General features: G+C 32.1%; 5 protein-coding genes and 1 pseudogene across 6 annotated transcripts; 4 read left to right on the forward strand and 2 right to left on the reverse strand.

Annotated features, from left to right (window-relative positions):
- The first annotated feature begins 6,411 nt into the window (after positions 1–6,411).
- Positions 6,412–8,094, forward strand: LOC132737327 (uncharacterized). The gene has a single exon (XM_060724593.1). It carries the CDS (start codon positions 6,412–6,414, stop codon positions 8,092–8,094), a length of 1,683 nt encoding a protein of 560 aa, XP_060580576.1.
- A 15,938-nt stretch (positions 8,095–24,032) lies between these two features.
- Positions 24,033–32,477, forward strand: LOC132737322 (uncharacterized). The gene is made up of 3 exons (XM_060724587.1): positions 24,033–25,569; positions 31,754–31,826; positions 32,300–32,477. The coding sequence occupies exons 1-3, from the start codon at positions 24,033–24,035 to the stop codon at positions 32,475–32,477; spliced, it is 1,788 nt and encodes a 595-aa protein (XP_060580570.1).
- A 7,170-nt stretch (positions 32,478–39,647) lies between these two features.
- LOC132737326 (tubulin alpha chain-like) lies at positions 39,648–92,105 on the forward strand (annotated as a pseudogene).
- Positions 58,461–119,136, reverse strand: LOC132737324 (multidrug resistance-associated protein 1-like). Of its 2 annotated transcripts, none has more exons than XM_060724591.1 (22): positions 118,987–119,136; positions 118,362–118,508; positions 117,718–117,802; positions 117,148–117,217; positions 116,383–116,509; positions 115,976–116,152; positions 114,813–114,980; positions 113,994–114,180; positions 112,123–112,240; positions 111,562–111,670; positions 110,072–110,318; positions 109,341–109,485; positions 108,868–109,033; positions 107,717–107,916; positions 106,704–106,824; positions 105,872–105,973; positions 104,979–105,125; positions 104,373–104,531; positions 103,960–104,126; positions 103,571–103,686; positions 102,523–102,601; positions 58,461–58,872 (listed from the first exon to the last, which is right to left on the reverse strand). In XM_060724591.1, the coding sequence occupies exons 1-22, from the start codon at positions 119,113–119,115 to the stop codon at positions 58,761–58,763; spliced, it is 3,078 nt and encodes a 1,025-aa protein (XP_060580574.1). In that variant the 5' UTR covers positions 119,116–119,136; the 3' UTR covers positions 58,461–58,760. The 2 variants fall into 2 exon arrangements, with proteins under 2 accessions (XP_060580574.1, XP_060580573.1); XM_060724590.1 differs by lacking the exon at positions 58,461–58,872 and adding an exon at positions 101,847–101,979.
- LOC132737325 (E3 ubiquitin-protein ligase TRIM71-like) lies at positions 83,495–86,130 on the forward strand. The gene has a single exon (XM_060724592.1). The coding sequence runs from the start codon at positions 83,804–83,806 to the stop codon at positions 85,487–85,489; it is 1,686 nt and encodes a 561-aa protein (XP_060580575.1). The 5' UTR covers positions 83,495–83,803; the 3' UTR covers positions 85,490–86,130.
- A 3,103-nt stretch (positions 119,137–122,239) lies between the features above and the next one.
- LOC132737323 (ATP-binding cassette sub-family C member 2-like) lies at positions 122,240–136,450 on the reverse strand. The gene is made up of 11 exons (XM_060724588.1): positions 136,315–136,450; positions 131,061–131,237; positions 130,305–130,436; positions 129,923–130,051; positions 128,948–129,067; positions 127,779–127,840; positions 127,286–127,423; positions 126,712–126,881; positions 124,167–124,305; positions 122,565–122,760; positions 122,240–122,272 (listed from the first exon to the last, which is right to left on the reverse strand). Exons 1-11 carry the CDS (start codon positions 136,366–136,368, stop codon positions 122,240–122,242), a joined length of 1,350 nt encoding a protein of 449 aa, XP_060580571.1. The 5' UTR covers positions 136,369–136,450.
- Positions 136,451–138,825: the final 2,375 nt, after the last annotated feature.

Consider the following 138,825-nt stretch of genomic DNA (forward strand, 5'->3'; position numbering starts at 1 on the left):
AAACTAAAAAATTTGATGTCACTAAAAAGATCACTGATGACTAAAAAGGGTAAGAGTAATGAAAAATGTCTCCTTTATATATATTAACTAAGAAGTTTCTAGAATAGTCTTCCATTTACTACAGTGAATCATAATCTAGCAACTTCAACAATAAAGATCATTCCAGAAATTTCTATCTAAATATAATGCATGAGTTTTCTACAACAGTTAAGAACGTTCTAATACATACATGTAGTTTATGTTCTAAAAATAGAACAATGATAATATTGGAAATACCAACTTGTCAGATATAAATTATATACATGTAATATGTTGCATACATAACATCATAGTATTTCAGTTCTATCTATTGGTAACGGCGAATGGTGTACCCGTAGAGGTCCCGAAATTGGGAATTTTGAGGTCTGTTTGTTATCATGTGGTATTAAATTCTCTGTTCTAATTGGCCTAGGGTAGACGATGCTTGGGAAGAAATGGCCAAATCTTCTTATATGTCGACGTCCTTGAATGAGAATTACTTCGCGTAAAAGTGTAATATGAAAAGGTACATGTATTGTCATGCACATGAGCAAGGCAAACATGGTTATGGTTTAAGTTAAACTTCCATATCATTAACCACGATATAAATATGAAAACGATGGTTGTGTCGGGTCTATAACTTTCTCATTAATTGATGCCTTGTGAAACAATTTTGCTTAAATACATGACACAGTTAGATAATTGGCCACATGTAAAACACAGCTGGTGATGCAGATCAAAGATGAAAGTCGCGCTTAGACTTTCCCTAAATATTTCCTAAAAGTGCCTAAAAAGTCCGGTCAATAATTCTGTTATTCATTGGTGTATTAAGAAATAAGTTGGCATAAATATGCCGTATTGTAAGACGACATGTAGTTCAGTAGAAGAGTGTTAATGTCAAAAGTCATGATATGAATGTGCATTTGTTGTCGTGTCCAGTCTGTTTGTGTTGTTAACCGAGAGCTAAGAATAAATACGTCGTTTTTTTAAACAAGGTGTCGTGAGTGAGAAAATAGTTGTAGTTTTAATATAAGGATCATATTCAAATATTAAAGGTCATATTTCATGTCATATAAATATTTTGAATATCAATAGAAATAAGATAGAGTAAGGCACAACGTCCCTGGCAAAGTCCCATATAATGTTCCTGCTGATATTAACTAAGACAATGAATGAATTCAAATAAATTAAGACAAAAATCTCTAGATCTCGTATTTCTAGTTCAGTAAATAAATTTAAATACATAGGCTTTGATGGCATATATTTTACATAATTATAGTAATAAAAAACTTAAAAGTAAACAAACTGACATTACAAATCATTCTAGGTTAATAGAAATAGGGTAAACAGAATTGAATCGTCATTATATTATCTATAGTATTTTGGCATTGACTGTTTAGTCTTTCTAGACATCCATCTTCATAGAATATCCGCGGTAAACCTTTAATGTTTAACTCTTTATTATGTATATTTACCGTTATAAAGAACAAGCCTGTAGGCTGTTTATGATCAAACAGCAGATGTTGTTGCAAGTACATGCGGGCCTAAATACATTGTCCTGTCCTGTAAAATTGAAAGGCAATTTTTAAAATATTGGCAAATTGACCTTTCAAATAATAAAATGATTTGGTGTCCTTAAAGGTCAACACACATGCTTTTAAGAAAATTGAAAAAAAACTATAACATCTAAGGTATCGAAGTAAATTAAATTGTTCAGGTTATATGTAATAAGTTTGGGATCTCAGATAACTGACAGAGATTAATTGTTCATAGATATTGACCTGTTTGAGGTCATTGTGAAACTCACAAAGTGTAAAGTATACCTATACATTTTATACAATTCTACATGACATGTTGCTTAAATCATTATTAATTTTTTTTATATTTATTCTTACAGACAGATTCATATGTCTCAATGCACATTACATTGGTTTAAAAAAAGATGTCCATTTGAATTCAAAGACGGCCGATTTACGCACCAATGTGTAAATCTTGTTTAATTATCAGCCAATTATCAGCAAAGTACCTGAAACTTTATTCCATGCGGCTTAATGGACGTACAATACGCTTAGAACCAGGAATAAGAAATTATAAAGTAAATGGTACTGGTCAATGGCGGTCATTTTGATTTGACCTTTGAAGACCAAAAACTTCTGTTCCAGTCGTGGTAGAGCAAAAATGGATTCTGCGTTCCGAGTTATGTAAAACAGTGGACTGCCTGCTTGTACTTTAAAGTGCCGTTAGACTCTTAACGGAGGTCATTTCTGAAAATAAAACCCGTCTAACAAACAGATAAGTTAAATCTAATTACATATATTTTAAGAGAAAACAGGTCACATGAACAGTGTGGTTTGATTAAAATCAAAGTTGTCAAAGAAATTTTAAATTATTACCGTTTGATTTACTGAGAAAAAAAAATAGGCTTAAGCTTTGATTTGATGCATACTTAGAAAAAGTTGTAACCATGGGAATGGGAATCAAAATTTTAGTGAACATTGTAACAATATGACTGTGTATGTGAGTTGGGTATTCAACCACAAATTGCATTGTAAAACCTGAAATATTGAAAATAGCTTACATTTGCAATTGAACAAGTTTATGCAGTGCTGGTCAAGTTAAATCTTATAGTTCTTTAATGTTGTTACTTTCAGGATGTTAACTTCTTCCGAGGAGAAATATTTCTTAATCTATCTCTATTGTTTTGAGCAACGTTATATTCAACATACTCTTATTTGGATTTAGTTTTGTAATCCAAACTTGATACATTATATTTAGACCTGGGGTTATACATGTATGCACTATCAAAAAAATTCGTAGTTTTGTATTATACATTGTGAAGTACATTTCTATTTTTTTCTTTGAAAATCAAGACTTGTGTAGGTAAGAAATAAATTTATTGACAAAAGACGGTAGAGCTATTTTCATTTTAGCTCGATTATTTAAAGAAAAGTTGGGCTATTATACACACATGGAATTCTGCTTCAGCGTAACATCTTTGTTATTGTTTTACGTGCAACTTATGCCTTGCATCGTACGGCTGTTGGTTTATATCCCGCCATGGACTTTAGATTATTTCATGCGAGGAGGATATCAAGCTAGCTTTGCAATAACCAGGCTAAGCATAGATTTTTACAGGAGTATTGCCGATTGTAAACGTCCGGAAAAATACGGTTAAAGGTTTGCCTGCAAACTTAATTTATATCGTACCTTTGGAATCATAATTGGAGGACACTGTCAAAAGCTCATAACTCATGTGAACCTAGAAAATTTGAGGGACTTGATCATAATTATTATGTTCTGTACATTTTTTTATTTAACTGAAATCTTCCTTTAATTAATTTGTTAATTGAAAAATTATTCAGGCTGGTATTACTATCTAGGTCTGAGAATGGTTGAATGTAATGAATAGTTACCCTCCCGATAACTCTTTTTGATAGGGGATAATGTTGCTACCATTAATGGACATAATTGTAGCTATGATAGTCTGCTGAATGACGACACTTTTCTTCAGGAGAATGGCAGCTGAATTTCAAATGAGTAACCAATGCAGTTTTACTTGATGTCTGCATAAATATTTTGGTTGAGTCTGCAGATATCTGTATTTAGTATGTATGCCATTTTGCGCATATATCGTGTAAAAAACAAGCTAATCCATGGAAACAACAGTTGCAATAAACTTAATAACAAGTGAAAGCAAGTACATCGTCTATGATATTTGATATTCTTGAACAACCATCATGTTTTACAACTAGGTAATCTTTTCTAGTCAATATTTAAATTGCCATTGCATACTTTCATAGATATGTTTATACACTTGATAAATCATTGTGTTTTCAAAGGTTTCGTTGTATAACGCTTATCACTTTCCCTCGACATGTTTGATCTTTATATTTAGATTCCATGCCAGATTTCATGCCAATCGCATTTTTTCGGCCCTTTCCGTAAGATTTGGGAGAAGGCCATCGATCGGTCTAACCTACGCTATGAGAATATATATGGTAACAAAAAGTTATTTAATGCTGCGAGTTGTTGTCATGTTTACCTCCAACATATCAAGTAAAATCCATTTAAAATAAATGAATTCATAGATACAAATGCACACAAGAAATTATTTATACATATATAATTGGAGAAACAGAAAGAACAAAATGTCAACCTGTCAGCTTTGTTCAGAATTGTACATCAGTATGCATATTTAAATACCGAAGCAGACTTTATTTTCCTGTGGGTGTCAAATAAAAACATGCGTTTCACAAATTGAAGATTACACTCTCTGTTTACATCTGAAACCACGCGGTAGAACTACTTTCAATCCTAGGTTATTATAGATAATAGCCGAGGATGTCCCGATTGATTTCGTGTCTCACTCTGTTTCTCACGGTTGTAAAAAAGGAACGTACAAAAATGTTCTATAAAAAAATTGATACGCTACTTATGGATCTGATGTATCCGCAACGGTTATTTTATAGTTAGATAAAATCACGATTTGAAGTTTTGATGTGAAGAATTGCGAATCCAATCGATTCTAACACGATATCAAGAAATAAATGCTGCTGTAACTAGTTTAATTGTGCCTGATTTGTTTCCGTTCTTATTTTTGGCACGTCGCAGTTTTAATGGTTAAGTCACTTGTCTTAAAATACATCTTCATTAGGTCAATAACTGTCATATGTTACAGTTTATATCGGAATATCCGTCCCAAAGGTGCCCGCCAAATAGCGGTAATGAGGGTTGTACTTTCTTTCCAACGAAACCATGTATACATGAAGTTTTAAGATACATGAAGTTAAAATATTGTCCATGCCTTTTAAAATTTAGTTTATATATTATCTATTTTTAGCCTTATGTGGTTACAAGTATAAAATGCATTACAAATACAAACGCTGAATAATCTTATAACCCCCTCCACATACTTTGAATATTGTTCTAATACTAATAAGTTATAAGCTAAACTAACAAATGATTGAATATATGTGTAAGAGAATTAATTCTAAATTATATAAATAATTTTCAAAAAATCACCAAAAACACCTGAGATAAACATGACATCCTCAAAATCAAATCTCAGATAAATCCTTAAGAATAATTGAAACTAAACACATAAAAAAATAAACAAGAATTGATGTAAAGGGAATATCTTAACATAACAAGAAACGATCATTTTAACATTTTGAAATAAAGTAAGTGGAGTTATGACTGGTAAAATATAGAGGTTAAGTATTGAATAACTTCTCAACATAAATTGTGTGCTTTGGACTTGTCTGAAAAATATTTAAAGAGATATGTCCATCTTATTTTACATCAACTTTATAAGTAAAAAAAATAGCATGTTCTGCGGAAGAAAATATTTAATTGCTATTATAGCACATTTAGCACAAATCTGCTTTATCGATTTTTATATAGTGCCTATCAAGATATCAACAATTCTTCTTATGAAAATTTACATCCTGCTTATAATGCTTTAAGAAAGCTACTGCTATTGCAAAATATAAATAAGTTTAATATTCAGTAATATTCAGTTACCGCCAAGTCAACAAAGCACATTCATATGTTTTAACAAAAAAAAAATATATAGTTAGTGCTTCGTAATAGCCGGTATTAAAATGAACATTCCACGAGTGCAGATTAATATATATAACATTAATGCTTTTTAAAATAACGGTCAAATTTTGCATATACCGCTTTAAGCAACGTTTAAACTTTGAAGGATTTAAAAAAAATGTACTATAAAATATAAAGAACATAATGCTATTTGTATGCATGCATATTCTATTGAAGTCTATATCAATCTATCGATATATATAACTATATCTTCCTTTGCAAACATTGGCAATATTTGGGGATGTTTAAAAGCATTTGGGTTGATCTCCATTTCCTTGCGTACTAAATAATAACCTATGTCAATTTAACTTCCTTTATGTTATTTTCGGAAAATGTTTACTTAATGATAATAATGATTTGTATAAAAGTTTAAGTAATTGGGACTTGGATTTAATCTGTGAAAACATAAAATATCATATAAACGAATTGAATTTAGCTTAAATTAATTGTAAAAATTTATGATATTGTTAAAAGAGTATTTATTGAATGTAAATTTGACAGCTGCCTGTGACGAGACACAGCTTAATGTGAATGACGTTATAGATCTATAACTGTTTTTGTTCGAGATAGACAAAATAGAATTATTGCAGAAATATATGCACGCGGAAGACACGATAAAGTTATAGAGGAAATACATGTGATATATTTATAATGATAAAAATAGAATAATCAGAAATAGGTGCAATTTTACATACTGTATTGATGTGTTAATAATTTTTACCTATGTAAATACGTGTATTAATAGAAAAGAGATCGGACATTTCACTGCTAAGGAGGACTTTTCACTATAAAATGGAAGTTTCGGGACGTAAGGAAACTTCTGCTATATCATGCCAGCCATGTCAGCGTGACGGTGATACTGCACAAGCAGAGGGCTATTGTGAGAATTGTAACGAGTTTATATGTTCATCATGTATCAAGGCACACCGGAAGTTGGCTGTTTCCACAAATCACGTGATCAAATTCAAAGATGAAATGCCGACATATCAGACACAAAGCGACCCGTGCACTGAACTATGTGATGTTCATGCAAACGAAATAGTAAAGTTTTATTGTCATGTGCACGACACCGTTGGTTGTGGAGATTGTATGGTACTTCAACATACCGCATGCAAGGTTCAACTTGTTTCAGATGTATCTAGTAACTATGACAACAGTGTGTACCTTAGTTTAACTAAACATAGAATTGATAACCTTAGGAAAAACATTGCTTCATGTCAAGAAGAAATAAAATGCAGTCTGAAAGCAGCAGATCAAATAAAGGCCGAGATCGTCCAAGAAATTAAGCTATTTCGTAAAGAAATGGATGATTATCTAGACAAAATGGAAGCAGACCTTTTACAAAAAGTTGACGAAATGAATGATATAGATGTACCGTCACAGAAAAAGCTTCAAGATCAATGCGAGGCATTATCTAATGAAATGAAAGAATTTCAAAGGAAATTGGATCAGTGCAAAGACAAGGTCAACAATTTGTTTGTGACATCTAAACGTGTACAGAGAAAATTGGAAAAATGTCAAAAAATAAATGAAACCATTTCAGCCAAAAGTCAGATAAACACTTTAAATTTTAAAGTATCTGAAGATTTCGATACTTTGAAGAAACATAACACACCCTTCGGCAGTCTTACAACACAAGTAAAAACATTTTCAGGGCAATGCAAGAAATGTATTAATGACATGAAGGCACATTTTGTTAAGAAACTAAATTGCCAGGCAAAAAACGAAGGAAATTGTTCTATTAAAGGAATCACAATTATATCTGTAGCTGAAATTTTGTTAGCAGACTGCGCCAACAAATCTTTAAAAGTTTTAAATTACAAAGATGGTAAAGTCACCTCAACATTGAAATTGTCAGATTTTCCCTTTGACATAACCACTATCAGTTCATCATCCGCTGCAACATGTTTACCAAGTAACGGCAAAATCTTGTTTGTGAATACGCAAAGTGGTTTGACTGAAAGTCACAGTCTGGATGTCAGGAAAGGATGTTATGGAATAGATCATCGCAATGGTGTATTGGCAGTGTCCTTTATTAAACCTCCCGCTGTTCAGGTATTGGACATGGAAGGTCATATCCTTCATGAGGTTAGAGATACAAGCATATTGAAATATCCAAGATTTGTATATCTGAGTACAGATAATGAATATATGTTTGTGTCTGACTTAGACAATCGTGCTGTGTATAAATTTACACTCCATGGAGAACTGATATCTCAAAATAAAACCGAGAATAATGATAAACCAGCAGGCTTAACAGTTACAAACTGTGGATGTGCTGTTGTTTGTTATCCAAAGAAAAGCGATTCGCTCGGAGTTATTGTACCTGGTACGAGAGAGATTCTGCCTTTCAATGCGCAGCATGTATTGAAGCCACTTTATATCAACATTTCTGAAGAGCAAAATAAAATGTTCATTAGTGAAATACGGAACTCCATGGACAGCAATTTAATAAAGATATTTGAACTAAAGTAACATGTAGGGTTGTGTCAGAAAATCAATCTGCTTATTCATTTGTATGACTGTTGTTCGTGAATTTGATTATTGTCTGTGCCAACGTGAGATAAAGTTAACAGTGTAAATTTATCTTTCATACTATCTCCATGTTTATGCTTATTGAGGCACTTAATACACTCTGAGAAAAGGGTGGTAAAGATAAATGAGAAGCGTCACACAGATAAATGTTTCGTAAAAGCACTAATACCGTTAATTTAACGTTATAAATTATATTGTAAATATACTGCATTTTTTTAATTTGATATAATTTGCAAACAGTAGTATCAGAATCATTACGTTACAGTGAAATAAATACAACAATTGTGTGACACAATTATGTTCAGTATTTACAAATATTTTCTGGTTCTTTGAAAATTGTATGCCATAAGTGGGAATCCTACGGTGGCACAAATGTGACATGTGTGTGTTTTTATTTATCTCGTGGCCACGAGATACTATGTCGTGGCATCGGGTTACTAAGTCGTGGCCACGAGATGGCTAAGTCGTGGCCACGAGATACTATGTCGTGGCCACGAGTTACTAAGTCGTGGCCACGAGATAGCTAAGTCGTGGCCACGAGTTACTAAATCGTGGCCACGAGTTACTAAGTCGTGGCCACGAGATAGCTAAGTCGTGGCCTCGAGATACTATCTCGTGGCCACGAGATACTATGTCGTGGCCACGAGTTACTATAACGTGGCCACGAGATAACTAAGTCTTGGCCACGAGTTACTATGTCGTGGCCACGAGTTACTATAACGTGGCCACGAGATAACTAAGTCGTGGCCACGAGATACTATGTCGTGGCCACGAGATAGCTAAGTCGTGGCCACGAGTTACTAAGTCGTGGCCACGAGATAGCTAAGTCGTGGCCACGAGATACTATGTCGTGGCCACGAGTTACTCTGTCGTACTTGAATTGACCCCCTAGATGCCATGTTCGTATTTAACTCGTGTGTCGGCATGTCGACATATATAAACGCGACAAGACGTCTTTTATCATCATGGTTTGTTGTACAAAATCTAGGCTTCTTGACCACATATGTTTCAGTGCATGTCGACAAACACTTTGTCCATATATTATACTGTTAAAGGCATGTCAACAAGTTTTTCTGGCATGTTGATATATCTTATCTCAACTGCACATTAGTTATTATGAGAAGGCTAAAAAGTAAGGGCGTCTTGTCGACATCCTTTCAGGCATGTTGACATATTTATGTCGTTATACTTCTCCGGTCGATATTTGACGTCTTGCATATCCCCTAATGCACTATCTCCACTTTGAAGAGTATTCAAATAGGCTACAATCACTGTCAAGTGTATTGATACTGATGGGCGTGGGGTTTTTTTTTCTTCCTTTTTTTTCTTTTTAACATTTTTATTAATCTCTCAGATCCTTAATGTAAGATCAAAGTGTTTTATTTTAATTATATTATTATTGTAGGTATTTATTTACTTAATAATGCCAAATATAATAGCAAATATGATACCAGATATTTTCAAAGTTTAATAAAATAAAAACTACACGGTAAAAGTATTTTATATTTTGCAAGACCAACCAATGTACATTTAAGAAAATTAAGGCAAACTTTGAAAACAGCCCCTCATTGTGGAAAATTTTAGGGATATTTTAAAAAAGGATTTTTACATTGGGAAATGGTCAAATAAGTGTTAAAAGTGGGTGGGGTAGGATTACATTTTTATACATATTAAAAACATTTCATGTAAAAACAATCATTTTGCTTGTTTAATTTGTTACCTTATTGTCATTATTTGTTTTTTTAACAATGAGCAATAGGAAAACATTTTTCATATTGATAATATTATAGATTATTTAGAGTTTCCTCATTTCTGAAAAAAAGTCCTTCTAATGGCAAAGATTTAGTTCAGAAAAATCTCCATAACTCATAAACCACACGGTAAATTTTGTTTAAATTTTGCATACAGGTGACATTTAAGGCATATAACTGTCCTATGTTGTCAACTTGACAGTTCCTTATAGTGCCCATTAGGGGTGTACTACCTTAACTCAAAATGTCATGATGTCAAGATGCAATGCTGTATAAAGACACGCATATAAAACATTCAAATCTTACTTATTAAATTTTTTTTATTAACTTGATTTATAAATTGACGACAGTGCAATGTATCTTAGTTAGGATGCTGTCAATTTATGAAGAAATCAATTTCTTTCAATAAAAAAGACGCTTGCTGTGTTATATATTTGTTATGAAACTTTTACGGGTTATATGGCCGTATATAAACGATTGCAACAAAACATTAGCTAAGCGGTTCGGCAACAAATGGCCAAACCTGTAAAAAAAAACACAAAAAAACAACAACAACAAAAAACAAAACAAAAAAACCCGGTCATTAAACTTGTCAAAAATCTTTATAACTAATATTAACAAACGTGCAATATTATAAAGACATATAGGCAAAATTAAAGATGTTCGACATGTATTCTTGAAACTTGTCATGATTTTTGAATATGATAAACATTTCAAGCCAAAAATCTTAGAGGTCACCGATATCATTTTCTGAATTCATGAATTTCATTGTTTTATTTATTTAACCCTAAGCGACCATGTACTGAATTGGTGTTCTCAGTATGGTACTATAACACAGTGACATTCAAAAATGAGATTGTGTTTCGTATTTAAGAAGTATTTTCTGTTAATCTTTACGGGAATTTCTTTTATATGTTTGTTGTTTACTTAAGTCAATGGTTGAACGAAAACTATTCTACCAAAGGAATTACAATGGATGGAAAATGGAAGTGCAACTAGAACATCTATTTGCATAAATAATCATATTATTTTAAACTAAAGAAACATGTTTCTCTGATATCAAAGTAAGAGAAGTGTTGTACTCTATTTAAAAAAGAGTTATGTCAAGTAAACCCTCATTATGGACAATAATTGTATCCGGACAAACGCACTGCGTTGCAATCAACTCGCCGCCGCTTGCGTTGTAATCACTTTTTGTCAATTCTTTTATAAAAAGGAAATAACAATTTTCAAAAGTTCAAAAATATGGTTGTTTTGTGCATTTATCATACATGCCATGTAATGTTGGCGTATTTAGGGGTAATTTTGCACACATGTGTACATGTTTTAAGCAAAATTAGGCAAAAATGGCGTCCCCTCGTCAAACTGTACAGAAGTGATTGCACAAATGGCAATTAATTGCACCGTGTGCGTGTAATAAGTTGGAAAAGTACATATGTGGGCTCCAGTCTCACTAAGTGTTTCCAGTTAAACATTAAAGAATAAAGCAAAATTCCGTCATAAGCTTACCGACAGCAGCAAACGGCCATATTTTATCCACCGCTTCTGCGACGAAATCTCCACCGCCGCTTCGATGGACCCACCGTGTCTGCGAAAGCTATTACCAGTGTGATTATTATGTTCTTGGTTTACAATTGTGTAAATCATTCTATTATTTTACCTTATGGTTTTATTGTGATTTGTTTTAAAAAATTTAACAGTCCCGCTTGAAATTGGTTATGCGTTATATTTATTCTTTAAATAATGACAATTTTGTTCTTAGTTGTATGATTCTTTTATTTTCTCGTATGTATGATACATTTTGATGCAGCAAAATTATATAAATATAAGACATATAATGGTTTATTGCGGTAGCAGAAGGAAGTTTGCGACATTACAAGAGCTCATATAAAATCATACAGTCTATTACAATACAGTACAAGACAAGAATTGATGCAAAGCATCAAAGGGCGTCCAAACAAGAAATGCAGCAAGCAAGCGAAGATGAACTAGTAGACATCTGATGACCAGATATTCTTATAAACTTTTCAATGGTTATTGGTTTTAACAAGTATTGTATATCCTTTATGAATGGGCGGTCGAAAGACATTGTTCATCATGAACTTTGGTAGGCATGATAGAGATTTGAATATTAAATGTTTTTTCCACAGGAACTTTAATTCTATCAATGTTAAAGATAATATCCAAAATATACAGGTCTATAATATCCAAACTATACCCCCTATATGGTATAAGTTTATTTATACTATAAAGGGGTATTTCTGGATATTATCATTAATATTGGTCATTTGATAGAATTTCAAGTTCATGTGGTATTTTCTTTGGAAAATGCAACATAATAGTCAAAATGAGCAAAGTCTGTTAATTGATTTATTTGGGAGGTCAATCTACTATTTTAATGACCTAGTCTGACCCATCAGTGTGTTTACATGCCTATCAATAAACCATGTTAACATTGCAGACGAAGAATGATAATACTATGATAAATAATTCGTAAAAATTGCCTACTTAAAGATTGCAATTAATTGTTCTAATATGTTTCCATTTCATTTTCTGCAAAATTATCCAGTTCGTTGCGACACCAATGACCGTTTCGGTAAACTAAAACTACTTCTATAAATAGATTTTCGGACTTTCACAATGTTCAGGTCATCATTCTATTTATAGGTAAAGCAATAACGCACATAATAACCCACTGTGTACTACAAAATGATTAATAAAAATACCGAAGAGCGCGATTAATTGACGGATAAGATAATTTCATTTGAATATGTTTACATTGCGAAATTATCCAGTTCACTATTCATTTTACATATCGCGACATTTCATTTTTGATTATCAAACACTCATACCAATCGGAATGTTTGGCTATTATGGCCGACGAAAAGGCTCGAGAATTTGCAATTGCCTTTTCACAAAATATGATTTCGTTCTATAAGGGTGTCGCGCTTCGGCGCGGACGCTAATGATACGTGTGGGGGTTTTCGTTTATTTATACTCGCCACCGGATGCCCATATGGGCGAGTCCTCCAGAGGAGTATTAGTCATAGTGCAATTACAGATACAGAAAGATGCCCCAATTCCAGAAGCTTCTTCTGGTTCTTTAGCGTGCCAAATGTTTAAGCACCCATACACGGGACCTCGATTTAAAGTCTCATCCGAAAGACTGATTAGTAATTTTAGTTTGCCAGCCCGGGAATCGAACCCACAATGTCGAGATTACAAGTCTCACGCTCTAACCGATTGAGCTATGCGGGCTGGCCAATGATACCGACTTTTACAGAGTATTTATATATAGGCAGTGGATCAGACATGTAAAAATGGTATTGGCCTACTTCGTAAATGAGGAAACGCTTGCGACGTCGTTAATGTCAAATTTCAAAGTTATACCGTCCGCCGGGTCACTTTACATGCAAATTGCATTAACGGCATAACATTTTCATTTGTTAATGCTTCTTGTTGGATATATTCCGATTTATGTTCCCTGTATTTCTATGTAAATGCATCTTACATGATATCCTCACATAGGTTCATATCGTGGTTAAATTATTAGGCATATGAAGACCATTACTATTGTATGTCCTGAAGATTTTAAAATTTATTTCCATTTATTAGACATACATATACATTTATAAGGAGGATAAAACATTTGCTCTATTTACAAGTGACATTCACAGGGACGCTGTTCATTTCCCCTACACTATAGTCTAGTTTAATGATGATGATAACGCCTTACCATCAATTCGTGCTTAATTTATAGGCGGTATTTGTATGCTCTATCCCATGATTCAAGTTATCGAATGAATATTTTTCAGTAGATCTATACGATCGTACAATAAATATTTTTAATTATACAATATAAATTTTCAAATATACCACATACATATAGAAAATTATCGCACACAAATATTTTTTATGATTAACAAATATTTAGCAGGATTGAATAAATAGTGTGGTATAGAATATAAAATAATAATAATAATAATAATAATAATTATTGTTATTATTATTATTACTATTATTATTATTATTATTATTGTATGCCAAACTTCTTAAGCACTTTTTTTATGCACATTGACACGTTCAAAAGTACTGTACAGTATAACTAAATAAATGTTACAATATTTTAAAGAAAAAAAATCAATATTGCTCAAGTCACAAATTCAAATCAAATGTGAGTTATACAATATAAATATTGGATATAGAACAAAAAATTAATTTATTGAATATTGTAAAGCTTAACATGCCATAATATAGATATTCTTTACCTATTATTTTATAATGGCAAGAACTATCCTTTAAATTTTAGCTTCGATATATCATTATTTATTTAAAAATGGTCAATGAGATTCCCAGATTTCTTTGTATATTTAAAATGACCAATGAGAACTTTTTCTTATACTCAGTTCTTCTCTGTAAATTATACAGGAAATGATTGTAGACCGGTCATTGACCGGAAAACATACCAGGCATAGCTGAGAGAACAAAGAAGGACCATGTTTGATTTGAGTTATATAAGACACTTGTTAGTTTATTTCTTTCTGAAACTTCAAATGGAATAGCCTTTCGACCGTATGTCTGTACGTCTCGCCGAATAATATGCTAATGGTTATATCGATAAGCAAAAGTCCTGATTTTTTTGTTTAATGTACAAGAGACTTTAATGTTTAAATGTCTTTTAAATTAAAAGTTTATCATTTTAATATTTTCAAACTAGTAGGAGGTAAAAATAACCCATTGTTTTAATTTTATTTCAATATATGTATTAATGAGGTGTCTGATAAAGCTGAGGGTGACTGATAAAGGAATAGCATTGTTTGAATTAAATTTCCCATTTCTCTGTTTTGTATTGATTTCTTAATTGTTTATATGGGTTGTTTATATGGGTTCTTCTCCATTGTTAATTATTTAAAATGACATTGCAACATGTTTGTTATAACGACGTACCTATGCTTATAAGCTTACAAGAAATAAACTCTGTTCTATTATGTTCTTATAAAGCTTAATTCATCAGGCATGCACGTGTTTTAGCAGAAATCAATGTACGTGTATATAAAAATTGAGTACTTATAACCAAAATAAGTTTTACTTGCAAGGAAAATGTCATTCCTTTCTTTGAGTTCTGTATGACATTTCTTTATTAACATAACTTTCAGAAATTTTAAATTCAATAGTGATATAATTGAAGAATTAATGAGGTAGAACAAAGTTTAATAACAATAAAATTGATCCTTATTTCATACTTTCCAGTGTTTAACTGTTATATCAAATTATTATATTCTGATAAACCACAAGTGAAATTTTTAAAATAAAATTTTCTCTGTAGCAAGACTATATTTGAATGCGGTTGAATTAAAAGAATATCACAACTAATTGGAATAACAGTCAAAATATATGCCGTCATACGTAAATTTTGTTTCTTTAGGAAAAGAAAGTCGATGTGAACATACATCATGTTAAAAATGTACCAAAAAAAGAGAAATTTAACAGAATTATATTTCAAAATTGATGATTTGACGTCATGATGTGATGAATTTATACAAGATGTTAAAGACTGATGAAAATAAAGTCTTATTTGGATATTTATTTTATCATTTTTAAGTTATAAGATATATTGCATACCTTGAACAAAGTTTACCTTAACAAATTCCTTGCAGGTACACAAAATATAATCATCTTTATATACCTGAAAAGAATGACATTTATTTTGAGTTTTTTATATCAACATTCGGAACTACTTTGACTGCGCAACAAGAAATCAGATTTTAGAGTTTTACGATTTTATCTCTCTTCAGAATGTGTGTACTTCAGAATGTGCGTAGTAACTTTAGCTGCAAAAATATAATGATAATTGGTAGGAAGAATGTTATTGATATATTTTGTATGTATTCTTGAATAAAAACAGCGCGCGCATGTATAAACATTAAAGGAGATGAAAACGAAGTTTGACGGACGTACAGAGTCGAGAAGTTGCGATAGCTACCCGTATATAGTTTCATTTTCAAATCATAGCTGTCAAATGACTTAAAACTTACACTATATGCAAACATAGCACCATGGGGATATGGATATTGAAACCCGGAATTACCTATTTAGACGTATACTTTAATGCCAGAATAGCGTTGATGAACTCTTTTGAAGTGCATAAAAATTTACAAAAGCCCTCGAACGTATTCATGTTCTTAATAGTTTTAATTCAAATACCCCATTCTGCAGATGATAATGCAAAAATGTACATTTTTCCTCTATTATTACTATATAATATCCTTAATTAAGATTTGAATTTTAAAAAGAGATTTACAATACCATTACAGTTTCACTCTGATGTATATAAATTGTACCATTATTATTTTTAGAATAAAGTAGGGTTCGAGTTCAAATGTGCAGGAATATAATCACGAAGACCGATAGGCCTGAGGGATAAATTACATAAGGCGTGCATAATTATACTACAATGCAAGAAAAATTAATATATATTTCCATTCTAACATGCTGATAAAAAAAGAATTGATGAAAATATGCATAGAAGTTAGTTGCCTGACATCATTTGGTTTATTGTCCCCCGCCTTTTCGAGTAAAAAATGGGGATATAGAAATAGGTTCCGTCCGTCCGTCTGTCTGTCCGTCATACTTTCAAGTCCTGTCCATAACTTTGTCATTTATCAAAGGAATTTGAAATAACTTAGGACAAATGTTTGTTATAATAAGACGATGTGTCATGCGCGACAACCAGACCCCTACCACCAGGGTCAAGGTCGCACTTGCTCATTCAAGGCCAACCTTGTCTATTTGAGGGTATATGTCGTGTCCGGCCATAACTTTCTGATCTTTGAAGGGATTTTGTAAATACTTGCCACAATTGTTCACAATAATAAGACGATGTGTAATGCGCAAAACTGGTCACCTACCTCCATGGTCAAGGTCCGACTTGGAGGTCAAATATCAACATAGTCTGTTATATGGTATATTTTGTGTCCGGTCCATAACTTTTTCATAGATCAAAGCATTTTGAAAATACTTGCCACAAATAGTCACATTAATAAGACAATGTGACACGCGCAACACCTGCATCCCTACCTCCAAGTTCAAGGTCACACTTAGAGGAAAAAAATAACATAGTATGTTAGAGGGCATACTTTATGTCGGGTCTATATCTTCTAAATAGATCAATGGATTTTGAAAATACTTGGCACAAATAGTCACAATGATAAGATGATGTGTCATACACAATACGAGCACCACTTCCTCCAAGGTCAAGGTCACACATACAGGTCAAAGATATACATAGGGTATATTTTGTGTCCGGTCTATCACTTGTTCATAAATCAACGGATTTTGTTAATACTTTACACAAATGTTTAAAATAATGAGACGTTGTGTCATGTGCACTTTTCACTTTATTTCTACTGCGTTAGCAATGGAGTAAGGGGTATTTTTGTGTATTTTACACCCTTGTGATTGTAAGCTCTGTTTGCAATGTGCAAATTAAAATACTTGTTCGCTTCACAATGTTTACTTTTTAAATACATTTTCAAAATTTTCATGACAAAAAAAGTATCTGGAGCCATGCTTCTTTCAAATCATGGCTGAGTTAATACGTTTAATATATTGATATCTCAATACCTCATTCTACCTGATAGTTTTGGTAGTAAGTCATCTTTTATCATTTACAAGACAAAACCAAATCATATATAATTCACGATTCGTAATCCTATCGGTATTATTATGAAACGGCACCCTCCTTGCACATGCGCGGGCCATTCTTTTGCGGTTGACAGAAACATTAGCAATGTTCATGGAGACATGATATGCAGAATTTTATGAAAAATACCACAGAACACTGGAACGTTTTAGCTTTGTCATTTCCATAGCCCCCCCCCCCCCCCAAAAAAAAAAGCAACAACAAATCAAGAAGCGTTGTGTTAAATTAAAAATAATAAGGTTTCTGTTAAAGCCGTGGTCTTGTAATTTTAAAAGTTAATTATCAACACTATAAAAATAGCATTTGTGCCCGTGGCGATTCTTATCAGCTACCCTGAATTAATACACACTTGCTTATCTTAATTAATATGTAATAAAATGTGAATCTGGTTCCTCTACTAAGACTCGGTTTTTTGTTTAGAACCATACTTATTAAGTAATTGTTATCCTTAAATGAATCTCAGTGACAACTTAAAGAATATTATGAATGAGATTGGTACTGTACGGAAAGGCCGGTGGGGACTTTTCAACTTCGTGAATTCCCAATGTCATCTTCGTGAATTCAAAGTTTTAACATTGTGAATTCATGTTTTCAACATACGAAATTCACGATTTTACGATTTCAACTTCATAATTTCACGATTTAACATTCACTTGAACTTCATGATTTAAGATTCACTAATTCACAATTTCAACTTCATGAATTGAATATTGAACTCTCAATTCAGGGAAACCGTTTTGTCTTTTGTGGCAGCAGATATTAGGAAATTCACGACCATTTGAATGAATTAATTACAAGTTGGTTCTACAAAGATTTATACCAGTTTATCTATATGATAGAAATGGAACAAAACAATACATATAACACGGAAATCGCAAATTTTATTTCAAAAGTATAGTTACTTTCACAATAAAAATAAATAAATAAAGATTGATTAGTAGAAGTATGAATGTTTTAATTCCGCAACTGTTATTGCATTATGTAACTTAAAAACATAAAAATGACTTTTGTTTAAATGCGTTTCAATAAAACATTATTAAACAACATTATTTTACAAATTGTCAAGGTATTCCGTAGTTCTTTAAACAGAACCGTAGCGATTTCAAGTGTGCTTGGCTATTGAAGTTGATCTCTGTCCCGACCATGCAGTTACTTCTGCTAGGAGCTGTACAAACATACCCCTACAGCTTACCCTTTGTGTCATTGAAGAGTACCTTTGAGAAAGGACATCTATATCATTGAGTTCACACAGAAGTGGACATGCACTGTTCACACCATTGAATACTTGTGGCTTATAGTACATCATATCGGGGGAAACGCCTGTTGGGCTTTCAATCTCAACTTGTCTTCGAATTCGGTGGTGATTCCACATTTCATCTACGTTATCAAGATCTTGCTGGATTAAAGAAAGAAAGCAAAACCTGACACATTCAATATGGACGGGGTCACCATCATGCAAGTAGCCAGAATCGCGAAGACCTTAAAAAAAGTTTTTACAAAAGGTTGTAAAATTGTCTTTCAATACACCCCAAAATTTTTCAATACGCTGGTTTGAAGTTGATCGCCCATATAAGAAGCTTTTTCTTCCAGACGAACAATCGTCATTTGAAGATCTCGAACGACCGAATTTTCTGTGCCGTAATCCGCACGAACAACCATCTGCAGTTGATTTATTGTTTTAATGTATTCAATGTAATATCTTGCAATAATCTTTGGATCGTTATTTGTGTATGCTGCTCTCAGCCACAGCACATTTCTTGAGTAACCATCAATAGCCCCATGTATTGATATCCCAAAAGGTTTAAGCTTATCGTATCCGTCAATGTGAATAATAAAGTTAGGACCACGATTGACATATATTCGTCTGCGTAACCGACGCCTTAACCGTAAGTTGACACCAGCTGGGTCCATCGCCTTGACTATTTGTCTCACTGTGTCTTGAGTTGCAGCAACTTTACCTGATGACTGTAATACTCTCCAGATTGTACGGTAGCCCGAATTTGAGAAACCACAGTGGCAAAGTTGCCTTACTTCGTTTATAGCCCTCGGTAAAGGAGAGTACAAACCGTATCTTCTTAGTCCTAAGCGTTGAACGATCCGACGGATCTGTCGAAGAGTTATCATAATGTTGTGTGCACAGCAAATGAATCCACATATCTCTTTCCAGGTATATCCTAGCCGGAAGTAATAGGTCACGAGAGCATATCTTAATTTGTTTACTTTAAATCCAGGAAATACTGCTCCCACATCTTGATTTAAGAATAAAAATAACCAAATGTATACCTGAAATTATATGAATTGTGAAAAAGAGTATAAATATCTAAAAATAAATTTTCCTATGCATAATAAAGGGAAACACAACAATTCAGATTTTTTTTACCCATCAGAATTTTCGACTTCGTTAATTTACTTTTCATAGAATTAAATTGAAAGATGCACTAATCGATTGGTAAACAATTAAAAGAACAAACGTGCAAGCTTTAGATAGTATAAAATATGTTCTTACCAGTAATTGCAAAACAGCCATAGGTCAGTGACAAGAAGAGAATGCGTATTGATCAGTAAGTGATTTTGAAAATTAACACAGTCATGTTCGAATAGACACATAGAAATTCATTCACCTTTGCAGTTATATCAACATAAGGTATGTTAAGTTGCATGGATTGATGTTGAGAAAATATTAACATTTTATCGACAAAAAAAATATGTCGATAAAAATTAGATCGTCTTATGGAAAATGTAGACAAAAAAATGTGATGATGTCTGAACTGATGTCAGCAAGACGTAGAAAGTTTCAATGGCAAGACGCCTTATTTATTACGTTAAGCGACGACACAACACATCGTATCGCGTTAAAATAAGTCGACATGCACACATGCGTATTATCTCGAACACGGCATCTCGGGGGGTCAATTCAAGCTTCCATACAGTGACGCTAAATGTAAAATTATTGGCCAGTCAATAAGTTGTATAAATGGCACTTTAACAGGCTGGTGAAGTAGGGACATCCTTGTACTATAGCACATGCCTAGTTAATAAGGGAAATTCATATAAATGGTGCTTTCTGATTGGTTATTTATCTCGTGGCCACGATTTAGCTATCTTATGGCCACGACTAAGTAACTAATGGTCACGACATAGTATCTCGTGGCCACGACATAGTATCTCGTGGCCACGACTTAGCTATCTCGTGGCCACGACTTAGTAACTCGTGGCCACGAAATAGTAACTCGTGGCCACGAGATAGTATCTCCTGGCCACGACTTAGCTATCTCGTGGCCACGACTTAGTTACTCGTGGCCACGACATAGTAACTCGTGGCCACGACATAGTATCTCGTGGCCACGACTTAGTAACTCGTGGCCACGACATAGTATCTCGTGGCCACGACTTAGCTATCTCGTGGCCACGACTAAGTTACACATGTCACATTTTTGCCACCGTATTTTTCTGTGATTTATTTTAAAAGATTATTTACTTGCATGTTTTAAATTTAATAATCATATCATGAAGATATTTTTAACGCATAGATTTTATTATTACAATTTTGTCTTTTATTTTATAGTTTACAAAGCTGAGCTTTAAAAATAAACAAATAATTATTAGCGTTTATTTTCGAATTCTTTGTAACATTGAAGAATTATGTTGTATTTCAATTTGAGTATGTTACCACCATTATTCTTATTTTATTTCTTGCTTTAATTTTTATAACAAGTTTAAATGTTTTCATTTGTATTCATTATATTATATCGGAATAAATTAAACAAAGATATGATGTTTCTTTCGTTTGATTAAGAACACCGTACCTGAAATACCCTGTTTTGCATTTTGTGTCGATCCATATGTCACGGGATAAAATATAAATTACAAACTTAATCGCCTGTATCACCAACGTATACATATTTGCCGCTAAACATATACATACATGTATTGGAAATGGTATGATCTAAATTTGTTCACGACAAAGAAAACATGACTTAAAGATTTTCCAATAATTATGCGACAGTATGAGATTATTTTTGTTATATTTAATTTCACTGACAAATCCCAGTGTCGAAATGCAAGATTCAGTCGGTCAGTAATTTTGATGTAAGGAAAATAATATGTGGTTATTGTTTAGTTAGCATTTTTTGTCGCATTATGAGGTTTATTCTACAGTATTTATCGACATGGGGTTATACTGATACCAAATATACGATAATTACAAAATAAATTGAAGTAAAAATGTAACGATCGTAAATTATTATAGATAACGCACATAGGAGGTTTTGTAAGAACGTTTTTACGTACATGTATATACTTGTATGTAACATTTCTTCCTATTCAATTCGTTTCTTCAGAAACATTTCAAATACATGTATATCGATTGTAAATCAACTAACGTAAAATGTTTACGACATTTACATGTGCAGATGTATGGCGAAACCACGTCAGTTATCTCTGTCAATATCGTTTATCGTGACGTCTTATTTAAAGCATCACCATATTTCATATATCGTTAAAATTGTTTTGTTAAATATTGAACTGACTAAGACGTATGTCAGAGAAAATGTTATCACGTGTTACAGATTGAAGTCAATCTTCATTTTCAAACTCAAGTTTTTATAATGTATGATTGTTAAAAAGAAAATTTGAAAATAAACAAACAACAACAAAAAAAACCCAACAAAATTATGTATACATTTGTAAGAAACTATTTAAAAATGTGAATTTATAATACTCTTTTTTATTTGTTGATATAAGCATAATAATTTAAAGGCTCCTTTTTACTGTCTGTAGAATTGATTTATTATTCACTGTCATTTCATACTTAAATTCTTAATTTTCTCTGAAATGAGAACATACAAAAGGCTTTAAAATATTGGAGGTAATCAATAAAAGAAAATTTACGCCTCAGACATTTTCTATACCTTGCAAATTAGCTAAAACTATTATCTTTGTGTCAGCCTATAGTGGTGTTTTACAATAAATAAGAAATACAAACGTTGAATAAAACGTATACATCCCATCACATTTATTGAGAAATGTGTTAATTCTGTAAGCAAAATTAATAAATGATAAGAGAACTAATACTCAGAAATTCCAATAGAAAGTTAATAAATCTCTAACAAAAATTATTTATCACATTAAATTTTGCATTTTAAATGAACATAACATCCAAAAAATCAAAAGTCACATACTTCATTACACTTATAAATCTGAAAAAAGATAGAAAGAGGTGAGAAAAAAATATAGACAAATATCTCAACCTAACAGGAAACGGAAAATTTAAATGAAAAAGCTTTATAAATGAATATATTACATGGACATCTAGAATTACAGGTTGTGAAGCTATTAATGGAAAAACATAATACAATAAGAATTTCAAACTTTCACATTTATCGTTTTTCATTAATTGTATGCTCTTATGAGAAAATATTTAAAGAAAGACGATCATCTCATTTTTAAGCATCATCTATGAGCAAACAGAATAAAATATTTTGAAATGCTGTTATAATATATTTAGCGCTAGCTTCATGTAAACCTCGACTGCTTCATCGGAAATTAACAGTTTTTTCCTTCAATTTTGGTACGTTCCTTTTCAAGATATAAACAAAACATCTAACGTCAGCCCAATATAGATTTTACACTTCACGAAATGTCTTTATATTTAATTTGTCAATATATAGTTTCATTACACCAGTTGCTACCGAGTCAGCTACGCTCATTAAATAGTTTGAACAAAATTGATTTAAAGTTTTCCGTAATAAACGGTGTAACGGACGTCCCCCAGGTGCAGACATTATTCTTACTTAATAAATTCTGTGTTGAATACGAGGTAAAGGTTTAAAATGCAGGTCTTATTTACTTGAAAGTTAATAGTACACTTATTAAGATTATTCAGAAGCTATGTTTATACTTATAATGGTTTATAAAATTTACCCTATGCAAAACGGTATGCTATTTTCATACATGCACATTCTATTGAAGCGTAATCAATACATGTTACTATAAATATCATGTGTTAACAAAAGACTCGTGGTTTCAAACGTTTAGATTTATCTCCCTTGTATTCCTAAAATTTACTTCCTTGGTGATATTTTAGGAAAATATTTCTTTGTAGCTTTCAAAATGTTAGACAAAATTCGTCATGCTAAAGGATTTTAATTAGTTTTATTCAAAAAGAAACATTTACGATATTGTAACAATACAAAACTTGATATTTGGATTTATTTAATATCAATTTGGCATGTTCAGTAACGAAGTAAATAAATAGTGTTTTATTCTTGTGCACAATAAACACTACAAGTTAAAAGAGAATTACATGTTATATAACATGAAAGCTTTATATAAAAATAAATAGAACTGTGTCTTTCTTATTTGTGAATACGACATAATATGTGTTTAAAGAGGCAACATTGTACTTTTCATTGATTAAATTTAAAATGGAAGTCTCTGGACGTAAGGAATCTTCTGTTAGATTATGCCAGCCGTGCCAGCGTGACGGTGATACTGTACAAGCAGAGGGCTATTGCGATAATTGTAACGAATTTATATGTTCATCATGCATAAAGGCACACCGGAAGTTGGCAACAACCAAATATCATGTTATCAAATCCGAAGATGAAATGCCGAGATATCAGACTCAAACTGACCCGTGCACTGAACTATGTGATGTTCATGTAAACGAAATAGTAAAGTTTTATTGTCAAGAGCACGACAGCGTTGGTTGTGGAGATTGTATGGTACTTCAACATACCTCTTGCAAGGTTCAGCTCGTTTCCGATGTATCAAGTAATTATGGCTTCAATGTCGACCTCGATTTGATTAAACATAGAATTGATAACCTCAGGAAAAACCTTGTTCTTTGTAAAGAAGAAATAAAATGCAGTTTGGAAGCAGCGGATCAAATAAAGACCGAGGTCGTTAAAGAAATTAAGTTATTTAGTAAAGAAATGGATAATTATCTAGACAAAATGGAAGCAGACCTTTTACAAAAAGTTGAAGAAATGAATGATAGAGATGTATCGTCACAAAAAAAGCTTCAAGGTCAGTGCGAGGCATTATCTGATGAAATGAAAGAATTTCAAAGAAAACTGGATCAGTGCAAATACAAGGTCAACAATTTGTTTGTGACATCTAAGCGTGTACAGAGAAGTTTGGAAAAATGTCAAAAAATAAATGAAACCATTTCAGCCAAGAGTCAGATAAACACTTTAAATTTTAAAGTATCTGAAGGTTTTGATACTTTGAAGAAACATAAAACACCCTTTGGCAGTCTTGAAACAAAAGTAAAAACATTTTCAGGACAATGCAAGAAATGTGTTTATGACGTGAAGGCACATTTTGTTAACAAAGTAAATTGCCAGGCAAAAAATGAAGGAAATTGTTTTATAACAGGAATTACTTTTATATCTGAAGCTGAAATTCTGTTAGCAGACCGCAACAACGAATCGTTAAAAATTTTAAATTATAGAGATAATAAAGTCACCTCAACATTGAAATTGTCAGATTTTTCCACAGACATAACCAAAATTAGTTCATCATCTGCTGCAACATGTATACCACATGAAGGCAAAATCGTGTTTTTGAATACGCAAAACGGTTTGACTGAAAGTCACAGTCTGAATGTCAGGAAAGGATGTGTTGGAATAAATCATCGCAATGGTATATTGGCAGTGGCCTTTCTTAATCCTCCCGCTGTTCAGGTATTGGACATGGAAGGTCAAATCCTCCATGAGGTTAGAGATACAAGCATATTGAAATATCCGATGTATGTATATCTGAGTACAGATAATAAATATATGTTTGTGTCGGACAGTGGCAGCGGTGTCGTGTATAAATTTACACTCCAAGGAGAACTGGTATCTCAGTGGGAAACCGAGAATAATGGTACACCAGCAGGCTTAACAGTCACAAACTGCGGATGTGCTGTTGTTTGTTATGCAATGAAAAGCGATCTGCTTGGAGTTATTGTACCTGGTACGAGAGAAATTCTGCCTTTCCATTCGCAGCATGTATTGCAACCACTTAATATCAACATTTCTAAAGAGCAAAATAAAATGTTCATTAGTGAATTTAAGTCCTCCGTTGACTGCAATTTCATCAAAATGTTTGACATAAAATAACATTAAGGACTGTTTCAAAAAATAAATATGCTTGTATAATTCACTTGTATGGCCGTGAGATAAAAGTAATAGTGTAAATGTCTCTACAATACTATCACCGAGTTTATCTTTATTCAGATACTTTACTCCTTACTAAACGGGAGGAAAAGTGAAGAATAGTCAAGATAAATTCTTTTGTAAAAACACTAATATTTGTAATTCAGAGTTATAAATTATGTTTTTAATACATTGCACGTTTGTTTCTTATTATTACTTCATTTTCTTTGTAAACAGTTATATCATTATATTATAGAGGAAAACTCAAAGCGTATAATGTGACACAATTATGTTTAGTATTTATTTTCAATTCAAATGTCATTATTTGTTTTTTTCTTTGAGTATTGCATGCCGTCAGCACAAATCCGCTTAAGTTTTTTTCTGAGATTTATTTTAAATAATGATTCGCTTGCATTTTTTTTCATTTAGTATTATTTATTTTGGTTAAAATGAAAATATTTTAAACACATAGATATTGAAATAACAGTTTCATCCTTGATATTTTATATTTTTCAAAGGTGAGATATCAAACAAAACAAACTATCATAAGCGTTTACTTTCGATTTTTTTTGTAACATTGAAGGGTTATGTTGCATTTAAATTTAGTATTTGTTTCTTTTCCTATTTCTTGCTTTGTTTTTGAATACAAAGTACTTGCGATTTCATTTGTATTCATTGTATTATATCGAAAAAAAACACAAAAAAAACCACATAATTTCTGTTTCGTTTAATTCAAGAAGACCATACCTGAAACATCACGTTTCGCACTGTGTCGATCCGCATGTAACGTGATAAAATAAAAATTACAAATATAAACACCTGTATCACAAACGAAATATGCCGATAATTATACATAGTAATATTTCTATATTCCTTTCAGATTTTTAAGTGATGGATATTTTTGCGTTTAATTAATGTGGGTCCGGAGAAATTAACATTTTGCCAATTCATCAACAATAACTTTGATAATGGACTACTATATTTTACTTATGAAATGAACTACCGGTATAATATTACATTAGATGTGCAGAATAATGTATGCTTTTGTTTTCCGCTATCTCAGAGTGTCGCCTGCTAGTATAAATTAAATGTCTGCTATTGTTATTATTATTTAAACGAAAATTCCCCCTACCTCTTTCAGAATGCATATTATATGCCGTTTTATGTTTCAATCTCTCATAAATTTGGGTTGTGCGTTCGTAACATCAAGTTAAGGGGGCAGGGGACATATTCGAATGATGGCCCCGGGTCAATTTTTTTAATAACTCAGACATGGTGTTTTGAAGGTACTGATAACTTCTGATATTTCTCTGTCATTGTAATTCTTTCTTGTTTGTGTGTAGGAAATGAGAAGTATTTTGGGGTTTTTACCCGAAACTAAGCATTTTGGTAGCTTTGTATGTATTTCTGACTCTCCGAATGGAGGTGAAAAAGTTAAAAATCAAGCTTTGACAGTCGGCGCCAAACAAGTAAGAAATTTCAGATAAATTTTGTGAAAAATCTAAACGTATGATAGACACTTTATTGGTCATTTCTGAAAATGCCATGGCCTGCACTGCGTGTTACTGATATTTTTAAAGGAATCGGGCGGATTCTGGAGTATGCTGCACCTTCATGAAGATTGCCCATATTGATATATTTTAGGTGTGATTTTGGCTAAGTGGGGGTAAATATAAATTGCTGTCAGTCATTTTTTGAAGGAGCAATGCAGGCAAACTATTATTTTCTTCAATGTATGTCATATATCATTGAATAATGCTGTGCAACTGGTTATCTGCCCGTGAAACAGATTTTGGAAATATTTGGAATTGTGTTTCTGGTCACACTGAAATACAAAATTTTTCATTTTTAGGTCCCCTGCCCCTTTAACTATACTGATAGGGGAAGTAACTGCCACGAAATGTTTGTAGTTTATCAGCAAAGTCTCAGCAACGGTTACTTCCCATGATCAGAGTGGCAGACGCTAAGCCTCGTTATACTTGTAAACTTGTGTTTCAGACGTTTAATTAAAATGAAACGAACCGTTTAAATTGACCCTATTTTGATGAAAATTGAACGACTGATCAGTTTTCAAAGGTTTAACAAAAGAAAGAAATAAATAATAATTTAAAGACCTATTTAGATAACTGTTTGGAGCTTTAAATATATTACGCATATTAGATACCTGCATATAACCTGTTCTGGTACATCCATTGAATCAACTTCATCTATCAAGTATCTTGGGATTACTATAGACCAAAATCTGTCATTTTGCGCCATGGCCGAGTCTGTTCTTAAGAAGGCAAACTCTCGGTTAAAATTTCTTTACCGCAAGAAAGAGTTTCTTACTCAGCATACCAAGAAACTTCTGGTTATGTCTCTTATTCAGTGTCACTATGATTACGCATGCTCTGTTTGGTATATTAGCTTGACACAGTCTTTAAAAAATAAGTTACAAACTTGTCAAAACAAAATAATGAGATTTGTACTTGACTTGGACTCCAGAGCCCACATTGACCCATCCCACTTTAAGTCCCTTAACTGGTTACCGGTCCACAAAAGAGTTGAACAGATAATGTTGTGTCATGTTTTTAAGATAAAAAATGGCCTATCTCCGGATTACATGTCTGAACACTTTATTTCACAAGATTCCATTCATAATTATAGTACAAGACTTAGTCAAAAGGGTGGATATTGTCTACCTAAGGTCAAAGGCCAGGGTTCTAAATCCTTTGCTTTCTCTGGTATTAAATTATGGAATGATTTACCTGTAAAGTTAACGGAGATCAACAGGTTACAAAGTTTTAAGGTTGCCATCAAAAGTCATCTTATGAACAGTATTTAAAATTTTTTTAAACATGTTTTTACATATTTCGGCTCAGGATTTTAAATTGTCTGCTATTTATCTTATTAAAATTTTAGTAATGTGTTTTAAATCCTAGCTAGAAACAGGAGTATCATTAACTCAAGATTTGACTGTGATATACATTTTTATGATTTATTAGTTTTTTTAAACATGATTATATTTAGGTTTGCCTCTCTATGTCATGCCGCCAATACAAAGGACCACAATGGAAATAAGAGCTTTTTTGCCCTTTTTTGTGTTATCCTTGGTTTTGGTGAGCATGTCATAGTTTTACTCGTATGTGATATAGTATTTAATAATGCTCATTATTTTATCCTATGTTATATTGTCAACTATATTCATACTTTATTTTTGTCTCATTCGTATACATACATTTTTATACATATTTACACATATTCACATAAATTCTGCATACGACCATTCTATTTAAGAATTTTAAGAGACATTATATCAATAATAAACATATTCAAGACCTATACAGTTAGTCTAAGACTAAAATCAAATAGTAAAATTACAATGTATTTAAACAAAATATTAAAAGTAAGGTAACCATCGCTAATCGAAAAATAAAAACTGCTAAGAAATTGAGAATTGTAAATCGGAGCCCTATCGCGCCTATAAAAAACGTTTTTAAAAGATCGATTTATCATCCAAGATAAGATCTTGCATGACCTGATTAGCAAGGATTACCTTAAACCTAGGTAAAATACATTATCATGTTTAAAGCAAATATAATGGCATTATTTACAAGAGAATAAAAAACGACGTTGTAGAATGTTAAAACAGGTTTTGGCACAATAACGTATCATTTCAGTTTTAGTGAACAGAAATATTTATTGTTCATTTTTAGACATTTGTACAAATGCACTATCTACTGTTTTAGCCTTATCAAATAATGATTGTCGCAAGTCATCGTACACAAAGCAATCAAGAATGACATGGCTTTCGTCTTCAATTACTGTCACAGAACTGGCATTTTCGTTCCAATACATCTAAGCCTTCGTAACGCCCAGTTTCTATGCGTAAAGGCGCAACACCACAACGAAACTTGCTAAATGCAGTGCGATGACAAGGAGGGCATAATGAGTTTACAATATAATTCTGTCTCATATTCTGTTTTAAACAGTCGATAATGTACGCACTTATTGCCACCACGGACCAGAAGGACCTGTGACACTATTCAAAGAATTCGAGCCAGTTTAAAACAAATTTTACTTGCAATTTAGTAGTAACAATATTCACTATAGTATGTTTTGGAATGGAAATTCTTATATCACTATATTGGTGCGCATTACAATTTTTTAACATATCATTAACATAGAAAAACCAGTTCTTACATGATCTATTTGCTGCAGATGCAGTACAAAGTGCAACTCGTTTGTTTACTCTACAATCAATTTCACTTTACTCCTATGAAGTTGAGAGGAGCTTTTTCTTCTATTAAACGAGAATGTTATATACATGTTTATCAAATATTTTTGTTTTTGTATATATTTATGTATACGTGAGACAATTGTTTCATTTAGAGCATCTGTAAGTGAATTTTCCGAAGATCTTTTTACCTTTATAAATTAATAAATGTAATCTTAAAAGCTACATGCCTCCAGATGAGTAAAAATATTCCAATAAAATTAAACTTGAGAAAAATGTTCTAAGATGTAAGGAAAAGTAAATAGTTTCAAGATTCAAGTAATATTTTACATGCTATGTGCGATTAATGACTGATTTTCAGTATTTGCAACCACATTTCTACTGCGTTACTAACGCAGTAAGGGCAATTTATGCATATTTTGACCACTTTTTAATTTACATGGTTTGAAAGTGCCATTGATAATGTGTAAATTGCTGTCTTTTGCTTACTTCACAATACTACACATTCAAATACATTTTCAAAATTTTCATGAAAATTAGCATAAATCTGGAGGCGTGCTGCTTTAAATTTTCTTTATTCTATTATTGTTTGGCATGTGGTTTGGCTTTGTTTGACTGTTAATTACAATGTAAAAACACTTAATTTAATAAAAACAAGAAACATTTAGCTAAATATTTATTACCCTTTTATCAAACCCCAAGTATTTTTTTCCCAATTGATAATCCCATTTTTCAAGGTTAAGGCCTGCCCCAGAAAAATGCATTTATGGGAAACCCAAAAGGGGGCTTTTTCTAGGAAAAGAAAAAGGGGGACCCCATTTTGGGACCTATGGGGGCCCAAATTTTATGGGAAATCCATTTGGAGATATTTGGAAAATATGGGCCATATTACGGGCACTAAAAGGGAAAAACTTTTTTTCGTTTTTATTTTTTTAGAATTGTTTCCCTTAGGGGTATATTTGAACCCCTTTTGGAAATAAATTGCTATTATCTTTTTGAAAATCGTAGCATTAACAAAATTTTGATAGGGACCCATATGGGTATTGGGCAACCCAATAAATTTTTAGAAAAATCCCTGAGCAGGTCCCGAAAAATTAAATTTGTTTAGTTTTTATATTGGTTTTAATTTTTATAATCTAAATATAAAAATGTGTTTTTAGACTATTAATTCAGAAATAATTTTATAAAAATCAGCACTTTGATGAAAAATTTATTTCGAGCATGCGCAGGACGTGATTTCCGCTGCCGCTTAAAATCAAAATTGTGTATTGAAACGTTAATTGTAAAATTGTACACGAAAACAATATTTCATTTCAATTCGGAACATTTAAAAAAGACGATTTCGGTATAACGGCCTTTCATATTATATCCTTACAGAGATTTATTGTGTGTGTAATAAAGTGTAAAACGTCATTTATTTTTTTTGTTTTTGCCTTTGCCATGTAATTTCGCGATAGTTTTTGTCAGTTTAATTTGCCGACATTTTCTAGAATTTACGCCCACTATAAGGCACTTTAGCTGACCTATGGGTGTGTTTAGTTTGTTATTGTTGAATAACTTTAACTGTGACCGGAGTCGACACTAACATTTTAATAATATTGTTTCTATCTAGACTAAATTTTTTAAGAGATCTTTTTTAAAGGGACACCATCATTTGACAATCCAGTGACCCCTCCTAGGCCTTAGAAGTCCCTTCCTTTTTGTACCAATATTTCATTCATAAGCATTTTTAAATTTTAAAATGCAAAATACTTTATTATTACAAATTTCAAGTATTTTTTCCAAGTACCAACCAAGCCCTATGTTGCACAGGCACGAGTATCGGACCTGGGAAGAAAAAAATATGACCCGATAGACAGGTAATTAAACCTGTGTTCATCTTTAAAAAGTCAAAAAACCGAAAAAAAATTGTTAAAATTATACCCCCCTTTAAAAACATACTTTAAGTTAAGAGAAGGGCCAGAAACTCCAGTTCGAGCTTGCAAGCAAGGGATTCACTTCCCCGGGCCGTTGTGAAAACAATTGTCCAGACAATTAAAAAAAATCTTTTATCAACTTTCACGTTTGTATAAGCTCCAAATGGACCGAACCCCAAGTCTTTAGCCCTTCCCGTTCATGAAATATCTTATCGGGGAAACAAACGCATTCGTGCTAAAAAACCTTGGTAGACAAAATTGCGGCACAACAATTCGTATGTAAACATAGACTAGTACATGTTTGCCCAGCCGATTACGGGTCATAATCATATTGTCACTTGGCGCCAAATAACTCACTTAATGTATATGTATTTTATAATTACTTATTAATGTATATTTTCATTTTATGTAAATAGGCCATCAAAAAGGCTGTATGAATCGGATAGTGGCACTGATGAAATGAGACAGACACAGAGAGTAGGGCCACCACAAGTTATGACCAAGCAACAACGCCCAAAGAGTCACAAAGCCTACTTTCATCTCCGCCTTCGGCTTATCTGCACAGGCATTTTGGCGAGCGGAGGCCAGCAGTGATGTGCAAAGTTGCTTCTCCAATAAACAAAGGGCTTCTGATACCACCCTTCCTGGGGCAGATTATTGGGCCAGTAAGTATAAACTTCGGAGCTATAAATATTATTTATTATTACCAGTACATACTTATTAAATGTTATATTCTCAAAAACAAAAGTCAATAAATGTTATAAACAAGCTGGATTGAGTTGACCACAGCCAAAAAAAATGGAAAGTTTCACCTTGTGGGACGCCCCTAGTTCAAAAATGTATTCAAAAGAAATTTTGATGATTACTTGTGTTAGTTCTTATACCATGACTTGCGAATTTGTGCGCATATTCTTGGCCTGACCCCACTACTGTTATCCAAAAAGTTACGGTCCCTGGAAGAGTCAAGAATGTTTATTTTCACCAAATGACATGCCTAGGCTCAAAAATATGTTAAGTTTAATTCATGATTCTTATCATTTTCACATTTTGTGACCTTGCACACTCAACAATCCTTTTGACCGGATTTTAGCGTTAATTACTGTTTAAAGGCCAAGGAAAAATTTAAAATACTGGATTTTTTCATTTGAGCCGGGTCATGACAAAAACCAACATAAGGGTTTGCGACCAGCATGGATCCGACCACAACATATCTCTAAAAGTCATATGGCTTAGAATTATGGAATCCTTTTTTTTCAGCTGCTGTACACAGATTCTCCGCAGTCTTGGAGGAACAATGCGAGAGAAGAATCGTTTGAAATTAAGAGGATGTGCCAGCGAATGCTGTTTAAGGTCCAGCAGCAGATTGACCAACCGCTGCAAACTTCCGAAAAGATATCTCATTCCCTATTCTGAGCAGATGGAAGCATTCAAATTGAGTTCGGGGAGATCAGCAATGCTCTCATCTTTTAAGATAGTTTAGTAATGTATGTTGCCCCAATTAGTAACTAAAAAAAAAAGTTTTCCCCATACCCCTGGCCTAAAAGCGAAGAAACAAAGGGTCTGTGGTGAGCATTTGATGATAATGTTTTAATCATTCTGCTATATTTATGTTAGAAAATATTGCACAGGGGGCCCAAACATTTGCTCATTAATTTCAGATTTAAAAATGGCATGTTTGAATTTTTTGTTTCAATTAAACACATTTAAATTTATTTTAAAATGTTTAAAATGGGTTTTGAGAGAAACAGGGGAAAGTTGCCTCGTTTTCACATTAATTTTTAATTAGGAAAGACAGTCAATTCATTAAATCAAAAAATGCCTGGCAGCTTTCAAAAATACCAGGAAAATGACTAAGTACCCACAAAATCCAGGAATTGAGCTGTTATTATAATTATCAAAAATTATTCTGTTGATATTGTAAAACTCTTTTTGTTAAAAAAAAACAATGATAATGTTCCCCATAACACTTCGGTGGAGGGGACAAACATTAAAAGGCACAAGTCACTAAGGTGTTTGTCCTAGGCTTTAAAATATATGAGGAAAGATCCTTTTTTAATTTGTCAATCCAAAACAGTTTTCTTGGCAGATTATGTTTTTGAGGTACCAGTTGACAAATTATTTTGTCATTTGGTGACTTGCAGCCCAATCGCTCTTAGTAGTGTAAAAATTAACCCATTAAAAAAAAGTTTATGTTCTGCTTTATTTAAGGTGCGGTTCCTCTCAATGTTTTGGTCTTATGGCAGATGTACGGGAGAAACTGTGACCGCTTGATGAAAAAAACCATGTCAAATAACTGGCAGAATGTACCAATATGAAGTGACTGAAGGGAGGAACGAATAAAAGTTTGTGGGCCCTCTAGATACTGAATGGTATTGATATAGTAAGTTGATATTTCTTACCAAATTGCAAAGTGTGTCCTCCCAAAATAGATATATTATCCAAGATCTTGGGTTATTGTGTCTTCGGGTATTGCTTTAATGAAAGGAAAATGCTTGACTAGCTTTTATGGAAATTAATAAGAGAGAATATTTTACTGCTGTTGTTGGGTTTTATCCCATGCATTGTGTTGTGATGCATAATATTAAAAACAGAAATCACCTTGCCTGTAAAGCAAGTTATTTGCTTACCTTAACATTCTTTACTGATACACCGATAAGATGATCTCAGCCTTACAACTGACTGCAGCGATATCACAGAAATATTGTTTTAAAAAGCTATGTTAAAAACCGGGATCAAAAACATCTATATTTGTTTAAAACATACCAGAATTAGTTTATATTCCAATTTATAACTGCTCAAAATGCTACAAGTTTGGGCTAAGACCTTTGAATGTTTCAATACCTTCATTTTACTTCATTTCATTCTTTAAGGATAAGAATGCTTGGGTTTTGTAGAAATGTGTCCAAAAGGAACTTGCCGACAAAAGGCTGCAACGAGGTAAGATGTTGTGAAATAGAGGTTTTCAAAGTGGCTGGGCTGGAGGCGGGACGTAGGACCCGCGATGGGGGAATGGAAAGCAAGCAAGACAAAAGTGTCAGAACCTTACCTGAAGAAAATGAAGGAAGTGACTAGACATGGTTTTTAATTTAAAAAATGCAAATTTATATGAGGATATTTGTTTGTTTGTTGTAAGATGAAATTTTATATTCATCAAGAGATCTTTAAAAACAGTATTCTCATGAGTGGCTATGCGCTTCGTGAAGCACTGCTTTTTTAAAGTTCCTTCAATGATATAAAATTACATCTTACCACAACAAACAGTAAAAAAGTGTCTTTTTATTTTTATGGGCTAATGAAATTTCCTCAATATTTTAATGTTAATATTAAATCTGTTTTTCCCCACTGTAAACCATCAATTTTAGTTGAATTTTTAAGTCCAATTTCTCATAAATACAGGGGAAGTCTTGGGCTGAAAAATAAGTTTGACATTCAACGTTGAATAGCCATGATATTATTTATTTGAATTCATAAAAAAAATTTGAATTGATGATAAAATTCTTTAAAAAATAGTCTTGTCATAGAAAAGTTTGAAAAATTGTTAATTCATTTCACTGTCGAAATTATTCAAATATCATTTTTCACGGATACATCAGTAAGACACTCAAAAAAGCATAAAAATAGATGACTTTTATTTTACATTTTCAAACCCTTTACTTCTATCTGCATAATAAGTTATTCCACTGATTGAAAATGGTCCAATATGTATCAAAGGTATTTTTTAAAAATGTGGACAAGGGTTCCCAGAACTACAGTAAGCGTTCTATTTGTTTTATCTTGTTATACTTTTTGTTGCTAATTTTAACTCGTTTGAGGTCATCAGCATTAGCCCATGTCTTTCTTGAAATGCAAAATTCTTGTCTAGTCAAATTTTGCCTCTAAGTCAGATAATAGTTGCTGCTCCACTTAATGTTTTGTTGTTTGACCTATCTTATCGCTGTTTTTCTGTTGTCTATATGCCTGTTTTTGTTTTTTCCCATTTTAAACATTGTTACTGCCACGAGGAAGGTAGTCTAGTACTTTGGTTGTAACTCTCCAGAAATGATGGGTTAGGAAACTACCCCCCATATATGACATAAAAGGCCCGTTTAAAATGAACACAAAACAAACAAAAGAACATTTTACTATCTTAAATCAAGGACATTAAATGCTTTGGGGAATGTTTTTGATACTGATCAATACAATTAATAACATCTTGTCAAAAACTTGAACACAAAACAGGAACACATGTAAATTGATATCGTGATTAACCTTTAAAAAATAAATGTGAATACATTTTTACAATGATGATTCTTGTAATCTTTTTATGGTTGATTATTGTTTGAACCTTTGAAATATCGGTAGAAATAACTTGAAACAACTATTTTACTGACATCTTTTTTAATGAATTTCTTCACAAACAAATTTGATCTTCTGTTGCTAATATCACATTTTAATTATTATTGATTTTTACAAAACTTGTACAAAACTATTTTTTACTTTTTTCATCAGCTGCATATTTTGTTTACTCATGTCTATAAACAGTATTTCTCAATGTGCCAGATTTTGTGGTATTTATATTTGTTACTTTTCATTTCCGCTGCAAGTTTTGTTGACAATTACAACCAGTCCAACCTTTTGTGTATTATTAGTTGTAACTTTCATTTTTAGCTGCAATTTTTCCACACGTCTATTAAAACAGTAATTACAACCCGTGCCAAATTTGTGGGTTTAATTACATTTGTATATTAATTTTTTTTCATCAAGCTGCATAATATTTTTTACACATCTAATGAACGTATTACCAACCGTGCCAAGGTTTTTGTTAAAATTATATTAATTTTTGTTCGAATCAGCTGCAATAATATTTTGTTTTACACACTATGAACAAGTTTACAACTGTGCCAAGGTTTTTTTTATTATATTTGTTACTTTTCACGAGCTGCAAACATTTTTTCTTCAGCACTTACCATGACCAAAGTGATTAATACCATTGGGTTTAATGAACAAAAACTTTTAAAAATAATTATGGGAATCTATAGTCGTTTGCTTTTTGAAAATGAAAGTAATTTTGGGAGTTTGAAATTTGGGAATGAATTAAGTAAATGGGATTAATACTTTTTTTATGAATTATTGGGAGAAATTAAAAAACTTTGGGGGCATACTGGGTTTTTCACTTTTAAAATTTTTTAAAAAAAATTATAAAACCAAAATTTCTTTGGGGTTCCAAAAACCTTTTGTACAGTTTTACCAAAGGGCTAGCATAAGTTTCATTTTTTTCCCTTTTAGTGATCTGAAGGTTTTTTAATGGGTTTTAAAAATGCATTTTTTTAAATTTTTTTGGGTTTGGGACATTTTTAACAGTTTTCCAATTTCATGTTTTTCCTTTTTTTAGTTTCTTTTTCCCAAAATAATATTTAAATACATAGGCTTTTTGAATAATAATTTATTTCTGTAATTTTTTAATTAAAAAATATGTAGTCAAAAAGGGAAAATTTTGTGGGTTTACCCAAAAAGGGACAGTTTACTCGGATTTTTTTTTTTGTTCACTTTTTAAGTTTTTTTTTACATTTAAGTAAAGGTTTTTTTGTTGACATCAGGCGCCCAGAATGTATTGAAGGGGAAACTGTTTTTTATTTATATATGAAAATACACTTAACCCTAAGTTTTAGATTTTCTAAATTTAAAATTTCATTGTTAAAGCATTTACATTGTGTATTGTTTTCTTTCATTTAACATAAAGGGCTTTGTCCATAAAACTGTTGTTCCGGAAACAAATAGTTAAAAAAATCACTTGAATATTTAAAGCAAAATAAAAATCATGCTCTGGGAGCAAGCGGTTTTCTATCTTAACGTCCAGCCCAAAATTATAATTGAAAGTAATTTTAAAATAGGGTCTTAAAACCCCGGAATTCAAAAATTTCCCAATGGAAAATATTTGGGGGTGCCCCTTTTAAAAACCTTATTTGTTTCAAGGGCCCGCCCATATGGGGCCCCTGTGGGGCCCCTATTGTGTACATGGGCCTTTCCCCGATGGGGCCCCTGTGAATCCCCCTATTGGTATAAAGGGCCTTTCCCCGATGGGGCCCCCTTGGGAACCCCGGGTTTCATTCCTATTTTGGGAAACCCCTATGGGCAGCCCAAATGGGACCCATATAGGGGCCCCTATGGGCCCCAATGGGGTCCCCTTTTAGAATGGGTATCTGGGGGTTTTTTGCCATTTCGTTTTTTTTTCCCCCGTACCCCCGTATGAAATTCGGGGAATTAACAATTTAAAAGGCCCGGGGGCGCCCCATAAAACACTGCCAATAACGTAAGAGGGCGCGAGGCGAAGTTTAATAAATAAAACATTGCCCCGCGGGGGCGCCGGAACTAGATTTAAGAGCGATAAAACTGGGGCGGAGGGCGCGGTTGCCGAAAACACGCTCAGTATTAATATGTCGCCCGCTACCAATTCGTGTTATTGCTTCGGGCCCCCCGCCCATTTTAATGCTTCATTATCGACATTTCGCTTGACGGGTCGCAAAAGGGAAACACGGCTTAATTAGCGGATGCAGCGGGAAGTTTTATTTATTATATTTCAGCCCCCGCCCCCAGCTAATTAGCATATTTTCTTCCGCGACCCCGCCGTTTATTTCTTTAAATGTTGCTCCGCCAAGCCAAGGACGAAATTTTTTTTATTAAACTTTACGCCCCCCGCCCTTGCTAATTAGCTGTTTTCGCTCCGCGGCCCCAGCCATTGTAACGTGTTTTTATAATCGACCCTATTCGCTGGTGGGGTCGCGGGACGAAAACACGCTTATTAGCGGGGCCCGCGCGGGAAAATTTTTTTTTTTATTTTTCCCAAGGCCCCCCCGCCTTCGGGTAATTGCCCTGTTTTTTATTCCGCGACCCCGGGGGGGTTTTTTTTTCTTAACTCGCTCCCCCGCCCCCGCGGGAAAGAAATTTTAAAGTATTTAACCTTTAAAACGGGCCCCTTTGCTAAAAGCGTATTTTTCTCTACGCTCCCCCCCAAATTTTAAAATGTTAATTCTCGACTTTTTGCTTGGCGGGGTTTTGCGGGGCGAAAAAAACAATTTCACAAATCAGCCCCCCTAAAAAAAAAATCCAAAAATTTTTTCAATGCGATATCAAGCATAAAAAGAAAACCCGGGTACCCTGTACTAGCTTTTTAATCATGTGACACTAGATTACTAACATTGGGGGTACATCTCCCCATTTAAAATATTACATTGTAAGGATATGGGAAAACAAAATTGTTTTAAGTTTTGGGCCCCTTTTTTTTTGTTACTTCCTTTATTGGAGTAACAGGGGGAACAACCTTTTTACAACTTGGAATACGAAGTTTTCGATGTCATGATGATTTTCTTTTGTGACACCCTTTTCTTTTGAACCCGAGTTTTTAAAGGTCATTTCCTCTCTTCTTTTGGTTTTTTTGGGCAAAAAATGAATTTATTAAAAACATAAAATTGCCGGAAAAATTTTTTTTAAAAAATATTTCGAAACTTGGGAAAAAATCTTTTTTCCCCTTCATGGGATACCCAAAAACATTTCGAACTAATATGAATCACCAAATCTAAACATATATATATATGAATGATAAAATAACATAAGGGTATACTTCTAATCTTAAACTTTGGGCTTTATGGGGATTCTAATTTGTCTCTATTATTATGTTGACAGATAAACACTAACTGATATTAAGTCACTGGAATAATCTTGAGTTTTGAATAGATATCAATTACTACAGCGCGAGGTGATCAGCAACCATGTCGGTCAAATAGAGAGAAAGCGGATGTGCAGATGGGCAATGCATGCTGGGAGTTATATTGTTTTGAACACGGGATCGAGCCCGATGGGCGCATGCCCAGTGATACGATTGTAGGGAGAGGAGACGACTCGTTCAACACGTTCTTTAGCGAGACTGGTTCAGGGAAACACGTGCCGTGGTCACTTTTTGTTGACCTCGAGCCTACTGTCGTTGGTAAATATCTCTTTCTGCGTATAAATCTCTCAATTGGTCCGCAAATCTCAATGTATATCAGGAAATTACATGTAGCAATATTTGCCACTGGTCAAAAAGTAGCAAATTTAGCCGACATTATCTTTTGTTTGAGAACAAAAAAAGGGAAAAGTTTGATAACAAAACCAATAATAAATACATTGTAAGAAGTACATGTACTTTATTAAAAAGATTGAAACATCTTCACAACTAAACATTAAAAATTCATAGACAGCTGGTTTCCTTTTGATTCGCTTCAATATCATTGAGAAGATTTTGTTTCTGTTCATTGTGTACTAATTTTTTTGAAATAATAATTTGATATTGGACCTAAAAAATTACAAAATTTACATATTTTTTATGGAATGAATTAAGTTGTTCTTTTTTTCCAAGTTTTTTTCAAACAAGGGGATTTATTCTACAAACTTTGGCACCACATAAGTAGCCTTCAACCAACCTTTTTGGGGAAAACAAACTAAAAAAAAAATTGTTTGAATCTATTTTAATTACAATTATCATTTAGTTATTGATATGATATTTCGCAGACGAGGTCCGTTGTTGGTTTAAAATATAGGCAAAGCTATATCATCCGGAGAACTTATAAACCGGAAAGAAGACGCTTCAACAACTACGCTAATGGTCATTTTATCTAGGTAAGGAGCTTATCGACGAATCTTGACCAAATTCGTAAATGACCATAAATCAGGGGGTCTGCAAGGATTTTGTGTTCCACAGCTTTGGGGGGAAAAAGGGTCTGGATTTACTCTTTGCTTTTGAAAAAACTTAGCGTGACTAGGGGGAAGAAAGAGCTAGATTTGCCGTGTACCCGGGCCCAAATTGCAAAGCTGTCGGGGACCCATAATGCCACCTCACCCCCCAACAACTTAAAAACCCAGCGCGCGTTCATGTAATAATGGGGCCCCTTTACATCTGCAAAAGAACTTACGTAGCGCCCCTCGTATTAATCTGAACCTTTGATTGGTAAATTTTTGTAATTTCAATCACTGCCTCGCTAAGTTTTTGAGACCCTTAAACGGTTTTTTTAAACAGATTTTCAGAAACTTTTTCCCTTTTCCAAAACCATTCCCGTTAGAACATACTCCCCGATCATGCAGCTGAAAGGCTTATAATGAACAGCTTTCAGTTTCCCAGATTGTAAACGAATGTTTTCGAACCAGCAAACCAAATGGTGAATTGTGATCATCGGCTAGGAAAGTACTTGATCGTGTTGTATGCGCTGTACAGAAGACGTTGTTCCTAAAAGATGTCAACGCCGCAATCGCCGCAATAAAGACGAAGAGAAGTTTTCAAAATTTGTTGATTGGTGTCCACCTACTGTGGTTTCCCCCGGTGGAACACGTGCCAAAGTACCAACAGCTGTCTGCATGTTGAGTAATACAATTGCCATAGCCGAGGCTATGTCTAGACTGGACCACAAGTTCGACCTTATGTACGCCAAAAGAGCGTTCGTCCACTGGCTAATAAGATATTAATGTTTTCAACATCATCTAATCAGCAATTACGAGATCTTTTTTTCCATTTAATGTAAATTTAAAAAACATACTTCTCTCCTCTTCTCGGAAGTGTGAAACTGTTTGCGTATAATCTTGACTTTCTTATAACCGCGACGAAAGCAAATTTTGTGGAAAGCATTTTCATAGAACAAGAAAGAAATGATGAACCACAATGACGTTATTTTTGCACTGTTTTTAATTTAAAGCTTTTATCATAATTTAAAATTTGAACATACGCCACAATTCTTTTTTTATGTACTCTAATGCAAACCAACCCAATATATTTAAAATCCAAAGACATTTTGTATGTCAAAACTCCCTATTATGCTATGAACTCGGACATTTTGTACATATCTACTTCTGCTAACCATAGTTATTGCATTTCAAACATTCATTTTCTAGGTATGTAGGCAAAAGGGATGAGGAAGGGAATTCGCCGAGGCGAGGGGGAAGACCTCGCTGTCCTCGAAAAAGAATTACGAAGAAGTGGTATCGATTCCACTTACGAAGCAGAAGATGAAAATGAAGAGTACTAGTCGGAAGAATTAACACATAGTTTTAAGCCGACGGTGGTGATCCTGACATTTTAATTAATTAATAGCGAATACTCGTATATTTGGACGATAAAAAAACATCTTACGTTTTGGTCATTAATTTTATTTAGACAATATTCAAATTGTCATTGTATATTTTCATAGATATGTATATACTTTTGATAAATTATTGTCTTTTCAGAAGTAATATGTTTTGTTGTATAACAGTTACATGACTTTCCCTTGCTATAATTGATCTTTATGATGGCTGATTTACGCCATATCGTGTTTTCGCTTCTTTGCCTAAAAAACAAACAAACAAACAAAAAAAAAAAAAGAAAAAACAAAGCGAAAACACGAAAGACGACAAAATCCAAGTTTGTGGTCCCTTCGTGTTTTCGCATTTTGAGACAAAGAAGCAAAAATACGACATGGTGTAAATCAGCCACCATAGATCTTTACATGCCAAATTTCGTGTCAATCGCAACTTTTCGGCCCTTTCCGTAAGCCTTCGGACACAATAGTATGGATACGGTATTTAAGTCTAACCTACGTTAAGAAACTAAAAAAATCTTTAAAATATATAGTAATACGCACACTTTTTGCTTTTCATGAACTTACGGCTTTAGAATAAATGTTTCTGCAACAGTGATTTTATACTACAGACATGAGGAATTGCGCATTCAATCGATTCTTTAATAATTGTGCCTGATTTGTTTCTGTACTTATTTCAGTTTAATGGTTAAGTCACTTGTTTTAAAATAGATCGTCAAAACAGTGATTTTATTGCATATTTACAAAAACTTTCGGTCCTTCTATGGTCAATAGAGAAAACTGCGAGTCATGTAAGAATGATGAGTGTTACGTATTACTGGTGTATACCGTATTATAAGACCGTGTAAGTTACGTATGTCCGTCTAGACTCTTGCTACTCAAGAAAAAAATAACTGTCATTTGTTCCGGTTCATATGCAAAAAAATGAGTGAATGTATGTTTAAGACAATTAATTCTATAATAGATAAAATCAATAATCTAAAAAAAAATCACCTAACACACCGAAAAGATTTTAAGAGAAATGTCCATCTTAATTTACAAACATCAACTTGATAAGAAAACAAAATTAATTTTTCTGTGGATCAACATATTTAATTGCTATTATAGGACATTTAGAATTAATCTGCTTTATTGGAAACTGACATATTTCTTTTATTTTTATTTTTTACACAGTACCTATCAAGATATGAAAAAAATATTATTATGAAAAATGACAACCGATTTAAACGCTTTAAGAAAGTCATCAAAGCACATTAATATGTTTTATTAAAAAATATTTGAAGTTGGATTTTCGTAATAGACAATATTACAATGAACATTCCGCGGGTACAGATTGATATATTCCACACAAGATACACAGTACTGCTTTTAAATAACGGTGTAATGTTTCATATACCGCATTTAAAAATGTAAAAATATGGAGAACATAATGATATTTTTATGTAATCATATTCTATTGAAGTCTGTACCAATATATCGATATATGTTACTATATCTTTCTTTGCAAACATTGGAAATATTTGGGGCAGTTTTAAAATATGGATTGATCTCCCTTTCCATGCGTACTTAATAATAACCCAGTTCAATTTTACTTCCTTTATGTTATTTTCGGAAAATGTTTACTTAATGATTCAAAGTTTAAGTGGTTGAAACTTTGGGTTTAAGCTGTGAAACCATTAAATATCATATAGACGGATTAAATAAAGCTTAGATTAATTGAAAGCATTTACGTTATTGTAACGAGACCAAACTTGTTGGCCACCGCGCCGAAGCGCGACGCCCTTTATTGAGTTCATTCATATTTTATGAAAGGGTAGTTGTTGTTGTTGGTGTTCGATTGACTTTATGTGTACTTATTGAATGTCAATATGACAGATGCATATGTCGAGACACGGCTTAATGTGAATGACGTTTTTTTGGTGTACGCGATAGACACGGTCACAATTTAAAGTTATATTGCAGAAAAATACATGTGATATAATTACAGTGATAAAAATAGAATAATCAGAAATTGGTGCAATTGTACATACCGTATTGGTATGTTAATAATTTTTATCTGTGTAAATACGTGTATTAGTAGACAAGAGATCGGACATTTCGTTGCTAAGGAAGACTTTTCACTTTGAAATGGAAGTCTCGGGACGTAAGGAATCTTCTGTTAGATTATGCCAGCCGTGCCAGCGTGACGGTGATACTGCACAAGCAGAGGGCTATTGTGAGAATTGTAACGAGTTTATATGTTCATCATGTATCAAGGCACACCGGAAGTTGGCAACTACAAAACATCACGTAATCAAATCCAAAGATGAAATGCCGACATATCAGACACAAAGCGATACGTGCACTGAACTCTGTGATATTCATGTAAACGAAATAGTCAAGTTTTATTGTCAAGAGCACGATAACGTTGGTTGTGGAGATTGTATGGTACTTCAACATACCTCTTGCAAGGTTCAGCTCGTTTCAGATGTATCTAGTAACTATGACAACAGTGTGCACCTTAGTTTAATTAAACATAGAATTGGTCACCTCAGGAAAAACCTTGATTCATGTAAAAAAGAAATAAAATGCAGTCTGAAAGCAGCAGATCAAATAAAGACCGAGGTAGTCAAAGAAGTCAAGCTATTTCGTAAAGAAATGGATGATTATCTAGACAAAATGGAAGCAGACCTTTTACAAAAAGTTGACAAAATAAATGATAAAGATGTATCATCACAGAAAAAGCTTCAAAATCAGTGCGAGGCATTATCTGATGAATTGAAAGAAATTCAAAGAAAATTGGACCAGTGTAAAGACAATGTCAACAATTTGTTTGTGACATCTAAACGTGTACAGAGCAAATTGGAAAAATGTCAAAAAATTAATGAAACCATTTCAGCCAAAAGTCAGATAAACACTTTAAATTTTAAAGTATCTGAAGATTTCGATACTTTGATGAAACAGAATACACCCTTCGGCAGTCTTACAACACAAGTAAAAACATTTTCAGGGCAATGCAAGAAGTGTATTTATGACATGAAGGCACATTTTGTTAATAAAGTAAATTGACAGGCAAAAAACGAAGCAAATTGTTGTATTGCAGGAATTGTGATTATATCTGAAGCTGGAATTCTGTTAGCAGACAGCACCAACAAATCGTTAAAAGTTTTAAATTACAAAGAAAATAATGTCACTTCAACATTGAAATTGTCAGATTTTCCCAAAGACATAACCAAAATAAATTCATCATCTGCTGCAACATGTTTACCAAATAAAGGCAAAATCTTGTTTGTGAATACGCAAAGTGGTTTGACTGAAAGTCACAGTTTGGATGTCAGGAAAGGATGTGCTGGAATAGATCATCGCAATGGTATATTGGCAATGTCCTTTGTTAATCCTCTCGCTGTTCAGGTATTTGATATGGAAGGTCATATCCTTCATGAGGTTAAAGATACAAGCATATTGAAATATCCAATATTTGTACATCTGAGTACAGATAATGATAATGTGTTTGTATCTGACAATGACAACCGTGCCGTGTATAGATTTAAATTCCGGGGAGAACTGATATCTCAAAATAAAACAGAGAAAAATGATAAACCAGCAGGCTTAACAGTTACAAACTGCGGATGTGCTGTTGTTTGTTATCCAATAAAAAGCGATTCGCTCGGAGTTATTGTACCTGGTACGAGAGAAATTCTGTCATTCAATTTGCAGCATGTATTGATGCCATACGATATCATCATTTCTGAAGAGCAAAGTAAAATATTCATCAGTGAATGTTACAACACCGTTGACGGCAATTTCATTAAAATATTTGACATGAAATAACGTGGAGGGCTGTGTCACAAAATCAATATGTTTATATCATAGTATAGTATGAATATTGTCTGTGCCAGCTTGTTACAATGTGCCTGTTTACATTAAAATCAAAATGTAATGATTTACAGTCACATGGTGTCTTCAATTCAATCTACAATAACTTATCCACAACAGTCCTGTTATTAGTTTTTGGAGGATATTTACTCAGAATATACTTATATTAAAATAATTCATTTTCTTACCTAGACATTAGGAATTGGAGGTTCCCTTTGTTTGCAAAGTAAATAAATAAATATGACAGACATTTTATGTCCAACCTTCTATATATTCGTCTATGCAAGAAACATTTCAGGATTATTTACAATTCTTTAAAACTCTTATCTTCAAATAGTTCTACCTTGATAAATATATACAATTCATGTACATGTATACAATTTACTTTGTTTGAAAAGGAATGTAAAGATTTAGATTTTTCACCTAGATAAATGTTTTGTAAAAAGCACTTATAGTTATAAATTATGTTGTAAATATACTGCACGTTTTCTTTTTCTCTCACTTCATATACTTTCTTAACACAGAAACGTTAAAATACATAAATTATATGTCTCTGGTTAACAGTAATATTATAACGTTATAGAGGAAAATATTATGTTCATTATTCATTTTTTTATATCAAATGTCTTTTTTTTTTATTTCTTTGAAAATTACATGCCGTCAGTGGAAATCCGCTTGCGTATTGTTCTGTGATTTATTTCTATCAATTATATACTTGCATTGTTAAATCTTATATTATATTGTTGGATGAAAAATGAAATATATTTCAATAAATAGCATTAATACATGTAATCACGGTTTCGTTCTTGATATTAAGTCATGGGATAAAATATTAATTACATTTTAATCGACTGTATTACAAATTCGATAAATTCCAGCAAGTATCACTCGCTAGACATGTAAATATGTATTGGAAATGATATCGGATAAAAACGCTTGACATGTGGAATTGATATGCATCCAAATGTTTATCCGATGGTTCATGTCAAGCTCAATACGAAAACATTACATAGTCAAATATATGTTATAGTATGTGAGTTTTTATATTTTTTATTTCGCTGGCAAATCCCTGTGTCCGAATGCTAGATTCATTAGGAGAGGGTAAATTACACGTTGTTAAAATTACGTGAACATCTTGGCATTATGAAGTTTATACTATTATATTACAACCATATGGTTATAACTGACACCAAATATACGAAAATATGAATAGATTGTGATGTAAAACTGTAAAAGTCGTTAATAGAATACACCACACAGGGGTACTTGTAAGAACGTTTGTACCTACGTGTATGTAACATGTCTTCATGCCCAGCCCGTTTCTCCAAGACACGTTCAAATATATACGTAGGTGAAAAGTGTACATCATTAACATGTGCAGACGGTTTTGGCGAAACAGCGCTAGAAATCTTTGTCAATATCATTTTTAAGGTATATATTACTTTATTTGTTATATTGTTGAAACTTGTTTTACTGAATATTTAACTTACTTAGAAGAGCGTCAAAGAAAATATTGTTTCGAATTACATTTTGAAGGAAAGTGAAAATGTTAAATCTAACGACGTGCAAATCGCACATAAATCCAATGACGTGAAAATCGCATATAAATCTTACGTCGTGCAAATCGCACATAAATCCAATGACGTGAAAATCGCATATAAATCTTACGACGTGCAAATCGCACATAAATCTAACGACGTGCAAATCGTATATAAATCCAATGACGTGAAAATCGCATATAAATCTTATGACGTGCAAATCGCACATATATCCAATGACGTGAAAATCGCATATAAATCTTACGACGTGTAAATCGCACATAAATCTAACGACTTGCAAATCGCACATAAATCTAACGACGTGCAAATCGCATATAATCCAATGACGTGAAAATCGCATATAAATCTTATGACGTGCAAATCGCACATATATCCAATGACGTGAAAATCGCATATAAATCTTACGACGTGTAAATCGCACATAAATCTAACGACTTGCAAATCGCACATAAATCTAACGACTTGCAAATCGCACATAAATCTAACGACGTGCAAATCGCACATAAATCTAACGACGTGCAAATCGCCCATAAATCCAACGACGTGCAAATCGCACATAAGCTCATTCAGTGAAAACTTTAATTAGACCTTTAAATTGTATCTAGGTAAACATTTATTTTTATCTTATCTTTATATATGTTTTTTTCTCCAAAGTTTCCTATAACTCTTCACAACTCATGATGAACGCGTACTTCAATGAATTTAATCATTCTTGTAAATCATTCTTAAAATGCCATACTTTATACGGACCGAGTGATAATTGAACACATTTTGTGGTGTTATCGATTGATATGGGTATACTTTGACATGAATAAAATTAGATTTTAACCCGTTGAAAATTAACCCCATGACTCTATTTCAACACATTTTGATCAATTTACAATTGTGAAAATTGATTTCTTCCCGTTATTTAACTACCAACCCAAATATGAATCCCCCACTCCTTGTAAACTGATCAACTTTAAGCAGGTCATATTTGAATATTGATAAGAGATCCGAATAAACTTCCTTTCAGATATTTACACGATAAACATTTCTTTAATTTATTCAAGAGGACGAAAAGCTAGTAACACTATGTCAACTCATCGGAAATAACTTTGATAATGGACTGCTATATACTTCTTATCTTGTGAGCTACTGTATATAACATTGCATTACATGCAGATACATGTATGCTCATGCTTTTCCAGGCATCACAGGGATTTTCCTGCTAGTATTAATTTAATGTCTTCTACTGTTATTAATATTTAAAATATATCACAATTGTTAAAATCTATTTACCCCTCTCAGAATGCATATTAACTTAAGAATCCAATATAATCGTGTTATATTTAAATCTCTGGTGGATCAGGGGATGTAACAGCTGTGAAAAATTTGTAGTGTATCAGTAATTCCCAGCAACGGTTATTTCCCTTGATCAGATATGGGATAGCAGACGCTCGGTCTCGTTATGCTTATGAAATTATGTTTTTTCCCAGCGTTTTTTCACTACATTCAGGCGTTTACATGTAACCGAATGAAAAATAACCTTAAAACGACTCTTTTTTAATGAAAATGTAACGATTGATCAGTACTCAACGTTTTATTTATCAAAATGTAATGCTTTATTGCTGGCAGGGTTAATTTTTAAACTTTGAAAAACGACTCGGGGTTCAGCTATTTATTGTATGAATCCCCAATTCTCTTTTTTAACGCTAATTAGATTTTAAGATTGAAAGTGCTTGTGTAATTTAACACATTTTTACTAAGGTAGTGTATAATGTTACAAATTAAAACTAAATAATAGGAGGAATTGAAAAAACATATCAAATCAAAATTCTTATAGACTCCTATCAGCAAATATATAACATTTTTTATTCATTTAAAACCAAACCATAAACTTAAGTGTCGTATTGAACCACCTTTTAATGTCAGGATAAACATAAATCATGTAAAATAAGTTTTTGATACCTGATATCGAACTGATATGTTCGTGAATAAGAGTTTTGACACATTTCTTTTTTTAAACTTGTAGACATTTCTTTAGGTAAACATTATTGGGAAATTTGCTAATGAAACATTGATGCAACCTTACTTATAAATTTCAAAGAAATGTTCGCATGTTTCTGTTTTTCAAGAAAGAAATCCAGGAAATTTTGTAGATTTATACATATATTAAAATTTCAATTCTATATGACTAAGTAAACACTATATATTTTATAAACAAAAAAATAAGATGCATCCAGTTTTCTTACGGAACGTCGGTGGTTCTACTCAGGGGGCGTTCGTGCCCAAAATAATGTACAAAAGGCACCTGACGTCGGCCTCCAGTAGTAAAGTATGACCTTTACAGTGTTTTAGAGACTCAAAAAACAAAACAAAACACACATACACAAAATTAAAATAAATACATAGAGTGCTGCTATCAGAACATACATGTAATTATATTCTAACGGAGAAATGTTAATTAGGAAAATATATTTGAACTTGATAATCATAGAACAAGTCTATTGTTTAAAACAATAGTTTATTTATACATTCGAAGGTGACGATTCGAAAATAAGTGAATTTATAATATTTTAATTTTTCAAAATATCCTAAGAATTAGAATGCTGTATGCACAGTGGAATGAATTATGTCAATTATAGCTCGTGTCATCTATAGATGATATTGAATGAGTATTACTTCAATACTGAATTAATTGAACGAGTGAGATTAAATTATATCATGCGATTTAACATTTTGTGTTTATAAACCAAAATGTATACGTATAGACTATATACTATAAATCATTTTGCATGAAAAGATGTTTATGTATACAATGTATAAAACACAATTATTCCCCAAAATGAATGTAGTGTGGATGTGGAGAAAACAATTTATGAAATATTTATTCATTTATTTATTGTAGCAAGACAAAATACAACAAAGACATATAAACAAGCAATAAATATTTATAACATTATTTTTTTTTGAAAATGAATAAAACAATTTAAAAACTTATTCAACTGCAACACTGAAATATATGTTTAATGAACTTTACGTGATTTTACCTTGGAAATGCCAATCTAACATAAGTATGACGATCCAAATATATTGTAAGAAAATAATTTTGTTTTTCAACCATGATACAAAATATCTCCATTTTCCAGCTGATTTACCAAAATATAAAATTTTTTCATCTGTTCTCCTCTTTACAGAATACCAAATGTTCCCACTATATAAAACCATAACAAAAAATAAGACAGTTTTCAAAAATAGAACAATTTGAGAATATTTGCTAACAATAATTATACCAAATGTTAACACTGTCAATTGTTAATTCAGAATACTATATTAATAGTTTTCTTAAAATATAGAAAAGTAAATATCATGACTTTTTCTTACCATAACATCAAATGTTTACACTTTTCTTAAAAAATAAATAGATACTGTACATGTTCAATAATTTAACTACACTTAAGTTTTTAAACTAAAATTTTATGATGGAACTTATATCAAAACGTAACCTTTCAGATGACTTTGTAAAGGGAAATAACTAGTATAAATATGTACATAATGACAGGGCAAGGTTTTCTCTCTTTTCATAAAATACAAAATGTCGTATAATGCCTGATACAATAATTCAACTTTTAATATTTCGAAAACGATATATGTTCAAACAAGCCCGGCGTCTTTTGCCATTACGTAAAATATTGTGTTTGGGTTCTGTAACAGAGCTTTGGGAGGGTCAACCTCTTTTATGCGGCCACCTTCAATGACAACAACTCTAATATATAGAAACATTAAGGCTATTTGTATAGACAAAAGTTATTCTCAGTTTATCAATTTTTTTTTGCAGCATGTACAAGTAAAGTAATATTCAAATGATAAATATACATCAAAAGAAAATAGGTTGGTTTGGCAAAACGTTTTCTGTAGCATTAGCTCTTCATAACGAAATTATTGTTGTAGATCGACATATTTATACAAAATAATTTTATAATTCATCAATAAATGATGACCGGACACAAATTCTGAACGGACGGACTGACGGACGCTTTAAAAAATATATACCTCCCCATTTTGGAGGAGTGGGCGGATGAAAAAACTTGACAATCAAAGCAACATACTTCCAAACATGTTGAAGTTTAGTCAGTCATATAATATATATAGCTTGATTTTAGTGTACAAATGATTAAGAGCTCGGATGTCATGCCAAATTGATGTACATGTACCTATTTATAAGTTTACATCACATTTAACATCACATTGATTTTTCACTGTTTTTTCATCTTCTTGTTTCTATGAACATAAGAAAATGCTTATGTATAATCACACGAATTATCCATTCTCTTCAGCGTTCGTTTTACAAAGTTGATATTTTCACGGATTTATATTTGCAATATAAATCCGTGATATTTTACACACTCTCGTTCATTCTAGTCATTCTGATCATTTGCTACAATCGGAACATCGGCTATTTCTTATAATAACATTGCGTTAGTACATAATACAGTTCCAGATGTAAACGAGTGTAACCGTTGATTATGTAAATCGCATGCATATAATTGACATCCAAAGAAAATAAAGTATTTTCCGGTACAATAATGATTAAAAATATGTCTGACAATTATCATTTTTAATGTAAATATGCTAACTTATTGTACAATTTTAAGCAAATCCGACTTGATGTCAAGAGGTTAGTCTTTTGTACTTTCGATTTCGACAATTATAATAAAAAGTATATAAGTAATGCACTGTTTACTTTTTTATCTATGAATTTACTTTCTTTAGGTGGACTTTAACTTGATAAATTGGAAAAAACATTGTCAACAATTTCTTGTGTTAACGTACTACATTTTGTATTTGTTACATTTTAGTTTCTTAGCTTAGGTTAGACTGAAATACCGTATCGGTTCTGTGTATTTTTACTATTGTGTTCAGACTTTGCGATTTTGATGAATTGTATAAAAATTTGTTAATTTGTATATATCGCCGTCGATGCCTGTCCATATAATATTGTGATGACAAGTTAAAAGTCTGAATAACTGTTGAACAGTTTTGAATCCAATCGCATGATTTCTTCAAGATTTGCATGAAAATTGGTCTAGCTTGACGATGGAAGTGGTAGTAATTTAAATGCTATTACATGTATTCACTTTTTGTTAATTAAACTATTATATGTTTTCATTTCATACTACAGTTCTAAGGTTTATAAAATAGAGAAAATAAGAATCCCTGAAAAATTCCAAAAACAACGAATTGAAAATGTGACAGGCTCGGTTTGATTTAACCTGTTAATGGACGGTACTATATCAAGTGCAAACTACCGTCCACGCTACCTAACACCGGCTCAAGTAGAATTTAACATTTAAACATGAAAATGGTGAATTTTAAATTTTAGAAACATTCGACGATGTTTTCATTCGTCGATGATCATGGAACCTTCAATGAGACACTTCCGATTCATTCAATGAAAAACGGTGTATAGCCCTGAGTAACCAAAAGCGTGTGCCCTTAACGAGAAAACAATCGGCGGAACTAAACAAAACGGAATTTTAAAAGGGGATCAGAGGTTGTTAACTCTATGTCTTTATAAATTTATTTTGGTTGTTGTATACAATACATTACAAATACACTAAAAAAAAACCATAATCCTTGTCATATTTTGAATATTGTGGTAATACTTATAACCCTTCTAATGATTTTAAAGCACAGTGTTATGTTTCGACGAAAGTTATTTAAAGAGTTTTCTCGATCGTCATAACCTGTATCCTTGCGTACTAAATAATAACTGGGTTCAATTTAACTTCCTCCATGTTATTTTCGGGGACTGTTTATGTCAAAGTGTATAATTATACATGCATACATTTATTACAGTCTTGGCAAATGCTTATTAACCTATACTTAACCTCTACTTCAAATAAACTATCCTTGATCGTTTTTAAATACTTTCACAAAAACAGAGCAAATTATATCAGTTTTAAAAACACTATAATATTAATTAATATGTTCAGGGTCACATATGCAATTATTGTTACTTCGGTGAATTATATTTACTTTTGCACGGATAAATAATCAATTGTAATTCTTTTCGCCTTTCCCGTAGTATTTCAACGCGATAACAAAGCCATTCTGTGCTATAAAATATATTTCCAATTTCTGTATTTATTCTTATATATTATTACATGTATGATTTTGTTTTTGTTTCTGTTAATATATATTGTAATAAATCATGCTTGTCAGTTAATATAATGTTGTGTTTATTTAATCAAATAATGACTCCTGTATATAAATCATATATTGCATGTATATATCATTACAGGATCGTATCTTTTGTTGCGTCAGTTTTCTCTATGACCAAAGTCTAATTGATACTGCCTACCTGGTGCAGCTAACCCGCGATATTTACTTAATGATAATAATGATTTGTATATTGAAACTTTGATTCTAAGCGGTGAAACCGTTGGATATCATATAGAATGAATAAATAAAGCTTAATCAATTGGAATAATTTATGATATTGTTACAAGACAAAACTTGCATGTGTAGTCTTTGAATGTCAATTTGACAGATGTCTATGTTAAGCTATCTAGCTTAATGTGAAATACTTTACAACTGTTTTTTTAACTGTTTATACACTATAATGTTATTTCAGAAGAACATGTACGCAACACTATCAAGTTATTGCAGATATACATTTGACATAATTATAATGATAAAAATAGAGTAATCGGAAATGGGATCAATTTTACATTCCCTTTTGATGTGCTAATAATCTTTTATAGATACGTGTATGTGTAGACAAAAGATTGGACATTTCGTTGCTACGGAGGACTTTCCACTTTAAAATGGAAGTTTTGGGACGTAAAGAAACTTCTGCTATATCATGCCAGCCATGTCAGCGTGACGGTGATACTGCACAAGCAGAGGGTTATTGTGAGAATTGTAACGAGTTTATGTGTTCAACATGTATCATGGCACACCGGAAGTTGGCTGTTACCACAAATCACTTGATCAAATCCAAATATGAAATGCCGACATATCAGACACAAAGCGACCCGTGCACTGAACTATGTGATGTTCATGTAAACGAAATAGTAAAGTTTTATTGTCAAGAGCACGACAGCGTTGGTTGTGGAGATTGTATGGTACTTCAACATACCTCTTGCAAGGTTAAGCTCGTTTCAGATGTATCTTGTAACTATGACAACAATGTGGAACCCGATTTAATTAAACATAAAATTGATATCCTCTGCAAAAACCTTGCTTTATGTAAAAAAGAAATAAAATGCAGTTTGAAAGCAACGGATGAAATAAAGACCGAGGTCGTCAAAGAAATAAAGCTGTTCCGAAAAGAAATGGATACTTATCTAGACAAAATGGAAGCAGACCTTTTACAAAAAGTTAATGAAATGAATGATAGAGATGTATCTTCACATAAAAAGCTTCAAGATCAGTGCGAGGCATTATCGGATGAAATGAAAGAATTTAAAAGAAAACTGGATCAGTGCAAAGACAAGGTCAACAATTTGTTTGTGACATCTAAGCGTGTACAGAGAAAATTGGAAAAATGTCAAAAAATAAATGAAACCATTTCAGCCAAGTGGCAGATCAACACTTAAAATCTTTAAGTATCTGAAAATTTTGATACTTTGAAGAAACATAACACACCGCTTGGTAGTCTTGCAACACAAGTAAAAACATTTTCGGGACAATGCAAGAAATAATGACATGAAGGCACATTTTGTTTACAAAGTAAATTGCCAGGCAGAAAACGAAAGAAATTGTTGTATAACAGGAATAACAATTATATCTGAAGCTGAAATTCTGTTAGCAGACATCACCAACAAATCGTTAAAAATTCTAAATTACAGAGATAATAATGTCACCTCAACATTGAAATTGTCAGATTTCCCCAAAAACATAACAACAATCAGTTTAACATCTGCTGCAGCATGTTTACCAAATAAAGGCAAACTCTTTTTTGTGAATACGCAAAATGGTTTAACTGAAAGTCACAATCTGAATGTCAGGAAAGGATGTGCTGGAATAGATCATCGCAATGGTGTATTGGCAGTGTCCTTTATTAATCCTCCCGCTGTTCAGGTATTGGATATGGAAGGTCATATCCTTCATGAGGTTAGAGATACAAGCATGTTAAAATATCCAACATATGTAAATCTGAGTACAGATAATAAATATATGTTCGTGTCTGACAAAGACAATCGTGCCGTGTATGAATTCACACTCCCGGGAAAATTGATATCTCAAAATAAAACCGAAAATAATGATACACCAGCAGGCTTAGCAGTTACAAATTGTGGATGTGTTCTTGTTTGTTATCCGATTAAAAGCGCTCCGCTCGTAGATATACCTGGTGCGAGAGTGATTTTGCCTTTCTTTGTGCAACATGTATTGGAGCCATTTTGTATCAACATTTCTGAAGAGCAAAATAAAATGTTTATCAGTGGATTACCGACCTCTGTGGACCGCAATTTCATTAAAATATTTGAACTTAAGTAACAGTTAGGGTTGTGTCACAAAATAAATATGCTTGTATAATTCATTTGTATTGCTTTTGTCCGTGCCAAAGTGAGATAAAATTAACAGTATTGTTGTATCTACAATACTATCACCATGTTAATCTTTATTGAGACACTTTACACTTTACGTAAAAGGAGGAAAAGATTAATAAGAATAGTCACATAGATAAATATTTTGTAAAAAGCATTAATAGCGTTAATTCAGTGTTATAAACTATGTTGTCAATATGTTGTACTTTTTTTCCCTTACTTTATATACTTTTGTAAACAGTAATTGCATTACAGTTGAGAGGAAAAATAAAAGACGTAAAGTGTTACACAATTATGTTCAGTATTTAATTTTCAATTCAAATGTCATTTCTTATTGTTTCTTTGAGAATTGCATGCCGTCAGTGGAAATCCGCTTGAATATTTTTCTTTGATTTATTTTAAATTATCATTTATTTGCATTTTTTAAAGTTAGTTTTAGATGAGTGGGTTTAAATGAAAATATGTTTAACAAAATGAAAATAGTTTTAACAAATAGATTTAATTATTATAGTTTCGACCTTGATATTTTATATTTTACAAGTCAAACACAGCAAAATATCATTATCGTTTATAAACTATCATTATCGTGTATTTTATTTTCGAGTTCTTTGTAACATTAAAGAATTATGTTGAATTTCAATTAAAGTATGTTACCACCATTATTCTTATTCTGTTTCTTGCTTTGATTTTGATAATAAGTTAAAACTATTTATGTTGGTTTATTTTCATTTAATTAAGGAAGACCCTACCGGAAAATGGGCCCGGAAAAATAACATTTTGTCAATTCATTGACAATAACTTTGATAATGGACTGCTATATTGTACTTATATAGTGACTTAAAATGCTAATGTGTTTTTCCCGCTATCTTAGGGAGTCGCCTGCTAGTATAAATTGAATATCTGCTTCTGATTTAAATATTTATCCATTTACCCCTCTTATAATGCATATTTCAATTGACCAAGCTTTTTATTCAAGTTAACTTTACTGATCAGGAGAAGTAACTGCCACGAAAAGTTAGAAGTGTATCAGCAACGGTAACTTCTCCTGATTAGGGGGCAGACATTTAGCCGCGTTATGCTTGTGAACTTATATTTTTGTTCTATTTTATAATTTCCTCAGTACAATCAGACGTTTAACTAAACTTTAATGAACTGTTCAAAATAACATATTTTGATGAAAATTGAAAAATTTATCAGTTTTCAAAGGTTATAAAAATAAAGGTAATTTCAAAGACCCATTATTTTTACTGTATGGAATTCCAATTTAAATTTATTACGCTTATTAGATTATAACATTAAAACTGCTAATGTAATTCAACATATGTTGACCTAGGTAGTGTACTATACTTCAAACTATGTCATAAGATCAATTTATGAACAAAAAATAGAACTTTGATAAAATATTATAAGCACATATCTCACAATATTTTATTTATGTTCTGTACAAAAAACATAATAAAATTCAGTGTCATATTTAAAGTATGAAATCACCTTTAATTGTGAGAATGAATATTAATCATGAAAAATATATTATTGATATCTTATATTCATTCTCAATCTTTTGTAAATTCTATATTTAACATATTTCTTTCGTCTTTGCTTTAAATAATCTTGTAGACGTTTTCATTTGGTTAACATTTTTCGGAAGTGTGTTAATGAAACATTGACAAAAACATACGATTAAATTTTGAAGAAATTTTAGAATGTTTCTTTTTTGTCGAGAAACAAATCAAGAAAATTGTCTAGTTTATTACATAAGTCTATATTATAATTTTGGTTATATCAGGCTAAGTAAACAGTATGGATTTCTTTAAAATATCAAATAAATTTAAAGGCATTTAACGTTCTTACGGAACGTTGGTACAAAATGTAACCGTTCGTGACTGACATAAAGCATGGAAGGGCATTCCACCAATAAAGCTGAAAAGTTGCCACATTACCTTTAATAGAATATAATTATACTGTAAAATAGGCAATTTAACATTTTGTGTTGATATACCAAAATGTATAGAATATGTATTTTGTAACTGTTACATGTGTCGATGTAGGGATAACAATTAATAAAATATTTATTTATTTATATATTTTATATATTGTAGTTAGACAAAATACAGCAAAGTCATTTAAACAAACAATAAATGTTTATAACATTGATTTATTTGAAAATTTATTACACAATTTAAAAACTTATTCAACTTCAACACTAAAATATATGTGTAATGAACTTTACGTGCTTTCACCTTGGAAATGCCAATCTAACATACGTCTATTGAAAGCAAATATTTCTTTTTTTTCAACCATGAAACAAAATATCACCATTTTCCAACTGGTTTACAAATATAAAATTTTCTTCCGTTTGTTCTCTTTACAAAATACCAAATGTTCCCGCTATGTATAACCAAAACAAAAAAGAAGACAGATTTTTAACCATAGAACAAAGTAATTTGAGATATTTTGCTAACAATAATTATGCCAAATGTTAACACTGTCAATTGTTTATTCAGAACTTATTCAAATATCATAAGTTTTCTTAAAATTAATAAAACTAAATATCATGACTTTTTCTAACCATAACATCAAATGTTTACACTTTTCTTGAAAAATAATTAGATACTGTACATGTTCAATAATTTAACTACACTTAAGTTTTTAAACTAAAATTTTATGATGGAAATTAACTCAAAACAAAATCTTAAAAACTTTACCTTACTTGTAAAGGAGGATAACTAGTATAAATATGTACATAATGACATGGCAGGGTTGTCTCCCTTCTAATATAAAACAAGATTTCGTATAATGCCTGTTTTAATAATTCAACTTTTCATATTTTGAAAACGCAATATCTGTTCAAACAAGCCCGGCGTCTTTTGCCATTCCGTAAAATATTGTGTTTGGATTCTGTAACAGAGCTTGTGGAGCGTCAACCTCTTTTATGCAGCCACCTTCCATGACAACAACTCTAAAAGATCGAAACATTTATGTTATTTGTATAGACAAAAGTATTATTAGTTTAAACATATTTTATTGCAGCATGTACAAGTAACGTTATATCAAATGATAAATATACAACAAAAGAAAATATGTTTGGAAACAAGTTATTGTACCATTAGCTCGTTCAGAACGAAATTGTTGTTGTACATATTATTGCTACATGTTTATACATTATATATAGTTAATTAATGGCAAAGTTATGAACTGAACACACAGTCTGTCTCTAAACGAAAGGGCTGATTGAAGCTTTAAAAACAACAAGGCTTTCCATATTGAGTTGTAGAGGAGGAGGATAAAAACATTGACAAACTAATCGAAATGTCTGCCAGATTTAAGAAATATAGCTAAATTGCTTTGTGCTAGGATTTCATTCAAAATTGATGTACATATATCTATTTGAAAATTTACATCACATTTAACAGCACACTGATTTTTAACTGATTTTTCATAGTCAGAAAATTAGAAATTTACATAAAATGTCATACCTATCATAGTCCATCACAGTGTGAAGTCGGTGAGCTATTGTCAAGACGGTGCATTCCTTAAATTGTGAGCGAATTGTCTCTGGAGCATCAAAAAACGTGACTTCTCATTTTATAATTTTGAAACAAAAATAAATGACCGCATTAAACACAGTGAATTTTGAAGGTTTTTCAATGTATTATTTAAATGTTTTAGAATTTATGTTAAGTGCTTTCTGTTTTAGATATTATATAAGCATTGATTTCGGATAACATTGAACGCCAGTCGTTCAAGTCGTCTTCTTTCATTATAAAAAACACGACAAAATACTATAGTATTTCCGACAATTTATTTGTATGTGTAGTCTATTTGATAAAATCAACATTTCGAATGATCAATTAAAGAGTCTCTTTTAAGGCGTTTTGTTGTGTTTTAATTTTATATGCATTTTTATTACTAAAGTCTTTATATCAATACACTATCATCATTGAGGATTAAGGAAACTATACATACAATTGACAACCGCAATTTCTCTTAGAAATAAATTGAACATTATTAATAATGGCAAGGTCCTATCTAAAGATGAAAGTACGATATTATCAGACTTGGAAATAACCTGGTCACTTTACAATACAATATACTAGACTAAAGGTTCACCTTAGTTCAATATTTAAGATAAACTGCTCTGTTTTCTTCTGGAAATAAGATTGAGAATCATATTAATTTAAATGGATTTTCTTTAATCTATTAATAATACATTTTATAATTATAGCACTTCTGTAACATCCCTATTGTCATTAACAATTGTGACCTTGATATAAACTTTATTAACCTAGCTGGCAATTTACGAAGCAATCTTAATTAAAAAAACTCCAGAAACTTGCTGTATTATAAATTCTATAGAATCTTCTTGAAATATTCTATGACCGTATATTAACGATCGTATGTAGAGCTAAAAAAAGTAAAAGCTTGTTAACACTCTAGTGGCTGCAATTTTCATTCAAATATTCTTGAAATGTGTCAGGATGGTTGTTTTGATAATTTCTAGGTCAAGTTCGAAGATAGGTTATCTCCGGTCATAAACTATGTCACAGGAGCTAAAAATAGATAAAGCTTGTTAACACTCTACTGGCTGAAGTTTTCATCCAAATATTCTGGAAATTTGCCAGGAAGGTTGTTTTGATGATTTCTAGATCAAGTGTGCAGATGGGTCACCTGGGTTCAAAAACTAGGTCACAGGAGCTAAAAATTGAAAAGCTTGTAAACACTCTAGTGGCTGCAGTTTTGATACAAATATTCTAGAAATTTGTCAGGAAGGTTGTTTTGATGATTTTTAGGTCAAGTTCGAAGATGGGTCATCTCCGGTGAAAAACAAGGTCACTGGAGCTTTAAATAGATAAAGCTTGTTAACACTCTAGTGGCTGCTGTTTTCATCCAAATATTCTGGAAATTTGTCAGGAAGGTTGTTTTGATAATTTCTAGGTCAAGTTTGAAGACGGGTTATCTCCGGTCAAAAACAAGGTCACCGTAGCTAAAAATAGATAAGACTTGTTAACACTCTACTGGCTGCAGTTTTGAAACAAATATTCTGGAAATTTGTAAGGAAGGTTGTTTTGATGATTTCTAAGTCAAGTTCGAAGATGGGTCATCTCCGATCAAAAATAAGGTCACAGTAGCTAAAATTAGAAAAGCTTGTTAACACTCTAGTGGCTGCAGTTTTGATCCACATATTCTTGAAGTTTGTTAGGAAGGTTGTCTTAATGATTTCTAGATCATTTTCAAAGATGGGTCATCTCTGGTCAAAAATTAGGTCACAGTAGCTAAAATTTGAAAAACTTGTTAACACTCTAGTGGCTGCAGTTTTGATCCACATATTCTTGAAATTTGTTAGGAAGGTTGTCTTAATGATTTCTAGACCAATTTCAAAAATGGGTCATCTCTGGTCAAAAATTAGGTCACTGGAGCTTAAAATAGAAAAAGCTTGTTAACACTCTAGTGGCTGCAGTTTTGATCCACATATTCTGGAAATTTGTTAGGAAGGTTGTCTTAATGATTTCTAGATCAATTTCAAAGATGTGTCATCTCTGGTCAAAAATTGGGTCACTGGAGCTAAAAATAGAAAAAGCTTGTTAACACTCTAGTGGCTGCAGTTTTCATCCAATATTCTGGAAATTAGTCAGGACGGTTGTTTTAATAATTTCTAGGTCAAGTTCGAAGACGGGTTATCTCCGGTCAAAAACTAGGTCACAGAAGCTAAAAATAGATAAAGCTTGTTAACAATCTACTGGCTGCAGTTTTCATCCAAATATTCTGGAAATTAGTCAGGACGGTTGTTTTGATAATTTCTAGGTCAAGTTCGAAGATAGGTTATCTCCGGTCAAAAAACTAGGTCACAGAAGCTAAAAATAGATAAAGCTTGTTAACACTCTACTGGCTGCAGTTTTCATCCAAATATTCTTGAAATTTGTCAGGAAGGTTGTTTTGATGATTTCTAATCCAAGTTCGAAGAAAGGTCACCTGGGGTGAAAAACTAGGTCACAGTAGCTAAAAATAGAACTAGGTCACAGTAACTAAAAATAGAAAAGCTTGTTAACACTCTACTGGCTGCAGTTTTGATCCAGATATCCTTGAAATCTGTCAGGAAGGTTGTCTTAATAATTTCTAGATGGGTCCTCTCTGGTCAAAAACTAGGTCACTGGAGCTAAAAAAAGTAAAAGCTTGTTAACACTCTAGTGGCTGCAATTTTCATTCAAATATTCTTGAAATGTGTCAGGAAGGTTGTTTTGATAATTTCTAGGTCAAGTTCGAAGACGTTTTATCTGAGGTCAAAAACTAGGTAACAGAAGCTAAAAATAGATAAAGCTTGTTAACATTCTACTGGCTGCAGTTTTCATCCAAATATTCTGGAAATTAGTCAGGACGGTTGTTTTGATAATTTCTAGGTCAAGTTCGAAGATGGATCATCTCCGGTCAAAAACTAGGTCACAGGAGCTAAAAATTGAAAAAGCTTGTTAACACTCAAGTGGCTGCAGTTTTGATACAAATATTCTAGAAATTTGTCAGGAAGGTTGTTTTGATGATTTTTAGGTCAAGTTCGAAGATGGATCATCTCCGGTGAAAAACTAGGTCACTGGAGCTTTAAATAGATAAAGCTTGTTAACACTCTACTGGCTGCAGTTTTGATACAAATATTCTGGAAATTTGTAAGGAATGTTGTTTTGATGCTTTCTAGATCAAGTTTGAAGATGGGTCACCTGGGGTCAAAAACTAAGTCACAGGAGCTAAAAATAGAAAAAGCTTGTTAACACTCTAGTGTCTGCAGTTTTCATCCAAATATTCTGGAAATTTGTCAGGAAGGTTGTTTTGATGATTTCTAAGTCAAGTTCGAAGACGGGTTATCTCCGGTCAAAAACTAGAAGGTCAAAATCAAGGTCACAGTAGCTAAAATTAGAAAAGCTTGTTAACACCCTAGTGGCTGCAGTTTTGATCCACATATTCTGGAAATTTGTAAGGCAGGATGTCTTAATGATTTCTAGATCAATTTCAAAGATGGGTCATCTCTGGTCAAAAATTAGGTCACTGGAGCTAAAAATAGAAAAAGCTTGTTAACACTCTAGTGGCTGCAGTTTTGATCCACATATTCTGGAAATTTGTTAGGAAGGTTGTCTTAATGATTTCTAGATCAATTTCAAAGACTGGTCATCTCTGGTCAAAAATTAGGTCACTGGAGCTAAAAAAAGAAAAAGCTTGTGAACACTCTAGTGGCTGCCTTTTTCATCCAAATATTCTGGAAATTAGTCAGGACGGTTGTTTTGATGATTTCTAGGTCAGGTTCGAAGACGGGTTATCTCCGGTCAAAAACTAGGTCACAGAAGCTAAAAATAGATAAAGCTTGTTAACAATCTACTGGCTGCAGTTTTAATCCAAATATTCTGGAAATTAGTCAGGACGGTTGTTTTGATAATTTCTAGGTCAAGTTCGAAGATAGCTTATATCCGGTCAAAAACTAGGTCACAGAAGCTAAAAATAGATAAAGCTTATTAACACTCTACTTGCTGCAGTTTTCATCTAAATATTCTGGAAATTTATCAGGAAGGTTGCTTTGATGATTTCTAGATCAAGTTCGAAGATAGTTTACCTGGGGTGAAAAACTAGGTCACAGGAGCTAAAAATAGAAAAAGCTTGTTAACAATCTATTGGCTGCAGTTTTGATACAAATATTCTGGATATTTGTCAGGAAGGTTGTTTTGATGATTTCTTAGTCAAGTTTGGAGATGGATCATCTTCGATCAAAAACTAGGTCACAGGAGCTAAAAATAGAAAAATCTTATTAACTCTCTAGTTGCTGCAGTTTTGATCCAAATATTTTGGAAATTTGTCAGGAAGGTTGTTTTGATGAATTCTTAGTCAAGTTCGAAGATGGGTCATCTCCGGTCAAAAACTAGGTCACAGGAGCTAAGAATAAAAAAAGCTTGTTAACACTCTAGTGGCTGCAGTTTTGATCCAAATATTCTGGAAATTTGTCAGGAAGGTTGTTTTGATGATTTCTAAGTCAAGTTCGAAGATGGGTCGTCTCCGGTCATAACTAGGTCACAGGAGCTAAAAAAAGAAAAAGCTTGTTAACACTATAGTGGCTGCAGTTTTGATCCAAATATTCTGGAAAGTTGTCAGGAAGGTTGTTTTGATGATTTCTAAGTCAAGTTCGAAGATAGGTCACCTAGGGTGAAAAACTAGGTCACAGTAGCTAAAAATAGAACTAGGTCACAGTAACTAAAAATAGAAAAGCTTGTTAATACTCTAGTGGCTGCAGTTTTGATCCACATGTTCTGGAAATTTGTCAGGAAGGTTGTCTTAATGATTTCTAGATGGGTCATCTCTGGTCAAAAACTAGGTCACTGGAGCAAAAAAAGTAAAAAAGCTTTTTAACACTCTAGTGGCTGCAGTTTTCATCCAAATATTCTTGAAATGTGTTAGGAAGGTTGTTTTGATAATTTCTAGGTCAAGTTCGAAGATAGGTTATCTCCGGTCAAAAACTAGGTAACAGAAGCTAAAAATAGATAAAGCTTATTAACACTCTACTGGCTGCAGTTTTCATCCAAATATTCTGGAAATTTGCCAGGAAGGTTGTTTTGATGATTTCTACATCAAGTTGGAAGATAGGTCACCTGGGGACAATAACTAGGTCACAGGAGCTAAAAATAGAAAATGCTTGTTAACACTCTATTGGCTGCAGTTTTGATACAAATACTCTGGATATTTGTCAGGAAGGTTGTTTTGATTATTTCTAAGTCAAGTTTGAAGATGGATCATCTCCGGTGAAAAACTAGGTCACAGGAGCTAAAAATTAAAAAAAATCTTGTTAACACTCTAGTGACTGCAGTTTTGATCCAAATATTCTGGAAATTTTTCAGGAAGGTTGTTTTGATGATTTCTAAGTCAAGTTTGAAAATGGGTCATCTCCTGTTAAAAACTATGTCACAGGAGCTAAAAATAGAAAAAGATTGTTAACACTCTAGTGGCTGCAGTTTTGATCCAAATATTCATGGTAATTTGTCAGGAAGGTTGTTTTGATGATTTCTAGGTCAAGTTCTAAGATGAGTCATCCCCGGTCAAAAACAAGATCACAGAAGCTTAAAATAGAAAAATCTTAATAACACTCTAGTGGCTGCAGTTTTGATCCAAATATCCTAGAAGTTTGTCAGAAAGGTTGTTTTGATGATTTCTAGGTCAAGTTTGAATATGGGTCCTCTCAAGTCAAAAATTAGGTCACATTGCCCAGCACACTAGAGGTCACATTTTTTATTCAATTGTCATCAAAATTGGCCAGGATGCTTGTCTAAGACATTGCTTGGATGCGGTTGATGGGTCAGGGGAGCGATCCAGGGCCATCATGGCCCTCTTGTTTATTTTTAATGCACTATGTGTCTGTTATAAACAAATTGTAATAATAATAATAACATAAAACTTAACGTTTACCATGTCAAATACCGTTAATGGACTTGCGCGTCCTCCAAACTTGCAGATGAATGCTGAAGCTGCTTTTAATCTTTATATATCTATCATATATTTTATTGATCGAATGTAACAAATTGAATATAAATGTTCATCTATACATAATTTATGTTTATGTTTATAATGTATTTAATATTTTATCTCTCTGGTACTTAGGTGCAGGGTAAGCGTTTGTGGTAACTTTTGTCCGGCGTAATAGTACGTCATTTATTCGTAAAACAGTTTCTATTTAAAGCACACTAAATAGCGGTTTCAGTCTTGTTATGACTTTGTCGAAAAATGTTTCACTCGTTTTTATGATTTTGGCATATCAACAAAGGTAACAAAGGTTGTTTCCCTATGAATGTTTCGACCCAAAGACGATTCCATTCCAGAATTTTCAGGATGTTTCGAAACAAATTATTGACAAAACATATTTTAACATATTATTCGATATCTTTCCGAATATTAAAACAATTCACTGGTTGAGGTAGAATCGTCTAGTGTCAACTCGTAACTGGGGGTGGAAACGTTCTGTCACCATTTCATTTGTAGTGATTGAACTTTTTGTGTGTTTACCCTTTAGTTTTTCCCATCCATTGAAAGAACAAAATATTTCTGAGATTATTTTTGTAAATAACGTTATATTTAAACGTTATACACATATATCACGATAGAGTTTCATGGGAGCGATGGCCTAATAGTTAAGGTGTCTGCCTCACAACCTAGGAATCATGGGTTCGAACCCCAACGGGATACGACCATGATTCCTTATATGGCAGCAGTACTGGTTGGTTCCAGGAAGCGGACTCGAGAGTGATTTATATAAGTTGTAAGAACTTGTTTCACAGTCGAGCTAAAATAAATAAGTTTAAACTAAACTAATGTGTCAGGTTTACCGAGGTAACTCTTTTATAAATCGTATCTTATATATTTAGTAAATATTCTGGTAAAATACCACGAAATATTTGACAAAAAATTAAAATAGGTAGCCACACAACATGAGTATATCTGGTAATTTCATACAAAAAGTCACTTGCAGCAATAAAAACTTTTGAGCCTTGCAGAACGCTTCTGGTTTTGACATCAAAGATTGTCCCTACACTTTTACTAGCAGTTTTCGACATGTCCTGGTCAGGTTATCTACCGTAACGTACTTAACAAAATTAAATATTCATGTTGGCTTTTCTTACTTATTAAAAAAAGACTATTATAGATTTTAACTGAATTGTGAATGTTTGGTTTTCCTATGATCGTTTTAGCACGTTTTTACAATTTACTCGAAGTATTATATTATTGGTGTCATGTATACAATTCATGTTCAAAAATATTTGAAACTTTTTATGCCTAAACAAAATATTGTGCTCGAAACATTTGGATTAACGACTATTCTTGCATCATCGTAAAGTATAAAAGTATTTTATGTATCATTGACATAAATGTGTTGTCTCATTGTAAAAAAGTTATAATGTGCACAACAGTTGGTAACGTAATTTAGTTTTAGGGAACAAAGCAATTATATATTCGTTTATAAAGAATAAAAGTACTTTGTAATATTGATTTTACTATTTTTCAAGACATATACATGTGAAACTCAAAACCTTATAATTTGTTGTTGTTTTTTTCTGAATGTTTCACAAATCTCCAAACCTTCGGTTTAGGGCTTACATACATACATACATACATACATACATACATACATACATACAGGCATGCATGCATGCATACATACAGACAGGCAGGCATGCATGCATGCATGCATGCATACATACATACATACATACATACATACATACATACATACATACATACATACATACATACATACATACATACAAATTTGCGCTATTTCACTGAGAAATATTGCTGCAAAGCAAAAAAAAATCCCTTTAGACAAAGCTTAAACTAACAAACGCCGTCGTTTCTTTATCATCAGTACCTTTAGTACTTTGACATGGAAATTTGATAGCCTGCTACATGTATAAAGCATTAAGTCAGAACTCTAGTCAACAAGGCTTTTGAAATCAGAAAGACATGATCACTACCGCACAAAAAGGACTATCACTTTGTAGAAATTTTATCCAATGTCATCGGATATGATTTTTGTATTTTACATTTTGGCCAACAACAAACGCATTTAGGGGCTTAAAGTCATTATTAAAATGCTAAAAATCCATCTTAAGGTTTTTATTATGTTTTGGACACAAAGCAAACAGCGTGACATCTGACAGACGTTAACATAAAAAGTTAAAATGTAATTATTTTTTATTATTTATACTGTTTATCATGACTACTATAAAAGTAAAATTGAAAACAATTAGAATAACCATGATCAAACTTATCCCAAATTAAAATCTAGTGAAATTTAATATTAATCATCTTGAAACAAGGCTGCATTAGCAAATGTCATGCCACCGCATGTCAAACATCAAAGAACACTAAATGATCAAAACTATGAGATAACAATGGAAACAATAGACAAAGACCAGTCGTTGACTGGTCAGAATAATTTTATCAGTTGTAAAAATAAATCATATTTCAGGTAATTCAGATGATTTTCTAAGTTACCCTTTATAACACAGCTTTTAGACAAAGTTGACTTGAAAAACCGAGTTCTTGACCATTCGGATTTATAGACCAGTCACACAAACTATCAGAAACCGAATGGATTTGAAAACCCTTCATAAAAATTTTTTTAATAAAAAATAAACACAAATACATCTAAACATTAACATTTAAATCGCAATATCAACTTTAAAATTGAGATATATGTGGTGGCATATTTCTGCCACTAGATAACAATATAACTAACTAGTTAATTAAGAGGTTATCTAGCTACGTAACTAGTTAACCTCTTAATTAACTAGTTAGATACGTGGTTAACTAGTTACGTAACTAATTAATCTTTTCAATAAATAAAAGATCATAAAGGGAAATGAATGCATGTTAGTTCCTACAACTGCAATCCTTTTATTATTTTACCAGATTAATATTATGAGGTTAACTAGTTACGTAACTAGTTAACCTCCTAACTAACTAGTTAATTTATTACTAGTTAACCTCTTAATTTACTAATTAATTAAGAGTTAACTAGTTATGTAACTTGTTAACCTCTTAATTAACTAGTTAGTTAAGTGATCGATATTCTCATAGTCAAGCTAAAATGTCTTTTGAATGTGATTACACCACTAGGTATTACAGAACACTTGCAGCATCTGCTACAATTTCCTGCAAGTGTTGCAGTTTAACAACAATGTCAAAAGCACTTGGTATTTTTGTCAAATCATACATTAAACATTTCTTGACAATTTCAATAACTGCATCTGGAAATTCTGCCCCTCATTGTAGATAACTCAGGCCATGGGGCTGAATCCCTTTTTTCATGTTTTATTCCATTATGTTAGTACCCTCACTATCAGAGTCATCATTATCATCATCCCCTCCATCATCAAGATTCATTCCAGATATCTTTTCCAGTATCACCCAGTCTAGGTTCAACATTCCCTTTAAAATGTTTTCAACTTCACTCTTGATATATGCATAAGTAGATTCATGTTTTTTCAGTCTAATTTCGTGTACTCCACCTTTTTTTTATTTGATTGACTGCGAGTGCCCGACATTGACCTCACTTTGCAGGCGATTTTTACTGTCATTTCTTTATCTTGCTCAGGCTGAAAAATCAAAATATCAATACAATGAATCGTATATGAACATATTGGGTATTATTTCAGGAGCATACTGATATTTATAAGAGAGCATTGATGACTCAATATTGTTAACCTGAGACCATCTGCAATAATATCGACAACAAACTATGATAAACTATAAGTCTTAAAGAAAAGTACGATCAATTGTATATTTCATATTTTTACTATCTGAAATGGTGATTTAGTTTTCACTGTAGCGATCATTTGACCAAGACCTGATGACAATTGCAGACTTTATGATAAATACAAGGTTATTTCTAAAATTTGACTTAGTGTCCTAGTTTTGGGTCTGTCATGACCATATTCAAATTAATCTATTAGGCATGAATGATAAATCATTTTGACAAAGTTTCATTGAGATGACAAAGAAATTTTAGTCTCTGGATAAATTTTAGTCAATATGATAAACAAGATCAACAAGGAAAGGCTGCGTTCAATGAACGCAACCCCCACATGACCCAGCAACAAGAACCAGTGGCAAGGAGCCCAGGCGGACCCCAACAAAAACAGGACAGGGCACATGGCAGATAACGGACAGGCTAATCACCAATACGACAAACAACCTGTAACCGACAAGGAACTCAAAGAGAACAAGCAATTGAGGGAACAGTAGGAAATAATAAGGTTTATGTAAGATTTAGCTTGTGTTTTTTCATCATACATAAATTCAGACTATTCTTTTTTCCTAGATCAGTGATCACATGTGTCACCTGCCGATAGCAAATTGATTATGGGACAAATTTCTTTTTTAATTCAAAAGCCATAACTCAGCTTAACTTATTCACCTATTTAATGAGTTAAACATGCACGTGTACTTAAGGTATCAATGACATACCCACTCGTGACCCTATAAGCTTCAGATCAAGGAAATAGATGTATACATAGGTTAGATGTAGGCAACACATTCTCTTTATACTCGAGGAAAAAGGTCAACATTGCATCATCTAAGATGACCCTGACCTCTGACCCAGTGAACTGGCTCATGTGCATGACAATTCATGTCATATGAAATTCCTCCATGAACAAAGAAGTTATGGCATGGGTAACTTCTGATGAACACACAAACACTGAATAGCCACTTAGACATTTGTACCAGTATCTCAAGCTCAGTGAAAGCGGGCTTGAAAAAATCCTCTGATCACTATACATAATTTAAAGTATAAGCAAGATACAGTGCTAATAAACACAAGATTTTTTTGCGAAACCCTCCGCCTTACTATGGAGATTATTTGTCCCAAGTTATATTTTAATCCCTCTACGCATGTAGGATTTACACTTGAGTCATGGGTTTGCGCTGACTCCCAAGTGTGACCTTGGCCTTTGAGCAACAGATCTGGGTGTTGTATTAGATATACCACCACATCATGGTGAATAATTGGTATCAAATTTGTTATCCTTTAAAGAAAGACAAAATATAGACGGGACAAAGCAGGACGGACACTAAGATGCATGTCCTTAAATTTTGGTTTTATGTGAGTGACAATTCTTTTGTTCTGAAAAGACACACAAACCAAAACAAGAGGGCCATGATGTCCATATCTCGCTCACCAGTTTCATCTGACCTTTGGCGTTTGTCATAGTCAACCTCCTACCAAGTTTATGAGTGTCAAGGTCAATTTGACTCCGGGGTCATGATTTGAACAATTTTGGTAGAGGTCCACAAGTCAATGATACATGCCAAATATCTATGCCCTAGGCCTTGTGATTCTTAAGAAAAAGATTTTCTAAGATTTCCCTTGGTATGTCTATGTAAAAATCAAGTGGCCCCTGCGCCAAGATCAATTTGATCCCGGAAAGCATGATTTCGACAATCTGGGTAGAGGTCCACTAATCAATGCTACATGCAAACATCTAAGCTCTGGGCCTTTGGATTCTTAAGGAAAAGATTTTTCTAAGATTTTCCTATATAACTCTATGTAAAATGAAGTGGCCCCTGTGTCAAGGTCGATTTGACCCCGGGGCTCATGATTTGAACAATCTTGGTAGAGATCCACTAGTCCATAGGGTGAAACATAGGGTGGAATTATCAAAAATATGAGTGATCCCCCTCCTAGAATAGTCACTGAGGATGCGAGTTCGAGACGTAGATCTAGCTCCGATTACATTTTTTTTCTTTTGTAAACCACACAAAAAAACACCCCTCCTTTTATCGACCCAACAAAAATAATCCCTTTTAAGATTTTAGAATATTGGTGAAACCAAAAAGTGTTGGACTGACATAAAAAATGAGGATTCTCAGTGCGGACATATTCTAACTGTATCGATACCTGAAAAAGGCGGCATATATAAATTTATGCATTATTATGAAAAATATAGTGTCAAATAAAGGAAGAGTACTTACTTTTGAAAAAAAAAATGAATTGCAACTCCTGTAACTCTCGCCACCTTTACTCTGAACGGAAAAAGCCAAAAGCGCATGCTCAAGCGTCGTGCCATACTTGACATCGTGACGTCTCAACTGTGCAGAAGAAATTGTGAATTCGTGAATTCATAATTTCACGATTTCATTTTTAAAAATGAAATCGTGAATTCATGAATTCACGATTTCGTTATTTCATTTATTCAGGTTTTTATTAAAAGAAATCGTGAAATTATGAAATCGCGAATTCACGAATTCATAAGTTCACGATTTTACTTTAAAAAAATGCAATCGTGAATTCATGAATTCGTGAGTTCATTATTTCATTTATTCAGGATTTTTAAGAGAAATCGTGAAATTATGAAATCGTTATTGCATTATTTCACGATTTCACTTTAAAAAATGAAATCGTGAATTCATGATTTCACGATTTCATTTATTCAGGTTGTTAAAAAGAAATAGTGAAATTATGAATTCACGAATTCACGATATAAAAAATCAATATTTCACTCTAAAATAATGAAAAATTAAAGTCTTGAAATCATGAATTCGTGAACGTGAAATGTCACCACCGGTCTTTCGTAGTTATGCCCTTTAGGGGTGACTATTTAAGCACGAAGTAGTGATGATTGACCATTGAGTAATAGTCAAAGCTAAGAAATTTTGAAGCAGGTATTTGTTAGGCGGGCAATGAGAACCTGAATTAACAGTATCCTAAGACAGACAGACAGACAGACAGACAGACAGACAGTAAGAAAAAGTGGTAGCACTGAAAATGGCTATTAAGCCATCAAAGACCCTGACTTTCAATCCGTCACTCTCGGTGCTAGGGTTTCAATCACCCTAGCTCACTTTCCTTGTCGTCCTTTCTTACTTTGTATGGCCACTCCCCTTGGTTTTGTAAGGACATCGGCAGCTGATCTTCGGTCGCAGACAAAGTAGATGTGTCCCGAAATACTGGGAAGTTTATAGTTGTCTGCCCGCCAAGCTGCAAATCTTTTTGCCGAGGCCATGTGTCCTTTTTGCGATGTTCACGCTCCGAGGGTAAGAGATAAGAGACTATTTTAATATTCCATGTTCTATTTTATAACCAGAGGTGATCAGTTGGTCGATAGTGTTGTGCACGCAATTTTAAGTACAGTTTCTTAGATAAAATCTGCTACTCGTGAAAATATATTTCGAACGTGTAATCGTTTTTTTTTCAACACGCCGACCATTTTCTACATTTACTTTCTTATCGTTACAACGAATATTCTCGATCAAACTTACTGTACTGTAGGCCTACTGAAGTACGGGACAACATTTTAAGACTGCCACACAGCCCTTGACACCTTCTGTTGTGATGTATAAATATCTGGTAAAAGTCATAACACTTTAAAATCTGAGAAAGATGTAGAAAGAGTTGAGAAAAAATATAAAAAAGACGAATATCTCAACCTAACAAGAAATTGAAAATTTAAATGTTATAGCTTTATGAATGAATATATTACAATACTATCAAGAAATACAGGTTGTTATAGTACATTTAGCTAAAGCTAAATATAAACATCGACTGCTTAACAGTTGTTTTCTTCAATTTTGATAGGGGGTCCTTTCCAAGAAACAAACAAAACATATAATGATAATTGACAACCCAATATGGCTTTGTATCCCTCAAGAAAAGTCTTTATATTTATTTTATTAAAATAAAATTGCGTTACACCAGTTGCTGCAGAGACAGCTGCGCTCATTCAAAAGTTTTAACAAAATTGATTTTCGAAATACCCGGTGTGACGGGCGTCCCCTAGATGCAAACATTATTCTTACTTAAATAGATTTAAAAAAACCAGGTCCTATAACTCATGAAAGTTAATATAACACTAATTTAGATGTTTCAGAAGCGCTTTTTATATATTATGTAATGATTTATAAAATATACGCTATGCAAAACAGTATGCTATTTTTATACATGAACATTCGATTGAAGTATAATCAATACATGCTTTTACATATAACTCGTGGTGACTTTAACACACTAAGATTTATCCCCCTTGTAGTCCATGTAATAACCTAGTTTAATTTAACTTCCTTGGTGATATTTTCGGAAAATATTTCTTTATGGCTTTCAAAATGTTAGACAATATTCGTCATGTTAAAGGATTTTAATTATTTTAATTCGATAGGAAATATTTACGATATTGTAACAATACAAAACTTGATTTTGGGATTTATTTAATGTCAATTTGGCAGTTTTTCATGTTCAGGCACGAATTAAATAAATAGTGTTTTGATTTGTTTCAGATATATCTAGTAACTATGACAACAGCGCAGACCTCGTTTTAATTAAACATAGAATTGATAACCTCAAGAAAAACCTTGCTTCATGTAAAGAAGAAATTAATTGCAGTTTGAAAGCAGCGGATGAAATATAGACCGAGCTTGTCAAAGAAATTAAGCTATTTCGTAAAGAAATGGATGATTATCTGGACAAAAGTGAAGCAGACCTTTTAGAAAAAGTAAATGAAGTGAATGATAGAGATGTATCGTCACAGAAAAAACTTCAAGATCAATGCGAGGCATTATTTGATGAAATGGAAGAATTTCAAAGAAAATTGGATCAGTGCAAAGACAATGTCAATCATTTGTTTGTGACATCTAAGCGTATACAGAAAAAAATGGAAAAATGTCAAAAAATAAATGAAACCATTTCAGCCAAGAGTCAGATAAACACTTTAAATTTTAAAGTATCTGAAGATATGGATACTTTGATGAAACATAACATATCCCTTGGCAGTCTTGTAACATGTGTAAAAACATTTTCAGGGCAATGCATGAAATGTATTAATGACGTGAAGGCTCATTTTGTTATCAAAGTAAATTGCCAGGCAGAAAACGAAGGAAATTGTTGTATTACAGGTATCACAATTATATCTGAAGCTGAAATTCTGTTAGCAGACTTTGCCAACAAATCGTTGAAAGTTCTAAATTACAGAGATGAAATTGAAATTGTCAGATTTTCCCACAAACATTACCACAATCAGTTCATCTTTTGCTGCAACATGTTTACCAAATGAATGCAAAATCTTGTTTGTGAATACGCAAAGTGGTTTGACTGAAAGTAACTGTCTGAATGTTAGAAGAGGATGTTTTGGAATTATAGATCATCGCAATGGCATATTGGCAGTGATCTTTGCTAAACCTTCCGCTGTTCAGGTATTGGACATGGAAGGTCATATTCTTCATGAGGTTAAAGATACAAACATATGGAAACTTCCAAGATATGTATATCTGAGTACAGATAATGAATTTATGTTTGTGTCTGACAGTAAAAACCGTGCCGTATATAAATTTACACTCCAGGGGGAACTGATATCTCAATGTAAAAGCGAGAATAATGATTTACCAACAGACGTAACGGTTACAAACTGCGGATGTGCTGTTGTTTGTTATCCAGTAAAACGCGATTCCCTCGGAATTATTGTACCTGGTACTACAGAGATTCTGCCTTTCAATGCGCAGCATGTATTGAATCCACTTTATATCAACATTTCTAAAGAACAAAAGAAAATGTTCATTGGTGAATCAAAGATCTCCGTGGATTGCAATTTCGTTAAAATATTTGACCTACATTAACATTCAGGGCTGTTTCACAAAAGAAATCTGCTTGTATAATTTATTCTAATTGCTTTTGTCTGTGCAAAAGTGAGATGAAGGTAACATTTTTATTGTATCTACAAAATTATTACCATTTTAATTTAACTGATACCTTCACAATGTTTGAAAAGGACTGAAATGATTAAGAATAGTCTCCTAGATAAAGTTTTTGTAAAAAAAAACACTAATAGCGAAAACTCAATGTTATAAATTATGTTGTAATATACTGTATAATGTTATGTACTGCATATACTATGTAAACAGTAATAGCATTACGTTATAAGCATTACGTAACAGACCGAAAAAAGACGTATACTATGACAACATTATTTTCAGTATTTAATTTTCATGTCATCAGTATGTATCTTTTCTCTTTGTGATTTAGTTTTAATAATCATTTAACTGCGTTTCTTTCTTTTATAATAATATTTGTTTTGCGTAAAAATGATATATGATTAACAGATATTTTTGATTTAAACTGTTTCGTCTTGATATTTTACAAAAGTGAGAAAAAAACCAAACTATCATTAACGTTAATTTTCAAATCCTTGAAGATGTATCTTAATGTAAGTATGTTACTACCATTTTTTTCTTATTGTATTACTTGCTATGGTAACAGTTTGTGCAGTTAAAATTTCATCATAATTATCTTTAAATTTTTATTAATTTGTTTTGTTTATTGAAATATATACAAAGATATAACATTTTTGTTCGTGTAATGATCATAACTGAAACACCAATTTTTGTATTTTTAGTGTAATGAATATACATACCCGGAGCAAAAACAAATTGCTAATTCATCGGCAAGTACTGCTATATACTCCTTATTTAGTGAACTATTATATTACATTGCAAGCACAATCATTTATTCATATGTTTATTCGCTATTATAGAGAGTCGACAGCTAGTATAAATTGAATATATTCTATTGTTATTAATCTATAAAAGATATCACATAAGTTAAAATACATCTAACCTTAGAACGGATATAAACTTAAGGATCTATTACAACGGTCTCTGTGCGTAATATTACAATACTGACCCGTTTATTCACCAAGTAAACTGATAAGGGGAAGTAATTGCTGCAAAACATTTGCAGTGTATCAGGAATCTCCCAGCAACGGTTACTTCCCATGATCAGAGATGAAGGTTGGTGTAGCAGACGCTCGGCATTGCTATGCTTTTAAAATTATGTTTCATGTGCCTTACCGTTAAAAATGATACTTTTTTGATGAAAATGTAACGATTGATCAGTTTTCGAAGATTTCTTTTTCAAAATATATTAATTTATTGCTGGCAGGGTCAATTTTTAAAAGTTGAAAAACGACCAAGGTTCAGTTTCCAGCGTTGAAAAAAATGACCCAGTCTATTTGCTGTATGGAGCCCGCATTTATCTTTCTACGCTTAATAGATTTTAATATTGAAAATACTTAATAATTTTACACATTTTGACTAAGGTAGTGTATAACGCATCAACATAGGAGAAAAAGAAAATCAAAAATCAAATTTCGATAAACTCTTATCAGCAAATATTTCAAATATTTTTAAACACCATAAAATTAAGTGCCATATTTCAAGTATTGAACAAACTTTTAATGTCAGGATGAACATAAATCATACAAAATAAGTTGTTGATACCTTATATCGAACTTGATTCTGAATCTGTTTTTTTGTGAATACGAGATTTGACATATTTCTTTTTTAAAAAATAATCTTGTAGACGTTTCTTTAGGTTAACATTATTGGAAATTGTATTCATGAAACATTGATGAAAACATACGATTAAATTTCAAAGAAATTTTCGAATGTTTCTTTTTTTTTGGGGGGGGGGGGAAACAATCAATGAAATTTTGTAGACTTATACATTTTCTTACGGAATGTCGGTGGTTCTACTCAGGGGGCGTTCGTGCCTGGAAAAATGTACAAAGCGGCACCTGATGTCGGCCTCCAATAGTAAAGCTGGAAAGTTGCCGTGTTTAAGCGACTAAAAAAACAACACATACACAAAATTAAAATAATACATAGACTGCTGTTTCAGAACATACATGTTATTATAGTAATTTCATTCTAACGGAGATATGTTAATTAGGAAAATATATATGAACTTCATAATCATAGTACAAGTCTATTGTTTAACACAATACTAGTTTATTTATACATTCGCAGGTGACAGTTTGAAAATAAGGGAATTTATAATATTTTTATTTCAAATAATGACTCCTATATATAAATCATAAATTGCATGTATATATCATAACATGATCGTATCTTTTGTTGCGTCAGTCTTCACTACGACCAAAGTCCAATTGATACTGCCTACCTGGTACAGCTAGCCACGACATTCACTTAATGATAATAATGATTTGTATATTGAAACTTTGATTTTAATCGGCGAAACCCTTGAATATCATATTCATTGTAGAAGGAATAAATAAAGCTTAATCAATTGGAATAATTTATGATATTGTTACAAGACCAAACTTGTATGTGTATTTTTTGAATGTCAAATTAACAGCTGTCTATGTAAAGCTATCTAGCTTAAAGTGAAATTCTTTATAACTTTCTTTACGCGATAGACACTATAATGTTATTTCAAAAATGCATGTACATGACAGACATTATCAAGTTATTGCAGATATACATGTGACATAATTATAATGATAAGAAATAGAGTAATAGAAAATGGGTGCAATTTTACATACAATTTTGGTGTGTTAATCATTTTTATAAATACGTGTATTTGTAGACAAGAGATTGAACATTTCGTTGCTACTGGGGATTTTCCACTTTAAAATGGAAGTCTCGGGACGTAAAGAAACTTCTGCTATATCATGCCAGCCATGTCAGCGTGACGGTGATACTGCACAAGCAGATGGTTATTGTGAGAATTGTAACGAGTTTTTATGTTCATCATGCATAAAGGCACACTGGAAGTTGGCTGTTACTACAAATCACGTGATCAAATCCAAAAATGAAATGCCGACATATCAGACACAAAGCGACCCGTGCACTGAACTGTGTGATGTTCATGTAAACGAAATAGTAAAGTTTTATTGTCAAGAGCACGACAGCGTTGGTTGTGGAGATTGTATGGTACTTCAACATACCTCTTGCAAGGTTCAGCTCGTTTATGATGTATCTAGTAACTATGACAACAGTATCGACCTCGAATTCATTAAACATAGAATTGATAACCTCAGGAAAAACCTTGATTCATGTAAAAAAGAAATAAAATGTAGTTTGAAAGCAGCGGATGAAATAAAGACCTTGGTCTTCAAAGAAATAAAGCTGTTCAGAAAAGAAATGGATGATTACCTAAACAAAATGGAAGCAGATCTTTTACAAAAAGTTGACGAAATGAATGATAGAGATTTATCGTCACAGAAAAAGCTTCAAGATCAGTGCGAGGCATTATCTGATGAAATGAAAGAATTTAAAAGAAAATTAGATCAGTGCAAAGACAAGGCCAACACTTTGTTTGTGACATCTAAGCGTGTAAAGAGAAAATTGGAAAAAATGTCAAAAAATAAATGAAACCATTTCAGTCAAGAGTCAGATAAACACATTAAATTTTAAAGTATCTGAAGATTTTAAAACTTTGAAAAAAACATAACACACCGCTTGATAGTCTTGCAACGCAAGTAAAAACATTTTCAGGACAATGCAAGAAATGTATTAACGAAATGAAGGCACATTTTGTTAACAAAGTAAATTGCCAGGCAGAAAATGAAGGAAATTGCAGTATAATAGGAATAAATATTATATCTGAAGCTGAAATTCTGTTAGCAGACTGCACCAACGAATCGCTAAAAATTCTAAATTACGAGGATAAATCACCTCAAATTAAAAATTGCAGATATTCCACAAACTAACCAAAAAAAAATTCTTTTCATCTGCGAAAATGTTACCAAAAAGGCAAATCTTGTTTTGAATACGAAATGTTTGATGAAAGCACAGTCTGAATCCCAAAAAAGGATTATTTTGGGAATAGATCACCCCAATGGGTATTGGCAGGCCCTTTATTGATCCTCTCGTGTTCGGGGTATTAGATAGGGAAGGGTCATATCCTTATAGGTTTAGCGATACAAGCTATTGAAATTTCCAAATATGTAAATCTGATAAAAACAAAAAAAAAATTTCGATTTGAACGGACAGCGGTGCCGTGTATAAATTACATCCGGGGAAAGAATCTCAAATAAAATAGAAAAAAATTTAAACCAGCGGGGCTTAACATTTCAAAACTTTGGATTTTGTGTTTTTGTTACCCAATAAAAAGCGAATCGCTCGCAGTTATTGTACCTGGTGTGAGAGCGATTCTGCCTTTCCATGTGCAGCATGTATTGAAGCCATATAATATCAACATTTCTAAAGAGCGAAATAAAATGTTTATCAGTGAATTACCGGTCTCTGTGGACAGAAATGTCATTAAAATATTTGAACTAAAGTAACATTTAGGACTGTGTCACAAAATAGATATGCTTGTATAATTTATTTGTTTAGCTTTTGTCCCTGCCAAAGGGTGATAAAGTTAACAGTATTGTGCTGGTACAATACTATCACCATTTTTATCTTTATTGAAACAGGATGAAAGGTTAATAAGAATATTCACATAGATAAATGTTTTGTTAAAGTACTGATAGCGTTATTTCAATGTTTAAATTATGTTGTTAAAATATAATGCACGTTTTTTTTTTTATTTTGTTTTTAAATTCTCACTTAATAATTATTCTTTGTAAACATTTGTATGACTATTGTTCGCGCGTTTGACTATTGTCTGTGCCAACGTGATATAGAGATTACTGTGTCATTGTACCTTTGACACTATAGCCATGTTTATAGTTATTTAGGTACTACATTTTACAAAAGGAAGGACAGGATAAAGAATAGATACCCAAATAAATGTTTCGTAAAAAGCAGCAAAAGCATTAAGTTAATGCTATACATCATTCTGTATATATACTTCACATTTCTTTTTTAAATTCTTCCTTCATATCTTTTGTAAACAGTTATATCATTTCATTATAGAGGAACCATTTAAGACATATAAAATGATAAATTTGTACGTATACAGTTTTTATTTTTTAATTCAAATCTCATTATTTTTTTAGAATTGCATGCCGTGAGCACAAATCTGCTTAAGTATCTCTTCTGTGATTTATTTTAAATAATATTAACTCGCATTTTTTTGAAATTTAAAATTATATATTTTGGTTTAAATAAAAATAAATTTAAACAAAATATATTTTATAATTACAGTTTCGTCCTTGATATTTTATATTTTACAAAGGTGAGATATCAAACAAGGGAAACTATCATTAGTGTTTATTTTCGAATTCATTGAAGCATTTTGCTGTATTCTAAAGTAAAAATGTTACCACCATTTTTTCAAATTTTATTTTTTGATGCGATTTTGATAACAATGTTTTCATTTGTATTCTTTGTATTATATAGGAATAAAAAAAATCAACAAACATATAATTTTTGTTTCGTTTGATTAAAGAAGACAGTACCTGAAATACCTTGTAGATCCGTGTGTCACGGGATAAAATATAGATTACAAATAAAATCTCCTGTATCACAAATGTATATATATTCCAGCAAATGGCAGACGCTAAACATGTATATACATGTATGTATTGGAAATGGTATGCGATAAAACTCTTGATCGAAATTTTTCACATGAATTTTTAACAGACGTAGATAACATGACATTAAATTTTTAATAATTATGCGACAATATGTGATCTTTTTCATATTTAATTTCACTGACAAATCCCTGTGTCTGTATGCATGCTAGATTTATACGGTCAGCCATTTTCATGTAAGGTAAATAATAATTATGATGTTAAAGTTTTGTAAACATTTCTTGTCGCATCATGGGGTTTATTCTTCAGTATTTATCAACATGGGGTTATACTGATACCAAATATACAACAATTACGAAATAAATTGTGAGGTTAAAATGTAACGATCGTAAATTATTATAGAATAACCCACATACGGGGTCTTTTAGGAACGTTTTTACGTGCATGTATGTATGTAACATTTCTTCATATTCCAATCGTTTCTTCAGAACCATTTCAAATACATGTATATATCGAATGTTATTTAAGTTATTTAAAATCTGTATGACATTTACATAAGACGGTATGGCGAGTAAAATCTGTATGACATTTACATAGGACGGTATGGCGAGTAAAATCTATATGACATTTACATAGGACGGTGGCGAGTAAAATCTATATGACATTTACATAGGACGGTATGGCGAAATCATTCCAGATATCTATGTCAATATCGCTTATCGTGATAACCTTTTCTTAAAGTATCACCATATTTCACATATCGTTAAAAATTGTTTTGATGAATATTGAACTAAGACGCATGTTAGAGAAAATGTTGTCACGAGTTACATTTTGAGGTCAATTTTCAATTGCAACTCTTTATAATGTATTATTGTTGAAAAAATAGATTATTTATACATTTGTAAGAAACTATTCGAAAATGTGAATTAATAATATTTTTTGCTTACTTCCAAACATTTGGAAAGCAAAATGAATTGAAGTTCGTGTCATTCACAGTTTAATGTAATAAACAATTTGTTAAATAATAAAAGTATCAAAGTCCAATGACCAACCTGTTAACACACGAAATAATTTTAATAATATGTGATCATACTGATGTTAACAGTTTTGATGATATCGGATGATAGTCAATTATAGTGATTTATGAATGATCTTTCTCAATTTTTCTCAATTTTAAGTATAATATCTTAGATTAGAAAATATCTGCTACTCGTGTAAAATATTTATAACTCATAATCACAGTCGCGACATTTACTTTCTTATTTTTTCTAATTTGTCTGTTTTATGAAAAAACCAGCATAGTCCAAACAAATTTGACATTTGCAGTTATATTATAAACAATGAACAAAGATTATAAAGATTCAGTTTATTTTGCAAAGCTAAGGGGTCTTTAATGCAATAACATGAGTAAAATGAGATGACAATTTTGAAACTGCGAAAAACTGTTGTTGTTGTTGTACAATTTTGAATTCAATGGCATTCTTTTAAAAACATAAGAGTTAATTTTGTAGGGCGAATAGGACTTATTTGACGATGTAAACAAATCATGTAAAGGCTACGTTTTACTGTCTGTAGAATTAATCTATTATTCACTATCATTTCGTACTTCAATTCTTATTTTTTTCTGAAACGAGAACATACAAAAGACTTTAAGATTTAGGAGTTAATCAATACTGCGCAGCAAAGGTAAAGTTTCACCTAAGACATGTTCTATGCCTTGAAAATAAGCTAACTCAATTAACTATTCTCAGTCATTCTGGTTGTATACAATAAATTAGAAATGCAAACGATCAATAAAAAGTATACTCCCTATCAAATTTATTGAGAAATGTGTCAATACGTGTAAGCAAAATAAACAAATGATAAGAGAAGTAATACTCAGAAGTTGCAATAGAAAGTTCATAAATCTCGACAAGGTTATTTAACACATTTGCATTTTGGATAACATGACACATGGTCGCATAATTCATTACACTTATAAATCTTAAAAAAATTAAAAAGGGGTGAGAAAAATATAGACAAATATCTCAACCTTACAAGAAATAAAAAATGTAAATGCTACAGCTTTGTAATAAATAATTTAAATGAACATCTAGAAATAGAGGTTATGAGGCTATTAATGGAAAAAATATGTACAATAAGTGTTTCAAAACTTCCCATTTATGTTTTTTATTTTTTTTAATTGTATGCTTTGGAAAATTATCTTAAATAAAAACGATTATCTTATCTTACAAGTATCTGCTATGAGCAAACAGAATTACATTTTTGAAACAAAATATTCCATTGCTGTTATAGTACATTTCGCGTTCATTTCATGTGAACATCGGAAATTATCAGTTTATTTTCATTCAATTTTAGTATGGTTCCTTTTCACGATATAAACAAAACATATAATGTTAATTGACAACCCAATATGGCTTTGTATCCTTCAAAAAAAGGCTTTATATTTAATTTATCAAAATAAAGTTGCGTTACACCAGTTGCTGCCGAGACAGCTACGCTCATTCAAAAGTTTTAACAAAATTGTTTTTCGAAAAACCTGGTTTAACGGACGTTCCACGGGTGAAAACTTTACTCTAACTTAAATAATAAATTCTCCTTTGAATACAAGCTCCAGATTAAAAGAAAAACAGGTCTTATACCCTTGAAAGTAAATATTACACTTATTTAGATGTTTCAGAAGGTCTTTTTATATCTGTAATGATTTATAAAATATAGGCTATGCAAAACAGTACACATACTTTAACATATAACTCGTGGTGACGTTTATACACTTAGATTTAACCCCCTTGTAAACTATCTAATAGCCTAGTTAAATTTAACTTCCTTTTCGGAAAATATTTCTTTATGACTTTCAAATTGTTAAACAATATTCGTCATGTTAAAGGATTTTAATTCGTTTATTCAATAGGAAGCATTTACGATATTGTAACAATGAAAACTTTATATTGGGATTTATTTTATGTCAATTTGGCGGTTTTTCATGTTCAGACACGAATTAAATAACTAGTGTTTTATTTTTATGCACAATAGACACTACTAAATTAAAAAAGAATTACATGTAATATAACATATTATAACCAGAACTATGTCTTATTTGTGAATTCACCATAGTATGTGTTTAAAGAAAAAACATTGGACATTTCGTTGAATAAATTTAAAATGGAAGTCTCTGGACGTAAGGAATCTTCTGTTAGATTATGCCAACCGTGCCAGCGTGACGGTGATACTGCACAAGCAGAGGGTTATTGCGATAACTGTAAAGAGTTTATATGTTCATCGTGTATCAAGGCACACCGGAAGTTGGCAACTACCAAACTCCACGTAATTAAATCCAAAGATGAAATGCCGACATATCAGACACAAAGCGACCCGTGCACTGAACTGTGTGATGTTCATGTAAACGAAATAGTAAAGTTTTATTGTCAAGAGCACGATAACGTTGGTTGTGGAGATTGTATGGTACTTCAACATACCTCTTGCAAGGTTCAGCTCGTTTCAGATGTATCTAGTAACTATGACAACAGTGTGCACCTAAGTTTAATTAAACATAGAATTGATCACCTCAGGAAAAACCTTGATTCATGTAAAAAAGAAATAAAATGCAGTCTGAAAGCAGCAGATCAAATAAAGACCGAGGTAGTCAAAAAAGTCAAGCTATTTCGTAAAGAACTGGATGATTATCTAGACAAAATGGAAGCAGACCTTTTACAAAAAGTAGACGCAATAAATGATAGAGATGTATCATCACAGAAAAAGCTTCAAAATCAGTGCGAGGTATTATCTGATGAATTAAAAGAAATTCAAAGAAAATTGGACCAGTGTAAAGACAATGTCAACAATTTGTTTGTGACATCTAAAGGTGTACAGAGAAAATTGGAAAAATGTCAAAACATTAATGAAACCATTTTTGCCAAAAGTCAGATAAACACTTTGAATTTTAAAGTATCGGAAGACTTCGATACCATGAAGCAACATAACACTCCCTTCGGCAGTCTTACAACACAAGTAAAAACATTTTCAGGGCAATTCAAGAAATGTATTAATGACATGAAGGTACATTTTGTTAACAAAGTAAATTGCCAGGCAGAAAACGAAGGAAATTGTTGTATATCAGGAATCACAATTATATCTGAAGCGGAAATTTTGTTAGCAGACGGCGCCAACAAATTAAAAATTCTAAATAATAAGGATGGTAAAGTCACCTCGACACTGAAATTGTCAGATACAACCGGAGGCATAACCACAATCAGTTCATCATCTGCTGCAACATGTTTACCAATTAAAGGCAAAATCTTGTTTGTGAATACGCAAAATGGTTTGACTGAAAGTCACAGTCTTGATGTCAGGAAAAGATGTAACTCTATACACCATCGCAATGGTATATTGGCAGTGTCCTTTGTTAAACCTCCCGCTGTTCAGATATTGGATATGGAAGGTCAGATCCTTCATGAGGTTAAAGATGCAAGCATATTGAAATATCCACGATTTGTTTATCTAGGTACAGAATATGATAATATGTTTGTGTCTGACAAAGACAACCATGTCGTGTACAAATTTACACTCCAGGGAGAACTGATAACTCAAAATAAAACCGATAATAATGATAAACCAGCAGGCTTAACAGTTACAAACTGCGGATGTGCTGTTGTTTGTTATCCAAAAAAGAGCGATTCGCTCGGAGTCATTGTACCTGATACATGTAGGAGAAAGATTCTGCCTTTCAATGTGCAGCATGTATTGGAGCCACTTTATGTCGACATTTCTGAAGCGCAAAATAAAATGTTTATCAGTGAATTACCGACTTCTGTGGACTGCAATTTCATTAAAATATTTGACTTAAAGTAAAATTTAGGGCTCTGTCAGAAAATCAATATGTTTATTCATTGGTGTGAATATTGTTTGTGTGTTTGACTAGTGTCCGTGCCAACGTGTGATAAAGTTTCAAAGTGTCAAAGTTTCTTTATAATATCTTCAGTTTATCTTTATTGAGACACTATATACACTTTACGAAAAGGGAGGATAGGATTAATAAGAGTAGTCACACAGATAAATGTTTTGTAAACAGCACTAATAGCATTTATTCAATGTTATAAATTGTGTTGTAAATAAACAGAATTTTTTTTACTTCATATACTTTGTAAAAATATATGTCCCCACATTATAGACGTTTAATGTGACACAATTATGTTCAGCATTAATTCAATGTTATAAATGATGTTTATGTGGTACATATACTGCACGCTTTTTCACTGGATATAATTTTTAAACAGATGTACCATAATCATTACGTTATAGAGAAAGAAAAAAAAACATTAATTATGCGACACAATTATGTTCAGTATTTAGTCTTAGGTTAAAATGTGGTCTGGTTCTTTGAAAATTGCATGCCGTCAATGGAAATCTGCTAGTAACAGTAATATTTTATGTTTTAGGGTTCGAGTGTCCCATTTTATAATTAATAATAATTTAATGTATATTCTTAGTGGAATACCACAATCAATATATAAATTATGCACAAGTTATCCTGAGTTAACAAATATATATTAAAAACAGTAACAATTATCTCTAGTGAAAAGCTACAATGTTATATAATCCAATGCATGTTTTAAATTTAATTTCATAAAATGAAAATACTTTTAGTATAAAAATTTAAAAATATAAAATTTTGTTTTTTTATTTTATATTTTACAAAGATGAGCTTTCAAAAATAAAATTATAATTATTCTGAACATGAGTATGTTACCACATTTTCTTATTTCTTGCTTTGATTTTGATAACAAGTTAAAACTTTGACATTTGTATTCGTTGTATTAGATCTGAATAAAAGCAACAAAAATATGATTTTTGTTTCGTTTAATTAAAGAAGACCCTACCCGAAATATCACGCAAGTTTCTCACTTTGTGTATCGTGATTAATTATAAATTACAAATATAAACGCGCGCGTGTGTGTTTGGAATTGTTAACCCTCGCTACCAGAAAGAGACCAAATGAGCGAGCAAGATATAAATGATGTATTACAAAAGTATATTTTATCCTAATAAACTGCAGACGCTTGACACGTACTCGTACTTTTACTCGTACCCTATATTTTTTTTTCAACGGATTTTCTCTAATTTTGAAAATTGACACCTTCCCGTCATTAAATGACCAACCCATGCGTAAAAAATTGACCCCTTTTAAAAATCAACTATAAGCAGGCCATATTTGAAAATTGGTAACAGTTAAATGATATTGAAAAATATGGTCATACACATGAAACATTAATATTTCTATATTCCTTTCAGAATTTTACGTGATGAACATTAATGCGTTTTATTAAAGTGGAACCGGAGAAAATAACATTTTGCCAATTCATCGCCAATAACTTTAATAATGAACTGCTATATTTTACTTATGTAGTGAACTATAATATTACATTGGATGCAGAATAATGTATGCTTATGTTTTTTTCGCTATCCCAGGGAGTCGCCTGCTAGTATAAATTGAATGTCTGCTACTGTTATTAATATTTAAACGGCAAGTCTATCTACCTCTCTTAGAATGCATATTCTAATACAGCGGTTCTATATTTCATTCTCATAACTTTGTACCACACTGATCAGGGGAAGTAACTGCCACAAAAGGTTTGTAGTGTGTCAGCATTGGTTACTTCCCCTGATCAGAGGGGCAGGTGCCTTGCCTCGTTATGTTTGTGCACTAATGTTTCTGCCAAGCGTTTCCTCAATACAATCAGAAGTTTAACTTTAATTGTAACGAATCGTTCAAAATGACCCTATTTTGATGAAAATTGAACGACTTTCAAAGTTTTTAAAAGGTTTTAAAAAAGAAAGAAAAAAGGAAAGAAAGAAAAAAACAACAACAAAACAAAATATGTATATAATTGCTAGTAAGGTCCATTCAAAGACCCATTGAGATTACTGTCTGGAGCTTCAGTTTAAATATATTACGCTTATGAGATTATAACTTTAAAACTGCAAATGTAATTCAACACATTTTGACTGATATAGTGCATAATACATCAAACAAAGTCATAGATCAATCTTAAAAGAATAATAAAGATTTCGATAAAATTTTATAAGCACATATCTCAAAATGTTTATTCATGTTCTTTAAAATTTATCATAAAAAATTAAAGTGTCATATTTCAAATTATAGAATCATCTTAATTTTGAGAATAAACATAAATCATGAAAGAATTTATTTTGAAACCTTACATTGCACTTGCCGTGTGAAATTCCAGATTTGACATATTTTTTCGGTCTTTTTTTCTTCTAAAAAATCTTAAGCTTAAAAACTATTTATTTATAATATATACATTTACATAAATTAGGTACATAAATAAAACTTACGGGGTGAGAAGGAAGGCTTGTAAAGCTTTTTTGAAACTCTCTCCGTTTAATCAAGTATTTAACAAATTTTATATACATGGTTACAAATTATTAAAATATATTAAGCTAAGCTTTACATATCATATCGACTTGTGCTTGCTTTCTTACGTAAAACATTCTATATTAAGTATTTCGTGAACTTAATTTAAGATCCATTACTGTTGATTGAGGTAAAAACATGGAAATTTAAAAATTCAGTTTTTAAAAGGGGTACATTGGGTAGTTTTGGGTGGGGAAACTACTTAACTTTTGTATGTTTGAAATTTTTTATGATTTATAAATCTTGAAGGAAAAAAAAAAAAGGGCAAAGAAAAAGGAATATGGGAAAAGGAGAGAGAAAAAAAGTCAATTTTCTTCTATGAAGTTTGAAGAGGGGCTTTTTCTTTTTTAAAAGTATTTTTTACATGTTTTTCAAAAAATTTTTGGGTTTTGTTAAATTTTTTGGGATACCCTATTTAAGCATGGTAATGATTATTGGAGATTTATTATTTTTAAATTAAAAAAATATAACCCTTTTAAAATTTTCCCTTTTTTTCATTTTGTTTGGAAAGTGGTTTGGATCTGTTTTGCGTTAAAAACAATGTAAAAAACTTAACTTAACAAAAAGCAACTAACAATTTAAAAGTTATTAAGGGTATTTATCTAACATTATCATTTTACATGATATACATTATCAATGTGTTAACGTATGGTGGCATTGCAATTCGTGTTTTCGCTCCGCACCCCGCAAATCGAAAAGTCGAGAATTAAAAAAAGTTAAACATCCGCGGGACGAAAACACGCTATAAAAGCGAGGGCGCGAGGCGAAGTTTAAAATAAAACTTCGTCCCGCGGGGGTGCGGGGCGAGATTTAAGAGATAAAATTGCAGAGGCACGGAGCGAAAAAACGCTAATTAATGACCCCGCTAATAAGCGTGTTTTCGCTTAGTGTCCCCGCCATTTTAACTTGTTAATTATCGACATTTCGCTTGGCGGGGTCGCGGGAGGAAAACACGCTAATTAGCGGGGACGCACGGCGAAGTTTTATTTTATCAAACTTCGCCCGGAGCCCCCGCTACTTAGCGTGTTTTCATTCCGCGACCCGCCCTTTTATTTCTTAAATCTCGCTCCGCTCCCCTGCGGGAAGAAGTTTTATTTATTTAACTTCACCCCGCACCCTCGCTAATTAGCGTATTTTCGCTACGCGCCTCCGCCATGTTAACATGTTAATTCTCGACTTATCGCTTGGCGGGGTCGCGGGGCGAAAACACGAATGGCACAAATCAGCCACCATAAACAATATCCAAAATTTATCAATGCTGATATCAAGCATAAAGCAGATACTGATACCATGTACTAGCTTTAACTCATGTGACACTAGATTACTAACATGTCATACATCTACCGATTATATATTACATTGTAAGAGATATGCATCAGACAGATTGTTTTAAGTTTTGACTTTATTTTGTTACTTCCTCATTGAGTAACAGGGGGATACAACATTTCACAAATGGAATACGACGTTTGACGATGTCATGATGATATTTCTTCGTGACACATTATCTCCGACTCTGAGTTTAATGGTCATTTCCTCTCTTCTTGGTATTTGTGGCAGAAATGAATCACTTACATACATAAACTTGCATGGAAAACATTTTTTTTCAGAAATATTTAGAAACTTGCAAGTCTATTCCGTTCATGCATACAAATACATGCGAACTAATATGAATCACCAAATCTAAACATATATTGTGAATTATAAAAACAAAAGGAATTCAATTTAAATTTGGCCTTATGGTCCTATTTTTAAATTGTAGGCAAAAGTTTAGCCGAATATATTTGTTTTAAGATGAAAAAAAGGAAAAGTTTGATATTCGGCAACCAAGATTAAATAGGTAAATTTACATTGGGTTATACATGTAAATTAGTAAAGATTAAACAGTTTTCATTTTTAATAACAACAAACTCCTATTTCTCCAGGTCTCCCTTTGCTTCGCTACACAGATCATTGTGAGGAGTTTGTTCCTTCATGTGTACTAATTTTTGTACATGTAATAATAATTGATATTGGACCTAAAACAGTTACAACAAAGTCAATTATTTTATGAATAAATAAAAGTTCTATTTTTCCAAGTTTATTTTTCAAACAAGGGATTTATTTCTACAAGACTTTTGGCATGCACGACTTTTGGCACACATAAGTAGCCTTCAACTAACTTTTGATAGGGAGAACAAACTAAAAAGATTTTTTTTAGAATCAATAATTATTACAATTATCATTTTGTTAATATAGTTTTAGTATATGTACAACAATTAATGTACGTTAACTTTTAAAAGAGATGACTTTATTCTGCAGACAAGGACCGTGTTGGTAAATATAGGCAGCTATATCATCCGGAGCAACTTATAACCGGAAATGTAGACGCTGCTAACAACTACCCTAGAGGTCATTTTACCTTAGGTAAGGAGCTTATCGACGAAGTCCTTGACCGACTTCGTAAGATGACCGATCAATGCACGGGTCTGCAAGGATTCCTGTGTGTTCCACAGGCTTCGGCGGGAGGCACAGGGTCTGGATTGACATCTTTGCTTTTGGAAAGACTTAGGTGGGACTACGGGAAGAAAATGTAAGCTAGAGTTTGCCGTGTATCCGGCTCCAAAGGTTGGCAACAGCTGTCGTTGAGCCCTATAATGCCGTCCTCACCACACATTACCGACTTTAGAACAAAAAACTGCGCTTTCATGGTAGATAATTAGGCGACCTTTGACATCTGCAATAAGAGACTTGACGTGGAGCACCTTCGTATTTAAACCTGACCGATTGATTGGTCAGATTGTAAGTTCAATCACTGCCTTGCTAAGATTTGATGGAGCTCTAAACCCTTGATTATTAACAGGAGTTACAGACGAACTTGGTTCCTTTTTCCAAGAATCCATTTCCTGTTGACGACATACTCCCCGATCATATCAGCTGAGAAGGCTTATAATGAACAGCTTTCAGTTTCCCAGATTGCTAACAAATGTTTCGAACCAGCAAACCAAATGGTGAAATGTGATCCTCGGCTAGGAAAGTACATGGCGTGTTGTATGCTGTACGGAGGTGACGTGGTTCCTAAAGATGTCAACGCCGCGATCGCCGCAATAAAGACAAAGAGAAGTATTCAATGTGTTGACTGGTGTCCAACTGGTTTTAAAATAGGCATTAACTACCCTCCACCTACTGTGGTTCTCGTTGGAAACCTTGGCAAAGTACTAAGAGCTGTCTGCATGTTGAGTAATACAACTGCCATAGCCGAGGCTTGGTCTAGACTGGACCACAAGTTCGAACTTGTGTACGCCAAGAGAGCGTTCGTCCACTGGTAAGAGATTATGTATTCAACATCATCTTATCAGCAATTAGAGCTCTTTAATTCATTTAATGTTAAATTAAACACAATTGGTCCTCTCTTGAAAGTGTGAAACTGTTTGCGTTAATCTTGACTTTCTTTAATTGTGATGGAAGTAATTTTGGAAGCTTTTTTATTGACAAGAAGTCAAACATGAACACAATGACGTTATTTTCCAGCTTTTATCTCAATTTTTAAATTTTTAAACATACGCACAATTCTTTTTATTTATGTACTCTATGCAAACAACATTATTAAAATCAAAGCAATTTGCATGTAAAAACTACCTATATGCATGAACTATACGGACATTTGTACAATGCTACTTCTGTAACCATAGTTATTGCATTTCCACATTCATTTTCTAGGTATGTAGGCGAAGGGATGGAGGAAGGTGAATTCGCCGAGGCGAGGGAAGACCTCGCTGTCCTCGAAAAAGATTACGAAGAAGTTGGTATCGATTCCACTTATGAAGCAGAGGATGAAAATGAAGAGTACTAATCGGAAGAATTAACACATAGTTTTAAGCCGACGGTGGTGATCCTGACATTTTAATTAATTAATAGCGGAATACTCGTATATATTTGGACGATAAAAATACATCTTACGTTTTGGTTATTATTTTATTTAGTCAATATTCAAATTGTCATTGTATATTTTCATAGATATGTATATACTTTTGATAAATTATTGTCTTTTCAGAAGTAATAAGTTTTGTTGTATAACAGTTACATGACTTTCCCTTGCTATAATTGATCTTTATTATGGCTGATTTACGCCATATCGTGTTTTCGCTTCTTTGCCTAAAAACAAACAAACAAACAAACAAACAAAAAAAGAAAAAAAAAGCGAAAACACGAAATATGACAAAATCCAAGTTTGTGGTCCCTTCGTGTTTTCGCATTTTGAGACAAAGAAGCAAAAATACGTTAAGAAACTAAAAAAATTCTTTAAAATATATAGTAATACGCACACTTTTTGCTTTTCATGAACTTACGGCTTTAGAAAAAATGTTTCTGCAACAGTGATTTTATAGCTAAATAAAATCACTGTGTGAAGAATTGGGCATCCAATCGATTCTTTAATAATTGTGCCTGATTTGTTTCCGTACTTATTTCAGTTTAATGGTTAAGTCACTTGTTTTAAAATAGATCGTCAAAACAGTGATTTTATTGCATATTTACAAAAACTTTCGGTCCTTCTATGGTCAATAGAGAAAACTGCGAGTCATGTAAGAATGATGAGTGTTACGTATTACTGGTGTATACCGTATTATAAGACCGTGTAAGTTACGTATGTCCGTCTAGACTCTTGCTACTCAAGAAAAAAAATAACTGTCATTTGTTCCGGTTCATATGCAAAAAAATGAGTGAATGTATGTTTAAGACAATTAATTCTATAATAAATAAAATCAATAATCTAAAAAAAAATCATCTTAAACACCCGAGATAAACATGACATCCCCAAAATCAAATCTCACATAATTCATTAAAAATCATTGAAACAAAACGCATTTCGAAAAAGACAAGAATGGATGTACAGGGAAATATCTTAACCTTACAAAAAAAACACGCTCGTTCGTTTTAAATGAATATATCAATGAAAGTAAGTGAAGCTATGGCTGACAAAATATATAGTTAAATTATTTAACAACTATGTTGCTTTTATAATCTGTGTGCTTTGGACTTGACTGGAAAAGATTTTAAGAGAAATGTCCATCTTAATTTACAAACATCAACTTGATAAGAAAACAAAATTAAATTTTCTGTGGATCAACATATTTAATTGCTATTATAGGACATTTAGAATTAATCTGCTTTATTGGAAACTGACATATTTCTTTTATTTTTATTTTTTATACAGTACCTATCAAGATATGAAAAAATATTATTATGAAAAATGACAACCGATTTAAACATTTTAAGAAAGTCATCAAAGGTCATTAATATGTTTTATCAAAAATATTTGAAGTTGGATTTTCGTAATAGACAATATTAAAATGAACATTCCGCGGGTGCAGATTGATATATTCCACATAAGATACACAGTACTGCTTTTAAATATGTAATGTGTAATGTTTCATATACAGTAAAGACTGTCTTAGCGACCCCCTGTATATAGCGACGTTCTGTCTTTAGTGACCATAGTTAGGTGCGCCGAACAGTATTTACTATATAAATGGTCTGTATGTAGCGACTCCCTGTCTAGTCCGTACAACGACCATGATTTAGTCACCCGTTACGGTATTTGAGCCGTGAACAGCGACTTTTGCAAGGGGAGCAAGACTTGAACTAGGTGACGACTTTGGCGAAGAAGTCGCCATTGGATCAGCGACTTTGCTTCAAAGAGATTTTGAAGCACGATTTTTATAATTTTCCGTCATACTTATTTACGCCGCTAGGTCTGTTAATAATTTGTTAACCTCTCAATTACAACCAATTACCGTTAATCCGCTAGTTAAGAACGCGTGTTCAACATCAACAAAATTCTATACACGCCGCAAGGCAAGAGTTCACTTTGTTCATCTTTCTCATTACGTCTTCATGCGATTAACGAATCAGAACGCGCGTTGTATCTACGGCAGTTTGCATTGACCAACCGGCGACACGCTAATACACTGTGGCTGTTTGTTGACAATTACATAAAATGGCGACAGATTCAATCAATTTTCGCCGATAAAATGATTAAAGACACCTGCATATACATAATTGCTGCGGTTGTTTTTGCGAGTAAAGATAAACAATGCCAAACGTCTTAAAGGTGTGGTTATGTTTGAAACCTCGATTGTTAATTTTTTTTTCGGAGCACTTATCTGTGTTTTATTAATACATTGAACTCCGTTAAGTAAACAGGTTGATTATACAAAATTTAATGTCTCTACAGTAACATCTCATATGTAAAAGTGAAATTAAACATTTTTTTACAAACAGACTTATCAATATAAATTACATTTTAATCAATATGTGACTTTTAAATACAAATGTTATGGTGTAGTTTATAATCTTAATCAATTATACATGCAATTTTAATACTCTCTTGTTTTTTATAAATGATTTTTGATATGTTTAATATCAATAAAAATATAATTAAACCCTTAGTATGGTACTATCCTGCTTTTCAACAAAATATTGATATGATATGTTCATATATCTGAATTATATAGAGACTGTCCACAGTGACTCCCTGTCTATAATGACCTTTTTTCTTTTCTCCCATCGAAGGTCACTGTAAACAGTCTTTACTGTACCGCATTTAAAAATGTAAAAATATGGAGAACATAATGATATTTTTATGTAATCATATTCTTTTGAAGTCTGTACCAATATATCGATATATGTTACTATATCTTTCTTTGCAAACATTGGAAATATTTGGGGCAGTTTTAAAACATATGGATTGATCTCCCTTTCCATGCGTACTAAATAATAACCCAGTTCAATTTTACTTCCTTTATGTTATTTTCGGAAAATGTTTACTTAATGATTCAAAGTTTAAGTGGTTGAAACTTTGGGTTTAAGCTGTGAAACCATTAAATATCATATAGACGGATTAAATAAAGCTTAGATTAATTGAAAGCATTTACGTTATTGTTACAAGACCAAACTTGTTGGCCACCGCGCCGAAGCGCGACGCCCTTTATTGAGTTCATTCATATTTTATGAAAGGGTAGTTGTTGTTGTTGGTTTGATTGACTTTATGTGTACTTATTGAATGTCAATATGACAGATGCATATGTCGAGACACGGCTTAATGTGAATGACGTTTTTTTTGGTGTACGCGATAGACACGGTCACAATTTAAAGTTATTGCAGAAATACATGTGATATAATTATAGTGATAAAAATAGAATAATCAGAAATTGGTGCAATTGTACATACCGTATTGGTATGTTAATAATTTTTATCTGTGTAAATACGTGTATTAGTAGACAAGAGATCGGACATTTCGTTGCTTAGGAAGACTTTTCACTTTGAAATGGAAGTCTCGGGACGTAAGGAAACTTCTGCTATATTATGCCAGCCATGTCAGCGTGACGGTGATACTGCACAAGCAGAGGGCTATTGTGAGAATTGTAACGAGTTTATATGTTCATCATGTATCAAGGCACACCGGAAATTGGCTGTTACTACAAATCACGTGATCAAATCCAAAAATGAAATGCCGACATATCAGACACAAAGCGACCCATGCACTGAACTATGTGATGTTCATGTAAACGAAATAGTAAAGTTTTATTGTCAAGAGCATGACATCGTTGGCTGTGGAGATTGTATGGTACTTCAACATACTTCTTGCAAGGTTCAGCTCGTTTCAGATATATCTAGTAACTATGACAACAGTGAGGACCTTAGTTTAATTAAACATAGAATTGATATCCTCAGGAAAAATCTTGCTTCATGTCAAGAAGAAATAAAATACAGTCTGAAAGCAGCGGATGAAATAAAGACAGAGGTAGTCAAAGAAATTAAGCTATTTCGTAAAGAAATGGATGATTATCTAGACAGAATGGAAGCAGACCTTTTGCAAAAAGTTAATGAAATGAATGATGGAGATGTATCGTCACAGAAAAAGCTTCAAGATCAGTGCGAGGCATTATCTGATGAAACGAAAGAATTTCAAAGAAAATTGGATCAGTGCAAACACAAGGTCAACAATTTGTTTGTGACATCTAAACGTGTACAGAGCAAATTGGAAAAATGTAAAAAAATTAATGAAACCATTTCAGCCAAAAGTCAGATAAACACTTTAAATTTTAAAGTATCTGAAGATTTCGATACTTTGATGAAACAGAATACACCCTTCGGCAGTCTTACAACACAAGTAAAAACATTTTCAGGGCAATGCAAGAAGTGTATTTATGACGTGAAGGCACATTTTGTTAATAAAGTAAATTGCCAGGCAAAAAACGAAACAAATTGTTATATTGCAGGAATTGTGATTATATCTGAAGCTGAAATTCTGTTAGCAGACAGAATCAACAAATCGTTAAAAGTTTTAAATTACAAAGAAAATAATGTCACTTCAACATTGAAATTGTCAGATTTTCCCAAAGACATAACCAAAATAAATTCATCATCTGCTGCAACATGTTTACCAAATAAAGGCAAAATTTTGTTTGTGAAAATGCAAAACGGCTTGACTGAAAGTCACAGTCTTGATGTCAAAAAAGGATGTGTTGGAATAGATCATCGCAATGGTATATTGGCAATGTCCTTTGTTAATCCTCTCGCTGTTCAGGTATTGGACATGGAAGGTCATATCCTTCATGAGGTTAAAGATACAAGCATATTGAAATATCCAATATTTGTACATCTGAGTACAGATAATGATAATGTGTTTGTATCTGACAATCACAACCGTGCCGTGTATAGATTTAAATTCCGGGGAGAACTGAAATCTCAAAATAAAACAGAGGAAAATGATAAACCAACAGGCTTAACAGTTACAAACTGCGGATGTGCTGTTGTTTGTTATCCAATAAAAAGCGATTCGCTCGGAGTTATTGTACCTGGTACGAGAGAAATTCTGTCATTCAATTTGCAGCATGTATTGATGCCATACGATATCATCATTTCTGAAGAGCAAAGTAAAATATTCATCAGTGAATGTTACAACACCGTTGACGGCAATTTCATTAAAATATTTGACATGAAATAACGTGGAGGGCTGTGTCACAAAATCAAGATGTTTTATATCATTATTTGTATGAATATTGTCTGTGCCAGCTTGTTACAAATGTGCCTGTGTACATCAAAATCAAAATATAATGATTTACAGTCACATGGTGTCTTCAATTCAATCTACAATACCTTATCTACAACAGTCCTGTTATTAGTTTTTGGAGGATATTTACTCAGAAAATACTTATATTAAAATAATTTATTTTCTCACCTACACATTAGGAATTGGAGGTTCCCTTTGTTTGCAAGTAAATAAATAATTATGACAAACATTTAATGTCCAACCTATTATATTTTCGTCTATGCAAGAAACATTTTCAGGAATATTTACAATTCTTTTAAACTCTTATCTTCAAATAGTTCTACCTTAATAGATCTAAATATATACATGTAATATTTCAAATATAGATTTTTTTAGATAAACACGTAAACAATATCATGGTATATTTGGTATTATTATCATGACTGTTTATCTCTTTTCAGACAATTTACTTTGTACGAAAAGGAATGCAAAGAATTAGATTTTTCACCTAGATAAATGTTTTGTAAAAAGCACTTATAGTTATAAATTATGTCGTAAATATACTGCACGTTTTCTTTTTCTCTCACTTCATATACTTTGTTAACACAGAGACTTTAAAATACATATATGTCTCTGGTTAACAGTAATATTATAACGTTATAGAGGAAAACATTATGTTCATTATTCAATTTTTATATCAAATGTCTTTTCTTTATTTCTTTGAAAATTACATGCCGTCAGTGGAAATCCGCTTGCGTATTGCTCTGTGATTTATTTCTATCAATTATATACTTGCATTGTTAAATCTTATATTATATTGTTGGATGAAAAATGAAATATTTCAAATAAATAGCATTAGTAATCACTGTTTGTTCTTGATATTTAGTCATGGGATAAAACATAAATTACATTTTAATCGACTGTATTACAAATGCGATATATTCCAGCAAATAGCTCACGCTAGACATGTAAATATGTATTGGAAATGATATGGGATAAAAAAACGCTTGAAAAAACGCTTGACATGTGGAATTGATATGCATCCAAATGTTTATCCGAAGGTTCATGTCAAGCTCAATACGAAAACATTACATAGTCAAATATATGTAATAGTATGTGAGTTTTTATATATTCAATTTCACTGGCAGATCCCTGTGTCCGAATGCTTTGATTCATTATGAGAATGTAAATTACATGTTGTTAAATTATGTGAACATCTTGGCATTATGAAGTTTATTGTGCAGTACGAACACATACATGGTTATAACTGACACCAAATATACAAAAAGATGAATAGATTGTGATGTAAAACTGTAAAAGTCGTTAATAGAATACACCACACAGGGGTTCTTGTAAGAACGTGTGTACGTACGTGTATGTAACATGTCTACATACCCAGCCCGTTTCTCCAAGACACGTTCAAATATATACGTAGGTAAAAAGTGTACATCATGAACATGTGCAGACGGTTTTGGCGAAACCGCGCCAGAAATCTCTGTCAATATCATTTTTAAGGTATATATTATTTTATTTGTTATATTGTTGAAACTTGTTTTACTGAATATTTAACTTACTTAGACGAGCGTCAAAGAAAATATTGTTTCGAATTACATTTTGAAGGCAAGTGAAAATGTTAAATCTAACGACGTGCAAATCGCACATAAATCCAATGACTTGAAAATCGCATATAAATATAACGACGTGCAAATCGCACATAAATCTAACGACGTGCAAATCGCACATAAATCCAACGACTTGCAAATCGCACATAAGCTCATTCAGCGAAAACTTTAATTAGATCTTTGAATTGTATTTAGGTAAATATTTATTTTTATCTTATCTTTATAGATTTTTTTCCTCCAAATTTTCCTATAACTCTTCACAACTCATGTTGAACGCGTACTTCAATGAATTTAATCATTCTTGTAAATCATTCGACACTTAAAATGCCATATTTTATACGGACCCACTGATAATTGAACACATTTTGTGGTGTTATCGATTGATATGGGTATACTTTGACATGTGTAAAATTAGATTTTGACCCCGTTGAAAATAAATCCCACGAGTATTTTTAGTACATTTTGATCAAGTTACAACTTTGAAAATTGACCTCTTCCCATTATTTAATTACCAACCCAAATATAAATTCCCCCACCCCTTGTAAACTGATCAACTATAAGCAGGTCATATTTGAATATTGATAAGAGATCCGAATAAACTTCCTTTCAGAAATTTACGAAATAAACATTTCTTTATTTTATACAGAGGACGAAAAGCTAGTAACACAATGTCAACTCATCGGAAATAACTTTGATAATGGACTGTTATATACTTCTTATATTGTGAGCTACTGTATATAATATTACATAACATGCAGAAAAAATGTATGATTATGTTTTTTTCCCGGCATCTCAGGAATTTGCCTGCTAGTATTAATTGGACGTCTTCTATCGTTATGAATATTTAAAATATATCACACTTGTTAAAATCTATCTACCCCTCTTAGAATACATATTAAGTTAAGAATCCACTACAATGGTGTTATTAATTTGAGCCGTGCGTCCGTCAACTATTTATTCAATAAGTTTTTCAAAAATGATCAGGGGATGTAACAGCTGTTACAAGTTTGTAGTGTATCAGTAATTTCCAGCAACGGTTATTTCCTTTGATCAGATATAAGACGCCCGTCCTTGTTATGCTTATCAAATGATGTTTCTTCACTACATTCAGACGTTTACATGTAACTGTATGAAAAATAACCTTAAAAACGACACTATTTTGATGAAAAAGTAACGATTGATCAGTAATCAACGTTTTATTTACAAAATGAAATGCTTCATTGCTGGCAAGATTAATTTTTAAACTTTGAAAAAAGACCCAGGTTCAGGTTTAAGCGTCGAAAAAATGACACATTCTATTTATTGTATGAAGCCCCCATTTCTTTTTTTTTTTAACGCTAATTTTTTAAATTGAAAGTACTGATGTAATTTAACACATTTTGACGAACGTAGTGTATAATGCTACAAATTAAAACTAAATCATAGGAGGAAATGAAAAATCATGTCAAATAAAAATTCTTATAAACTTCTATCAGCAAAAAAAATTACATTTTTATTCATTTAAAACCATACCATAAAATTAAATGTCATAATTCGCATGTGATTCTGAATCTTGTTTGTGAATAAGACATTTGACATATTTCTTTGTTTTAAATCTTGTAGACGTTTCTTTAGGTTGACATTTTTGGGAAGTTTGCTAATGAAACATTGATACAAACATATTCAAAATTTCAAATAAAAGCTCAAGGAAGATAGAAAGATATCCAGGAAATGTTGTTGATTTATACATATATTATAATTTCAATTCTATATGCCAAAGTAAACACTATATATTTTATAAAAAAATAAAATTAAGATGCACGGAACGTCGGTGGGTGGTTTTACTCAGGGGGGGGGGGGCGTTCGTGCCGAAATAATGTAGAAAAGGCACCTGAGGTCGACCTCCAGTAGTAAAGCTGAAAAGTTGCCATATGACTTTTACAGAGTTTTAGCGACTCAAAAAATCACACATACACATAATATAAATAAATACATAGCCTGCTGCTATTAGAACTTACCTGTAATTATATTCTAACTAGGAAAATACGTTTGAACTTCTGAATCATAGTACAAGTCTATTGTTTAAAACAATAGATTATTTATACATTCGTAGGTGATGGTTCGAAAATAAGTGAATTGATAATATTTTTATTGTTCAAAAAATATCCTAAGAATTAGATGCTATATTCTTAATTCCAGACAGCGGAATGAATTATAGCTCGCATGTCATCTATAGAGGGTATTGAATGAGTATTAGTTCAATACTGAATTCATTGAATGAGTTGAATAAAATTATATTATGCGATTTTACCTTTTGTGTTTATAAACCAATAATGTATAGAATATATACTGTAAAACATTTTGCATGAAAAGACGTACATACAATGTTTAAAACATAAGCATTCGTCGAAATGAATGTTAAGGGTGGATGTGGGGATAATAATTCATGAAATATTTATTTATATATTGTAGTATGACAGTATACAATAAAGTCATTTAATCAAACAATAAATATTTATTGAATATGAATTACACAATACATAAATTTATTCAACTTCAACACTAAAATATATGTGTAATGAACTTTACGTGCTTTTAGCTTGGAAATGTCAATCTTACATAAGTATGACGAGACAAATTTGAAAGCAAATACTGCCTTTTTTACAACCATGATACAAATATCTGATTCACCATTTACCAATATAAAGTTTTTCTTCTGTTTGTTCTCTTTCCAGAATACCAAACGTTCCAACTATGTATAACCATGACAAAAATAAGACAGTTTTTCAACAATAGAACAACGTAATTTGAGATTTTTTGCTGACAATAATTATACTAAATGTTAACACTGTTTTCCAATCGTAAATTCAGAATACTATATCATAAGTTTTCTTAAAATATAGAACACTAAATAGCATGACCTTTTCTAACCATAACATCAAATATTTACACTTTTCTTAAAAAATAATTAGATAATGTACATGTTCAATAATTAAACTACACAAAGTCTTAAGTTTTTAAACTAAGATTAACTAAAAACTTAACCTTACTTATAAAGGAGGACAACTAGTATAAGTATGTACATAATGACATGCCAGGGTTGTTTCCCTTCTAATAGAAATAATGCCTGTTTTAATAATATTTTGAGAACGCAATATCTGTTCAAACAAGCCCGGCGTCTTTTGCCATTCCGTAAAATATTGTGTTCGGATTCTGTAACAGAGCTTGCGGAGCGTCAACCTCTTTTATGCAGCCACCTTCCATGACAACAACTCTTAAAGATCGAAATATTTATGTTATTTGTATAGACAAAAGTTATTCTTAGTTTAACCATATTTGACTCCAGCATGTACAATTAATGTAATGCCAAATGATAAATATACAACAAAAGAAAATATGTTTGGAAACAAGTTCTTGTGCCATTAGCTCGTCAAGAACGAAAATATTGTTGTAGTGATACACATTTATACAAAATAATTTTACAATTCGTCAATAAATGGCAAAGTTATGAACTGGACACACAGTCTGAACGAAAGGGCTGACTGTCGCTTTAAAATCTACATGGCTCTCTATACTATGACGAGAAGGGGGATAAAAACATTGACAATCTTATCGAAAACAAAGTTGTTTTTGTCTGCCAGATATAGCATTTAAAAATATAGCTTAATTTCTTTCTACAAATATTTACTTGCTAAGATTTTATTCAAAATTGATGTACATGTACCTATTTAAAAATTTACATCACATTTAACAGCACATTGATTTTTAACTGATTTCTCATAGTCAGAAAATTGAAAATGTACATTAAATATCATACCTATCATAGTCCATCACAGTATGAAGTCGGTGAGCTATTGTCAAGACAGTGCATTCCTTAAATTGTTTGCGAATTGTCTCTGAAACATTAAAAAGTGACTTCTTATTTTATACTTTTGAAAAGAAAATGATTAACAACATTAAACACAGTCACTGTGAATTCTGAAGGTCTTTTCAAAGTATTATTTAAATTTGAAATACCTGAATATTAAAATTTATTTTGAGTGCTTTCTGTTCTAGATATTATAAAAGCATTGATTTTGGATAACATCGAACGCCAGTCTTTTAGGCCTTCTTCTCTCATTATAAAAAAAACAACAAAAAAAACCCCCCGACAAAATACTATAGTTACATCGCGTGTTTCCGACAATTCATTTGCAATTGTAGTCTATTTGATAAAATCAACATTTCGAATGACCAATTAAAGAGTCTGTTTTTAAGCGTTTTGATTTGTTTTTATTTTTATTATCAAAGTCTTTATATAAATACACTATCAACATTGAGGATTAAGGAAACTAGACATACAATTGACTACCGTAATTTTTCTTTTAAATAAATTGAACATTATTAATAATTGCAAAGGTCCTATCTAAAGTTGAAAGTACGATATTTTCAGAATTTGGAAATAACCTGGTCACTTAACAATTTAATATTCTAGACTAAATGTTCTTTACTTCATTTCTTGTGGAAATAAGATTCGGAATCATATTGATTAAAATGAATTTTCTTTAATCTATAAATAATACATTTTATAATTAAAGCACTCCTGTTACATCCCTATTGTCATGAATAATTGTGACCATTACATAAACTTTATTCACGGTGCTGGCGATTTTCGAAGCAATCTTAATAAAAAAAACCTCTAAAAAACTTGCTGTATTATCAATTCGATATAAAAAATCTTGAAAGATTATATGACATATATTAACGATTGATTGTATGCTTATATAAACCACGCCGCCTGGCCTAGCGGATCGAGTTATATATGCATGCAACATAATATGTTGGTCAATCTAACATTTGAAATTTATGTAGCTCATATCAAATACCTTGTATAAGTTCATCTGTTTCGATGTCAACTGCAGCTGTCGCTTCATCCAGTATCAAAATCCGTGTTTTATGTAACAGTGTACGTGCCAGGCATACCAGTTGTCTCTGTCCTATGCTGAATTATCAAAAAAGGTGAAGACAATATTACATAATAAATAATTTCTTAAACATCGTCTTGTTTCTATGAACATAATAAAATACTTATGTATAGTAAAATAATATCACACGCTTAATCCATTCTCTTCGGCGTTTGTAATACAAATTTGATATTTTACACGACACGACATACCCGTACCAAGTACAGTTTAGTCATTCTGATCATTTGTTCCAATCGGAACGTCCTTGTATATTATTCATAATAGGCACTTATCCGATTTTATTTGCTTACCTAAGATTTTGACCTCCTTCCCCACATTCATAATCTAGGCCACTGTCTAGTCCGTCGACATATTGCTTCAGATGTGCACATTCTATAGCCGTCCACATATCTTTATCATTGAAACAGCCAAAGGGGTCAAGGTTAAATCGAAGTGAGCCGGAGAACAAAACAGGGTCCTTTAATAGATAATAATATACATTCAACCGTTTTTTTATATTTAAAATGTTTAGCTTTATAGAAAATCGCCTATAAGTTTTATATGAACAGTCCTTAACTTTAGAATCATGCATGTCGAAAACTATTGAAAAACTATATTAAGATAATAAATAAGTCACATTTTTTTTAAATCATACAACTTCACATAAACACGGTTTGTTGGTGTTCAAATAATACCCTAAATTATTTAAAGTTTTATACTTCACCTGTGGCAAAATTGTCAAGTTAGTCCTCAACACATTTAAGTGTAATTTAGATATGTCTTCGCCATCTATGAAAATAGAACCGTTAGTTGCCTCCAACATTCGGAACAAGCTCAAAGTCAACGAGGATTTACCAGCCCCGGTCCGTCCAACCACACCCACCTGCAAAAGTATTTCTAGGAGATATAGAAAGGGTCTTAAACAATGCGAGTCCACTCGTTTTTGTAAGTGAATTCTTAATTCGTTTTATTGATGTAAGTGAATGAATAAATAATTAAATGAATGAATGAATGAATGAATGAATGAATGAATGACTTTAGCAACATGCAAAGCAAACAATAATTGAGTCAAAGAATATATAAAAAATAATAAATCTATCAACCAATTACTCAATCAAGATAGATAGATAGATAGATAGATAGATAGATAGATAGATAGATAGATAGATAGATAGATAGATAGATAGATAGATAGATAGATAGATAGATAGATAGATAGATAGATAGATAGATAGATAGATAGATAGATAGATAGACAGATAGATAGACAGATAGATAGATAGATAGATAGATAGATAGATAGATTTTTGACTGGGACTGGTAATCTAACCCTTTCACCAGTGTTGATCGTTAGTGTTATTCCCTTCAGCACTAAGTCAAGTCCAGCTCGGTACCGAGTCATGTAATTATAGAAGTCGATCCTCCCGGTTTGCGGCCAACCAATAGGTCGATACTTCAATGAACACGCAATACTTTCCTAAAACAAAAACATTCACATATGTCAAGGTTGAAGAAATGATGATGGAAGAAATATTCTAACATTTGCATTACCAATTGTTCATTAAAAACTGAATAAAAAAGGAAATACTTTAAATATTTGACTGTAATTATTTACCGCTTATTTGTGCGGTGCTTGTATTCCACTGAGGTTTAAAAGCCTAAAACATAACATTTGAATTTCTTACATAAATTAGCTTGGGCACTTTAAACAGAAATATATGCAAAGATAGTTAAGAAATCTACTTTGAAATAAATTGAAAATCGTATTTTTATGCTTTTCTTAGACCGATTTGAGTGAAAAGCGTTTAAACGCTTTTCATTTTAGGTCATTTTTTTACAATTTGAAATTTTCTTCTGGAAAAACGAAGTGCGTGAATGATCTGAAATTTTGCACAAAGATTAGTGGTCTTAATCTTCATCAAATGGTACATTTTACTGGAAAAAATATTTTCAGTCCCATCATGTCAAAAAACCTCAGTGGAGTCCGTTCGAAGGAACAAGTAGGTCATTCAAAATGATAGGTCAAAAACGTTCCAAAGTCACTAAACTACATGCACAGTTGTACTTATCGCGTTTCATCATGTCTTAAATAAATTATTCAAGCATAAATTTTCAATTGCACAAATAACTTCCATCAAGCTAGCAGGATAAAAATGAATTAGGCGAATTCGAATTCAGTAAAAAGGGTATTCTTGTAATATATAATATTATAATATATCTTACCTCGGCTGGCAAATTTGTGTAATCTGCAACTCGTTCAACTGACACTGTGTCCATTAATAACTCACTTACAGAAAACACAGCAACATTTATTGTGATGGTAATCTGGAAGAAAGAACGCACGTTTTAGTAAATAAATACATGTATTGCAGTATTAATTATATACACCTTGTATTATACAGGAGTTATTCCCGGTTACATATTATCCTGTATATCGCATTGATCAATCACCTATATAACCTAAAGACCTTTTTTCACTACGATATCTCCATAGAAACGGAAGTAGCATTTTGCACATGCGCATTTTTCGTAGGCCAAAAAAAAAGCAATAATGAAATTATATATTTCTTTAACAATTTGATATAATGTAATGATGAACCATAAAATAAGAATAATTTATCTAGATAAATTACCAATACAATGCTTAATCTAAGTAATTAACTTGAACATTTCTGGTCATTCATATTTTAAAGACCCCGAATAATACATCTAATTTTGGCAAAAGAACCTCCGTATACATGTAAACATGCATAAGAATTTCACCATCTCTTGCATTTTAAGTATGCTGAAATACGTCAATTGGATATATCGTCCTTGACATAAGCTTTAACTTGGGAACGGAACGTTTGATGGCAGTCTTTGAATTATTATTGTCATGCATACACCAGAATAGACAACTAACCTCCCAAAGGACTGTCGAACGCTTCCAGTATCTAGTGCGTGAATGCATACACGTAACTTTTAAAATGTTAAATTAAAACGTCGTTTCATAGCTAAATAAAGACTTACGAATCGAAGGCGCACATCTGTGAAGGGACATAATAATAATTCATACCATTATAGCGTACGATATAGATAGTCCAACCTCCGACCCGCTAAGACCAGACGCAATTGTAACTATGTTAGTTACTAGTATAACAATATTACTGATTGTTTCAACACGTATTCCAATCCACCTGTAGATAAAATACCAGATAACTGTAAAGTATGTATATCTATATAGTTAGCTGATTAGATGTGAATAATTTCCTTCTGCATGCGAGGAGCGCAAATTGTTCAAATACACGTTAAAATGAATTCCAAATATAAAACATCGGAATTCCAAAAATGAAATATTAAGAATTGAAATATACTTATTTTATAGACGAGGATTCCATTTAAATATATTAAAAGTATACATATTAAATCTATAACTAAAATTTAACGTGTTAGAAATCTTGAATGATAATATTTATCTTTCAACTAATTTTCAATATAACCTCGATTGAAACTACAACAAAAAATGACTTAAAATAATTTAGAAGTTCAATCACCAACGTTAGCGACATGGACTGGCATGTTATTATTTTATGAAATCTATTAAAAGTAACAAATTGCTGATTAGACATACAAGTTGGCACAAATATGAAGGCTGATAAAATGCAAGACATAGTATTTTTATGTTAATTATAACAAAGTTATTACCCATGAAACAGTTTAATATTTTTTATCATAAGAAATGTAAACTGATATTTTACACAATAAAAATACATTTTCAAAATTATTCCTTTATTATTCCTTGGTGAAATGTTAAATTTGGTGATACAAAATTATTGAAAATACAGTTGAAAAATAGCCGTGTTTTCTTTTTAAAAAGCAAATAATGCTACTATAATTATGATATATATTAATTTTGCCTCTTTTTGGTAGCAGGTGTTCGTGATGTCATTAGTCAACGTGTCAATATGGCTCTTAATGGGTGATTGCTCTCTAAAGTTTTTTAACTAATTTATTTTTGACAGATCATTTTTAAAAAATGCTATCAATTGCTTCGCTTAGAGGCTTTGCTTTTCTCATAATTAATAATACCTTGTACATATAAATGATGCGTAGTAAAATGTGCTGTTCTCGTCCAGTCTTTTTCTAAATTCTTCCGCAAATCTTTGTCCACATTTATATGCTCTTATTACGCTTGCCCCGGTGAGCGTTTCACTAAAATGATTATATATAGGAGACCGTCTAACCGTCTCGAGTCTCCGCAATAGACGGACTGTTGGTAGAAAGTACCTCTGCAAAATAATCGTATGTTTTTATTAGTAAGGAAGGGATTAACATTTAAAAGCAAATGACACTGGCAAATTCTTTAACTAAGAACGTGAATTTCTCTTACATTATATTTGTTATCATTAGAAACATTAAACGTCCTACATAGTGGTGGACCAACTTGATACTAATTATATAATCACCTTTATTAAAAGATAATGACCCCTTGTTCATTCCAGTCTCTAAATACCATCACATTGTATTAAATGCCAACAGTAAAGTCTAACATATGAATTTAACTACCTATGCCAATAATACCTATATCTGTTATATTTCCTTAATCAGAACCCTTTAAATGCTTTGTTGCCCATGTTACCAATATCCATAATATTTCCGAAAAGAAATAAAGCTACCTAAAGTGGTTTAAGCACAACAATCATGACAGTAGGCAAAGGTCAAGGTTACGTTTTACTTTACAAAATCAAACTTAAAAATGTGTCTTGGGGCACCACACAAAAGGCCGTATTCCGCTATATACCGGTCAAGGCGCTTGAATGATAGAATGCTAAAATCTAAACCAGCCTAAAATTTAACCAGCCGGAATGCTATTTAAGATGTCTAATGCTTCTATTCACATCGATTTATAAACGATCATGAACTAAAAATGTACAAATCGGCAGGGGAAAAAACACGATATGTTTTCTACGTTGTGAATTAAATCCTAGAACAATACGCTCATTCGTTATAAAACCTCTTCAGATCAGTGAGCTTGTAGTGTAATATTTGTGTTTGAACATTGTTGAAAGATTCGCCATCTTTTGATTAACAGATGATCATAAAAGTAAATGAATATATTTAACCAAAGAAAGGACTGCCATGAAATATTGCAGTTCTCGGTCCATTTCCTGCCTATATTATTATATAAAGTATTAACATATTTATTCTTGAATAAAATGTATTTAAACTAATTCACTTACCACAAGCAATGCATAGATAATTCCGGCCAGAAAGATATTGATCAGGAACATGGGGGTTAAAATACTGACAACTATAAGAATTGCCAAAACAGAGAAGGCATTTAATGAAAATATCCTAAAGTTTAATGGGAGCTTGCTATCCATTATATCAACATCACTTGAAAATCTGGAAAACAATGAAATCTGAAATTATTTATCCATATTAAATAGTAAATCTAGAAAGTCAAAGTAACTCCAATTAAAGCTATTATGGTTTGTTTTATGCTCTTGTTGTCGTTTTAAATTTTTGTCATATATGCTACCTATACTGTATGTTTTGGTTAAAATTAAAACGTTTTGAAATGACAAGGAAAAAATATCTTCGTCAGTACCTTATTTGACACAGAAATATAATTTAGGTAATTTGCTGTCAAACAGCTTGGAACATTTAAGTGATGTCAACCTATTGCTTGCATATACAACTGATTATTTACCTATTTATAATTCGTCCGGTAGGTGTCGTGTCAAAGAATGAAGATGGCGACTGTAGAATACTCTCTAACATCTTGTTATGCAATTTTCCGGCTGCTGCTGCCATTCTCGTAAGTATCAAGTAGAAAGCAGTGTAAAGAAATACACCTGGAAACAATGACATTTACTTAAGAAATAATAAATCCCAAACAGTGATTGTATCGCTCAATAACATGACTGTTTGGAGTTCGGATGCGAGGAATTATATCACGAGGGCGTAGCTTGAGTGATATAATGATGCGCATCCGAACGACAAACAGTGATGTTATCAAGCGATAAAATCATAGATGTGGAAATATTATTTCGATTCTAACATGACATCAACAAATAAATGTTGCCGTGCCTGATATTAAGCTAAATTGTACCTGATTTGTTTTTTGTACTTATTCCTATCACATGTATATAATAATTACGTCACAAGTATAAATATAGAACGTCAGCAGTGATTTTGTTGCATAATAACACACACTTTCGTTTCTTCCATGTTCAAGTTAACATGATTTCAGGTGGTTATAATTAAGTTCTAAATATGCCGGAACATATTTTTTAAAAGAATAAATGCAGCCACACATATAAAAATGTTAGCAGTATCACTGTATTTGCATTAAGATACATTTCATCTTTTCTTCTCAAATGATATACATGTAATATAATTATATAAATAAAAAAACATTTTCACACAAAACAATTTTACCTTGAAAAACACCAAGTCCTAAATATATCATAAGATAGAAAATATAGTTGTTTCCTGGCGCCTCTTGACCGACAACATCTGTATGATTTAGCGTGTCAACATCCATTACATTCTGCTTTGTCCAAATGGACAACCATATATTTGAGAACATGTTGAGACCCTGGTATAGACCAATACACACGAGGAACACTACAAATGGCCCAATTCCAATCGCTTTAATAAAATTCAAGAAAACGGACGGCTTTATCTGAAAAGTGAAAACAAATATGTATTTTCACGGGAGCTTTTTGTTCGCCCTGTCATTTTTACGGGAGGGCTTTTGTCCGCCTTGTCAGTTTCGAACTGGAGGGCTTTTGTCATGGTTGGGTTAGGGGGGGGGGGGCTTTTGTCCGTTTCCCGTATCTTGATATCTGAAATCGAAGCGTCTGTTTCTAGTAATACTGCAGTTAACGTACAGATGTCTTGTACAAGGCTATATATGATTGAGCTCATTCCCCTTACACTTTTGAAGAGCCATACAACGCCAGCACTTGTTAAAACAGCAAACGGTCTGAACACATAGAGGATATTTGTTTAGTTCAGTGTAAGATCGGAATATATTTCACCGAGTGAGCACCAAAAGGTATATTTCACGAGTGGCGTAGCCACGAGTGAAATATGAACTTTTGGTGTTCACAAGGTGAAATATATTTCAATCTTACACTAAACTAAACAAATTTTCTTTTTATTACATGCAAAGAAACGTTTTTAAATGACATTAAACCAAATACTGAATGAAAAGCGCGCCAACTTATAATACAACGTGACGTCATTTACGACGTCACGTCATTAAGTTGGTACCCAGTATTGTGCACGCTGGTATTTCACTAAAACAATGTAAGGGGTTTAAATTCAAAACAGTGAAATTTTCAAAGTGGTAAAATCACTGTTTCAAACAGTGAAATTACCAGTTTTATATCACTGATATATTTCTATAAACCACCGAAAAGCATGTAATAAACTTTACTTTTTAATAATCAAATACCTATAATTTATGATTTTTGAGTTTATCGAGAACTTTATAGTAGATATGTTTACAATAAGCATATTTTCTATAAATATATCAAATATTGACAAAACGAATGATATGTATCATTTGGACAATGTTACGAAAATATTTCAGGAAAACAAAATGTGAATTAGAGTTCTTAAGTTAATTAGTATGGAAATTTGTATAGTGAATTTGTATGGAAATTTGTATAGTGTATAATAATAGTTTGTTATCTTTATGACTTGCTATATATTGGTCATGTCATATCAGATCATGCGTCTAACACTAACAACAATATCCATATATAATTATTATATAATTTGTTTGTACGTAGGATGCTTAATACTATCACCATAACTATTTATCATGGCATTACAGATCTGCCATCATGGATCCATTCACTCAACGTACAAGAAGGAAATGATATTAGCAATTGATGAATATTCTTTATTCAACTTACAGCGCCTTCTTCTGATGTTTCATCTTTGGTAAGCCGTGTCATAATCACTGACTTCGCGATTGTCCGAGACAACTGTTCAGAATCTTCCTTCTTTTGAACTGCTCTTTTTCTAAAGTAAATTAAAACATTGCTTGGTTACAGAGTATCCGACTGTCTTCTACTGTTATATTTATGGTTCAGGAATCTTCCAATGGTTTTAAACAAAGAAGGCATGTTCGATTCTTTGATCACCTTTCTGTCAAAAATTATTGTAATAAAGATCACCAAGGCAAGGTCACGTTTACTGCCCGTCCCGTTCCAGTACCCCCAATACTTGGTGACAATTATTACATGTAAAACAAGGGATATTTCCTTTTGTCAATTAAACAGAAGACAACATTTCTTTAAACAAATCTTCTAAAAAGCAAATAAAGATGGTGATTGAATTAAAGACGCCGCCTTTGTATTGTGAAAAAAGGGTTATAGCTTTCGAATTGTCCTACAGTCTCCCAAACACATAATTGTAATTTTGAAGTGGGTCAAAAACAAATCTAGTACACTATATTAAATAGTAAAACCTACCTATTCCGACAGCGTTCACAGTTTATAGAACTTTGAAAATCATCATCCGTGGTCACTAGTCCACCATCTGACTTGAGCCCATCTAGTTTATGCCTCATCCTTTCAATAACTTCTTCAACTTGAAATAAAATTTTAAAAATGTTATTTTCTTGTCCGTAAATATGTTTGAATTCATTTTATTTTCTTTTTAATGTTTTTCTGTTTTGTTTTTTTTCTCTTTAAATCTTAGAAAAGGCTTGTTAAATCATGTTGAAGAAAGCAATTTTCAACTGTTAAAGAGCCGTTAAAATATGTTTATATTTTATTGCTTTAACTTCACCACATGTACTCCAGATTGTTGTTGACGATTATAAAAATACACTGTTTGCTTTTTGTTATTAATGCTTCCGGGGGTCGCTTTTTTACAGGGGTTTTTGTTTCCTTACAACATCAGGTGTCAAGTTCCGTGTGGCAGCCGTAAAAAGTTGCCCCGTACTTCACTCCAGTGTTGTTATATTTTCTGGTCCTTCGGGATCATTGGTGCTAACACTATAAAGTATTGAGGCTTAAGTACCGCTTAAGCCGGTGCTAGGGGGCGTGAGGGATGTTGCGTTTTTTCATTATCCCTCATGTACAGACTCAATCAAACCGAGTCTGCAATTCTTATGTTGTTTTGTTGTTATTAATGCTTCCGGGGTCGCTTTGTTTCCGTTTTTTTCACAGAAACAGTTATAATACGGCAAATGTTATTTAAAAAAATGAAATACAAAAAGTCTGATACAATAAATGCAAACCTCTCTGTAACAAATATTCGGTAATACTCTTGATTTTAAGGACTTTTTCTTTAAAAGCCGCTCTGTATCACAGGTGAACGTCGCGTGGCCATGACTAACACTATACCAACGTTTCCCCAATACAACCCAATACCCTTAAATATTATCCAAACATCATAAGTATTGACAAACATAAATTTTATGAAAAAAAAAATATGACTCTAAAAAATTGTAATTTTTTAACTATACTTTCATTTTGCATAGAAATATGAATTGCATCTCAATTATCAGCGCATATATTCATGAATTTTTCATCGATCTTAACAATCCTGGTATCAAATCTTAGATAAATAAATACTTGTAAATGAAATAACACTGACACCACCTTTGCTGATACGTAGCAAGAAATATTTAAGCCCAAACTGTCAACAATTACTCGGAAGAGATATTATTGCACTGCTTGTGTATATATCTCACGAGAAAAACACACTCAATTCACAGTGAATGAATATTTCTTTGTATTGCGTATTTAAATATGATAAAATTAAATTATTATTTGTAATATTCAATCAAAACATCATATGAAACTACAATGCACCTTTTTCCGATATGTCAAATTCTCAATCCAAAATGAAAGTAAATTGACTCAGCAGATTGTTTTCAAATGGAGTTTTTTCATTAGTCACATGAAAACCTCGGACCAATGAAAATGCTCCATACAAAAGCAAAGGGAAACAAATCCTCTATGCCACTTAAATTCATTTTGGATTGATATTTAAGGGTTTAGGGTTGTAGAGGGGGAACGGTGGTATAGTGTAAGTCATGGCCACATGTTCACCTGTGCTCGGTATAACAAAATACAGATTTTTTTTACAGAACGTCCAATACGACAAAATTGACAAGTTACAGGCTTGGTAAGATTGAACCTGTTCATGAAAGAAACTAGAAAGTGCAAGCTACTGTCCACACCGTACCACCAGCTTAAGTAGTATTCAAGATTTAAACTTGTAATAGTGAACTTTTGAAATTATAAACATCTGCAGATGTGTTCATACTGACAGAGGGTATGAGAGAGGAGAGAAGATAACTGCAAAAACTAAAACTGACAAAAATACTTACATTCTGGATCATTATCATCGTTCTCGTATTCCTCTTGCAGAAACTGATGTACATACTGTGCAAATGGACCATCATGGCTTATCAGATCAGTGTATGATCCAATCTCTGATATGCGTCCATCCACCAGTACAACAATTCTATCTACCATAGGAAGCCAATGTAGTCCATGCGTAACAAGTACTCGTGTCTTTATGAAGAAACGTTTTATATTTAAATTATTATTATGATTGAAGAACTATCGTTGATAAAACTAGAATGACTTTTTGGTTACGATTGATTCACGCATAACAGTTATCTAAACAAGCATATTAAATATATAAAGAAATATGACCTGCATCTTATATCAAATAGAAAAAAATATCCCTTAAGAACATTAAAAGCGCCAAAATAAATTAGAAATGTTGCAGTTGCGGTTTGCTTAAGCCTGTTCATATACTAGTACCTTTGTAATAGGTTTTCGAGAGCTAACCATTGTATTGATACATATTTGAAAACCTAAATATATTAAGTTTGTATAAGTTAATCCGGTTGCTCTTGAATACACATGATTTTATATTAAATTCTTTTGTAAAATTAGTTCTTCTAACTATTTTTATTCACATTTGAGAAAGGTAAGAGACACGAAATTGACCGCCATTGGTCAATGTAATGATCTGGTGTTGTACAGGTGAACACAGTTACAATAATTCCATCGAACAATCGACACATGGCCACGCACTTATTTAAAGATAATTTATATTGATAATAGACAAAAAATGCATCTATCAGATGCTTAAAACCAAAATTGATAAAAAGTAAAAATAAAGCTAATCCCCGAACCTTGTTTTTTAACAAGCCAGTATTGCTAATCACATTGTTGAAAAGATCCTTGCCAACGTGAGAATCTACAGCGCTCAATGGATCGTCAAGGAGATAGATATCTGCATTGTTGTAAACTGCCCTAGCGAGACTGATACGCTGTTTCTGACCACCACTTACATTAATTCCCTGTAAATTTAACAGAAATAGGAGATATGGCAATGCTTTTATACTTGTATAGTTTTATTGGCAGTTTATGCCCTGAAGGGCGATATATTCATATCGCACTGCCTCTCTGTCAGTGCGACCCAACTTACACAAAATTTGTGTTACTGTAATTATGTCATGCATTGAAGGATTCTAAAATAACTTGGCACAAATTTCTATCACATCGTGATGATATGCCAAGTCTGAGTCCAATTTCTTTACTACAAAGGTCAAGGTCACATATACACTTTGAGGATTTACGCCCTCAAAATCAGGATTTTAAGGTTAACTCATTCCTGTTGGGAATGTTAAGAAACTTTGTTATATATAGAAAGATTTTTTTAATTACCTAGCATATATGTTTACCACATCAAGACCAAGACTTGTCTCTTCCTCCAAGACAAAAGTTACACTTATAGTTTGAAGGAACTCATTCTCACAAGAAGCGTTTGAAGGTATACATTAGTGTCCGGGCTGTATCTTGGTTATGCATTGAAAGATTTTTTAATAACTTGGCACACACATCTACCACATTAAGACTAAGACCCATGTCACAACCTATGAGGCCAAGGTCACACTTAAAGGTTGAAAGAACACATTAATGTCCGAATTGTTACTTTGTCATACATAAAGGATCTTATAATAACTTAAAATAGCACAAAAGTGTTCCATATCGTGATGATGTGTCGGTTCTAAGACCCATGTCCCTACCTCAAAGGTCAATGCTAAAGTTTTGATATGAATAGCTCCTTAATTTACAAGAACAATATTAAGCAATCACTTACTTATATTATCTTTTCTTTTCATAATACCTTTCTGCAATACATACGATACCTATTAGGGGTAATTTGTCACTTTTACGTAACAGCTTTTGTTATTTCCAAAACTGTAAACGAATCTTTAAAAATCGCTGTACTTTAATCTAATTAATCTCAGCTAAAAGTTTCAATGAAATCGACAAACAATGCATATATTACCCTTTCGCCTATTTCAGTTTCATCTCCTCCCGGTAGTATTTTTAGATCAGGGATAAGTGCGCATGCGTCAATTACTTTGAGGTATTTATTTTGTCTATATTCTTTTCCGAAGAGGATATTATCCTTAAGCTTCATGTTTTGTATCCATGCTACTTGTGGTACGTATGCGACAGCTCCCTTAAATACATAAATATAGTGAAAACATAAATCTTCTTTTCGCATGAAACTTCAATACGGAAATTACTAGTTTTCCCTAATTCAAACTACGGATATGTGAACCACTATAAATGTTATTACTAAAAATAAATCATTGCGGTAATAATTGCTTCATTTAAAAGATAATGTTTAGATAAACGCCATAGATTTACATTGCAATTATGCAATGTTATATGTTTCAAATTTCTTACCTTTACTTTCACATTTCCATGGATACGCTCCATTTCACCAAGAATGGCAGAGATAAGTGATGACTTCCCACTTCCAACCTGTCCTACCACAGCTAGCAATTCACCCTCTTTTACTTGCAAGTTGATGCTGTATATAAAGTTCTAATTTATTATTTTAATAAATCATAATTAATAGAAATATACAGGGATGGCCACGAGCTCTTAAATGTCAAAATAATGATGTGCGATAGTGTAACTACTAAGAAAGTATGATTATATAAGATACACACATGTTACTCCTTATGATAACAGCAGATCGTAAAGCTATTATAAAGAAACATAAACATTTTCTTAAGCAAGAATGCATCTACATGTACAAACAAGTATATAAGTAATAAAAAGATTATCGAAACACGAGGCTATCTGATTTGTACGAGAAGGCGTAGCCTCAGAGTGTTAATCAGATTGCCGAATGTTTTGATGTTCTTTCCCTTTTGTGACATTATCAAACAAAGCAACACGTTCCCTGTTGTCACAATATGAAACCCCGGCAGAAAGGAACCAATGAACGAACATCTGAATATGATATTTCTGTCGCTTTCCTTTACTCTGCCGTCACAATATGTAAACCTAAACAAAATGAGCCAATCAATGAGCATGCTCTGGAGAGCGGGAAACTAATACCTGCACTCCAGTTAACTCACTATGCATGTGTATATACGATTAAATCTGACACATTGTCAACAGAAAGGTCCCCAAACTATGATACAAATATAATGAACATACTCTTTCAGTGTCGTTTGAGCCTGGTCTTCCTTCCAGGCGAATTCTCCATCTTCTATAGAAATAGCGTATTCTAAAATAATGATGATAATAATTTGTAAGTGCTACTCAGTAAAATGAATAACTTAATACTTACAATTCTAAAATGTGTAATGACCGAATAGCGAATTATACAGTCTGCGATTAGACGGCTTGCATTTGATGGAAACTGACTTTAGTCTGCACTGGTTACATTGGTTAATTGAGTTAGTGTCTGCAGACTGGATGAAACATTAGCTTTGCAGAATGGCATATCTCTTAAAAATCAAAATCATTTGACGTCTGTTTAAAAGTCCTTTCACTTGACTGTTTAAAGCAGACCGACCAGATTCGGAATGTAATGGATTAATGCAAGATATTAATATATTAATTAATTAATTAATTTATTAGCTAATATACTTTTAAAGAAAGAAATGCAACACAAGATTTTCCTAAATAATATGAATACTTGTCCATCACCTTATTACCAAATTTATCATATTGCGTTGGTAGTTTACAAAAGCATTAATTGCCACGGCACAAAAACATGTATACCTGAATGCTTTACATCTAATACATTTTTCTCATCTATATCTGGAGTTCGCAAAAATGACTGAATTCTACCGACTGACACATATGCCTGTAAAATACAGAAAAAAATAAAATGATAGTATCTTTTGAGTCTAGAAAGCGAAAATGTGAGTCTCTGGTATAAAAATAGCAATTTAATGAAAACCATGAAGGACGCCTTAATCGGCGACATGGAAAATGCTGCAGTGAGCGTGTTTATGAATAACAGTAGAATAAACGCAAACCACCAAGTACGCCCGTAAGCACAGGGCATACTATAAATTCAATGTTTAAATTCGAATTGAGTATACTATTAGCAGATGTGTTCATACTACGATGCTTTTAACACCTTAAATGAATGTATCTTTTTTGTAAATGCTTTTACATACAAAACAATCTGATTAAAATTTATATTTGCTGATAACTTGTCTGATAAAACTGAAATAGTTTGTCTTAGCCATGTGAATATGTTGTACCGCTAGCTCACGGAATCAGAAAAGTGTAAGCTCGCGCTAGAAAATAATGCCCGTGAATTAAAATTCAAGCAATATAGATTTAAATGCGGAAAATAAGTCGTTTTCTGCACTCCCCTCCCCCTGAAAAACAAACATATAACAACAATGTTATACCTGAACTAGACCGTTCACCATTATGGGAAATAAAGAGATTGAGAACCTAAGTATGTTCACTATAGTAACAGCTGTGAAAGTTTGACGTGGTTCCAGCAAATGTGTCGGTGAAGTAGTCACATGAAGAGCTATTAAAATGAACATTATCTGAAAATAATAATAAAAATCCCTACTGTGAGTGTTTACAAAGAAGAGTTACGGGAATAGCAGTGCCGGATAATTCAGTCGTTGTTGAAAATTTTATTATACGAAAAACAAAATACTATCTACTTTGAAATTGGGCGACATGAATAAATAAATAAATAAAACCAATAAACCATTAATAAATGATTAAAACCAATGCAATAACAAATTTTACTAAACTAGCGTTAATGGTAAAAATATGGACACAAATTATTCTCGAAAAAAATGAAAAAGACACAAGTTACTCACTAATTGACTGACTGACTGACTAATTGATCAATAATTTGAAAATGCATAGAAAGTTTCACTTGAAGTACATATGTGCGTTTGCCTAGGCAAGTACATGATCGCTATTTATTCTGGTTCACATACGTTGATTGCTTATTTAATAACTAACAAATCATAAACAATAACAAACAACATTTAATACTAAGCACGTTACCACAACAGGTGTATGCATGGAGAGAACCACTGAGATTGCTGATAACCAGGCATATTTCCATAATTTATTCACTTCCGCCGAGCGTATAGCCTCTATTTTACTGATGAAAGACGTCTCCCATGAATACATCTTTAAAACCTGAAATACAAAATAATTCATCGCAAAATTACTTTTTCGTTTCCACATTCACACCATATTTTACGTACGTATAATTTTACAATTGCACTAGATTTTCACATTCCAACCCAATTTGTATAACCACAGAAGTTTCATAAACTAGGATGAAAGGTCAACACATGAATCCAAAGTTAATGTTAGAATTCGAGCGTGTGAAGTGGTTTGAAGTCCTTAACCAACCTCGGACGACAATTGTCACAGGTTCAAGATCACATCACATTGACGTTGTTTGTCAAATAATTTGCCCTCAAACTTCATAAGAATATTGGTCTTAATGACTCCTTTTGATTTTTAGGTCGTCGGCTCAAAAGTCAATTTCAATGTTTTGTATGCCAAAAACGGATTGCAAATAAATATATGTACAACACATGAGCCCGCGGCTCTCAAATAACATATAAATAGTGATTGAAGGCAATAGATGACACTTGATTAATTTATAAGTCAATGGTTCAAAGGTCACATTGACACTGTATGCAAAAGCGGTTGCCGAGTAATGTCTCGAAAACACAAGAAGTTGTTGTTTGCTTTCCAATTTCATGAAAACATTGCTCTTGGGCAGTAAATAATGCTTTTTGATTTCGGGGTCTTAAGGAAAAATTTCAAGGTCACATTTATCTTGTACCAATGTATGTCCAAACAGTGTCTGAAAAATATCTTTGGCAACCCATAGGCCCCAAAACTACAGTTTATGTCTCACCCCTAGTGCTTATGGGGTTCAAATGTCAAAGGTCAAGGTCACATTGAACTCGACAACCAATGGACCTTAGGCGGTCAAATTTCATTAAAATAATCTCGAATTTCTTTTAACACAGTATGCCAACATATTTGAATTGAAAAGTATATAATATTAATTATGCGTGTACCACTTCAATTAAACATTTACAACATTACTTTTATTGAAAGTACAAACGCACTAGACTAGTTAACAAACGAATCGATTCTCTGATGCAGATTTCAAAGATTGCAGTTAAAAGAAGAAGTACTCTCAACCGCAACATGATGTTAATGTATCTTTTTTCAAGCTAACTAACTATACTATAAAAAAGTTTGTAGGGTTGCTGTTTTTTCATCTAACTTAATTAATATTTTATAACCATACTAAATATGGAACTCTTTTGATACTTTCACAGCGTTAAAATTTAATAACAACTTCATATAATGTAAATTTATTCATACATTATAAGTGACATTTTGATACTATCTTTATTTACGGTACTCGGCGTTAAATGTTACTTACTGTGTCGAGTGATGTAGGTAAATTAATATTTAAATCATATAGTCAAGATCCTTTTCAGATATGAAGCCTGAGCACATTGTATGCACCATTATTGGTCCAAAATTTCTTATACTTTTACAGTCCCATACTAAGTTTTGAAAGCTTTTATATTTGTTTTATGGGTTAAAATAAAATTTTACTTTAAATTTTTTAGTACTACACCCAAACAGTTTTAAACACCTAAAAATTTGGGGATTTTTTAAAGGGTGACCCCAAAAAAAAGGGGCCAAAAATTTAAATTTTGCAAATGTTTTTTTAAAGAAAAGAAGGGGGTTTAGAAAATATTTTTTTTTTCAAATTTTAATTTAGTTTGAAACGAGCTAAAAATTTGATGACTTTTCCCTTTGTTCCCCTTGACAAAAAAACGATTTCCCCCCCAATTTTAAAACCCGACAATATTCATCATTTAAACATCTTTTTAAATCAAAACAATAAAAATTTTAAAACAATCGCTTTTTTTAAAAAAAAAAGACCATGGGATTTTTTTAATCAAATGAAATTGCATTTTTAAATTTATTATTTTTAAAATTTTTTCATTTTTCCAAAACTAAACATTTTTCCCCAAAAGGGGTTTTTTTTTTAAAAATAAACATTTTCACTAAAAATTTAAAATTTTAATCCCTTTTACTGATAAATTTCCCTTTTTTTTATTTTTTAAAAACCAAGTTTTAAAAACAAAAAAACTTTGTTTTGGCTTGATAAAATTTCCCCTTTTAATAATATGGGTAGTAATTTTAGGGTTTTTATAGCTTTTTTCCTGCCATAAAAATTTTTAAATACCTTTTTTCCCAAATTAATAACTTGGGTTAAAAGTTTTTTAAATTTTTTGCCCTTTAAAAATTTAAGGGGTTTTTTCTGTATTTTGAATTTGCGGGTTTCCAATAAAGCCTACGGGCGGGCCAAGAAAAACGAAACCCTTTAAAAGGAAAACCAAAAGGGCGGCCATCCCAAAATAATTATACAACAAGAAAAAATTTGTTAAATGTGCATGGCAAAACCGAAAAATGGTTCAAATTGAATATTAGATACAACTTGAAAAAAACATTTTTTTACAAACTTTTTTACAAAATTTTTAACGTACCAAAAAATCCGATCTTTTACCCTAGTTTTTATACTTTAATAGTGAATAAAATATATCTTTTCATAATAGTTTTTTTGGATATACGGGTCTTTTTGGGAAAAATTTCCCCAAAGCCCCCCCAAATTTGTAGCCAACCTTTACTATTCCATTAAAAATACAAGAAAAAACCCCGGGAAAAAAAAAGGTTTTGAACCTTTTGACAACAAGGGCAAATAGTTTACAATTTCTCCCAACCGGGTCGTCGTTTTCCCGAGGTCCATTTTTAAATTTGCCTTAAAAAAAAAAAATTTCCCGGGTCATCGATATTTTAAAAACTGACCCGTTTACCCTAACATAAGAACCCAATATATTCGTCTTCGGAATTCAATAATTATGTTACTGTGAGGAAGAGAGAATTCTTGAGACGAATCTTGAATATGTTTCATAAAATGAAATGCGCTTTGTGAGCAAAGATTAAAAAACTAATAAGATATAACGTAAAATGCATATTGTATCATGCACCACAGCAAAAAATATTTAAAGCGGTATTCGACTCTAAATGTATTGGAAACGATTAAACTGAAATCCAACATTAAACTCTAAATATTGCTGACAGAATCAATATTTGGAATTAAACATATGTATGTTGAAATATAATATTATCAAGCCAAATAAAGTGGAGAGATCGCAATTATGCTTTCTAATTGTCCTTATATTAGTTGTGATGACGATAAGTCATGCTAAGAGTAAAGCTTAGCTAAACTAAGGGCTACCTGCAAATTTATAAAGTCTTGTAAACTTGTACAGTTTTAGCTCATTAAGATTTAAGATTTTTAACTTGAAATTCCCGTCATCTGTTTTTATTTTAAATAAGAGAAGTTACTATGTACTTTTAAATATCATCATCGTATGTCGATAACTCTCTGTTCCATAACATTTCGACAATAATGTTTCTATGAAGACATTTGTCCTCTATTCACTTTTGTTTTAAAACACCTTCACAACCTTTGTAAAAACTCATTTTTTTACTACAGTATAATGTTATAAATAATTAAAGTCGGATACCTTTCGATACACAAGAGCCATCAATGCTGTTTTAACATTAAGTCCAAGCTCTAGCATGTGTGTGAAAGATGTGTGGTGAAAGAACAGGTTGGCAAAGGTGAATATTAGAATAGCCACGCAGCAAAAATATGCTATCCACATCGGAATCGGGAAACCCGTATCAGAATCCCGTTCGTCAATTACTTGAATAAGGTATCTGAAATCACACAAAATTGTGTATTTAAGCTGCACGCCTTCAGATGAGCCAAAATATTTCAAGAAAATTAAAACTGAGAAAAATGTACTAATATTTCAAGAAAGGTAAAAAAATTCATGATCGATGTTGAAAGTTTACATGATTATTTGCAATTTAAGACTGATTTTGCAGTATTTTATCACCATAATTTCTACTGCGTTACTAACGCAGTAAGGGCTTTTTTGCACATTTTGACCTCTTTTTAGTTATTTGCATGGATTGTAGGTGCCAATTGCAATATGCAAGTAACTTCATTTGTTCACCTCACAATATTTTACTGTCAAATACATTATCAAAATTTTCATGAAATTTAACATGAATCTGGAGGCTTGCTGCTTTAAGATTAAGAACACTAATGAGTTGGTATATGGACTGTTTTTCACCGTATAAAGTTTACGTCGAATAAAGTGTACGTGTGAGGTGTATACGGTTTCTAACATACGAGTGAGCTTTATACACATGTTTAAATGTATCATGCTTACGGTAAGCTGTACTTATTTCTGACGTAAATATCTTTCGAGAGCTGTATGTGTTGGATATGTACATACAATCTCAAAATGTTACACACAAATTCCTAGTTAATGACTTACAGTCATCCAAAGATTAACAAGAATAATTACAGGATTCATTTGTTGATCATAATCTAGACTACACTCCTTTTTGCTTCAAATACCTCCTGATGTAGATCTGAATGAGGCAAATCATTCATCAGGAAAATCAACAAACAAAGGATTGATTCTTCAATAATTCTATCAGAGAAGCTGCTTCTAAAAGCACTCGGTGTTGAAGACAAAAGTAACAACAATAATTGCATGACAGATATCGTAACTGCACAGTGTGTAAAATGGAGGCTATTGTGATGAAATGATAGGATAAGGATCAAATTAAATCAAGAACATTGGTTTGTGTATTGATGCTAATCGCAGCAATATTGGTGATATTTCTCATATAAAACCGGCGTCAAAATAAATAAAATAAATAAAAAATAAATGCGTGACGTAACATAATGAAACAACATAATGAAACTTTTAGATTCTGCGTCCATTATAATACACATTTCAGATGGATGTATTACCAGACTTTATAAAATAAGAGTTGAAACACTTAACTTTAGGGCAAACATAACAAAATCCTTTATTTAGATACACATGTTTATATTTCAGGAAATTTTACTAGTCTAAGAGCTGTGGCAGTAAAGAATTATGCTACACATTAATACTAATCAAATATTTATCAGATTAGATGAGTAAGTTACAAACACTTCATAGCAACAAAAGATGTTTACATATATTATTTAAATATAATAACAATGTGTTTTAATCATAAAATATTCTGTAGATGAATAAAATTATGAAGGATTTACTTACTGTAGTACCAACGGAATCATGTACCATGCTATTTGACCTAGTATTAAGAAGGAGACGGCTTCAATCCAGTATTTTAAGAAAACCTTTATCAAAGCTTTGTATAAGTTCGGTTTTAAACAACGCTTGTCCTCGTCATTTCCTTTTAAAAATAGAACGAAGATTTTCATTGGTCTTAGTATACGGTTTGAACTGATTTATTGATAACAATAAATGTCATTGGTAAATGTTTGGGTTTCAAAACATGCAACACATGTGAAAGTAACAACAGCATTGGATCATTGTGCATACAAAATTCAAGATGCAGTAGAGATAGATACTCTTATAATAAAAAACAATGCCAAAATAGACAATGACAAATTTAGAGTTTGGAATTAGATTATGCATATACCACATTCTTTTTTTATACTTGTAACAGTCTTAGTCAGAGACATATAACTGATTGTTCCGTCTCAGTGATTACAAAACTAACGTTAGTTATTCATTTATTGAAATCCATATAGGTATAAGGTACATACATTAAAGCTTTAACTAAAGCTGATTAAAGCAGAATTAACAATAACAAGAGCCGGTTGAACCGGGTGATGCTCCCCGATTAGGTTTTGGACACAGGAAGGTATACCTCTTATTGTGTCAGAGTTATGCCACAGACAAAGTTCAAAGTGTAAAAACAACCCATTATTGTGCACAACACATTGTCCAAATATTGTGATCATTTTTGTGAAATAGTTGTAAAATCCGACTTCAAATAACGAAGTAATGCACCGGACATGAGTTTGCTGCAAGGTCATGACATGACCTTGACCTTCAAGGTAGGGACCCAAATGTTGCATGCGGCAAGTCGATTCAATATGGTGATCATCTCTGTGACCTTCAAGGTGGAGACCCAAATGTTCCGGACCCTGCGTCTCAATATGGTGATCATTTCTGTGAAATATTTTTAAAATCTGACTTCAAATAACAAAGTTATGGACCAGACACGTTTTTGCTACAAGGTCATGCTGTGACCTTGACCTTCAAGGTAGCGACCAAAATGTTGTACACGACACATCGTCTCAATAAGGTGATCATTTTTGTGAAATATTTTTATAATCCGACTTCAAATAATGAAGTTATGGACCGGACACGATTTTGCTGCATGGTCATGCTGTGACCTTGACCTTCAAGGTAGCGACCCAAATGTTGCAAGCGACACATCGTCTCAATATGGTGATCATTTCTATGAAATATTTTTAAAATCCGACCTCAAATAATGAAGTTATGGACCGGACACGATTTTGCTGCAAGGTCATGCTGTGACCTTGACCTTCAAGGTAGCGACCCAAATGTTGCAAGCGACACATCGTCTCAAAATGGTGATCATTTCTGTGAAATATTTTTAAAATCCGAGTTCAAATAATGAAGTTATGGACCGGACTCGATTTTGCTGCAAGGTTATGCTGTGACCTTGAACTTTAAGGCAGCGACCCAAATGTTGCGCGCGCCACATCGTCTCAATATGGTGATCATTTCTGTGAAATATTTTTAAAATCCGACTTCAAATAATGAAGTTATGGACCGGACACGATTTTGCTGCAAGGTCATGCTGTGACCTTGACCTTCAAGGTAGCGACCCAAATGTTGCGCGCGACACATCGTCTCAATATGATGATCATTTCTCTGAAATATTTTTAAAATCCGACTTTAAATAATGAAGTTATGGACAGGACACGATTTTGCTGCAAGGTCATGCTGTGACCTTGACCTTCAAGGTAGCGACCCAAATGTTGCGCGCGACACGTCGTCTCAATATGGTGATCATTTCTGTGATATAGTTTTAAAATCCGACTTCAAATAACAAAGTTACGGGCCGGACACGAATTCGGGACGTACGTACGTACGGACTGACGGACTGACGGACGGACAGACAACCCGACGACTATATGCTCCCCCGAAATGTTTCGGGAAGCATAAAAACAGTCAAACAGACGTAAGACCTCTTAACCTATGAATAATATTTTCAAATACGGATATCTCTGAATAAACTGTAAACCACTTGATCTAGCGAAAGGACATACTTCGGTATATATTTTGGACATGTTCAGAAAAAAAAAACACAAAATATACGAGCTCATACATGCAAACATACTAGAGGAAACATAGTAAGAGAATAGATTGACCAGGCATCAGTATTTTTACACGTATCCAGGGTTAAAATACGAAGATAGAGCTAACCAGGGAGCTGTATGACATATTCGGTGTGTAATGGTTGCCAACGGCTAAAAATTTTAAGGTAAAGTTTCGTTTAGAGAATAACGATAGACACGGACACGTTCACATAAACGCATAGAATGAAGCTTTATTCGGTGTTGACTATTTACAGTCTTATATGTAAACGTGTACAATAGGATCATCTTTGGCGTTTGGATGTAAAGGTTATTATAAGCTGTATTTTTTTCAGGGGATTTATTATAATATTTTATGAGATATCTACAGTGTGTAACAAACCTCCGGAGCCCTTTATCTTCGAACCTTTCCTCCTTGTAATTTTTAGAAAAAAAAATCTTACTTCTCTTTCTTTGTTTTGTTTTCTTTGAGAAACTGTTTGAAAGTAGTGGGGTATCTTCTGATGTCAACCAACTTTCCATGTACATTCTATGAAGAACGTTTCCGTCGCCTCCATCCAGTAGCCCATATCCATTTCTATGACGATATTTACCCCTTTTAGCAGTAAGCAGTCTGTTAAATATAATCAAGCAATACATAATCAAGTTATGTATAGTTCCCTGTATATATATATAAACACATTCAACTTTGCTTATGTGTCTATAAATGCGTGGTTTGCTTTGCGCGGCATTGATACTTTAACAAATCCGATATCATCTGCAGTGATAAATGTAGTAAGATGAAGAACTGATGTGATTTAGAAACAGTAAAGTGCACATTTATTTCTAACCTTGCCGTTCTTTGTATTGAAAATGCCCATTACATATTATAGAGTTATAATTGGAATTATAAACTGAGTGGCCAATAGATAAGTAATAAGAAACAATCTGAGCGGATGTTCAAGCTAGCTAAGCATAGGTCTCTGTCAACAGCTCATGTCGCAGAGAGTTTAAAAGCCGTACTTTCTATGAACTGACCTTTTTGTTTCACAGTGATTAACTTCCTCATTCCAAGCCCTTTCAAGCTGAGGTGCCACTCTTTCGTTTTTAAGTCTTGACGGAAGGGCCCAGAATTTCTTCACGTCAAAAGTACCCGCATATATTTTCTTAATGGTTCTGAAATATGCATAGGCACTGTCTCGAAAAGTTCTTGTGAGTACATCAAATTCATTTACGGTATAACTGTTGCAATATCGTGATCTTAATACAATTGGTAGTTCATCTTTTGTTTGATTGGAATGAATAACAATTGTATTTTGAATATAACGCAAGTGACCTACAAATATCCTTTTTGTTTGAAATAACACATTCCCTACACAAATCTTTTACGTTAACAAGTCTCCGAATCGGCAATACAATAACAATATGAATTATTTATTGACTTAAATTGCAAAAATTAATAAATTATACAAAAGATTGATATAGTATAATAGTATCCCATACGCAACTCTTAAAAACGAATGATACTCACGGTGAAAACCAGCTATAAGTCATGTGACTAACAAATGGCACATCTTCTTCAGGACAGGATTTCTAAGAAATTGAAAGCAAAATATCAAAATAAAATTAATAAAGAATTTCGTGTTTTACATTGAATTAAAGCTCCTTCCATACATGGCATTGCTTAGTTTTTCGAGCGCATGACACTTTACATGGCGCCGTCACAGCGATTGAATCTTTACAACGCAGCTTCCATGGTGTTCTTATGGCGTTAACGTTAGCAATTGTCTGCGTTCATACGGTGACTCTTACTCATTTTCATGTGATTGTAAGAATTATTTTAAGTCCCGTTCAACTTTACCGCGTTTCAACTGCATTGACACTGCATTGTTTAATTCTTTAGTGCTCCGAGAGATAGTTAGAATTTTAACATAATCGTGTATATGGATACTTCAAGGCGTCACCACCTCAATCAAGAGGTTTGTTGTGGTGCTTGCGTGACTTTCTCTTCCGTTTACGGTGTTTCAATGCTTATTTGTACGGCGTATCGTTACTCGTAAGTTGTAAATATGTATATCCAAAATATGTATAATATATATATATGTCCAGCCATGGTCGAAAGCAAATCCTTCTACAAATATTCGACCTCCTCCGTCGACGTCAGAGTTGACATGCACAACGATATCTGAGTAGTTCTGTACCTGCTGCACCTGCAATGGCAAGAAGTCGTTTCTTGCCCTTTACCATTCATGGTGAATGCATGGTGTTTTGCTACATAACTCAATCATTTATACTTTTGTGTATGTTTTGTCCTAACAACGCAGATGAACGCAATCAAATAGGATTTGGAGAGCTATGTTTACCGTGACAGCTTCGTACAATCGCTGTAAGGGCATATAAAGTCATGATAATGATGTCATTTTGTGCCGCTTCGCGTCCGTATGGCAATCCAGCGATTGTTTTGAATACTGCAATTACTCGGCACACGGCGCTCAGCTCGGCATTTTGAATTTTCTTAGACGCTATGAGAACGCTGTATCAAATTGAAATATGATGCTTTCATGATAAATGAGGATAAAAATAGTTTTTTTATGAATTATTTTATGAATTTTTATGAATATGTTTACAAATTTGTATTTTGTGAAACAAAAGCTTGCTAAGTATAAGGATAAGATCTAACGGAGGAAAGAAAAAACACACCTTATCTGTACCTTGCTGCGTTCGCTTGTTTTTCTCTGCATAACAATGTAGGACTAGTTGAACAATTATTAGAAGGAAATAAGTGTAATGTTCCAGGGCTAGCAGGCAGAAGAAATATTTCTGAATTAAACAGACAATTAAGCATGTTAATATAATATGTATAGAAATAATTAATGCGTGTTTTAAATTCAATAAAGTTTGTGTATAAATATTTAGCAATAGCATAAGGGAAATTTTCTAGATATTTTATAATGTTTGCACTGAATTTTGCGTTTACAAATTAAAGGTTTATTCAACAGCAGATTTCTTCACTGCTAAAAAGCAACTGTTTTTATATTCTTTTTAATTAAAACCTATACATATATGTTCAAGTTTTAAAGCTCATGTAAATTGTTCCTCGGGGATTTGTGTTTGTGGGTTTCGGTTTGGAATTTGAACGCACTTCAACCGAAGATGTAAGTCGGACATAAGGAAAGAACTTGTAACTGGCTTAGTGCATTAACTGATGGCACTTAAGAGTTTTTATACTCTAGCCGTATAAAAAAAACAGTGAACTTTTTTGTTAAAGCGCGGTATCAACGATAACACAGAACGCAGTCAGAAAAAAGGCACTTCCCTCGTTATTTGTTGATTCAAATTACATTCAAGTAAGAAAATCTATAAATTTGAAGCTAACTGTATGTATTCCAAATCATAACAGGATCTTCAAAGTTTTAGGTACCTTTTAAATTGCCCCTGTTATACATCTATAGTATCTTTAAAACGTTTACGTAACGAATACCGCCTATATGACTGAAATACTATTGGGAAAAGGCGTAAAATGAAACAAACAAACAAACAAATAAACAAACAAACAAACTAAATGAGTATTGCAATTGTAAGATATATGGATTGTTTATTTCGGATGTACGTCAGAAAACTTATAAGTGTCTTACAAAAATAGGAAATACAATATTTCTATTAAAGAATCGCTACCTGTTTATATATATTTGTATAGATGGCTGGTATCTCAGACATCACAAGTAATGCCCAGAATGTAAACGGTATTGCCGATGTTTTAATACCCTTGTACCGCTGATACTGTTGTAGCATAATGGTTAATATCTAAAATGAATGAGTGGAAATAAAAAAAAATATTGCAGAAATAAATAAATAAATAAATAAACAAATAATTAATTAATTAATTAATTATTTAATTAATTGATTAATTAATTAATTAGTTAATTAATTAATTAATTAATATAGGTTTACATGTATTAATTAATTCGGTAATTAAATAAAAAGGAAAATTAGATAATCAATAAAAACAACATAGATAATAAATAAAATATAAAAGATTGATTAGATAAATTCTTACAAAACTGGCAATCTTGATAAGACAAGATGTCTCCATTGCCGGTGTGATCGTCATTTCGACACATTTTCCACCTGAAACATGCACCTCACGAAGTTGTAACCCTATCATTACTGCTGCCAGGGCTGAAAATATCTGAAAGAACAGCATTTTATATATGATTTAAAGTTTTTTTAAAATGATAGCAAACTGCCACTAGCATTACGTATATTAATCATTATACACTTCATACTTGACTGTCCTTTTGTTTGTCTGTTTCTATCCCCTACATTTCACCATTTAGTTTGAACATACCTTAAAATCATTAAGAAAAAGTATCGGAGGTTTTGCTATGCTATATATCACTTATGGTGCCATGTGTATTTTTCTTTCCTTTAAAGAATAGTATGGTGTATAACTTTACTGTGATACTTTTTTCTTAATAATTGACTACATAATATTGCCTTATATTTTGATTGAGCAAAATATCTTTGTGCCCGGTTTGTTTTATACTTATCTCCAGAGAAGGATTCAAGATTACAATAAAAAAAGTTTTCTAAGCTTGAGCTCAGATCTCAGGTATTTAAATGGTCAGAAACAAGCACAAAATTTTTATTGACCAAAAGTTATCTTGAGCGAAGAAATTATTTGTTGTTACAGTAATCTTTAGATAAGAAATATATGAACTTTGTCGTTCTCAACAACTTTGTCACTAAGACAGACAAGGTCAAGGTCTCTTATTAACGCCATCATTGGAGGTACAACTTGTCGTATACTTACCGCTTTCGCTAAGTTTAGTTTTGCAAATGGAAGCGGTTGCAAAGCTCTGCTTAAGGATATTCGGAGAACAAACAAAGGTGCTGCAATCCAAATAAAAGCACATGGTATCCAAACAAGTACTGTGTTCATGAAACATAATGAAAACTCTGGCTCTGCTTGGAAAAACTTTGTACCATTCTGTAAAAAAAAAACAGATATGTATTCAACATTAATTTATTGATTGCACCATGTAATTGTTTATTCTAAAAGTATTCCAGTATAATAATGATAAAAGTATATGTTATTGATGATGTTATGATGATGTAAAAAGTACATTGAAAATAAAGGTTATATGAACAATGACTTCGTAATTTCATACGCAATTAATACCTATTTATTTTGACGCACAAGAATATACTGTTATGGTTAAAACAGTTAAATGGTTAGTAATTAATGAAAAATAATCTCTTATTGAAAATAGATAATAGATAAAAGAATTTGTAATCGATGTAAAATTGTAACTGGAATTGTTCTTTTCATCCGCACAGTCTGATCAGGATCCTGCTGTTCGCTTACAAACCCTAAAGCAATTAGAGAAACTGATAGCGAACAGCATGTATCCTGATCAGACAGCGCGGATGTAAACGACAGTTTTCAGACAAAACATTAAAAGTACAATTATATTATATTTTATGTTTACATGACATTTTCATAAAAGTACAGTGTGCATAAATATATTTTCAGTGTATTTTGCATTTCCATTCATAAGAAAACTATGCTTTGATCTATTGTACCTGAGAACTACTTGTCTATGCTCTTTTTTCATTTCTTTCAATGAAATTCGGTAACCGTAACATGTTTGCATTAATCATTGCACCGCTAAAAGTCTTAGTTGCGAAAATGCACTATGAAACCTAGATTAATGTGAATCTATGAAACTTTGTAGGATATGAACTGCCTCGTTTCTTTTCCATGGTTGAATATTCTTAATAAAGTTTATAAAGTTAAATTCGATGATTTTGTTAATAAAAAATGAAAAACAGTAAAATAATGTTTTTTTTAATATTAGTGATCCTTTCCAATTGAATGCCTATGTCATTTAATATTGTGTGTATACAGAATAAAATGTTTTGGAACCAAATACTCTAATACCGCTTCTGTCCATGGAAGTTTGGCGATGATTTTACGCATATTCAACTCGCTTTTCATGAAAACAAATTTCTTCCATTTTAACTATTCTTTAATCATTTTTCATCTCAAAATCTACTCACAAGCAACACCTATATTGCTTAATCTACTCGTTTAACATTTAATAATTTGTATTAAAGTGTTTAACTGAAAGAAAGCAGTTTAATAAATATTGTATAGTATTAGGTCTTAATAAATCGATAGATTACATGAATATCAGAGATAATTGAAAAACTGAGTGGTAATCAATACTCTCACAAAACAACTAAAACTCAGCACCCGGTATGCGCGTATTAGTTCCGTATTGTAATGTCAGCGGACAAAATACGCTGTAACATTACTTCAGAATAGTATAAAGTTAACGAAATGTCGCACATCCGTTTTTTTGGTTTGAAAAAATCATTGACGCTTCATGATTTTACATTCATCTGAATGAAGTTGTATACGTTGCAATAGTGGTATAATAAAAATCAGTTTCTACTTAAAGGTTATAAGTCCTGAATATGAATGTAAAAAAAGAAGAAAAAACTAAAACTAAAACACTATAGAAGTTTTTATTTTTACTTGACCTTTCCATAAAACATCTTTCGCTAATCTTTTAAAAGAAACTGCTTCATGAAAATTGATCTTAAATGAAGTTGGAAGTTCACTCAATTACCTTAGCATCAATAAAAAATCATATTGGCAAGGCATTGCCCTTGAATCACATACCTCGTATTTTCGAGTTCACCAGCCGATAAACATAACCCTGACATAGATACCGTAATATTATTGAGTTTATACAAAGAATAAATTGGTAAAAGATTGATATAAACCAACGTCATCAACAGTGCATTGCACGTGCAAAATCTAAGATGTCTTAACATTTGTTTTTTCAAAAGGCAAAATCAAAACGAATTGCTCAAGGAAGAAAGACTTCAAAAATAAATAAATAAATAGATAATTAAAAATAAATAAAATTACAAGCATGAAGTGGATTAAATTCTTTTTTCTAAAGCATACAAGCAACGACCACACACCAATGACCGATTAAATCATGAATGTTGATTGTTTAGCTCTTGCTTATTGTACAAAGATCTTTGTTGGTTTACGAAATACTTTAACCCAATTGATTGCAGAGTTGTTTTTTTAGATTAAATGTTATTGACAAAGCTGAGGACATATCTAGAATGTATGAAGTCTGTGTACTCAGTGTATTACCAGGGTGCAGTTGATGAATTTGTAAAACCACCCGAACTTGACTGTTTTTTTAAAACATCTTAATGTTTATAGAAGGTGACTGAGTAAGAAATCTTATGTTTTGCATGTTTAAATGTACCCATTTATTCACTCCCACATTCATAATTATTAACTTACAATATCAATACATCGTGACTTTTAACAAAATAATAAATCGGCGATTTGGCTCTCTTTCAAGCTGAAAGTACCAAAATAAACTGAAATTGAGTTGATATATCTGCAATCTGGCTTCATCATTAAAGGTATTTAAGTTTACCATGAATGAGAAAATAATGCAAATTATGTTTAAATCTTGTTTGATTTACATTTTTTTTGAAGTTATAAATTTGCTCTCTGAGCCCCCAATTTGAAAACAAAAATAAACAAATAAATAAATAACACTTACTTAATATCACAAACTTAAGATTTTTTTTTAATTGCCTTTTTCCTTTTTCAAAGAAGTTTGTGTTTAGAAAGTTATCGAATTGTAAGTCATCACAAAGGTAAGTAAACATGAAGTCTTCTCAATTAAAATTAGTGAAATTGTAACACTTATTTAACTGATGATGGTTATGATAGTTATGATGATTTTCAATTGCTTTTCTATTTCATTGATAATAATCTTACAATAAGCAAAATATTTTCTTTTTGTTTTGTTTTGTCCATTGGTGAAAGCTTTTCTTTAGTTAAAAGTGTTTTAGAATAGACGAGTTGTTTGATAGAATTTTATAATATCGCTTTTTTCAATCGCATTTTTCTTATATTTTAAACAGAGAATAAAATTTGATCTGAAAAAAGCTTTTAAAGTTAGAAAAATAAGTTTGCAGAATGTGTCCTTCCAACAGAATTCATTTTATCAATTTTATTCTGAAAAGTTTAGTAAAGTCTTCTATACAGTAATAATAAATTGATCTGAACTTTTCTCTAATGCTAAAACTATGGTTATATGAAGTGAAATAAATGCACGTTAGATTTTATGATATCCAAAGCAAGCGAGTTTAATTAACATTTTGTTAATTCACCCGGCAACAGAAAATATACATAGCAGTATCGGATGCATGTCGGCGTTTAAACAGATATTAAAACCTATGTCTCAAACTTTATTAAACATTTCAAATTTAAATTGAGAATTTTATTTTGATTTATTCATGATAATTATAAATGTATCAAATTAATAAAGAAATATACATATCTTTAAAGGTATAGCATATCGAAAATATGTAATCATCACTGTCACAAATAAACAGAGGATATTTGTTTGTTTGAGTGTAAGATGAAATAATTTTATTTCATTGAGTAGGCTTTAAAAAAAGTATTCTCACGAGTGCCTACGCCACTCGTGAGAATACTGTTTTTAACTTTCACTACATAAAATAAAATTATATCTTATACAACAAACAAATTTTCTTTTTATTTTATGTTTAAAAACAACTTAAAATGAATTTCAATAATATTACGTAAATATTACAATGTGCTTTCCCCATTGAGAGCCTCATTTAGTTGAAATTTCTCATTAAATACTAGAAGTCTTGGGCTGAAAAATGAATTCGACAATCAACGTTAAAAGACGGTGATATTATTCATTTAATTAAGAAAATATGAATGATCGCTTGTTTTAATAATAAAAACAAACCATTAATATTCTAGTAGGAGAAAAAAGTCCAACCATCCATCCATATTTCTTTTACTTACTGCGAATTTATATTAGAACTGTTTTTGTTACATGTAAATGACAGCGATCGCCATTTTTAAAAGTTTTGTATTTCACGGGCGAAAAATAATTGTGATTGTGTTTGATTCAGAGGGATATCATTTGGATTTGTTAGTCTTACACCTTTTTAAAAGAAAGGAAGCTTATTTGAGGAATGTAACAGACAAAAAATAAGTGTTGACAGATGTGAAGACATTCAAAAAGCGGCTAGGAAAATGGAAACTTCGAATTGTCAAAGGCTGCCTTTCGAACGCTGGGTTGTTTACTTATTCTTCAGACTGATGGCTGGCATTGTTTTTAAAGTTTTCATAAAGTATACGGCGGTTTTGCTCGTAGGATACTTAAAAATTGCCCAATTGTCATCAAGAGCAGTTTTGCATGTGGAAGGAATGTATTTTTCAGACTGTAAAAATAATAAAAAATAGAGAAGATATTTGATGATTGAAATTTGAATTAATAGAAGAAAATTTTCTTCTTTTAATTACTTTTGACATTTAAGTTATTTATAATCTTCAGCTTTGCTTTTCTTTCAACAGCCTGACATTGTCAGAATCATCAGCAAAAATAAAATTGATGTACCACTTGGGGAAAATCTTATAAAATATGGTTTCGTCATTGAAAAATGTGAAATTATATTTTGATAATTCTCACTGTGAAATATCAAATATAATTTTCACGGATAAATATGCAATCCAATGAAAAGCATAGAATAAATAGAGGATATAAGTTTGTTTCTTAGGAACGGTGGAATAAACGAAAAAAGAGGGTATAATTTATGATAATCTCCCTAGCAAGTCACTTTGATCAGAAATACTGAATTGCAAATCTTTTGGTATAATTTTTTTCTAATTTCAGCTTAAATAAATTACAATAAAACTTAGACTATTAATGAGATGACTACAAAATATTAAAGGGAACGGTAAAATTTTGTATCCCATAGGTAAATTACATATTTCACCGAAGAACCACAATGTTTCTTGAATCCATCTTAAAAGTAACTTGTAACTAATAAAAATATTGACGGACAATACATGCTATTTGACCATAACTTTGTTAATTGTTTACTAACCGATGCTTCTACGCGAAATAAAACATCTTGTTTATCGTGATCCGATCCTTAATTGTTCACTACATTATAAAAAATTAAAAACAACGTACCCAAAATGTTTCCCCGCCACAGAACTTATGAAAGATATCCAAATCTGTATCCATGCCCCTCTCTTGATCAAACAGGAATGTTTCTAATAAGTCGTCTGCTAGCCTTTGTAATCATCGAATTAACGCTCCGATGAAGCCTCAGACGACAAGTTATGTAACCACATTTTAAACGGTGCGGTGCGTAGCATTCACATCTATTAAGATTTTAATGGCACATCCTCATTGAATGACAAAAACTTACAACTCAAATATAAACTTTACTTACTGCGTGCAGTAACAATACGGGTAATGCGTATTTGGGGACCCTGTCCACGAAGAACTTCGGGAACAGGAATTTGGGAAGTATGCCAGCTGGAGAAACCCAGAAATCAATATCCAGGAATACCGAACGGTGCAGAAACCCTGGAATATAAATCCCGGCATTGGTATATACATGTAGATATCTGATAGTCGGAGACAGACAGAGAAATCTTTGAAATGAACATTCGAACAGGATGCTCAAGAAACGGACTCCATTTATATAACACATCACCAAATTTATGAGCGCTTTAACTGTCGTAGCTGTGTGGACCCAACAACTACGCTCCTTGATGCAATGCCTTAAGCATGTAAAAACTATTTCACAAAATAAAACAAGACTTGGAATGGAAACCTGCTTAGCGCTTCATAAATTTTTAGTAAAAAAACCAACATAAATTACGTTATATAAGCACTAATATTTTCATTTTTAAATTTATGTCAGTCATTTGGGTTCTTTTAGAAATATTTAAAAAAATAATTTTGAACGTTTTCAAACTGCGTATAATAAAGTTCTTTGATTTTATGAATAAACATGAAATAAATACTTTTCGTATACATCATTACTAAAACATTTTATCTCCTTTTTGGTACTAAATTTATATAAAGTCATTTCAAAATAATCAAAATTATAATCGTAAATATGGTTCTTTTCATCATATGTTCATATGCATACAATTTAATGAAGGGAAACTTTGTATGTCTACGCAATACCATTTTTCAAATTCAATTCAAATTTATTGAAAAAGTAAGGCCCATTTGCGCATCGCTTGTAGTCTAAACTTAATGAGTGGCAATCCGCTCTTTCAGGCACTAAGGAAACGCATCCCCAACCCCCATTCCCACCCAAAAAATAAATAAATAAATAAAAATAAATAAATAACAAAATAACAAAAACATAAAAGAAAAATAGTTGACATTTGACATTTACAATATTAACTTTACTAATATGAAAATTACAGGATAAAACAACAAAAGCAATACCATTAATAGTGTGTAAAAGATGAGTAAAGTGAATATCAATAAAACTAGAAAACTAGACAATCATATCATTATCAAAGAAACACACCCCAAACAAAACAGTAACAATTAGACAATCAGATCCTCCATGGATGCATAACAAAATAAGAAAATGTATAAGAAAAAGGAAAAGATCGTATGATAAAGCTAAAAAATCAAATAATGAAGAACACTGGAATAAATATAAAACATTAAGAAACAAAACAACTCGCTTACTTAGAAATGCTAAATCGGAACATACCAAAAAACTGTCGGAAAAATTAAAAAATCGAAATCTAAACTCATCTGATTATTGGAAAATCTTCAAACAATTTATAAGGCCATCAGTAAACAGTAATGTTAAAATATTAAATGACAATGGCAACTTGTTGTCATCTGACACTGAAAAGGCAAACTTACTTAATCATTTTTTCCAATTGCAATCCTCACTTGATGATAAGAATAACCCTGTCCCTAACTCTGATATTAATCATAATAATAATAACAATAATTATCTTGATATAATACATACTACATATAAAGAGGTTCAGGACACTCTAAAAACACTAAGTGTAGGCAAAGCATCAGGGCCTGAAAATATTAATAACAGAATTCTAAAGGAACTGTCAGGAGAACTTGCTGTTCCTCTATGTCGTCTATTTAATAAATCAATTAGAACTTCAAAAGTCCCGTCACAATGGAAGCTTGCCAATGTTTGTGCAGTATATAAGAAAGGAGACAAAACAATTGTTTCTAACTATAGACCAATATCACTCCTTAGCACAGTTAGTAAAATTTTGAAAAAAATATACACAAACAGATTTTCAACTTCTTTGTCTCAAATAACACAATAACTGCATTGCAATCTGGTTTTGTTCCAAACGACTCCACGACTAATCAACTTGTCTATATATATAACACATTTTGTAAAGCCCTTGATGATGGCAAATACGTATGAGCTGTTTTCTGTGATATATCCAAAGCTTTTGATCGTGTTTGGCACAAAGGTCATTTCTAAGCTTGAGTCTACTGGAATAAATGGTGTGTTATTAAATTGGTTTCGCGATTATCTTTCTGAAAGAAAACAAAAAGTAGTTCTTCCTGGCGGCTCATAACAAATGGCTTCTATCACAGCTGGAGTACCACAAGGGTCAATATTAGGTCCGCTTCTTTTCCTCATATATATTAACGATATTGTCCTTGACATAAATTTAT

The sequence above is a fragment of the Ruditapes philippinarum genome, unplaced genomic scaffold (assembly GCF_026571515.1).
Source record: "Ruditapes philippinarum isolate M1 unplaced genomic scaffold, ASM2657151v2 ctg1672_1_1_1_1, whole genome shotgun sequence".
In the NCBI taxonomy this organism is placed as follows: domain Eukaryota; kingdom Metazoa; phylum Mollusca; class Bivalvia; order Venerida; family Veneridae; genus Ruditapes; species Ruditapes philippinarum.

What these genes read in the sequence shown, in the direction of transcription:
- LOC132737327 (XM_060724593.1), top strand. Translation starts at nt 6,412, where the DNA reads ATGGAAGTTTCGGGACGTAAGGAAACTTCTGCTATATCATGCCAGCCA.
- LOC132737322 (XM_060724587.1), top strand. Translation starts at nt 24,033, where the DNA reads ATGGAAGTCTCTGGACGTAAGGAATCTTCTGTTAGATTATGCCAGCCG. An exon ending in GCTTGGAGTTATTGTACCTG is followed by an intron (nt 25,570 to 31,753) that starts GTACGAGAGAAA and finishes ATTTTTTCCAAG; the next exon opens with TACCAACCAAGCCCTATGTT. An exon ending in AAATATGACCCGATAGACAG is followed by an intron (nt 31,827 to 32,299) that starts GTAATTAAACCT and finishes TTATGTAAATAG; the next exon opens with GCCATCAAAAAGGCTGTATG.
- LOC132737325 (XM_060724592.1), top strand. Translation starts at nt 83,804, where the DNA reads ATGGAAGTCTCTGGACGTAAGGAATCTTCTGTTAGATTATGCCAACCG.
- LOC132737324 (XM_060724591.1), bottom strand. Translation starts at nt 119,115, where the DNA reads ATGTATTCATGGGAGACGTCTTTCATCAGTAAAATAGAGGCTATACGC. An exon ending in TTATCTATGCATTGCTTGTG is followed by an intron (nt 107,917 to 108,867) that starts GTAAGTGAATTA and finishes ATTATTTTGCAG; the next exon opens with AGGTACTTTCTACCAACAGT. An exon ending in GCATCATTTATATGTACAAG is followed by an intron (nt 106,825 to 107,716) that starts GTATTATTAATT and finishes TTTTATCTACAG; the next exon opens with GTGGATTGGAATACGTGTTG.
- LOC132737323 (XM_060724588.1), bottom strand. Translation starts at nt 136,368, where the DNA reads ATGGATACAGATTTGGATATCTTTCATAAGTTCTGTGGCGGGGAAACA. An exon ending in ATGATTCCGTTGGTACTACA is followed by an intron (nt 122,761 to 124,166) that starts GTAAGTAAATCC and finishes GTGTGATTTCAG; the next exon opens with ATACCTTATTCAAGTAATTG. An exon ending in TGGCTCTTGTGTATCGAAAG is followed by an intron (nt 122,273 to 122,564) that starts GTATCCGACTTT and finishes ATAAATTTGCAG; the next exon opens with GTAGCCCTTAGTTTAGCTAA.